This window comes from Phaethon aethereus (genome assembly GCF_964289735.1).
Source record: "Phaethon aethereus genome assembly, chromosome: 1".
NCBI classification, from domain to species: Eukaryota; Metazoa; Chordata; class Aves; order Phaethontiformes; family Phaethontidae; genus Phaethon; species Phaethon aethereus.
Genome location: NC_138575.1, coordinates 770,002 through 912,433, shown reverse-complemented (window position 1 = coordinate 912,433; position 142,432 = coordinate 770,002). Strand labels below are relative to the sequence as shown.

General features: G+C 45.4%; 2 protein-coding genes across 2 annotated transcripts in view; one reads left to right on the top strand and one right to left on the bottom strand.

Annotated features, from left to right (window-relative positions):
- Positions 1 to 51,916: 51,916 nt before the first annotated feature.
- PPP6R2 (protein phosphatase 6 regulatory subunit 2) lies at positions 51,917 to 109,499 on the top strand (the record flags this gene model as incomplete). Its single annotated transcript, XM_082003191.1, has 23 exons — positions 51,917 to 52,143; positions 59,164 to 59,350; positions 60,106 to 60,243; positions 69,918 to 69,983; positions 71,355 to 71,467; positions 76,407 to 76,520; positions 77,777 to 77,903; positions 78,405 to 78,557; positions 79,286 to 79,489; positions 80,144 to 80,208; positions 83,854 to 83,969; positions 85,592 to 85,677; positions 86,013 to 86,093; positions 88,001 to 88,098; positions 90,666 to 90,723; positions 92,197 to 92,324; positions 93,260 to 93,432; positions 94,888 to 95,050; positions 95,358 to 95,446; positions 96,583 to 96,790; positions 99,632 to 99,655; positions 107,421 to 107,576; positions 109,327 to 109,499. The coding sequence occupies 23 exons, from the start codon at positions 51,917 to 51,919 to the stop codon at positions 109,376 to 109,378; spliced, it is 2,826 nt and encodes a 941-aa protein (XP_081859317.1). The 3' UTR covers positions 109,379 to 109,499.
- An 18,173-nt stretch (positions 109,500 to 127,672) lies between these two features.
- Positions 127,673 to 142,432, bottom strand: part of SBF1 (SET binding factor 1) — a gene marked incomplete at both ends in the record, with an annotated part of 79,378 nt that continues 64,618 nt past the window's right edge. The window contains 26 exons of the mRNA XM_082013822.1: positions 127,673 to 127,771; positions 127,943 to 128,074; positions 128,174 to 128,261; positions 128,448 to 128,659; positions 128,858 to 128,968; positions 129,176 to 129,409; positions 130,111 to 130,241; positions 130,328 to 130,454; positions 130,590 to 130,775; positions 130,858 to 130,959; positions 131,592 to 131,768; positions 131,871 to 132,055; positions 132,704 to 132,781; positions 133,090 to 133,182; positions 134,194 to 134,331; positions 134,443 to 134,639; positions 134,786 to 134,993; positions 136,267 to 136,406; positions 137,882 to 137,959; positions 138,544 to 138,719; positions 139,965 to 140,092; positions 140,497 to 140,692; positions 140,804 to 140,877; positions 141,074 to 141,246; positions 141,514 to 141,773; positions 141,980 to 142,138. Of these exons, the coding sequence (XP_081869948.1) occupies positions 127,673 to 127,771; positions 127,943 to 128,074; positions 128,174 to 128,261; positions 128,448 to 128,659; positions 128,858 to 128,968; positions 129,176 to 129,409; positions 130,111 to 130,241; positions 130,328 to 130,454; positions 130,590 to 130,775; positions 130,858 to 130,959; positions 131,592 to 131,768; positions 131,871 to 132,055; positions 132,704 to 132,781; positions 133,090 to 133,182; positions 134,194 to 134,331; positions 134,443 to 134,639; positions 134,786 to 134,993; positions 136,267 to 136,406; positions 137,882 to 137,959; positions 138,544 to 138,719; positions 139,965 to 140,092; positions 140,497 to 140,692; positions 140,804 to 140,877; positions 141,074 to 141,246; positions 141,514 to 141,773; positions 141,980 to 142,138 (3,882 nt within the window). The remainder of the gene's footprint in view (positions 127,772 to 127,942; positions 128,075 to 128,173; positions 128,262 to 128,447; positions 128,660 to 128,857; positions 128,969 to 129,175; positions 129,410 to 130,110; positions 130,242 to 130,327; positions 130,455 to 130,589; positions 130,776 to 130,857; positions 130,960 to 131,591; positions 131,769 to 131,870; positions 132,056 to 132,703; positions 132,782 to 133,089; positions 133,183 to 134,193; positions 134,332 to 134,442; positions 134,640 to 134,785; positions 134,994 to 136,266; positions 136,407 to 137,881; positions 137,960 to 138,543; positions 138,720 to 139,964; positions 140,093 to 140,496; positions 140,693 to 140,803; positions 140,878 to 141,073; positions 141,247 to 141,513; positions 141,774 to 141,979; positions 142,139 to 142,432) is intronic.

The window sequence follows — 142,432 nt, the reverse complement described above, 5'->3', positions numbered from 1 at the left end:
AGACTTCTCCCCTCCTCCCTCCCTTCAGTGTTTCTCAGAATTAATGTCAAAACTGTAGCTTGGCGATCCTGATAGAATGTCTGTTCTAGGCACTAGATCACACTTCGTTTCTAAGCCAAGAATAGAGCCCAGCATTCTTGGTCATCAACATCCCATTTCTGGTCGTGCAGCCTCCTAGCAAAATGCGTGCCTAATCCTGCTCTAGGTGTGAATCTTGGTAAGGCTTAGGCTCATCCCCCTGGTTCCAGAACTGGAGAGCTGTGCTCAGGGTCTGAAGCCTGAAATGCTTATTGCGCTGTGGGTCTGAAGACACAAGTATCCATACCCTGCCCAAGTCTTCACTGCAGTGATCTTTGGATTTCTGGCAAAAACTCTGCTTTTTATGCTTTTTCACTGAACTCCAAATTCAGAGTCAAAACTTCCTTAGAACAGGGTTCAGTGCTTCAAAGAAACAAATGAACCCTCTCTAGCTAGTAGTATAGCAAGTCACACAACAAAACACGATTTAGTATGTCCTGCTTGATGTGTAAATCAAGTTATTTGAGTTAAAGAGTGGCAGCTTTTCAAGTTCAGAGGTGTATGTTAACGACATAGTTTTGGTTGTGAAATATATGCTCAATGTGTAGAAAAAAAGTGAGACAATGTTCGCCAGCCTTGTAGTCCAAAGACTGAAAGTTTGCATATACAGGACGAAGATGTAATTACGCATGCTAATACCTGGGGTGCAAGCCTGACGAAAGCAGAGCTAACCACCCTAGGACTGCCCGTGGTGTTGGTCTGAAGTTGTGGCTTTAGGTACAGGTCTGCAACAGCACAGGTAGTGAAATCACAGTGACAGGCTGTCCTCGTCGGGAGCAGCGGCATGAATTCTTACTGTGCCCTTCGAGTGCCTGCTTGGCCACCTGCGAGTTCGAGTTTGATGCGTTGCGTGATTACACAATTTGGATGGTTTCTGAATTGTCCGTATCCATTATTGTTAGCATCAACAATATGCTACATGACATACAAATTGGCATGATGACAACTTTGCTATCTCAGAGAGCTTGCGGCTGAGCTGCTCTTCCACAAGGCTCTTTGACACAGCACAACGGCAGGCAGACTCAGCTGCTTAATCTCCCTCCACAACAGGGAGAACCAATGTCACTGGCCAGAATAGCAGCTCCATCCCAGCGCTTGAGTTACATTAATTTAAGCAGAGCGTTGTACCTTGCTCCTTCTTTCTATTCATTCTGTGTGACTTTTGAAATGATCAGTGGGGAAACCAGGCTGACAGAAAACACCATGTAAACAGCAAACCAGTTTCTTTTTTCTTATTCACAGGCGTTAGGGTTTAAAAGTAAATTCACGTTTTTGTAAGATCTGGTGAGATCACCGTACTAGTGTAGTACAAAATGGTAAAAATCCTTAAGCATTTTACTGTAAAACTGTGAAAGAGGCGGTCCTTTTCTGAGTACATTTTTTCTGTGTTGGAAACTAAATAATCATAAGATCATTCAAGATGCATGTTTTTAAGTAGACATTGGACAGCATGAATTTTAAGAAACAATTCCCCTGGAGATGCTAAAACTGTTGGGGGAAGGACACTAAATGATCAGCTTCTTCCTGTTTAGGAAAGCTGAAACATTGGTGAGAGGAGCATAACATGGTAATATTTTTTATTATTACATCCCAGTGTGGATTTTAACAGCAGCAAAGGATGTGAAACCTAAAATTACTGATTTTCCATATGTGCATAAGTAGGCAAACACTGATTTTTGTATCTGTTTGAACAGGCAAGAGGTCATACCTGCATTCAGCATCTGCATGTCAGCATGAGTAGCCACAGAAGAGGCCGACAGTTTGTTTACGGTAGAATGTAGCTGCCTTTCCAAAACCACCAGGGTCTCAAACCCACGGGTTATTTTCCCTACTTAAGTAGCTCTCCCTGTTCTTGTACCTGCCTGCGTCCTGGCCGGGGAGAGGTGAGCTGGCAGCCCAAGCCCATGCTCGCTGCCAAGCCTGGATAGTTCAGCTGTATTTTAGTGTGTTTCATGGAGCTGGAGGAGAAAAGGAAGAAGCTGTTCCAAGACTGATACTCTAGAAATCAGGTGGAGAAGGCAGGGTCTACAGCCCCGGCCTTCCGGCTCTGCATGGGGAAGTGAATACAAGCTGGAGATGGCTGGGAGACTTGGGAATTTACTTGGAGAGCCGTCGTCATGTCCCCGGAAGCCACAATATGCCACAAAAAATGCTTTATAACCTCATTACCCTCCAATAGACAAAATAGAGAAATGAAACTTCTGAAGTTGTACTATTTTGCTTGTTAATGGCCAACAAAGTGTTAATTACCGTACTATGTACCATTGGAAGTCTTGGAGCCCTTGTCTTCAAGCCCTTAAGGTGAAAAAACAAGCATAAACTAGATGTTTTGCCCATTCAGTTATGGGTGAAATTTTTGGTGGCATTTCTGTGGCAAACCCCCCAAACCCTATAGTATAAACAGGGCAGTATAAAACTGTTTATTTTTTTCACATGCCTTGCTAGCAAAATCCACATTTTCCCTTGTTATCGTCTCCATCCACTGGGCACGTTTGCCGCCGTGGCCGTTCCAGCAGGTCTGTTTGTAGGTTCTGAAGCAGACACGTGCCTGTTAAATTTTAACCACGTGTATTAATATCTGCAGGGTCGAGGCCTTAAGTAAGACTAGCGAAGAAGACAAGACGTAGTGGTGAATCGAACGGTGGGAATTCACTTTGGAATTAGGAGGATTGGATCCATCCTGTTGGGTTCCTGTGGGATGCTGGCGCTCAGAGCCGCTCACTTACCTTCGGAGACAAACCCAGACAAGGCAGCCGTGACATCACTAAACCCAGCAAGCACGACTAAGAGGTATCTCTCTCCCCAGCAGCGTTTCCTTCTATCGTTTGGGTTACCCCTTTTTCCTTATCCTCTTTTTCCCCTCCCTCGTGATCCCCCCCCCGCGCCGTCTCCTCCACGCTGACCCCCACCTCCCAGGACTCGCCGGACCCGGTCACCCCCACGTCCATCCCCCCTGCCCCATGACTGCGAGCCCCCTCTCCCCCTTTTCCCGGTGACCCCAGGGCCGCCCCCACCGGTGCTGGGTGGGGAACACGGGGCCTTCTCCCTCCCACCGCTTCTGCCTCCCTTTAGGCCCCCCACCCCGGCCCCGGGGTCCAGCCCTCCTCCCAGCCTGGGCCCGCGTCCCCCGAGGCCATGACCCACGCCTCGGGGCCGGCCCGCCTGCCCGCCCGCCCGCCCATCACGAAGGGCCATCCCGGGGTCGCAGCTCGCCCGCCCCGGGCGCCGGGGACCTGTTCCCGCGCCGCAGAGCGCCCGGCCCGGGCCGTGACCGCTCCCCTTGCCCCCAACCTGCTCCCCGGGCCCGAAACCCCGTCCCCTGCCCCGCCCACCCCGCCTCACCGCGCCCCCGGCCCAGGTGCCGCCCCCGGCCCAGGTGCCGCCCCCGGCCCAGGTGCCGCCCCCGGCCCAGGTGCCGCCCCCGGCCCAGGTGCCGCCCCCGGCCCAGGTGCCGCCCCCGGCCCAGGTGCCGCCCCCGGCCCAGGTGCCGCCCCCGGCCCAGGTGCCGCCCCCGGCGCGCGGCCCCGCCCGCCCCGCCCGCCCCGCCCCCTGCCCCGCCTCCAAGCGGCCCCGCCCTCCCGCCCCCCCCCGCGCGGCGCTGGGCAGCAGCGGGTCCGCCGCCATTTTGGAGGCAGCCGGAGCGCCCGCAGCTCGCCGCCTCGCCGCCCGCTGTCAGCGCAGCCCCGGCCGCGGCCGCCCCGCCTCGGACGCGGCCCATGCCCGCCGGGCCGCCGGCCCTCGCAGCCAGGCAGCGCGACAGCGGCCTCGCCGCGGGGCGGAGGGCAGGCCCGGACCCCCAGCAGGTGAGACCCGCGGCCCGGCCCGCCGCCCGCGCCGCCGCCGAGCTGTCACCGCCGCCCGCCCTCCCGCCGCCACCTGCCGCCGCGCCGGGGCCGGGGCTGGCCGGGACGCGGACTGCGCCTCTGCCGCGGGCCGCTTCCGCCTTCCTGCGCCGAGGCCGGGTCGCTGGGCCCGGCGGGCCGTGGAGGCGGTGCGCGGCCTGCCGCCCCGCCAGCCCGCCGCCTCCTTCCCTCGCCACCGCCTCCGCTTCGTCCCCCTCGGCGGCAGCGACACCCCCTTCCCGTCCCCCGGACCGCCGGGAGGGCTGGGTCACCGGTCCCGTCGCGCTGCCTGCTGCAGGGCCGCGTCCAGCTGCCCCGGTTTGTTTCTCACTGGGTTTTTTTGGTTTTTAAAATAGCCCGTAGCCCCGCTGGTGCTGGCTGCGCCGCTCCTCTATCAGCTCTGATCGCAGAGGTTCGTTTTTGACTTCTTGCTCTCGGCCGTGCTGGAGTCCCACCGTGTCGTTTCATGCCGTATCTGGGTTAAATCGGACTTTCTGCGCGTGTCAGAGTTTTTGCTTTTTCATTTTTGGGGGTGGCGGCGTAGGCCTGGTGGGGACGGGTAACGGGAACGTGGGGATCCAGCTTTTTGTGACTCTTGCCTGGCCAGTGGCTAATCGTTGAAGCTGTTGAGAGAGGTAGTGTTGGCAAGGTGGGGGATGGGGGTCAGCCTCCTGGGGAGCCGCTGACTTTGGGTGTGCGGGGCCCGGAGCCTAGGCGAGGGACCCTGCCAGCTTCCCACGTGCAATATGTGACAATAAGTGTCACTGTGCTGGTATTATTAACGTACAGAAGTGGGGGTAGGGGTTGTAGCCGCAAATGCAACCACTACAACATGTAGTCTTACAGAAAGATGACTTCTTGACGAGTCTAACGAGGTCTCCCTTCCTAATTTGAAGGCCTTGTTTTGCACTAGTTAAAAAAAACCCAAAAAACAAACAACGAGGAAGTGAAAAAGAGAAATAGAAGTTGGAGAGATCTGAGGTATTTTTCATATCTTGATTTCCAACTTAAAAATTAGTATTTTAAGAATTGAAGCTTGTTTTCATAATGTACTTTATTTTCTCTCTCAAAAACCAAAGGAGATAGTTGTGATTCCAGTCCTGTCCAGAGCTACACGTTTGAAGCCAAGCATGTAATCACTTCCTAGCAGGTTTTTGTTATGAAGCACCGTTTTAAGAATGATGGGAGAATAAACATTTATGATTTCTCTTATTACTCTGACACTTAACATCAAACAGTCTGCCAAAATACTTCAGCGGTAAAAAATTCTGGTGGATGGTAGTATAGCAATTTCCATAGCAACCAATGGTGATATCATGGTAAGCAAAGTTAAATTTTGGAGTGTATAATACGAACACATAATGATCTGTACTGGTTTGAGTGATACCAATAAACATTTGCTCAGGAGAAGATGACTGAGGGTTGGATAAGAGCAAAATGGTTTGAAAATGAAGGCTTGCTTTGTTTTTTGAGTACTGGATATGCAGATGTTTCTGGTGACTTTTGTACTTTCTTGCATTGCGTTGCAAATCAGGGACCTAGGACAACATCCTGTCTAGAAATCATGGAAAACTTGTGGTGCTGCAGCAGCTTTCTGGGAAGAGCTCGGTCTGTAGCAGAATGGTATCAGACAGGTGGTGCAGAAAACGGCATTGAGGTTTTGGGAGGTTCCTGCAAACCTCAGACTGTGAGAGAGCAACTGATGTTGAGTATTTGTTCTGGGTATGGCAGGGAGCACTGAAGTATCCTCTGTCTGAAACTGGTATTCAGTGAGGTCTTAGTTTGTGTGTAGGAGGGACAGGTTGAATTTTTAAGTTCGTAGTTCAGAAATTGGAGACTGTAAAAAATTAATAACAAAGAGAAAATTGTCTTTAAGAGCTTATGTTTTCGGATTTTTTTCCTAGTAAGCAAGCATCCTCAGTCTGTGGGCTTAAATATGTATTTTTAGAAAACTCCAGGCCACTGTCATGAGTGGCATAGCCTGTTTCGCAGTTCTTCCCTGGAGGGGAAGGCTAAAGCCCCTGCAGCCCCCTTTCTGCAGAGGGGTGCCGGTGGGGTTGTTCGAGGCTGGCCCCCCACCCCTGGCTCACAGTTTGCTGGTTGAACAGGCGGTCAGCTGGAGTGAATTAAATTCTCGCTGTCCCCAGATAGTGCGATCCTGAGCTAGAAGGAGGAATCGTTTAGTTACGCTTCCCCTCCTCTTTGGTAGGGAGATATCCCAGGCGTAGCTGATCGCGTTTTTCCGTGCTCTGTGGAAGGAACACTTCGTTTGTGTTCTCCCCTAAGTTTTATTTGCTATCAGCTAAGGTGTCAAAGGGAAACCAAAAGTGTTTTCTTTCCTGAGGTGCAGTAGGGCATTAGTGGTACAGAAGAATTTCAGCAAAGAAAGGTGTTACGTTTGAGGAGAGCTCGGGGCAGGAGGAACAGAGTGAGCTTTCTCACTCTGTGTTTCTGATAATAAGGTGCGTAGAAGTGTAAGTGTAAAAGCTATAGATTATATGTTAGGGAAAATGACTTCACATACATAATCAAGCAGTGTGTTTTCTTAACACAGTGACTTGGAGTCTGAAGCGAGTGCCTCAAGGGCAATAGCTAGAACAGTGTAATAAACTCAGCCATAAAAATGGGCGAACTGGAATGCCAAGAAATAGAAGAGTATCTTGTTATAGTAAATGTTTCTGAAACAATAGTAGAATGACAACAATAACTGGGAAACTTGGGTGTAAATGGCACAGGAGAAACGGATGAGGTCAGTGGGTTGAGAGCAAAGCAGGACTGAGTGGTTGACAGAACTTTTGTGAACTTTTATAGGGAGGAGTATTTGTGGGAGGTCCTGTTGTTTTGCTAGGTGTAAAATTATTGAAAAGCTAATTGAGGAGAGCAGAGTGAATAGATGTATTAATGAATGATGTCAGCTCTCCATCTGAGCAGTCAAATATGGAGCCACGCTTCAGAGCAGCAGTTGTCTTTTACTCTTAGCCCTATTTATGGGGTAACACAGTTCTGTTCTTGATTATGTTTTATGGGCTGGGGAATCGGTTTGACTGTTTGTTACCTTCTTTTCACGGAAAATCTACAGATGTCACTGGGTTTATATAAGGATCAGGGAAAGAATGTGGCCTCTGTGTGACCAATAGTAGCAACAAAGGAACTCAAGTGTCTTCTTTAATTAAATATTATTAGAAGCAAAAGTATGTTGTCTTTTCTGTCCGCTGCTATGTTTCTAGGGTGCTTGTTCTTTAACTGTGCTTTTCTCTTTCCCTCTCCCTGTCTATATTCCTCCCACCATCCTCCCCTCCCCCTGTGATGGACTTCTCTGCTCCTTGTTTTGATCTGCTAAAACAGTCAGCAGTGCAATAACCAATATTGACATTATTATTACGTGCCTTGGCTATTTTTACCTGCGTGTTAACTCTGGTATGGGGGGAAACCCGGGCAAATAAATATTAGTTATCTTGGGAAATGAAGCTTCCATAGCCAAGGTTAAAAATCTCAGACTAAAAAAGTCGAATATTTGTGGAATTTAAATGCCACACACATTGCATACATTGTGTTCAGATCAGGTCTGCAACTGGGAAGTTTGACATCACTGTCTGAATTAACAGTGACGTTCTCTCTTTTTGCTTATTAATGCCATTTAGTCCTAGATCAAGCTGAGGAAGTGCGAGTAGTTGCGATAATAAATGGCCACATAGCGATGCCTAAGGCCTATCTAAAATTGTCATCTTCGGCAGGGGTCACTTCAAACTAAACACCATGTGGCACTGAGCTTTGGAAAAGGGGTTGTCAGCAAAATTAGGATGAGCTAGCTTAGGAGAAAGTAATGTCAAAAGAAGGAAGTTAAAATCATTAGCCTGGAAGCTCTGCAGCTGTTGAGCTGTGACTGCTGGCTGCTACTAATTTTCCCTCTCTGTTTCTCTTTCTTTGGGTCTACCTGTTTTCTCATTCTGTGCATGAACTGTAAGCTCTCCGGGGCAGCGGCCATGCCTTAGGCATGTTTTACCATGGTGTCAATATCGTGTGCTTAAGGACACAGTCTTATCTGGACAGAAGGGGAAACCGGAAGGTATGAGAAAATAACATTATGGTTAAATGGCAAAGTTCAAGAAGTTGTTTGAGCCAAACAGGCAGAGCTCAGAACTATTTCCTTACCTAGGCAAAATAAGAAACTTTCACCAGCTTTTGTTTTGGTAGGTGGCATGGTAGGCAATCTACATGGTTTGCGATGAAAACTTCTCAAAACACATTGATTACTTGAACTCAAGGTTTGTGTTCAGTTGGCAAATGTCTCTGCTGTTCTTTTCAGTATGTCTATACTAGTTGTCTTTTTTTGTTAAATTTTATTTCAGTTCTGCAGTTTGCTGCTATTCAGAGCATTGTGGCCTGCAGTGACACTGATAACTATTAAGTCACTTTGATTCTGATTTTGTTTGGCAGAATTGGGAGCAGTAGCAGCAAAGCAGAGACTGGCACTGCTTACTGGGAGAAGGACAAAAAAATGCAAAGAGTAGAGTAGTGGAGATGGTCTCTCTTCCTGCAGCCTACAGGAAGGAAGAAGGAAATAGAACACCAGATATTTCAGTTTCAGTTTTGCCTTTGATTTTTCTAGACTTAATTATGTTAGCTGAGAAAATGCATGATGGGTATGCCCTGACATTTTGTGATAAGTGACTTAGAAATTGCTACGCAGAAGAGAATCTTCCTTTCTTTTCATTGCTTGTAGTCTTGCGAATTGTTTCAGCTTCTTACTTTCATGTGCAGCGGGGTGGGATGACAAAGATTGTATTTCTTTAGCTGTTTACTGTTCATTTTCTTCCTTCAGAAGATCCTCTGGTATGCCATTTAATATAATACTTTTCTGCTTAGATGGATTTCTTCTTTTTTTTAGAAGGATAATTGAGACTATAAGTTACCAGGTTGAAAACTGTATCCTGTCTCCCCGAGCCAGAGGAGTTAAGGGTGCAGTTCCACAGCAATATCAATCGGCTCGAGTCCAGGTTGCAACGTGTTGGCATTAATGTTTTTGTGGTACGCCACCTTGGAGAGGTGCGCAGGCTGAACGCTGACCCTGCTTGGAGGGAGTAGTTTTCAGCTGGATCAGCTCCCTCAACCAGCTGGATGTGTAGTTGCATAAACAGCGCTGACATGAGGGAGGATACAGGAACGTGTGACCCAGGAAGAAGAGTAAAAAGAGCAGGTCTCTCACAGTCTGGATTTAAATAGGGTGTGGTTCAATTTAATTAATCTAAGTTTGCAGTGCAACATGTTCCTGGCTTGTCCCTCTGTGTTAGTGCTGGTCCCATGCTTACAGGGAGCTAGTCTGTCAGAAGACTACCCCCTTCACCTGTTAATTTTTCCTGATTTACTTTACTTAACAGACATGGTAGGAAGAGATGAGCACTGCAGCTGGAATGTTTGCTGGACAGTTTAAATGTGAAGGAGTTGGAAATAGTGGGGCTGCACCAGTGTTAAAAGCCATGATTCCATGTTAGATTAGGTCAAACTAAGCCTAGCGAATAGGTCATCCTCAGAGTCCCAGGACCTCAGTTCCTGAGCCAAAGTACCCGATTAATGATCAACAGATGCTCAATCAGCACTCTATTTAACAAATTAGAAAATACTAAATGATGGATTTCAACTTAGTTCTATTGCATGTTACCTTTTCTTTTTTGTTAATATGGAAGGTTGTTTTTCTTAGTGCTCTGTTGTTTTTTACTACTTGTGCATTCTCCCAGTCCTTTACTATATTACTTTTTAACATTACATTGTCCATGGTATATCCTAAATTTTCTTTTATATTTTTTATTTTCTTTCATGACTTTCTAAGCCTTTTTCTTCCTTCCTTAACATACGTGTTTCAGACTCTGCCTTCACTTTCAAGGGGCTGGAGACCTCTCACAGCAATTCACACATCTGTGATGTAAATGCCTACTTTGGAGGTAACCATTTAGGATTCCTTTTTTAGTCAATGGAGGGAAACAGATGCTTATTTTCTTTTGATGGAGAAGTCTGAAATAGAGCTGAGTTTTGCTGTAGAAGTGCTCATTTCTCTCCTAGTGCAAAAAGAGTCTAGGTGACTAATTCAGATTAGTCATCCATAGTATAAATATCTACACATTAGGTGAGACAGATCCTATTGAAGAAGACTCAACTTGCTAGGCAAAGATTCTGATGGAGTCTTCCTCATCTCAGTGAGGTTGCCTTCTTGCCCTTGATGGACTGGGAGGTGAAGGGGACATTGGATATGTTTTGCAATGTGCTATGCACTTAGCTCTGCTTGATGGATGTTCTTCCACTTTCATAGCTGACTGGTAAGTTTGAGGTTGAAAGCAGTGTCTACAAATGATTCAGAATCATATAGTTATCTATTTAAGACCAATACAATAAAACAAACTCAATTTTTTGTCATATACATGACCATCACAGTTGGTTTTCCAGATTCTGTCTTGAGACATACAGGTGCTAGCCAGAGGAATAGCTATCCGTTGTGGTCGTCTGCCTAGTTTGGGTCATAAATAAGCAGTAAGCTGTATGGTGCACAAGACAGGATTTCTCCATGTTTCTTCAGTGCTTAGCCTGAAGAGGACCTTAAGATGAAAAGAAGTTTATCACTGTTTTAGTAAATGAAAATACTGAGTTTTTTCTTTCTGCTTTCTCTAAAGACTAATTATGACCAGTCCTAGAGACTGCAACATGTGTCTGAGCCTTGTGAAGACTCAAGGATGAAGTAGCAGAGTAGTTTACAAAAATATGAAGGGCCCTGAGGATGCCAGATTTTGCAGAAAGACGTGTAATGTTTTAGGGTTGCAGTGCCAGGAATAAATGCATATTTGATTTCATTGATGTTACACTGTACCCACTGTTTCCTCTTACAAAATAGGCATCTAATTTCATTACTTCTGTTTTTCCTATTACTTCTCTCATCTTTGTTCTTAGCTAACTAGTCCCTATAAAATAACTGTTATAAGTAATTAGTGTTCATACCTGTGAGTGTGGCAGCTTTCATCCAGTGTGTCCATGGCCTCCCCGGGCCTGTTTTTCCCCTCCATTTTTAAATAGCAGCACTGCTAAAGAGTGTTGTGTCTTGCAGAAAAAAAGCCTCACTACTTCAACTTCATTTTTTATGAGTGAAATTTTTTACTCAATTGAAGTGAGCTTATAAGTGCTGTTTTTTAAAATACTTGGAAGAAAACGTTAGAATGAAGTGCTGCAGTTCCCAAGAACAAAACTAACTATTTTTAGTCTTAGAAGAGCAAGTAAAAATACTTAGCATATACTTGGGGTTTCACAGAATCACTAAGGTTGGAAAGGACCTTCAAGATCATCAAGTCCAACTATTAATCCAGCGCCACCATGTCCCCTAAACCATGTCCTGAAGTGCCACATCCACACGTTTTTTGAACACTTCCAGTGATGGCCACTCCACCACCTCCCTGGGCAGCCTGTTCCAATGCCTGACCACCCTCTCAGTGAAGAAATTTTTCCTAATATCCAATCTAAACCTTCCCTGGCACAACTTGAGGCCATTTCCTCTCATCCTATCGCTGGTTACTTGGGAGAAGGGACCAGCACCCTCGTCGCCACAACCCCCTTTCAGGTAGTTGTAGAGAGCGATGAGGGCTCCCCTCAGCCTCCTCTCCTCCAGACTGAACACCCCCAGTTCCCTCAGCCGCTCCTCATAAGGCTTGTGCTCCAGACCCCTCACCAGCTTTGTTGCCCTTCTCTGGACATATGCTTGAGTTTTCGCAAGGAATTGTGAAGTGAAACTGAATCACCTAGCAGTCACAGTAAACATTTGCTGTGTGAGGAAAATACTGTTGCATAATCACAGTTTGTTGTTAGAGCTGGTAGACTGTGCCCTGGTCATGGATATATTATTTTGGGATAAGCAGAAACTTTACCAGATCACTAATGACCCAAACAGCATACCTAGTGTTTGGAGAAACAGAAGGATCTCAGAGGCCCTTGATAAAAAGGAGGAGTCTTCTGCTGACCTACATGTTGAACTTTTAAAATGCATGAAAGGCAATTCTTGCTGGAAGGAAATCCCTACAATTTATGTATGTTGGCTGGTTTAAACTCTGGCTGACGAGTGGGGCAGACCAGGCAGTGTTGATGGAAGGACTGTGGAAATTCATCTCAGTGTGTGAAGTAATAAGCCAAAATAACATTGAAAGTTAATAATGGGAATGGATGCTATGCCTGAAAATGGCAACATATTATGTATGTTAGTGCTAGAGACAATTTTGAGGTATGTGATTAGAGAAAATAACAGGGCAGAGAAAAGAGAAACCATACTGGGTAATCTGATATATCTAAAAAAAGCAAGGGGAAGTCTGATGATATGTGTGGAATTCTCAGTGTATTTCTCGTTCACAATTTTTGGCCTGTATGTAACTTGTCAATCCTGATGTCAGGGATATCGATTAGGCCAAGAGTTGACATGGGTGTTTTACCTATTAAATAAGAGGGGAAGACATTTGTTTATGCGTAATGCTGAACACCACCTTAATATACTGTGAAGTATACTGTTGGGATTGGGTGAAGAGCCTTCTTATGCTCCTGTAGTCCCATATTGGTTTTTTGTACCTAATTTTGAGGCAGCGGATGCTGCCTGTTTTCAGGGACTAAATGCCACAAGCTGTTTCTCTATAATGATATTTCTTACTTGAAACCTAGGATGCTTCCCTTTCCTTTACCACTTCTTTGTTCTTTCTTGGACTGTTACATGCAGCAGCGGAGGGAGATTTGGCTTAGGCTCCCAAGGTAACGTCTCTACCGTGTGGCTGAGCAAGATGCAGAGCTGGATGGAGTCCCATTACCTCTCCTCCAGCTCAGTGCAGTGCTGATGTGCCTTCTCTGTTTTCGAAACTTGAGCTGGTGTCTCTGTACAGCATTACACTGCATGTGTAAATGTGCCAGCTTGCTAAATTGTGAGAGACATCTCTTAAGATGGTGCTTTATCATGCTATTCAGATATAGAAGGCAACAAGAACATTATTTAAAATGTCATTATAGTGTTTTCCAGCTGAGGAAGCAACCCACACCTTACTTTCAGAATCTGTAGAAAGCAAAAGGAACTCTCTCATCTTTAGAAGGGTTGATAGCCTGCTGTATTCTTCATAGCTTGAGAAGTCAGGTTTTAAATTAACTGGAAGGTAGTTGACTCGAGCCGAGTTGCTTGTGAGGCCCATTGAGGTGCTGGCTGTTCTTAGGAAATTTAGGGTGGTGAGTGCTCTTGGCTGTGGAGGGAATGCCTGTCTTTGCAACAACAGGGCAAACGTTTCTGTTGCTTATAGCATGCTTTGCTTGAAATGGAATTTCTGACTTGGGAATTGTTACTCAAATAGACTTTGAGTGTTATATGCAAATTAATATCTTAGGATGACTCCTTGTAACTGAGTATTTAGTTGCAACACCAAGCAAGCTTGAACACGAGGTTTTATGCTAGTCAGAGGGGATGGCCAGGATGATACTCTGTTTCTACAGCTAGTGTAATTTGCATTCTCTGAGGTATTTATAGAGATTGAGAGTGCTTACTGATGATCTTTTGTGCAAGCTTGATATTAATTTATTTTCCCAAAGCTTATACAATGCTTAGAGTTCTTTATTAAACTTGGAAAAATAAATTTAATCTTTTTCAGTCATTTGAAATACTCACCTTTTCTGTTATAGAATCTGTGTTTTTTATTAGTGGTTTTGGTTATAATGAGGGGCATTTAGTTACAATGTGAACTTCTACTTAGAATCTGTGCTTAAATCCCTAGTTTGACATGCATTTAAGCTGGCACTACTGCTGAAAAGCTGTTCACTTCTTGCTGCTCATACTGGTCCTTTGTCACTTTTCCTTGCTGGAACAAGCATTTGTGCAGCTCTGTTGTGAACCAGTTTCGTGGAGTGATTAATCTGAAATTTTTTTCTGCTAATAGTGCATGGAAAAGAAAAACTTTTTCTTTTGTCAGCAGTGCAAGTTTAAATACATGGCAAACTATGGCCTAACATCATCGGTGTATAATTCTGGTTTGTGATTTCAAGAGCAACCTGAGCTTTTATGTTTATTTGTGCAGGTAAAGCCTGTCAAACTTCAAAGGGTGAGTCTGAAATTTCCACATGGTTGTTTTCCTTTCAAGAAGTTTTCTGACTCGCGAAGCTTAGCCCATACATACAGTTTAAGTGGTGCCATGCAGGGAAAACGGGCTGGTGGTCCATTGTCATCTGTAAGATTTTTTTCTTCTGAGGTGTCTTAATATTTATTTTAGCTGTAGAACTACATAAACTTTGTGTCGACTGTGTCTATACGGTGTCCTGAAAGATTAAGGAAATGCATACATTGTTTAATAGCCTGTTTTAAGGCACTGATTTGTTACAGTTTTGACAAAGCAGTATTGTGCCTCGTTTCCATGTAGTTGGTTGGTAGAACAGTACAATGTCAGAACGTTCTGGTAAAAACTGCAGCATGCTAAGAATGTAGGTAGAGGCACAAATGCAGTTTTGAAGCTTTGAACTTGTATAAAGGACCATTAAAGGAATGCAAGCGGTTGTTTTTCTTCCTCATTTGAGGACATCGCTGTACTGATAAAATAGATGTATCTGAAACATACGGCTCTTGATCTTCTTGTAAAGTGCAACAGGAAATCTTAGTTTGCAAATGCTATTGTTTCACTATCTAGTAGTCTGAGTGGAATGATGGTTCTTTTGTAATATTGCCTTATTCTGTGTGTGCAGCAAAAAATAAAATATCTGGGGTCCAGAGATCAATGTGGTAGATTACTCTGTCCAGCTGGGTTTTCTGAAAAATGCTGCTTGTGTGCCCCAGTAAATACTAGCATCTCACTTTTGAGGTAATAGTCTAATTAATAGTAATTATTTCTGAAGGGTTTAACTGTGGCTATCAGGAAAAAAATTAATTTGTTGCTTAAACAACATGTAGTAAACAGGCTAAGTGGCATCAAAGTCTTGCTTACTAATGTAAGCCGTGCAAGGGAATGAGGAGTGGAGGAGGCTCTGACGAGCCCTGCAAGACATGTAAATCGACACTTCAAAAACCCGCGTGATTTTGTTTTGCTTGTTTTAACAATGATTGTGTGTTAGCTTTTTAATTTTTAAATCAAGATGCAAAACTTATTCTTAAAGGTTAATCTTTAAAGTGGAACACAGAAATTTCCCCAGGGTTCCTTGTAGATGCTGCTGATGCCTGCTTCCATGGGGGAGATGGACTCTAGAGCTGTGTAAACAGAGAGAGTAATAACTGAAAATGTTTGACTGTTAATCTTCTTAAATTACTAGTGATAGAGAGAAGTACAGGCTAAAAATGTTGACATCACGATGCCCTTATAGCTAACATGAAGCTGGTAGGTGGTGGAGTTTAATTCTTTGGTGTGTGTTTATGCTTTTGACTGACCTAGGAGAAAAAGAGACCTTTTTTGTGCAGTTATGTTCACGGTGCATTTGGTATATTTTTCTGGCTAACTTTTTCCTGCATTTTTTAAGCACTGCAGTTTCTTCAGTGCCTGGGTGTGTTGAATTTAATTAAAAATGTAACATTTAAATAAAGAAGCTGTGCAAATTTTGTCCTTAGCATGGGGTAGGGCGTCAGTTAGAAGACTCTTTAACTAGATACTAGATGGGGATAAAGTCGATCATCAAAACAAAGTACTTCTTGATATGATCTCTTTATTAGGGAACTTCAGAAGCATAGAATAATTACAAGTAGCTCTTAATTTTGTGTGCATATTTGTATAACAGAGAGGCCTTCATCATTTTTTGCCTGCAGCAGTTTTTTATTAAAAGAAAAAACAACACAACCCCTTACTGTGCTGGTATACCAGACTCTCTGCTGCAGTACTTGTGATTTACTGGTTGTGTCCAAGGAATGTAGACATGGAGGTCTCTTTCATTTGTCAGTTAGCTGTTAAGAAAAACTGAAGAAATTCATATTGCTAGCTCAGAAGAAGACGACAAAAGCAGGCTCTTGGCTAACTGATGAAATACTATTTTAAGAATAAATTCTAAGAATGAGTGTATGTAAGTTTTCAAATCAACAGCCTGGGCTAAGCAATCTCTCATTAAGCTGAAACTCATCTTTAGTTATATGGTAATATTTGAAGATTAACAGAATCCTCTGTTCAGTGTTTCCATCTTCTTCCTCACGTGTTCGCTGTAGCCAGGGAGCGACCCGAGTGCCTCTTGTACGACCTCAGAGGGCACCTGTACTACACCGTTTCTGAGCAGATGAGGACTTGGGACAGATTTTCCTCTACTGTTTTCTGATGCTGGGGGCGGAGAGAGTCACAAGGCAAACCCTGAGCAATGTGGCAGAAGAATGCTGTGCCAGAACGCTGCGAAGAAAAGGTTAGAGGGAAGAGGAGCTGCAGAGCTGGTACCACGGCAGAAGGAGGAGCGTGAGTTAAGAGCCAGCTGGTGCTGCTGGGCTGCAGGGTGGATTTCAGCATGGCTGCGTACGGCACCGGTCTCTCCATGTTGGGAAGCCTAACTGTTAATTGAGTATACAGCACTGGATTTGGTAGTTCTGAAATACTAAAATTCAACTACTAAATCTTTCCCGAAAACATCATTAATAAAATGTATTGTGGTCTCTGCTTAAACGCTACCATGGGCTAGTGGTTGGGATACCAGGTTGATGTAGTGTGAAAAAGTTCAGTTGGGAGCTTTGACTCTTCTCGTTATTGAGGAGGTATTTGCCTGTGTCTGGCAGGATGAAAACCTGTCCTTTCCTTTTTGAAGTAGCCGAAGCTTGGAAGGCGGGAGCAGATGCCTGCAGTGGACTTCAGGGGTACACTCACTAGAGGAAGCTGCTTCCACTCCAGGAGACCTTGAGAAACCATTCTGCCATTCAGACAAAGCTTTGCTGGCCTTCTGCTCTGAAAGTTGCCTACAGGCAAAATCCTCTTCTTTCATTTTTTCTTTTTGTTTCCTTTGTTCTGCTCCCCCCCCCCCCCCCCCCGAGATGCATCTTTAACTGGTACAAAACGGAAACTTCTGACTGTTTGGCTGTTCACTCTGAAGGTTATGAGACACTCAGAGGATGGAAAGAAGATGAAGTAATAATTATAAACTAAGTCCATTTTTCTGATGAAGACTGAAACATGGTATAAGATACTAGTTTTCACAGGTTTTAAGTATTTAAGTTATCACAATACTATGATAATAGCTAACTACAAAGCTAACTGAGTACAATAGAGACAATTTATAATTTCGTTTGCTCAGTTGTAGGAGGGAATAAAGGCTATAATTCATTTCTGTGTTTTATGTTCTTGAGACTTTGATGTGTACATGGGCAGTCACAGCTTAGCAGAAATTGCCGAGATCGTAAGAGTTTGATGTCCAGTGGGACGTGTGTGCCAAGTGGTGTGTGTGGACAGCTGCTGGAACCATCATTGCCTCTGAAGACTCTAGTGTATGCTGCTTTGCCTTTTATTCAGAGTTGTAAAAAAGAATTGGACAAATGAGTGAGGGATGGGAACAAAGAGAATAGTGATGAATGAGAATATATTTATGTAAAATTCTGATGCTAAAATAGTTGTTTTATTCATGTCCTGCAACTTCTAAATGTGTCCTGAAACTGCAGTGATGCCTCTTGCAGAGTTTCATAGAGAACCTTTCATATATAATGTGCCTTGGCTTTATTTTCACTAAACGAATAGCTAGCTGTTTCAAGCAAGGATGAGCTCATTGCATGAGCTTAATTTGGGAAGAGAGAAGGCTGGTTTGGTCTCTTTCAGGCTGCTGTATTAAGGACGGCTGCTTATTTCATCTTAGTTCCTTAACTTAACTGCAGCTATTGCTTGTAGAATTGCATTCTTGCACCTAAGGCCTACTTTGGTTTGCCATGTGAACTGTTATTTATTTCATAGGCTATAAACAAAACCTTGGTTTCTGTGTTTCTCGTGGCTTTATGCTTAGTCTTTCATTGTAGTACTAAGCTACAGTTTCATTGTGGCACTAAGGTTGCAACTGATATGCCCAAATGTTTGGTCTTGGGAGATTAAGGCTCTGTGTACCTGTAGAAGACAGATTTGTATCTTGCTATTTTATATATTGGGCTTTATTGCTTGCAACAGACCATACTTAAAATAATGCTTATCCATGTTAGCATTACTTGTGAAAGCATGTGGAGCATGTCAGATAACGCTCCATAACATCTATTTTTGTTGTTACTGGGTTGATGTGACACTCTTATGCTTAGGGAGGGAGTGATGGTAAGCCTGCCAAGATCTGGCTTTCAAAAGGTGTCTGCAAGTAGGTTTCTAAAGTGAAATCATTCTTTCAGGTAAGAGAGGCTCCTCTGTAATAAGGTTGAATTTTCTATTACCATCAAAGATAGCCTGACTACCAAAGGCAGACATGATAACCAATTTGAATTTGGAGCAGTGCGTATTAATGAAGTCTAAGTACTTGCAAATTACAGATTAGGTGGGCTACAAAGAAGTAGAAGGTTGGTGAAGAGGCGTGCTGTATTTCCTGCCTTTAACTTACTCTTTTTTATTTTGCCTTCTTGTGACTCCATGGACAGCTACTTCCCAGGAGAAGTATAGCTGGTAGGAAGGAGATACATGACTGTCTGAAATGCAGTTCTCCTTATAGTGGTGGGCTTCAACAGCTTCAATGCTTATTAGATACAGCAGGAAATCTCCAGTGCTGCTTTAGTTTGTCTGGAGAACCACAGACCTCTCAGGTATAATTTCATAATAATCTACAAAAAAAAAATCTCTCTTCTTGAGCTGTAGTATTTATTTAGGTAGCGAGCTCTTCCTTTTCTCTGTTGGGGTTTGTTCACCGTTCTTCATGCCTTGTGTGAATGTAAGGAGTCAGTACAGACCTTTGATTTAATCTTGGCTATGTTATAAGGTGAATAAGGAAATTTTTTTGTCAGCGTTGTTTTGTCTTGGAAACAAGCACTGAGAGTACATTCCTAAAGAGTCTGAAGTAGGATCCTAAAGAGATTGAGAGTGAGCTCTAGAAATAGAGTAGCTCACGATTCTCTTCCCCTGACAGACTGAAATGTAGATTCTGAGCATTTTGAACCCAAAGAAGAGTAGACTGCTGTTAAGTCACCTATTACCTGAATTGTGGGTGTGCTTCAACAGCAAGACATGGTGCCAGATCCAAGCTCTGACAGAATGGGGCTTGTACTATACTCTGCCATCTCCACCTGTAGTAGGCTTCTGGCTGTAGTAAGTGCTGGGAGAAGTTCAGTTGACACTGATGGGGTCATGGAGCTGGAAGATGAGGGCAGGATGGTGGTGGGACTGGAAGTATTGGTCATGATGAACTGCAGAGGCAGCTAGAGGCCACAAGTAACAGCCAGTAACCTTGTAGTGGGGCCACACGATTGCGGTGGGGTTTGAAGGGATGGCAGCCTGGGGTGTGGATGTGCAAAGACGCAGCAGAGCAGTGATGCTTCAGTACCTAAAGGTTGGAAGTAGTGTAATACAGAGTACTGTAACACAGGTAGTCTGTGTATTGCAAGCAGTTGTCTTTTGGCAGGTCACAGTGGTTAAATCCTCAAGAAACGAAAGTTGTGTGTGCAACAGCAGGAGAAAAGAAACAGTTGAGTGCTGTTAGTGTGCAGGGCCTTAGGAGCAGGAGAGAACTTGAGGCACTAAAATACATTCAGAAGATACTATCATCTAATTCATGCTCTATGCAGTGTCAGTTAAAACATCATCAAGATTTGCCTCAGTCTGACCAGGCTAAAATCCCTTCAAAGACAGCAGCTGGTGGCTGGTAGGAGCTGGAGAAAGAATTACTTCAAAGAGATTGTTTGTGTGTCTGGAGTATATTTTTCAGTTGTTTTGAACAGGTTCACTAACAACTCTTTCCTTGCTTCCGCTCTTCAGCGCATTAATACCATTCTGGTCACCTCCAATGCAGAACTGCGGTTGTGAAGTATGTGCGTCTCCAAAAGCTTGATTCTTCCCCTTTTGAATGATGCACGCTTACCTGTCCCTTGACAAATTACAGCATATCTTCTGAAAAGTTGGAATGAATGCATCCCAGATGTGCTCACATGACACAGAACTGGGAGGAGTGCTTAACAGACCTGTACTGCTGTGCAGAGGAACCTCAGCAGACTGGAGAAATGGTCCAGCAGCAGTCTCATGAGGTTCACTAAGAGAAGTGCCAAGCCTTGCCCCTGGGGAGGGATAACCCCATGCACCAGTACAGGCTCGGGCTGCGCTGCTGGAAAGCAGCTCTGCGGTGAATGACCTTGGGGTCTTGGTGGACATAAGGCTGGCCAGAAGCCAGCAATGTTCCGTCACTGTGAAAGTGACCAGCAGCCTTCTGGGCTGCAGCAAGCACAGTGTTGCCAGCGGGTCAAGGGAGGTGATACTTCTCATCTGCCCAGCACTGGTGGGGTCACATCTGGAGTTCTGAGCCCAGTGCTGGGCTCTGTGGGACAAGAGAGACATCGATGCAGTGGAAAGAGTCCAGCAAAGAGCCACAAAGTTGATCAAGGAAGTGGAGCATTTGCCATGTGATGAGAGCTGGGGCTGTTCAACCTGGAGAAGAGATGGCTCAGGGGGGATCTCATCAGTGTGTATAAGTCCCTCATGGGGGAGTAAAGATGATGGAGCCAGGCTCTCCTCAGCTGTACCCAGTGACAGGACAAGAGGCAGTGCGCACAAATTGAAATATGGTAAACTGAATGAATAAAAACACGTTTTTATTGTGAGAGTGATTGAACACAGGCAGAGACTGCCCAAAGAGGTGATGGAGTCTCCATCCTTGGAGACGTTCAAAACCTGCCTGGACGCGGTCCCGGGGCAGGCAGCTCCAGCTGGCCCTGCTTTGAAAAGCAGCAGACTGGACTGGATGGTCTCCAGAGATACCCTTCTATCGTCTCCATTCTGTGACTGTTGCTATAGGAAACTGCTGGCTCATATCCTCATTAAGGTGAAAGCTGCTAAACTGTAAACGGTGCTGTGCACAACTGTCTTTGATTTGCATGAAGCTGCCATGCCTTGCCTTTGTTTTAAGGAGTCTCTCGAACCGTACCATACAGGGCAACAAGCACTTGAGGGTTGTTGTGTGCCCCAAGACTGCTGCCGGGCTCTAGTCCTCGACAGGAACAGCCCATTGACTGTATTTGCATCGTTATGTTTTGGCATAGGAGCCTGTGATGCTTCTGGACTCATGTCTGTTGTGCCTCCTATCGCAGTGCGAGCCCTGGCACCCGCTGAGGATGGTCTGTGAATTGGTCAGCGTGGCTGTCACGAGCCCAGGGTTACACAAGCACCCGAGTAAAAGCATCCAGTTCTGTGGGACACACCACAGCCCATAAAACAACGCAGTTGCCCTGTGCTTCTATCTGCTTCTTCAAAACGGTCTGAATCATTCTTGTGGTGAGTCCCTGGTGGGTAACAGCCAGTTCCAGAGATCACAGTCAGTACAGCTGCGTGTGGTTGATTGTATTTTTGCTTTCTATTTCCTGGCTTTTGCAGAGTAAGCTTTAGCTGCATTGTCATTTGCCAATTAACGTCGTATCAATTTCAGTTTTGGATGACACTTAATGGACTGTATCTGTGATAGTCCACATGCTTGCTGATTTTTCTTTTAAGCTACCTCAGGTGGGAAATACCCTTTCCAGAAAAGGGGGAATAGAGTTTTCTGTCTGAATGTGCTCTGACCTGACCGTCAGAGGGAAAGGAAAGAAAACGAGAATGTTGAAAGTGGGGAATAAGCAGGACAGACCCTTCACCCGGAAGAATCTTCTAATCTATGTGCCATTTGTCTGGGTTGGTGATGGATGCTTTTGCATCTACAGATAGAAGTAGTGGTGGTTGGCCTCTCTGTCAGCCTGGTTGTGTGAGGTGGTGGAGGGTATTTTGCAGTATTGGGCTTGGTCGAAGCTGGGTACCTTTCTCAGTCTTCCTAAGGCTATGCACAGCATGGTGGTGGGCTAGCTCTGGTTCTCCAAGGGCTGCGGGTGTGGAAGCGTGCTCTGTGGCTGCTGCAGGCTGGCACAGATGCTTTGAAATTATTCTCTGAGATGTTACAAAAATTTCTAAATAGACCTTGCTTCCAGCAGGAGAACGTGGTTTAAAATACTGCTGGAAGCAAGTGGAAAAAAGCCTTAAAGAAGACTGTGAATGCTCAAGGAAAAATGTCAAATTTCTTTACAAACTTGGTGTGTTCAGGAGACTCCGGGGGAACATAATGAAACTTCACCTTCCACTTGCCAGCCACGGTACTGGCTCCGTTTCAGTTGCAAACAAAACTGAAACTCCCTCATTATCCCTGTTCCTCCCGTCCTCTCCCTCTTAACCTGAAATACCCATTTGGGTAATAGGAAGACTTTCTTCAGGAAGGGAGACTTTCTGGTCAGTGGACAATTTTTATTCTTCAGAGCTGTTATGTGGTGTGTGGGAGATGTTTATGCAGTGATCTTCTTAACTTGAGAAAGGCTTTTAAAAATAAATAATAATAAAAGAATGGGATGAAGCAAAAATGAGGATCTTTTCAGTTGGTAAATTTACTTACTGCTGATTCCTTCTGGCAAGTTAGGCTCATGTGGAAGACTGCCCAGGAGATCTGTAGCCTTTTTGTTGGTGCAAAACATGTTACTGTCGGAGCTTGCCAGACAGATTTCTTCTGGCTGGTTAGCTAGTAACTCTCTTAATAGGTACCAAACAACTTAGCAGTCAGTGCTTTTTTTTTTTTCTTTCTCCTCCTCCCAGCTTCCCATGGACCTGAGGCCTAGGAGTATGCTACTTGTCAGCAGCAGGCTGCCAAAGCCGCCTTGGAGGATTTGGAACCAGACACTTTTTCCATTTACTCTGCAAAGTTGTTTCTCTGCTAGTACAAAAAGAAATGTTCTCAGAGCTCTTGTTATGCAAGTTGAATTTCAGAGAAAATGGCAGGCAAATAGCCATCAGTATAATAGGGAAGCTCCTTTTTAAAAAAAATCATTAAATTGATGTTAAGTGGTAGTGCGCATCAGGAGCCTTGCTTGCAGTTTTACTAATTTCAGAAAGAGCATAGCTCTTGCCACATGCACAGCTGACATGCCTTAAAAGTAAGAATTCTGGAAAGAGTGTGTTTCTCTTCCCCCCCCCTCCCCCCCCCCGCCCACCCCTATTTGCAACATGATTTCTGCTGTGCATATTCTTTATGGGATTTTTGTAATTTCGGTACTATGCATGTATCTTACATGGGATCATCAGTTCAGGTGGCGTCTTGAAATGTTTATGTAGAAGTAAACAAGACATTTTTGCATCTTTCTGTTACAGTCTTAGAAACAAAACCAAGCAAGAACAGGGATGATATTACAGGGGTGTAAACAGTTTGGCTTTTTTTTTTTTATTCCCCAGTCTGAGGAGTTTTTGACTTTCTTTTGAAGGAATGCCATTCCCAGCAGTTCATTGGAGTAGTAATTGGAATCACCTTTCAAGGCAGTGCTCATCAGTTCGTACTGTGTCCAGTGAGGCTTACTTCCTTTCAGTTGCAGGTTTGGTGGCTAAATTATTGTGTGCTAGACCCTATAAATGCACTTCTGGGGAAGAGTCTTGAAAATTGACGATACATTCTGAGTTCCTGGGTGTAGCTGTGGTGCAAGCACACTGAACTGATGTAAGATCTGGCTTAAGAAAGTGGAGGCCATGTGTTTCTCTAAGTCCAGCCATGAGTCTTTTAAAGCTGGGGAAGTTAAGTTGAGCAGTCTTCATAGTTGTTTGGTTGTTGTCTATGAATTCAGTGCTGAACTGTGATGTTCTGTGGGCCAGTGTAGAAAGATGGTGTGACTATAATCAAATGCATGGACGCCAAACTAGACTTAGTGTGGTTTCATAGCAGTTTGTGCCTTTCTGGCACAGGCTTTTTTTTGTGAAGACTTGGTGAGGTCGTGGGCACCAAATTGGACAAAACAGCCTGCAGCCTGCACTGTTTACTACCTCGCTGGATTCTTCCTGCCCGCTTGGCACCCTAGGCTGGCACACCGAGGACTTGGGTCCAAGGGAAGAGGTGTGGCAGTGGGAGTTCAGAGATTGAGTCGAGCTGTTCTAGAGCTGTAATTCAAAAGCACTTGCTTTAGGCAGGGCAAATAACTGATGCAGGATTAAATTATTTCTCTTTTTCTGTGCTCTTTTTCTCTGGCTCTGACAAATGTAAGGTGTTGCATGTGCTATTGACCAAATAGACAGATTACCCTGTTGGTTTTTTGCAAATGACAGCAAAGGTGAAAATAGAGAAGAGACCTTGACCATTCCCAGCAGCAAGGCCTGAAGTGTGGAAGATGTGTGAGAGATTATGGTGAAATGTACAGAAGCTTCAGTACTTCCAGGTTTTATCAGAATTACTTTTATACTGTTGAGCATGCCATGTTTTCTTATAACTGCATGTCTTCATTGAAATAGATTCTTTTTGTGCCTTGAATAGGAGCATGATAAATTTTAGGTGGTATTTTTATACATTTATGTGTCTTCTAGAAATAGATGTTGTCAGCCTTGGGCTCCATGTGATTTTTTTTTTTTTTTTTTTTTTTTCTTCCCCCAGCAAGGCATTTTGTAGTTGCTAACAGTTTTCATCCTGTCCCCACATCCCCTCCACATGGCCTGTGCCTGGGTGGTTTTGTCTCACTGTACCTGAAAAGTTTAGCAAGCTTGGTTTTTAGCATTGCAGAATTTGAGCAAGTGTAAGTTTTTAATTCACTGTGTATTTTGTATATTAAAACTAAAATTGAAATTCTTCATAGAATGAGTTTGATCTGCTTGCTTTTCCTTACCAGTTATAATAGTGTGTGTGTGCCCGGTACAATGCTAGTGACTGTACTTGACTGTGGATTGAGGTTTGTTGTAATTTTACCTGAACTTTCTTTGGTCTCTGAGAAGCAGCAATGTGGAGTGCGAGGGGAAGGAGGCAGGCTGTTCTGCAGGAGCAGCACTGAGCAGGTTCCTGTAGTGGAGCTTTGTACTAGTTGAACAAACGTTGGTTTCGATTGTGTTACTGAAATGCAGTTACAGCTCATCCATTTTATTATTTCTTGGTTGAGTTTAAATAAATTTCTGTCCTGAATGGAATAGTATAGAGACTTAGGGTTTTCTAGAACAAGAACTTGGATAAACAAGGGTGATTCTCAAGAGTGTCTTGTGCCTTTTCTGATATGAACTGGGCCCAGAATGATGGCTTTGTCTCCCTTCTCCAGTAGTCACAGGAGGAAGACTTTCAGATGTGTCTGCAGACTTCATCATGGATGACTTGAGACATTTATAGTGTGCTCTGAATTTTGGAGAGTGTTTACTTAACTCTTCTCAAAAGTTGAGCCCTTTTTAGGTGACTTAAGTTGTGCAGTCAAAAAATCTTGATAAGCCAAATTATCAAATTTATTGGGGAGATCTTGATGATAAAAATACTGAAAATGGAAATTCTTGTGAGGTAGCAGCATGGTATTATGTATTAAACTGGCAACTTTCCTCAGCTTGTTTAGTTACTGAGTGGCTTGACAGATTCTTAAAATGGATTATAACTGAGTTAAATATCAGCTTGGGAGTGTGAAAGAGCAGTACACTACACTGGCAGCAGAAAAAAATTGTTTGAAATGACACTCTCCCCTGCCTTGTGAATCACTGGGCTTCAGGGTGACACTTCTGTTATTAATGCTAGGTGAGAAACGGTAGGATGTTTTTTTGGGGCCTTCGATACCTCTGCAAGTGATTTATTGTAGACTCTACCTTCTTTCCAGCTGGCACATTTGACAGTAAAACACTGTCCCTGATTCTCTTCTCTGCCACAGCTCTGGTGTCGTTCGGCAGTTTATTGTCATAAATTGCACTAGATAATCTTCAGCTTGCTTTTAGTTGTCTGGTTATGCCTGACCTTGTGGATGGGGCCTTCTACAGACTTACTGTCTGACTCAAAAAACCATGATGACTTCACATTCATCCTGCATTGGGCTTAGCAGTTTGGAAAAGATTTCCTGCAAGCTCTGTCACCATAACATGCTGTTTTTGTGGATGGGTCAGCTTCTGTGAAAGACATTCGCAGTGCTTGGCCAAAAGTTGAAAATAGAAGTAACCGAGACCAGTTACTATAATTACCAGTATCATTTCATGTATCTCATGATTTGCATATCATTTTGCAAATGTCCAGATGGAGGGGAAAATAAATTTGCAGTCACTCTGAATCTGAGTTTATAAAGGGTGTGTTTTAAACGGATATTTTCTGTTAAGAGTGTGTGTGTGAAGTCTGAGAAATGAAGTGCAGAGGCTGGGAATGGACATCAGCATTTGGGTAGAGAGGGGCAGGCTGTCTGTTCTTACAGTTAGGGTAGAAAATGAATTCTAGGGAGAGTGGAAAAAGGCAAATATTTTACAGTCTCTTGAAATGGGAGGGTCTATACCTACACTAATTATTTAAAGGAATTCTTCTGTTACCAGAAAACTACAATAATATTAAAATGTTAATCTAAGATTAAACTAGTTGCTGACTCTTTAATTGGTATTTCATACCCTTTATATGACTGAAGGACTATGATAAAATAGGTGAGATTGGAGTGCAGACAGTACTGTTGCTGCAAAAATACTATTGATACTGAAAATTATACTAAGGGGTTGATAAAACTTAAAATTACTATTTTTCTTTCTGTGGGAAGTATTAAAACCAAACTAGATCTTTGCATGAGACACCAGATAGTCTTCATTATTGTTTGAGAGAAATGTGAAAATGGCCCCTTGGATGGTAAGCTGTAAGTTTGCAGCCTCTGAAAATGCAACCGGCCGTGTTTAATCTCTTTCCAAAACTGCCATTAATTACTTTGAATTCAGCAAGGAAAGAATTTAGTCTTTAGTGAGATATGAATCTTTATTTCAAAACGTATGTAATTTAAAAAGGATGGTAGATTTTTGTTTTTTGGGGTTTTTTTTCAGCATTTTCTGTAAGATCCCAAGTGCTCTGAAAATGTGCAGGGACCTAAATTCTGAAAATGACATTAAGTGGCAATAGATGTTGGAGAAGGATTCCCTATAACTTTTACAGCATCATTTCTGAAAAAATAGTGCCCTGCATAATGTTCAACGTATACTAATAAATGCCAGGAGTATCCATTAACTGTTCAGTGGTTCATTTCTGTAAGTTGTTGTATTTATTTACTGTTACAACTAGTGACTATGGGAATATTTAACTTCCCATATTATGGTTGAGTCTCAGGAGAGTTGGTGGATGGAGTTTTTTGTTTTGTTTTGCGTGTTTTTGTGGGGGGGTGGTGGTGGTGTTGTGAAATGAGGAAGTGGAAAAGACCAAACATTGTTTAAGTGATCTTGGGGCTGCATGTATGTTAGTAGCAGGATGCAGGATTTCGTGGTCTAAAATTAGTCTAGAATATCTTGGTCGCTTGATGTTTGTCTTTGCAGTTGTAGATGAGGATTAGTGTGGTACCCGTGCTCAGCAGAATACTGCCGGGGACTCTTTTCCTTAGTGCCTATGAACTGATTGCCAAATGTTTGTTTTAATGATACTGTCTTTTGTGGAGGGTGAACTCTTGACAGCTTTCTAGAAGGCATAAAAAGGACCCTGATTTTTCACCCATCTTTTGGAAGTAATGAATAATCTTTTTTGTTATTCTCCTTGACAATTTTACAACTATTACACCCTTTTGTCCCTGAATTCCTGGTGGCGTTATCTTGAGAGAAGTAGGGTTAGGAAAGAGTTGATGATCTCAGAAAAGTCCAACTTCAGGAACTTGATGCAAGTGTTGATAATATAAAAGCCCATGAACGGGCAAGCCTCTGGAGTGACTTAAAATATACTTGTATTTCTCACTTGGCGCACTGAAGAGGAAGAGATGGAAAGGATGACTGCTTTACACTGGGCTTTTTTTCCTTTGGATTATGATAATTTTTTTTGTCAGTGCTGTTAAAAAGTAGGTGGGAAGTGGCTGAATGAACTCCAAAATACATGCAAGTGGAGATAAAATTGACTGGAGAATTGTTTGTGACTGTTATTGCTTTTATGTAAACTACCTGTTCCTTTGTTTACTTCTTTAATTGCAATGGAGATACCCTGTAGAAATGCTTTTTTGCCTTAGTTTGGGTAACTAAAATTCTAACTTTACTAGTGAAGACCTGAGGGACATTAAATTCAACCTTTTGTATAAGCTGTAGTTAATCTTGCTTGGTATTTATGATCAGCCATATGAAAGTAACTAAGGCAGTGGGAAGACTTAAAATTTCTTTCAAAATAGCTGCTTTTTATATAGTATTATCAAAACATGCATGTCCTTTTTTCATACGCTTACATCGTGCTCCTGACTACTGTGAGGTGCTGCCAGTACATATGGGGAAGGCAAGAGTCTTGCTTCTCTCTTCTTATGCCCAAGCCATTAGAATAGCTGGCCTTTGCTTTCACATTGTCTTTTTAAGAGCTAAATATACCTTTTGATTGTTTCTATCTAGGAATTCTAATTCTCCTCAGTATTTTTTTCTTCAAATGCCTTTTCCAGATAAACAGTCCTGTGTTGATAGTAGTTAATTAGGAGAAATTGTGAGTATGGATTTACCGCAGGGAAGCAGTGCTCCAGCTGCCGCGTGCCTTGGTGCAGTTCGATCGCTTCTCCCTGCTTCCCCCATAGTAGCAGGTACCAAAGCAGGAGGAGCCCAAGGAGAGTTCTCTGCTTACTAACGAGTTCCTTATGTGTTCTTTCTTTTTAATGTCTTGCCTTTTCTAAACAGAGGAGCACTACAAGAAGCATCCAAGCTCTCCTGTTGCCCATGCTGCTGTCTTAGTTGGATTCAGGCTGACTTGGCAGGCTTATAGGGCTGGCTCCGAGTCATCCTTCTCCATCAGAGATGTCAGGGAGCCTGCTGCCTCAGGCCTGAGCTATTTCTGTGTGCTTGTGTGGCCCTCGGGAGCCTGGGGAGGTGGGCACAGTGGCAGGATGCTGGGCTAGAACTGCCCCACTCTGCTGGCCCCAGGTCGGCTCCTAGTAGAGGGTCTGAGCTGCAGGTGTGTAGTGCCAGTCCTTCCTGTATAGTACCTATATTGTCTCTGGTTTTCCATTATGATATATGTTCTCTTGGCATATGCTACCCAAAGTAGTAGAAAGGTACACGTAAATAGGTTTTGCAGATCCTTCAGCAAGACCTATTTCAGGTGGAAATTTCCTGAAGAGGGCTCAAGAGGTGCTTGAGCAGCTGGGATATTTTGAACATGTTTTTTTCCTTGACTTGCTAAATGCTCTTTCAGAAGCATTGAAGTTTATATAGTGGATTTTAGACTGTTTGTTAATGAGCTTTTCTTAGTTATCTTAGTGGATTCCATAAAAAGTCTGTGCAGTATCTCTCAAAACCCTGCTGTCTTAAGGACTGCAAGGAGCAGCAGTGGTAGGGAAGATAGGCTTTACTTGCAGGATGTTTGAAGGAAAATGTACAAAAAAGCTGCAACACACAAGTTTCATAGTGACTTAGAACTAAGCTGTATACAAACTGGACTTTTATTCTTGGTTGATATTTTAATTTGCGTCTTTAAGTTAATATGTTTGGAAGCAGTTATTTTTAGTTATTTTGGATATTTGGAAACAAAAGCTGTCTAATGAAAGGAGCTGTAAATCAGCAGTCTCTTGAATTCCTTTAGATTTTGCTCACACTAAAGTTTGGGCAAGTTACTTGGGTGTTTTGCCAGTGTTCTTTCATAAAGTGAAAGTGGTTCAATTTTTTTCTGCCTTGTTGGTTCTAATGACTATTTGAAAGGTTTGGCTGGTGTGTGACTGCTTTGAAGCTGGAAATCACTAAGTAATGCTGAACAGTGGGTTTATCAGCCTCTCATTCTTTGTATAACAACTTCACCAGTTGCTTGCATAACTAAGAGTATTCCATTTTTTTGGGGATGTGTGATTACAAGACAGGTAATGATGACAAAGTAATGACATCACATGGTGGCACGAAATGCAGTGTTCATCAGGGAGGCGGTAATGTGCAAGTAAGTGTTAGTCAGTGGGGCTCAGGCCTTGGAGGCTCTTCGGAGCGGTGCCGTGGTTTCCCTGTGCCAGAATGTGAAAGCAGGCTCAGTGCCGTGCCTGCAGAGGAGCACAGGGGTTACATGGATTCCTCAGGCTAGATGTGTTTGTCATGTTGGGTAGTGACATGTAGCACATGTAAAACACTTTTCTTTGTGGAATGCAAAGCTAACTTAAAAGACAACTTCTCCCCACCATGAACCCCTCTCCGCCCAAGCAGCTACTCAGCGACAACCTCTGAGCAGCTGGCTTGTTCTGTGTATCACGAGGATTGATGTTTTTTCTTTCAGAGTGTTTCCATCTGCATCTTTGAGCTTTCCAAAGCTTCATTATCCATTTAAACCAGAGATCTGTAGAATTTTACGAAACTCTTAGCTTTTATGGCGTGGCAGTGAATTCTCTTGATTGTCATTCAAAATAATCAGTTTCCCATTGATTGTTTTTAGGCATGTTGCGTTACCAGTGAGTACTTTCACAGTGAACTTACCTGAAGTGTGTATGCTGGAGGTCTGAAGAATAGGAGCAGGTCTAGCAGAGTACCACCTACAAACATTTGATTTCCAAAGAATCAAAAATGTGCTGTTGGAATAAGGAAAGTAGTCAGCTCGAATTTAAACCTAATTCGAAGCTGTATCTCCTCAAATTAAGAAGCTATATCATACTGTTGGATTGCAGTGGCACTAACACATATTTAGGTGTTTCTGTGAAGTGATGCGGTTTTCCCAAAGATGAGAGCTCCTGTGACATCAGTAAGACTTGTGGTGGTTCTGCTTTTCCGAAGCCAGACATGCTTAATTATTTCATTGTGGAACCTAGGCATGCTGCTGTCTCCATACAGAAGCCTTTTAGAAAGAATTTGCTATTGGATCTCTGTTCACCTTGCTACTACCGTGTCTGTACTCTAGGGAATCATAGCACACTCTGGAGTGTATTTTAAAATTAATAGCCTAAGTTAGATTACATTTTTCTCTAAAATCTGTGAGTACGGGGAGCATGTTTGATCTACTGGGCTTATTCTCTACTCAATTTCAGGAAATCACTGGAGATACTAGTTGTTACTTTGAGGTGGACGATTTCTCTTGTTAGAAATGAGACAAGTTGTTTTTGACAACATAGAAACTCAATGGGGCTGAAGAAATACTACATACCTTGAGGAGCCAAATATGGTTTATCTTGAACACAAGCACAGCAGACAGAAGTGTCAGAATGTTGCAGATGTTTTGAATTTCCATAATAAAGTAACTTCTAAATAACAATTGCACTCTGCCAAACTTACAGTCAGTTTTCGGAGCTTTTCTTCTCCCCCTTTGCTTTTAAGTAAATACACCAGATACCTGCAACTACAAATTAATTTCCAAAATAGACTTTGACTTTTAAGGGGATATGTAGAATCAAAAAGTGTAGCTTTTTCTCAAGCTCTGTCTCAGAGTATTCTTGCTGTATTCTGAATACATCTGAGGTGTACAGTGATTTCTCTGGAAAACAATTCAATTTGTTTCCAGAGCAACACTTTAATTGTTGGGCCTCAGGTTATGATTTTGAATTATGCTCCCCTGTTTTATGTTCAGTTTATCATTTATAATGTTTAAAAGACTTTTGTAGGACAAATGCTGGGAAAACAGAAGGCATCAAACTTACAGACCTTAAATATGCACAATAAAATAATGTATTCTGTCCATCCAAATTAATTACTTCAGTTTTGGGTGAATATTGTATGTCCAATTGAGTAAGTACTGGTAAGAAGCTGAGAAAATATATTGTTCTGTGTGCTGGTGCTCTCTGCGTTACGCTGTCATGCCTTCTGTGGATTCTGCCATTGAGGTTTTCAAGGCTGTTTAGATATGTAGAGTATTTGCCCTAATGATGTGAGCGTACTCTTTTTATTGGGATAATGTGGGAACGTTATCGTTCAGTGTAGGGGGTGATTGCTGTTATTTTCTGTTTGGTCATAACCCCACAGTACCAGAGGAATACTTGGATTTGGAGAGAGGCTTGGTTAAACCCCAGCTCTGTCAATTGTGGGGGCAGTGCAGTAGGCTCAGCTGAGCTTAGTTCTCTTGCCTGTTTCCCTTCTGTGAATCACCTTCTGAAACCACTGTGAACTCTTTTCTGGACCTGAGTGCCTTGCTGCCTCCTTAAGGTGATGGGGGCCCCAGGCCGCATGTGAAATACATGTATTGTTGCTGCAATTATTCTTGGAACAAGTGAAAATGACCGTTAGGTTTCCTTGACGACCTATAACTTTCTTTTGAAGTGATGTCAAGAAAACTAACATGTTCTTGAATGAGGTTCAAGTCTCACAGCTGAGTCTGAGGGCTATGAAGGGGAAGGGGCTGTGAACCCCTCTGTTATCACAGCTTGGTATGAAGGTTCATGTTTGCCCAGTGCTACAGGAGGGGTGGTAACTGAAAGCAGTATGTCTGACGTGGTGGTGATGGCTTTGCAAAGAGTGTTAGTCACCTACAGTCTTGCTCAATTTTTTCTTTGGGCTGAAAGGTTATGTGGAATTTTGTTTACAGGGCGGGTGGCGGAATCTTTGGCCCTCAGTTACCTTTGGTTAATAGTAACTTTAAAAAAATATTTTCCAGGATAGGAAGCTTGAAAAAGAATTCACACTGGATGAAAATAATTTTCTGAAGCTGGATATATTCCAGGAACTGTAACCCAAATGTTTCTCTGTCTGTGGAGAAGATTTCACGTTTGAAATAACTTCTACTGAAGGTATGCACATCTGCCTTTCCTTTTTAAGCTCAGTAATGACAATGTGCTTTACAATGCTATATTATGTGTTCTGGTGGTTGCTACTGAGATTGTTCTTGGTATTTAATACCTGGAGGCATTTGAGAGGGAACTGTAGGACTCTGGGACAGTCATGCTGATGAGATTCAGAGCTGGTTACGTACAACTGAGAGAAGCTCAGTTCCTCTGCTGTTGTTGTCTGCCGTCTAGTCATCATATGTTGGTCAGGTTACTCCCTAAAACCAGGTTTAACTGGTAAGTGCTTCTCAAAACTTGACCTCTAACTTAATGCACATAGTTGATGGGAAGAAGATGGAGCTGCTTTTTTGCTTTCTGGTGGCTATCTATACTTCTGGAAACTGCTTGTAGCTGTTCCAAGCAGTAACAATATGGAAATATCATGCAGTACGTTTTCTCATTGGAGTAGTGAAAGTGAATAGACTGGTTACTCACTGGATATCCTAAGGTGAGAAATTGGAAGCATCCAACAAAGTATAAAGCAGGCAGCTTAAGCGAACAAGAGGAACTACCCTTACATGCAGCATGTAATTATACTGGGGACTCGCTGCCTTAGGATTATTTGTAGATGAACTGGCTCCCCGCGGGAGAACTGTGATCTGTCCTGGTGCTGGCAGTGGGGCTGGCCGACTCTATCATTTTCCTATTGGTAATTAATTTAGGAAAAGCTTTCTTAATGCTACAAAGGCAAGAGATTTTATGTAAAGCAAGGTTTCCTGGGGGATAGGTTATGAATTAAAGACATTCTTAAAGCTCCTAAAAGAAGGAGACCCTACGTTTTGTTGCAGAAAAGTACAGACTTTAGGTGAGCTGTAAATCGCCATGCTGCTGCTGCGTGAGCTGATTATAGTTACGTTGCATGTCAGACCTGATGGCTTGAAACTGGTGGAAATTGTTCTGGAAGCTATCTAGGAAGTGGAGCACATGGATGGTACCCAGACATTTGTAGTCATCTATGCCAGCGAGAGATACAGAAATAAAAAACAGTAGTTGGAAATGACAGTATAGCCCAGTCTGACAAATTACAGTCATTCTTGAGGTCCAGCTGGCTCAGGAGCTTCTCATACCTGCTCCTGCTAATGATGTACTTGGGGGGAAGGTTTAGAACAGTATAAATGTAGGGTAGGCCCTCCCACTTTCTGACAGTCACCAAGGTTAGTGACTTTTCTGAAACAGCAGTGGCTGTAAAACATTTGAGGGTCCTTTATAAACCTGTTTTTATGAGCTGGTGTAACCAGCTGAGTTTTTGAGGGCAGTTGAGCTTTTGAGTGTAGCTGAGCTTTTGTACTCCATGACCATCTAGGGCAGTAAGTTCTACAGGATTTCTTCTTCCTGTGTAGAACATATTTAGTGTTTCATTCTGCCTGTTTTTGTTGGCCACTTGATAACTGCGAGGTGTCCCATTCTTGGGTTTATAGGAAGCTGTAAATAACTTTTTATTCACCTCCTTAATACCATTCATGCCTTTCTGTTGTTTTTCTGAGCTGTAGTCATGTATGAAGTCAAGTTTAATGCATCTTCCATTAGAAGCTATGTTGTTTCTCATTCTGCTCAATCTCTTTTAAGAGAAGCTAATCAGACCAGCTGTACTTGCTTGAGCTCTACTGTCTCTTCTGAGAGAAGCTAACCAGACCAGCACTCGAGCTGCAAACACATGATAGTCAAATGATGTCATGCCTTCTGTTTACTTGCTTATTCTCTCTTGTAATAACTTTTGACATTACTTTTACCTCTTTGGCTGCTCCTCTATATTGAAATCGTTGAACAGTGGCTCCAAGATAATTTCTAAATGGCTGTAACAAACAGGATCTGTTCTATTTGTATGTTAAAATGTCATGTTCCTTCAAAAGGATTGTCATGTGTCGCAGAGGAGGGCTGCTTGTTTGCTTTTTCCTGGCTGTGGCACTTGGGGATCATCTGAGCATACTTGGGGGAAGAAGTTCCCAGAACGTGGGATGGGGCAGGCAGAAGAGTGTGAGTGTGTGAAAGTTCAGCGGGAAAGAAACTTGTGGCGCAGGAGAGCGTGGGATACATCTCAGATGAGGAAGGGGCAGATGGACAGCCTGGCTTCAGGACTGATGGAGAACGGGAGACTTCCTGAGGATCCAGAGAACACTGCAGACATTGACTGGTCCCAGAAAGCTCCTGGATTAGACTGAACCGAGCCCAGAGGGATGGGTTTGCCTGTCAGGACACAGTGGACAGGGGCAAATTGCTTATCCCCTGCTTGTCCTCTTTTCAGAAAGACAAATTCACCTGAATTTGAACAGTTGCTGCTCAAATGCGTGTTGGTGATGTTTATAGACCTGCAAGTATTGATTTTCCTAGCATGCCTGGGCACTTCTGTCTGAAAGTACTGGATGACCCTAGGTCCCTGATCAGCGTGATGGTAACTAACTTAGCGGTCGTTGTTCAGTGGTGAGTTTTCTCCCATGATCGGGACTTTGCTTTTGTCAGTACTGAGTTAAATCTGCCATTTCATTGTCTGGCTGATTATTAACATGAAATCGTTCTGCAGCTGTTTGTGGCAGCTTTGATAGGTTTAAGCCAAATAATTTTTTGATCACTAGTAAATGTTGCTACCTTGCTATTCATCTTTCTTCTGAGATCACTTATAAATACACTGAGCAGCACTGGTTCTTTTGGGATTCTACTTGCTGCCTTTTTCTATTTTTTTTATTTGCTTTTGATTTATTTCTTATGTTTTAATCAGCTGCTCATTCACAAAAAGTGACCTTTTCTTTAGACTTGTTTGGAGAAGCCCATGCAAAATACTTTTGTGGGAATTCAGGTGAACTACCGATTGTACTGTGCTTGTCCATCTGTATGTTTTTGTTGTAGGTTTTTTTAAGTTGTGTAACAGTTTGCCTAAAAAGCTAGTTTCAGGCTTCAAGCTCACCAGGTTAAATAAAGTGGTACTTTATTCCCTGCAATGAGTTGTTCAGTAGCTGCATTTTAAAGGTGTAGCGCTCTTGGGTGAATGCCATCTGGTCCTGGTGATCTGTTACCATCTGACTTGCAGGTGTGTTCTAAAACTTTTTGTCAGATACTGCAATTTGAGAGAATTACCTAGATTTTTTTTCTTTTGCTCTGTGTAGCAAAGCTTAAAATCATTTATGTTTACAGAGGAAATAAAGGAAATTTTGTATAAAAACTTAGCAAAAAAAAAAAAACACCCCATAAAATAACCTTAAAATTAATATCAGGAATTCATGCCTGTCAAGACTAGAGAGACTGAATTAAATGGGACCTAGGAAGACTCTTCAGCTGTGACGTAGCTGCCAAAGTTTTGTTTGTCCTTTGTATTTTTATAACAGAAAGGATGCTACAGGAAAGTCAGAAGTATTCAAAAATACTTTCTTTCTGGAAACAAGTAGGATAATGTACTTCTCTCAGCATTTCCATGTGTTTCCACTTAGTAACTAAGTGGAAAATGTTAAATGTTTCATTTTATCAAGAATGGGCTTAAGTAGCTTAAAAAAAAAAAAAATCAGTAAATCTTGGTATTTTCCTCCCAGTTTCCAGAAGGAGTTGCCTGTGGTGATTGCTGGCCTTCCATGTTCGTTTTTACTGGTCTTGGAGTACTGAGAACGTTCTGAAAGGTTGGAAAATGCTGTGGGTTTTTTGCATGTGTACCCATATTCAGTAAGGCACGGGGTAGCCTTTGGTAACTACAGAACTGGCTACAGTAATAATCCTGGACAAAATAATGCAAACACAGAATTCAGATAATACAGAGTAAGACAAAAATTCACCCGAAGTTTTAGGGGAAGTAGGAGATGAAGTGTTATGTTTGGGTTTTTTTAATGGCAGCCAAAGAAGTATTGCAAGATGCTGTAAGCCTAGGGATACATAGAATGTCTAGTCTTTCAGTCAGTGAATTCTAATCACATACTACTTTTGCAGACTCCTCCTAACATTTTCTAGAAAAGGTAGAGGTCTTTCTGCCAAACCTAATGGTACTCGGGTGAAGGCTCTAAAAAGACACCCCTGCCTCCCCCCAACAGAATTGTTAAATAAAATCCAGGCCACAGAGTGAAAATCTCTGATAAGTGGAAGGATGATATGAAGTGAGACGAAAGGGGTGAAACAGCCATTACAGGCCTTGCAGAGGAGAAAGGAGACTTTTGACATTCTGCTTGTATAAGGAGTAAGACAAAAAGTAGCAGTTACTTTGAAACATACATAGTAAGAGGAAATTTTTTTTTATGTTGTTAATCATCTATCCCAGAACCGTTGTGCAGCCAGGGATTGCTTTGTGTGTTCTTCTGGTTCTTGACTCTTGAAGCCTCTGCATACCTTCTAAATACAAAAAAATTGAGACAGTGTATTGTTGGCAAATAGCAGATGTTTGAATGACAGTTTAATTCTACATGTATCAAATGGTCTCCATAAAGCAGTTAATCTTCGAAAGTGGCAGCATATAGTTATAGAAAACTTGTTTCCTTAAATCATTATGTTTTTTCCTTTCATTTGATACTCCAGAAATAATATGAGAAAAACTTTAAAGGACTTTGAGATGTCTGCCTGAAAAAGCAAAAGATATTTCTAGTTTACTGTTGGCATAGATGACCTAAGCTAAAGTACTAAGACCTGAGATGTGGCAGACATCAGGAGAAAGGTACTTTTTGTTTGGGCCTCATCCAGATTAAAATCCGAATGTACCTGTGCTTTAGTGCAGTAGTACCAGTTTCTAATACATACAGTTAATTCACTTTAATAATGAAATGGAAAGGTGGTGATATTTAACTTGCTTGGAAAAATGTAAGAAATATTTAATCTCCCTGTTCCTATACAGAATTACAAGACTAACAAACCCTGCCTCCTCTGAGTTGCGTATATTATATTTCTTGTCCACAAAGTATGAGTACGAAGCGATGTATTACTGATTTGAAGGCACTGAAAAGAGTAAACGTTGCTGTGACAAAACTGTCCTTCCCAAGCTCACACAGGTGAGCACTGTTATAGACTAGGTTTAAAGATGAATTTACAAGAAGTTGCAACAATTAATCCAGTTAGTGTTCAAAAATACCAAACAGGGACCACCTTTTGCTACCTCTGTTCATTTTTTTTTCTCTTGTTCTCCATCTGCTTAGTAGCCTGGGTTTTGGGGGTTTTTTGGGTTATGTTTTGTTTTCCATATTACCTAGAGCAAGAATGGTTCTCCTCCATATGTGTCTGGAAAGCACCTGCCTTCATTAAAAGCTGTTCATTACCACTAATGAATCATACCATTCTTCTATACAAAATGTTTTGAACCTGACATGTTTCTTGCTGTGAATTGTAATGTGAAATTTGTCTTTTTTTAACAATGGTACGATTTGTTGGAGCGTCCTGCTGGTAGCAGCCTTCAGTGAAACGGCTTGTTCCTTTGATGTGATAGAGCACATCTAGCTTTCAGAAAGTCTTATTTTTGCAGCTCCACGCAAGAACAGAAGAAAGCTAGCAAATCAGAGGACTAAATTTTGAATTTTATTTTGACACCAAAGATGATTGTCATAGGACAGCAGAGCATATGAAAAGCTGCCAGACTCTTTCTCCCTACTGCTTGTTTTGCAGTCTGTAGCTTGCTCCTGCCAGGACCAGGTTGTCAGACCCTCCTCTTGTGCTCCGTAGCTGCCTTTCAATAACAGTGTTCTAGTACTCTGTGGTATTACAGCATTAAAGATGCAGAGGACAGTGAAAGTGCTATTTATGCATAAAAGAATGAAAATATATATATCTTATTTTGAGTGTAAATCAAAATGTGATCTTAAGGAAGCTGTTCAGTGAACTTGTTGTCCAGATAAACTTACCTATCAGCTGTGCTGATGTGATTGAATTAACTGCTTGAAAATAAATAACTTAGATCTCTTCTTTTGATTCAGGTTTTTTATAGATGTAAAAGCTAAGCGTGAACAACAGTGATACTTTGGTGTAATTTGGAGACAGTTGGGAAGTGTTAAAGGTCAGTACCAGGAATTGCTTCAGAGCTGATTAAAGCACTTGGGAAAATTAAGGCCTCAAGTCCCCTACAAACAGGTTCGAACAGCATGTCTAGCTGACTGGGAGGCAGAATTGCACGATGGCCTTCTGTCAGCTCCTTCCCCATGAGTCTGATCTCTGCTTCCATAAAGATGTCTAATCACCACAGACTGAGCAGTCTATCTAAAAACCCTTCCGGGCTTCCATCCTGCAGAGCAGTCCAGGCTCCTGCTGGAACAGGGAGAGCTCTAGCTTCTGCATTTGCTAGGTGCAAGCAGTGTATGTTGTTTCTTGCTGCCTTTGCTGCTGAAGAAAACTGGCAGACTGGACAAGTGTCATTATAGCAGTTATAATGAGAACACTTCACTTTTTTTCCCCAAATACAAGAACTAGAAAAGATAAATAGCAGGAGTTATCTTGAGCAGCAAGAATGTGAACCTTGACCCTAACATGTTTATCCTCATGTTCTCATATTCTGTTTTAGCTCTTTTTTTTTGTTTAAGGAAGGAAAGTGAAACTTGAGCAGCTGTGTAACAGGGATTGTTTTGAATATCTACATGGCCGTAAGCAGCCTGTTGGCACCTCAAAGGAACTTTGCTGCGGCTACAAATAAAGCCAGGCCGGTGATGGGGGATAACAGCTTGATGAAGAAATACCCAGTTATGGAAAGCTTATTTTAAGCTGGTTTGCAGCTGTTAATCTCTCTAACATCCTTTTGCAGCTCAGGACTTCCCCAGTTTTACAAAACTGGAAACTTAAATACGGGGAGAATAAGTGAACCATGATAGATGGCAGGAATGAGCTTTTTGTGGCATGAAGTTAGGTGAAAGAAAAACAACTAAATAGTTGACAATTAATATTGTTATAAAATGAGAAAATTCAAATTAATTTTTGAATGATAACTAGTTATGGTCCAAATAGAACTTAAGTTTCTATTCTCTTCCTTGAGCTTATCCAAGGAACTTATCCATCATCTTTAAGAAAAAGTTACCACTTTTACCAAATGCTCCTTTCTGTTTGCAGCCTTTTGTTTTTAAATAAGTTTTATAAAGATATGGAGTATTTCAGTGTAGGGATCAGATTAAGACAAAGACTGAGACTTAACTCTAATTCCTTATGCATAGGAAAAACTGTATTATAGCTTTCCAATTTCATGTTTCCTAAAAGTCATCTTACAGAACAGCTTTCTTTTAATTCATCTGCTGTATACAGCTTCAAGTTTTTAGCTTACCCTGCTTCTTAACTTGTACCATCCTCATGGACTTCTTAAACAATTTTAACTTAAAGTAATTATTTCAATGCATACAATGTAGTCACTGTAGACTGATAAAACTATTTGTGTACTGCACTCTAGCCTTGTGATCAACATTTGTCTTTATATGCTTGCTTTGCTCCCTTCTGCTTTTAATAGATAATTAATTTTTCAGAATTGACTGGTGTTGCTTGAACAGTTTGTATTCCATTCCGTGTCTGTGGGAGACGGTAGTGAGAAAGTGAATGTGAGGCAGTTGTATTTTATAACTCAGCATGGGTGGGAGGAGGAATGATAGTGAATTCAAAACAGCTGCTTTAAAAAGTACTTTTCCAAACAGTTTGAAACTTTGGTATGGTTTACGATCAGAGAACACTCTTGGTTGCAAGCCCAAATGGGTTTAAAAAGGTGAGGCATATTCACAGGATGTATTCACTGATAATTATCAAACATGAGATATCCAGTGTGACTTAAGATTATCTGTGAAGAAACGATGACAGAAGGTTGAGACAGTTTACTAGGAGATGATCACTCTTACCTTACTTTCCAGTGTCCAGGCCCTGTACTTCTGGGAGGGGGCCGCTCTCATTGAAGGCTGGCACAGCGTAGTGCTTCCTGGGGTGATAAGGCATCTCTATGCGATTTTAGCCCTTCTTTGAGGCAGTGCTTTGCTTTTTCTGAGAAGATCCAAGAAATAAAATAATTGCCACCAAAGAAGTTACTGTATTTCCAGAAAATCATAAAAGCCTCTTCATTTGCAGAAGGGGAGATTGTCATCAGTCAGAAGCTGATGCTGGAAGAGGAGGCTTGGGTTTGAGGGTAGGAAAAAACGAGAAATGCATCCAGTGTGCCTGGAAACCTCAGCCTCCATTTCTGGAGATAATGGATACAAAGTAGTGGTAGTTTCAAAGTACAGTGAGCAAACACTTTGCAAAAGGATAGTTGGGGAACTCTGACAGTACTTGAAGATGCTTCCATCTCTGAAGATGCATTCTTGAAGTAGTATCAAAGGTTAAATCAAAAGTTCACTCCAAACTTTTATATAATGACAGCCTGGGGTGGGGAGGGGGCATTCTTAATTTGAGAAACTTTTCCCTTTTACTTAACTTCAGAATGGAAAGCTCTTTCAAAATTAAAACTACTGTACTTCTATTAATGCCATAACAGGCTATTTCATGTTCTAGACCTAAGGAAAAGCAGTTTGTTGAAACGTAACAGTTCAAAGGATTTTGTTTCTATTAAAAATACTTGTAAAAAACAATTCCTGACTATGTTCTCATCCTTTTAGCGCTCTAGATTAGGCAGCTTCTTCTGACACTCCTGCATTTGGCCTTGTTACGTATTTTTACATCCTTGAAAGTCCCACAACATTGGAGTCTCATTGTATTATACTCTAGGGCTTTTCTGGACATAGAATAAATAATCTCAAATATTAAGAAGGTTTAATGAGGGGCAGTAGTATCTGTTATGTGACATAAATGAGTTGGTAAATGTTTATATAGCAGAATTTTATAAGCCTGAGAGCAATGTTTCTCTTTACTGCTTTCTGATGTGTCTTAGTGTTTGGTCTGTATTTCCTGAGTTTTCTGGGGTTTGTATCACTCAATCATCGCTCAAGACCTGAAGCCCAGGTTGTCTTCGCTTAGAGATGAAGGTCAAATAGTTCAGCAGTTACAGTTGAAGAGCGAGAGAAGTACGATGACCTGGTGGTGACAGAGATTCAGTATCTGTTGTTGATGAAGCAGTTACTCTGTTCCTGTCTGTGTTGGCAGCTATTACTTGTGCCAGGAAGGTGTATGGGGGGTTGCTGATGATCAGGAGATACTAAGGAAAGAGGGCAGGAGAAACTGCACAACTATATGGAAACGCCATATTGCTTTTCTGATGTCAGCAACAGATCTTGTTAGAATCTGCTACAGCTGCACAGCAAGCCTTCCCTTGAGTGGCGACCTAATCCAAGGGTTAATAAATTTTGAGTAAAGCATGAAGGGAATAAATGCAGAAAGCAGTTCACACTTAAAGGACATAAAGACCAAGCTGAGCTCGGTAAGAAGATTCAGCAATTCTGCAAGAGGAAACAATGCAGACCACAGAATTATCCAGCATCGATAGGATGTTCCTTCTCCTGCTCTGGCCAGCAGGCAGTGCTTCAGCCATTGGGGAAGAGGCACAGGCTCTGCAGGGAGGGCCCCTTCTGCTTTCGTCTTCACGCAGTTACAGCTGCACACCGTTAGCTTTGGTAGTGACCGAGTTGCTTGTGGTGAACCGAGTATACTTCATTTCCTAACCTCTTGCTACTGCCTTCCCTACACGGGTCTGTTTAATGCTACCATTCCTAAAAACAGCTTTTGTGGGAGGGAGTGAAAAAGAGAGAGCTCCCATTCAAGCCGGGTGATGAAGCTGGGTGATTCAGGCCCGAGAGCGCCCTGCTTTGTTACATCGTTCAGAAATTGCATTAAACACCCCCACCAGAGCCTAAAACTAGAGAACAGAACTCTGTGTAATGCTTAATAATTGTAAAAGTTTAAAGTTGGCAGTTAGCATCTACTTGTTTGTGGTCTTTTGTCCTGGAAATCTGCAAATTTTTAAGTTTTTTAATTTCCTGTTTTTTTTCTTTACTGGGGTGTGCAATGCCACAAATTGCTAGAGAAAATAGGTTACTCTTTCATATTCCTGCTTCATCATCTAACTCTTCTGCTGTACAGTTACCTTGTGTTCCTTAACTTTTAGTGATTTCTAGTGTTTCACATTTTAGTATTTAGAAGTTCCTCAGGTGTAAGTAGGTGTCTTAAACACAGCATAAACAGGAAACAATGTTAAATCTTTGTAAGTCACGTATCAGAAGAAGAAATTGCATTTACCATTTACTGGGCTTGTAATACCCAGCAGCTCTCTAGCTGTATTCAGTTTCTCCTAGCGCATTTCCTGTTATTCAGTAGGTGTTTTTTCTTATCAACATTTTGGAAGGAGGTACAGATGTGTATTTTGAGTTCTAGAAGGAAGGTGGATTTATACTCTAAAGCCAAAAGAAAGAGCTTGCTCATTCTGGGCTCCTGGCTCTACAAGGCAATACCATCATTTACTGAAATTATTATTCTGGTTTTTGTTTCCTGCGGTAGGTCCTGTTGGATGAACTGCAGTTTGGTGGTTAATGCTGCAAGTGTCTTTCACAGTAGCTCAGGTTCTTTATGGGGAGATCCCATTTCTCACGGGTGCTTCTCTTGAAGCTCTCCATAGCTCATAGAGAACAAGTGCCTTGTTAGTTATGATGGCTTACCTACAGTGAAGCGGATTAAAGAAAATTAATTAGCTAATCATTGCAGAATGGGGCAGTTACTTTTCTAGATGATGAGGTGGTTTTTTTGAAGTAACGATGAACTTACTATGTTATAGGCATACTAGTTTGTTTCTTGATACAACTCAAAATGGAGCATTCATGGGGGTGTAACTTCCATCATGTAGAACTTTTTTCTTCTGTCCTTCTGTCCTGTGTTTTCAATATATTCATGTGTTTCAGCAATTATGTTGCATATTGTAGAAGACTGCATATGCTTCATGCCAAAATACGCATATTGAAATCAGCATGTGTGTTGTATGCATGATGTATCTATGTGTACGTATCCCGCTGCCTCCACTAATGAGATAGCTGGGTTTCATCGAGAGCTCCCTTCCTCTGTCTTGTTGGTGCTGCCTGGGTATGGGTAATGGTGTGCCATTGCCCCTGCCATCGGCTGCAAGCATCCTGGTGTTGCGTATGTTGATGCTTGAGTGGAAAGTTCCTCTGGACCATCCAAGTCTGCGAAGTCACAAGGGTTGTGAAAAATAATAAGTGCTTCTGCAAGTACGTTGTCCAGAAAAGGAAGATTAAAGAAAACTCCCCTCATCCCTTGATAGATAAGAAAGGAGAGCTAGTGACACCTGAGATGGAGAAGGCCGAAGTAGGCAATTTTTCTGCCTAATTTTTCAATGGTAATCACTCTTCTCGCATCTCTCAAGCCCCTGAACTTCAAAGCAGTCCCTCCCATCATAAGTGAAGATCAAGTTCAAGACGACCTGAGGAAGCTGAACATACATAAGTCCATGGGACCCAACGAGATCCATCCCTGGGTACTGAGGGAATTGGCTGATGTAGTTGTGAAGGCACTCTCAATCATGCTTGAAAAGTTGTGGCAGTCAGGTGAAGTCCTCAGTAGCTGGAAAAAGGGAAACATCACACCTATTTCTACAAAGGGTAAGGAGGAGGACTCTGGGAACTGCTTACCAGTCAGCCTCACCTCTGTGCCTGATAAAGATGGAGCAGATCTTCCTGGAAGACGTTGAAACATGCAGAAGACAGGCAGGTGATTAGAGACAGTCAGCATAGCTTCACCAAAGGCAAATTGTGCCTGACTGATCCCGTGGCCTTCTACAATTAAGTGACTGCATCAGTGGACAAGGGAAGAACTATAGATGTTATCTACTTGGACTTCTGGAAGGCCTTTGATACGGTCCTTCACAATATTCTGGCCACTAAATTGGAGAGAGATGGCTTTGATGATGGCTTTTGGAACAGGCAGCCCAGGGAGCTGGTGGAGTCACCATCACTGGAAGTATTCAAAAAATGTGTGAACATGGCACTTCAAGGACATGGTTTAGTGGGCATGGTGGTGTTGGGTTGGTGGTTGGACTTGATGATCTTAAAGGTCTTTTCCAACCTTAATGATTCTGTGATGGATGGACTGTTAGATGGATAAGAAATGGCCTGGATGGTCACATCCAAAGAGTTACAGTCAGTGGCTCAGTGTCCAGATGGAAACCTGTAATAATTGGTGTCCCTCAAGGGTCCATACTGGGACCAGTACTATTTAATGTCTTCATCAATGACAGTGGGAGTGAGTGCACCCTCAGCAAGTTTGCAGATGACACCAAGCTGAGTGATGCAGTTGGTTTGCTAAAGGGAAGGGGTTTCACTGAGAGAGACCTTCACAGGCTTGAGGAGTGGGCCTGTGCAAACCTCATGAGGTTCAACAAGGCCAAGGGCAGGGTCCTGCCCCTGGGTCAGGGCAACCCCCAGTGCCAGCACAGGCTGGGGGATGAAGGGATGGAGAGCAGCCCCACGGAGAAGGACTTACGGGTCCTGCGAGATGAAAAGCTGGACATGAGCTGGCAAGGTGCGCTCGCAGCCCAGAAGCCAACCGTGTCCTGGGCTGCCCCCAAAGCCGCGTGGCCAGCAGGGCGAGGGAGGGGGTTCTGCCCCTCTGCCCCGCTCTGGGGAGACCCCCCTGCAGTGCTGCATCCAGCTCTGGAGCCCTCGGCACAGGAGAGACACGGACCTGCTGGAGCGGGGCCAGAGGAGGCCCCAGCAATGCTCCGAGGGCTGGAACAGCTCTGCTGGGAGGACAGGCTGGGAGAGCTGGTGGGGCTCAGCCTGGAGCAGAGAAGGCTCCAGGGAGACCTTACTGCAGCTGCCAGGGCTTAAAGGGGCATGGTAAGAAAGAGAGAGGCTTTATACCAAGGCCTGTAGTGACAGGACAAGGGGTAATGGTTTTAAACTGAAAGAGGGCAGGTTTAGACTGGACGTGAGGAAGAAATGTTTTACACTGAGGGTGATGAGACATTGGCCCAGGTTGACCAGAGAAGCTGTGGATGCCCCATCATTGGAAGTGTTCAAGATCGGGCTGGATGGGGCTTTGAGCAACCTGATCTAGTAAAAGATGTCCCTGGAGGTTGAACTAAATCTTTAAAGGTTCGCTTCCAACCCAAACCGTTCTGTGACTCTCTGAATTTGCTACTGCTAGGAGCTGCTTGTTCAGCCTTTGCTGCGCTCCGCCGCTTCTAGAGGCATTATAGTTCAGACCATACAGAGAGTGTTACAGCAGCGTATTGTGTCTCTTGTGCCCGACTTGTGGCCTTCCAGGACAGCTCATCTGGCTCCTGTAGGTTGTGACTCATTCTGCTGGTCTTAAGTGGCGTGTGTCTCTGCGGTTTTTTTGTGTATGGTACCTTTCTACTTCAAGCTTGTGGAGATGTTATGTGGATCACAAAACCTCACTTGATTCCCTGGATGCTTGCTTTGGCCTAACTGGCTGTTGGTTTCAATACACCATGAACAATCATTTCAAAATCTCACTTGCTGCATTTTACTGAGTAGCCTGTCACAGCACTGTAGCTAAAAGAGCTTTTTTTGGCTGGGGTGAAGAAGAGTCTCATGTTGCATGTGCTTTGGGCAGCACTGTGGGAGAGTCACTGCTGCAGGGCAGCCTCCCTTCCCAGTTGGATGCAGCTGTACCCAGTCCCAGGATGCTGGGAATTGCATCAGTGTCTTCCAGAAGCCTGACTCTGCCAGCGAGGACTGGAGAGGCCAAACTCCTCAGCAATTCTTTCAAATTCAACCTTTGTTTTAAGAAGAAGGTTGGAAAGGAAATCTGCCTGCTCTGTGCTGAGAGGAGCAGTTGTCTTTACCTAAGGACAGCTTATAGAATGTCTCCTATAGATTAGTCAGCTTTTCCTGTAGATGTATAAAAAGTTTTGAAAAACTATAGAATTGTTTAAATTTGAAAAGTGAGATTTACGTGTGTATTCCACATATATGTGTGGAATATATATGTATTTGGGTTAACTGTGCACCCAAATATTCTTAATTTAAGGCCCTTTATGCCAGCTTTTCACTTGGTGAATTTATAACTAAGCATAGTTAGTTAAAAATAGCTGAAGAACAGTTTGTAACGAACACACTATACAGCCAAACAGCATTACTGTCACAGCAATGTGACATAGGTTGAAAATTCAGACGTCTGTTCCTAGCTCAGAAATTCAGTTACTTCAGTACATTTTCAGTAGCTGAATAGACGGATGCAGAAGCTCTTGCTCAGTGCTGTAATGCTAAAACTTAACTTTTTTAGATATATATTGTTGATTTAAACAGCTCAAATTAGAAACTGCTGACATATTTCGTGCTATTTTTTGGGAGCACTAGTTCCCAAAAGACTAGGATCAACCTAAACTGACTAATCTGGCAATTTGGAAGATTGTTAGGAAATGCCAGTGGATGGGCCATGAAGGAGTCCTGGGTAAGCTTTTGTTTTGCACAGCTTCCCCCCACGTTCCCCACAGCAACTGGGCTTGGGCTGTCACGATGAAAGCCTATGGCCTTGATTTTCATAGGTGGCTTTACAAGAAACGTGATGCTGTAGGTGTGACTGAAGTGTTTGACCCCTGATGTTTAAAACAGAACTTTGTAAGTATAAAGTGGTCTTCTAGATGTGATGCTTGATCAGGATCTCAGTTCTGTTTCTGCTGGGACTGGGGCCATGTACTTCCCCATAACGTGTATGTGAACTCTGCCTCATAATGCTGAAAGTCCAAAGCCAGCGAGTAAATGTGGCATCCGGGAGGACTGCGGGAAGACAAAGCTTATAAGAAAGTTCTTCTTTGGCTATGAACTATCATTATGGCTTGATAGTTCATAGCTTGTAAAGGAACTTTAATCTAGTAGTGCACCACCGATACATTCAAATGGGGCTTCATCCTATCAGCAAAGCTGTGTCACAAAAGACAAACCTGCAATGATTTTCTTGATGTCTTCTAAATCTCTGGGATAAAGACATTAAAAGAAAGAATTCTGTTGACATGGAAGAAAGCTCTCTGAAATAGAAAAGTTATCGGAGACAAATTTTGAAGCACTGAGCGGAACTCCACAGAGCTCGTTATCAAATATCCTGGGTAACAGAGCTATTCCAAGAAAAAAAATGACCTTAATTTCCTAAGGTAGTCTTTTTTTTCTTTTGGAGATCCTTAAGGCACATACACAGACATGAAGAATCCTTGAACTGAGGTAGGGCAGAAAGTGCATGTCAATAACATAATTGCTAAAAATAAATTAAAAAATTGGTGTTTCTTTCAATGTGTTTCATTTAGTAGTTCCTATAAGCCCTTCAGTGGGAGGTTCAGGGTGAAAGATACACTGCAAGGGATCCAGATATTTAAACAAGTAATTAAAAAATTTGGGTCTTTAACCTTTTAAATTGCTCAGTTGTGGTAACTGGGAAGCAGTGCCCCCCTTCTTCAGTAAACCTTCCTGGAGGAAAAAAGTGTTGTTTTCTTTTTGCTTTTTCAAAAAGAATGATTTCAAAATTCTGTCTTAGATGTAGTTATGCAAGCAGTGGAACTGGCAAAAGATTAGACGTGGTAACATTTTTGGATGCTGTGGAAAGCAAAATGAATGGTTGGAGCAAGTGTTCCCACTGCTGCGGAAATAGTAATGTGGGTTAGGTTAAAAAAAGCGTTATGATCCTGTTGTATAAAATCATACGCTTACACAGAAATAATCTGGGAATGTAGCACATTGACATCTCTCATCCAATTTACTTCATTTTATAAAATGTATTTTAGCTTAATAGTATTATTACACAGAAAGTTTATATTGTTTGAGCTATGCTTATCGCCTTTGTCAATGTGGAATAACACATATTCTCTTATTTTCTTTAATGTTAATGATTGTTTATTTCTTAAAACAGTCTTTGATCCCGTAGCCTACAACATGATGCCGTCTCCTCATGGTCCCTCGTTGCACCTGATCTTCTGCGTAGCATACAGAGCCAGGGGTTGACCGGCTCTTCCTGCGCAGGGCTACTTCCCTCAGAAGCTGTTTTTTTCGTTTCGTTAGGCTTCTGTACATGTAGCAGAGCTGTGGGGGTTGAGTGAGCATGAGAGAGTGTCTGGGGAAGAGTTTAGTCTGAAACACTAGGTGGGAGCCAGAAATGAAATGCTGTGCTCAAATTCTCAGATAGTTAAATGATGTAGCTGCTTTTTGAAGTACAAACATCTACTAATGAGGAATTTGAGTTATCTTGTACTCTCTGAAGATACTGAAAGTGTTATGGGGGAAGAGATAAGACTACTCCTTATTTGCTCCCTGTAGGGAACAGTAGAAGATATGACAATGAAAAATGAAATGAAAAATTAGTAATTCAAATTGTGCCAAACTAATCTGAACTCTTTCTTTGGCAGATGATACTCTAAATCAGCAGATTTAAACTCTAAATCGGTGTTAAATCCGGCTGGCGGCTGGTCACCAGCGGTGTTCCCCAGGGCTCGGTTCTGGGGCCGGTCTTGTTCAATATCTTTATTGATGACCTGGATGAGGGGATTGAGTGCTCCCTCAGTAAGTTTGCAGATGACACCAAGTTGGGTGGGAGTGTTAATCTGCTGGAGGGCAGGAGGGCTCTGCAGAGGGGTCTGGACAGGCTGGATCGATGGGCCGAGATCAACTGTGTGAGGTTTAACAAGGCCAAGTGCCGGGTCCTGCGCTTGGGTCACAACAACCCCATGCAACGCTACAGTCTTGGGGAGGAGCGGCTGGAGAGCTGCCCGGTGGAAAGGGACCTGGGGGTGCTGGTTGACAGCCGGCTGAACATGAGCCGGCAGTGTGCCCAGGTGGCCAAGAAGGCCAACAGCGTCCTGGCCTGTATCAGAAATAGTGTGGCCAGCAGGAGTAGGGAAGTGATCGTGCCCCTGGACTCGGCACTGGTGAGGCCGCAGCTTGAATCCTGTGTTCAGTGTTGGGCCCCTCACTACAAGAAGGACGTTGAGGTGCTGGAGCGTGTCCAGAGAAGGGCAACGAAGCTGGGGAGGGGTCTGGAGCACAAGTCTGGTGGGGAGCGGCTGAGGGAACTGGGGGTGTTCAGTCTGGAGAAGAGGAGGCTGAGGGGAGCCCTCATCGCTCTCTACAACTCCCTGAAAGGGGGTTGTGGCGACGAGGGTGTTGGTCTCTTCTCCCAAGTAACCAGCGACAGGACGAGAGGAAATGGCCTCAAGTTGCGCCAGGGAAGGTTTAGATTGGATATTAGGAAAAATTTCTTCACCGAGAGGGTGGTCAGGCATTGGAACAGGCTGCCCAGGGAGGTGGTGGAGTCACCATCTCTGGAAGTGTTCAAAAAACGTGTGGATGTGGCACTTAAGGACATGGTTTAGGGAACATGGTGGCGCTGGATTAATGGTTGGACTTGATGATCTTGAAGGTCCTTTCCAACCTAGTGATTCTGTGATTCTGTAAATAAATCTTGTTTCTTTGTGGAGATCGTTGGGATATTTGGTACAATAGCCAGAGCAGGATTGTGAAAGATTATGGCTTGTTGAGGAATTGTGGTGAATTGGCCATATCCTGAAGTGAGATGGTAAAGGGCAGAATAAGAGAAAATGATAAGCAAGAGGAAGACCACTGGAAGAGTTTCTTGGGGATAGTCTGAACATTGTCTTATTTTGGTATAATTAATAACTATTCTAAAAGTTGAAGTGTATTGGGGAACCTAACTGGGAAAAATAATTAATAGATCTCACACAGAGAAAAATCAGGGTAACAAAAAGGGAAGAAAGCGTTAGGGGTAGGAGTGGGATGAAAATGAATAATACACAATGCAGTGCTCTATACTTATCAAAAATTGTTTGAAGGGGAATATTCTTACTAATTACATAGCAGTAGTGAAACGTCATACAGCGTGTGATTCCGGTCACACGCTGAAGACTCCCGTGAAGTGCAGCAGATGCAGAGAGGGGACGATCTGAGCCATTGGCGAGTGGGTTTGAGGGAACCCTGCTCGGGCAGGGGGTCCCCAAGCACTGCCAGGGAGCCCTGGAGGGGGCAAAAAAGGCAGCTGGGGCAGGGTTTGATCACTGTTTATGAAAGGTAACTTACAGTGTGTTTGTGGGACTAGACTCCAGCTCAAGTCAGTCTTTAATAGTTTGTTGTTCTTTGTTATATGCAGTGTCCGTTTTACCACTTTGGCAGAGAATTGTATCAGAATTATTTTTTATTTAGTTGGGATGATACAAAATGTCTGCATGAAGCTTCCTGTGAAGGAAGGTGATGGTGAGGGGAGCTTCCTGTCAGCAAGTATTTACGAGGACTTGAGATCCAGAAGATGTAGGAAAAGGCAGCCATTCCTTCAGTTCCTATTTCTAGCCTTATAGAATCCTTTTGGCATTTCTGTTACTGGTAAACACCTGTAAGTCCCAATCCCAGGCCGTAGTAAAATGTGTGGACCCTGGTTAAGGGGTGAGTGTATGGAGATGAAGTACCATCTGTTTTAGAATGGTCAGGAACAGAATTTCGGCATTATTTTACAGACCAAATTTTAGCTGCCCAGCTGTATACCCTTTAGGTAATATAAAACACTAGCCTCTAACCTTACTGCAGGGAAAAAATACAGCTTAGAGTTCAGAATTTTGGAACTTTGTACAAATGGTGCAGTCCAGTGAACTGATGTTCCAGTGTTCCTGATGGCGTGTGCTCAGCCTCTCCTGGAGAGGTTAACGGTCCCGCTGGCGCCCAGCTCCAGAGCTGCAGATCTTACACCTGCAGATTGCACACACACATACCCTTTTATATGTATAAAACCAAAATACACTCTGCTGCCCCACAAAAGACCACTCACAGTTTTACACCTTTATGATGTCTATGAGATTAATAGGATATTCTGATGTTCCATAAGTCTTATGTTTGTTAGTAGTTCAGCTGCAGGTTTGCTGATGTAATTGCTCACAGTGGCCAGTTGTGGTGTTTTTGTTTTTGTTTTTTTTAATACTTTCCAACTGTGGTTTATCTCTATTTATCTCTTGCTGTTATATATACATTGGAGACCTTTCTTCCACTTACAGAAATCGTTAATTGTTGCAGTTTCGACTGATGACCATGACTCTGAAATACAAATAATAATTAAAAAAAATCCCCAATGATGCAGTAGCATCATTTCCCTGTCTGTGACCAGCCTTGACTCTAATCCAGCAAACCATTTCTGTGTATGAACATAATCTTTGATTTTTAGTTCAAGGTACTTGCAGTTAAAGTTAATTCATGTATATATTGTGTCCATTGTTGATACTATACAGCTATAATTGAAGTTGTGTTAGTTTTCTGGTGCCAGAAGTTGTTTATTTTGATTACAGAATTTAACTGATTTTCACAAGTTGGCTGACAGCTGTATTAAGGTATTTGCTCAGAATTATAAAGGATGAGTAAAAAACAAAGATGGAAGATCAGCTCATATTCTTTTGCATTACAGCTAGTTGTGTCCCATCAACATGTTCTGGAAGTTTGATTTGAACACAACGTCACATGTGGACAAGCTGCTGGATAAAGAAGATGTGACACTTCATGAGCTGATGGATGAAGATGACATCTTACAGGAGTGCAAGGCTCAGAACCGCAAGCTGCTGGACTTCCTTTGCCAGCAGCACTGCATGGAGGAGCTGGTCAACCTCATCACCCATGAGCCCCCTGTGGATATGGATGAGAAGGTCCGCTTCAAGTAGGTATTTGTTTTCAGTCCTATACAAAGAAAAACTGAATGAGAGATCTTGATGTTGGGAGTGTTCTGGTGCGAGATGTAACCTTTTCAGTCTTGGGAGAAAGGCTTTCAAGTACTGTGAAATTTTTCACAACATTTTGTTATTTGTTGTGAATTTTCAGAAGTTTGTTTCTTTATTTTTAATGGTCTAACATTGAGTTTGTCTAAAAAAAAAAAATCTTGCTGTTTGTTCAAAGCTTTGCAAGCAAATTAATCAGATCTCAAAAATACTTTTAGTACGTTTCTGCTCTGAGTTACAAATTTCTGAACTTGATTGTTTTTCAGTAGTCAAGCCCATAAAAGAAAGTGAACTGTACAGTAAACAAAAGATGTAGTATTTCCAGTGTGCTGTGTATGCAAAAACTGCCGATTTCAGTGATCATATAGTTAGGGAGAGGGCCTAAGTCTGTAAAGAGCCTCTTTCCAGATGTGTTTGATTCTTATACCAAGTTGTGTTTGTATGTTTTTAATTAAATGTATACTTGAAAATATTTACGTTTTGGATTTGGGAAGTTTGTTTTTAAGTTTATGTAAAAATAAAAGGCTGCTCTGTGTATAAATAAATAAAATGGTTGAGTTTGTCACTGTGGGAATGGATCAGTGTTGGTTATTGCTGTTGTTGCTTGAAATCCACAGCAGAAATGGTAGTATTGTTTAGGTTTATAATTAGATGAGATAGTTGATCAGCTAGGTTTAGGTGACAATTTCCAGGTAAGTGAATGCTGGGAGATAGGTTAAGTAGTAACTTTGAATCTTATATGGCTGCTTTTGCAAGGCTTCTGCTATAAAAGGTGAATTACCAGAAGGAGGCAGGAGTATTAGTTTTATACTGTTGTCCTACAAATGCAAATTCTGTGCAAGTTTAAACCAGGGATGTGGCACAAAACAGTCTCTTGACTTTGTGTTTCCTGTGTCATACCAGAAAAACTGGCTTTTCATGGGGTGACTGGCTTTGTGCTTACTGCAGCTCTTTGTCCATATTGTTTGCACAGCTAACCTGAGACAAACTCAAACCCAAAGTGTCTGATTGAAGAAGATGGGCAACACTTTCCTGATCATGATCAGAGGAAATGTTGAACAGTGCAAGACTTGTGGTCCTTTGCTGGAATCGGGGTGTATTTTGCCGAACGAGAGGATGAAGGATTCCAGTTCCATGCCAGTATTAATTTGTACATTGTCCGTATCGCTGCAGATCGCAATTCAGTTAATCAGGCCATATTTTTAAGTCCTGCTCTTGAGATTTTTGTGGCTGCCCTCAGAAGACGGTTTATGTCTCTGATCTGTGCGCTGAAGAGTGGAAGTGGAAACCTTTTCCTATTGTAACCAAACAGACTAAGAATAAGGAAAGGTGGGGACAAGGAAAATTTCTCAAGAAACAAAATCCTTATTGCAAACCAAAATGAAGAGGGAAGCTCAGTATGAGAGTGTTTACTCCCAGGCATCCCTGAATTTCACGTGCAGGATTATATACCTTTTCATCAACTTTTGAAGGTAGCATGTGGATTAGGCAGCTCAAGGCCAGGTCGGCTGATGAGGAGGCACAAAGGTAGACGGTGATTGGGAAGAGGTCAGCCTCTGGTGTTGCAGTTCCCTGTGCTGGCAAGATAGAATAGTGTTGGGAAGGCCGTAAGTTAAGAGTCTGATTCACCGATCTCTTCGTCCGATGATGGCATTATGTCCTCTTCCTTTTCTAAGAGCGGACCGTAAGTGGTGAGAAGTGGGGTTATGCACCATAGAGAAATAAGTGGGTCTTCGATGGGAACAAGAACTGCGTGGTGGCCTGCTTGCCAGGACAAATAGAGCTGATCTTTATGAAAGTGTTTCTCTGGAAATGATTCCAGTACTGTACGTAGACCAGGCAGAGAAGCGTTTTCAAAGCATGGTGAGGCACTGGAGAGGGGAAAGAGGGGTTTAAGCTTATTAGAAACTGGGGAAGCTTTTGGAATAAATAAAGGCTAAGCAGGAAGAATGGATTCTGTCTAAATCCAAGTGGAATCCAATTTTTGGCTCTTAAGAAAAGGTTATGAAAGTTTTTAAACTGGAACAGGGGAGAAACTTGATAGGTTTGGAAGGACATGCATCTCTGATGCACGGAATCATCAGAATGCTTCAGTCTTGAAATGTCAGTAGGATGGGAGTTCAGAAAGGAAACTGTAAAGAGGAAAGCTCAACAGTAAATTCCCGTCTAAGCATAGCATGCAAAACTAAGCAACCAGATTAAGACCTGTAGCAATCGAATTGTATAAACTATTTGAACTGTAATGTCAACTATTTGAACTGTAATGTCTATTTGTAATGAACTTGTTGACATACTAGGGTGTCTCATAAATCTGTTGAGACCATGCAGTAATCAGAGTACAGACCCTGCTAGTCTAAGAGCAGGCTGTAGGGGATAGAGAGCTGAGTGTCAAGTGAGCTGTTAGCTGCAGCATGGAAACTATATGGGCTGGGATGCTGTGCCTAAGGAGAAGGGGTGAAGTATTAGATCTGACCGTGTGAAACTTGGAGTCTGTAAAGGCTGCAAGAGCAGAACGTGCTGTAACAATGAGAGGTTTCATTTATCTCCCTGTTGACAGGTTATATATCACAGGGAGGCACGGTGCATGAATTTTTAGGAATCATGAATGCCTTTTGCATGGAGCAACGAGCCAGAAAAAGGGGAAATAATTCTTCGCATGCCCTTGGGGGCTCTAAGAAACATAACTGTTGTAAAATCACTTTGTAATGGTAACCATAATGTACTCAGATTTAACATCCTTGTAGGAGCAAAAAAGATATGAGCAGCATTATCATGGGCTTGGAGTTTGTTTTTCTAACTTTCAGGAATGGAACTACATAAATACTAGGAGGCTAGCTAGGAGGTAAATGGTAGTGTGAAAGGGTAAAAAGCTTGCAGCTGGAAACATTCTAGTGGCTCATGGTAAATGCAGAGCTTGTATTACAAAGATTTAAAAAAAAATCCTCATGTAGAAAACTGGCTTGGCTAAAAAGAAATAATCCATTACAGGTGAAAGTACATCCTCACAAAAGGGAAGTTGTGTCCAGATATGGAAAAATTATATTGTAGGTAGTTAATCTGTGAGACTGAACGAAGGGATTTTGAGAAGCAGTTTGCTGAAGGCTAATACTCTAAACCCATCAAAATAAGGAAGCCTCTCTGAGAACGTGTAGGGCAGATGGGTGATCCCAGTGTAAAAGGGAAGATAGGACCTTAACAGAAAGTCTAATCAAACTGTCTGTGTTGGTGCTCACTTCAGAGACTTCTCAGGAGATTCTCAAGTGGAGTCTTTTTCACAGGGGAATAGTCTGAGGAACTGCTCCGATTTGAGACATGTGTGGAACAAAATCAGTAAAATAATTATTAGGACTGACTGGTATTCACCCAAGTGATTTAAAGGAATACAAATATGAAATTGCTCACCTGGACATCCTTAAAACCAGTGGAATGGAAGTGGCACATAGGACACCAGTTCTTCAGAAGGGTCTGTGAGCCAGTAAATCTAGCTTCTGCATTGTGCACATTGAAAAATTTATGGTACAGCATTATGATTCACAGACACCTCTCTAAATGCAGTCTCTCTGCTGTCACACAGTACGGCTTTTGTAGAGGGAGGTCGGGCTTCAGTTCAGGAGCTGAGTTTGATGGAGTCAGTGGAACACAGGGATAACGGTGATATGCCTAATGTGGCCTCAGTACAATCCTGAAAAGATAAGGTCCCTTATCAAAGACTGTTGAAAACAAGCTGTCATGGGATAACAGAGAAGGGTTCTGTCATCAGTTAATAACTATTTAAAGAAAATAAATACAGATGAGGAAGAAATGGCCAGTTCCAGCTTTCTGGTTTTGCACTGCGGAGTCCTGTGCTGCTTGATACGTTCACACGTGAGATAAGAGGGGGAGTGAATTATTATAAATGTAGAAAGCTGATAATGCAAAATTACTTAGATTAGTTAAAAGGTAGAAATCATGTTACATGGCGAAGCAGTAATTAAGCAAATACAGTCAGTGATGATTGTGTAATGAGTGGCCCAAGCTACATGCACACATTGACGGGCTTCAAATTAGCTTTTACATCGTGGGGAAGACTTTGGAGTCCTCGTGGACTCCAAAGGTAACAAGTGTTTTCCTTCTTAAGAACAAAGTGGAACTGTGATGAGTGAAGTAAGGCTTAAATTGAGAAGGTTGAGGTGTGGAATTTCTTCCAAAACAGCAATTCTATTCTATGAATGTAAGAAAACCAAACCAATGACAGTTATTAGGGTAAAGGTGGGCATAGGGTGATGCACTTGGAAGTGTAATAACTGAAAGGAAGCTGTGAATTGAAGAGAGCCAGGGGCCAGCAGAGCATCCTGCTGGTTAAGCCACGTGTACAACACGGGGATGAAAGCCACATGTACGTAACTCCTGGGTACAGCTAAGGCAAAGCCACGGAAAGAACAGGCAAGTGGGCAGTCAGCTGAAGAAGGATCTGCAGGTGCCTTCACAGAAGAGGTGCAAATGCTGAGAACAGCCATGTGGGATCAGATGAGAAGATCTTCCTTCCCTGGTGTCTGGTCCCTGACAGTGGTCCTAGCAATGTCTTCATACGCCGGTATGCTCAAACATGCCGTACGTGAGGTATGGGCATACTGTGAATTCACATAACGACACAATATTTTTCTTTTCATACGCAATTCATGTGTCAGTCTTGTCACTCCAAGAACTAAGCTGAAATTTCCAAAGACCTACAAAAATGCCACTATTCCTTCCCTGATAGGTGGTTATTAGCTTAGGAAACATTGCCAGATGTAGGAAATGTGCTGTCTCTGGGAAGGTGGAAGGTCAAAGCTCAAAGCAGAGGGTCCCATTTCAAGCTAGGAAGGTTCTGTTAAGATTTCTTCTTCACTTTCTGTTGTTGATGTTTAGAGTAGAAATCTAATTTCAGCTAAGAAAGAAAAACATAGCAGATAAATGCTGCAACCCAGATTCTGTTACACGCTCACAGGTGGTAGAGATGTGAGAGTTACCTAGCCATTTCCACAGCTCTTTTCTGCATGCTTTTTTTTTTCCTTTGAGATTGAGGCTAGAAAAAAATAATCTTGCTGTGTATTGAAAGGTTGTTTCAGCTTCACTGTTCTACAAAAGTGAAGGTATTCCCTTTGCATTGTAGAAACAGTCATATTATTGCAGAAGTGTTTTATATTGATCTTGGAGTTTGCTTGTGTCTAGTGACAAAAAAAGTGGTAGACCTTGCATAATTACTGGAATTGGGAAATTTGTTGGTTTTGTGTCTTAAGGAATGGCACAAATGTTTATCTGGAAGGTGAATGCACTACTTAAAGAATGAACATGCATTTGCAGCAAGAGTATTCTGTAGGGTTTTTTATGTTGTTATTAATTTAGTTAAAATACGTAGTAATTTTTCTTTTTGCTTTTTAAAAAAAAAGATAACCAGCTCTGCTTACAGAGACAAAACATGCAAACTGTAAAGGATGGGTTTTATTTTTAATCTGTATCACTTGATAACAAATCAAAACTACTTTAGGAATAGAACTGGCACTCGGTGGGGAGTTTGGTGTTCAGAATTGCTGCTTTGTGCTTAGAACTCGAGCATGCCCTGTCAGGGTCTTTAAACAATTAATGGGGTAAGAATAAATCATGGTTTAAAAATAAAGTCCAGCTGCCTTTTGACTCTAGGATCATATATATCACTGAAACTGTGAAAATAGTGTTAAAGCTCAGTGCTCAGTTGAATTTCACAGCACTAATAAACTGCTGTTTCTGCCTGCAGTATCCTCTGTGTGGTGGTGAATAGGTCTTTTTCTGAGGAGTCCTCTTGAGCCTGTTTTGTAGATGGACAGTAGCTAGAATATGGGATCAGGACCCTAATCTAACAATGAAACACTGAAATGAAGTTTTTGAAAAATAAAAAATAGCTAGATAAATTGCAGTGTTGTAGCCCATCCCCTGCTTAATTCCTTCATCACGTGAGTAGTGGAGAGACTGAATCAGTGAAATGTCTGCAAAACAGTGCCATGTAGCTGTACGTTACAGTTGGCTCTTAATGTAGACTCTCAACCTGAAGAAACTTAGTCTTTTAGCAAAACTAAAGTCCCCAAAAGCGTTTTTTGTATTGACTCTAGATTATTGTTTTATATGTATGCACTTTGTCAAATTATAAACATAATATTAATTATAAACACATTATTTTTTTGATCATAAATGGGACCTACTCCTAAAAGCACTACCTGGAAGGGCAAGGAACAAGATCAGGAAGAACACAGCTTTCATTAGCTGTCAAATATAATTTCATATTCTGATTTAAGAGAGCAAAGTTATCTAAACCAGGCACAGTAATATTTTCTGAAAAACAAGTTAATTCTACAGAAGATTGTAGACATAACTGAAAAATTGAAACTCAGAAGGTTGAATATGAATTGTTTGCTCTTGTACATAGCGTATGCTCATTTGTTAGGAGTTTTGTGTTAAATCTAATGTTCTGTCTCCTAAATTCTAGTCCTCTTGATTTGAGGGGAAAAAAAGTGCTCATTTTTAATTCGGCTCCAGTAGTAAAAAGAATAATTTTTCAGAAACATTATAGAAACCTGCTAAAATATGCGTTCTTCAAATCAACCTTTAATCTTTGGGTTAATTTTAGTTGTACAGATGGATTCATGTTAATAGATTTTAAAGAGATTTTGAGTGTATTGAAACTGATTAAGCATCACTTTTGAAAATCAGAACTAACTGCAATTTGAAGGCAGTTGAGATGCATAATTCAGTGGCTAAAAAAACCCCACCACATGACGTGCTACAAGAAATAGTGTGTCCTTAAAATGTGCCGTTAATGTAAACGACCCTTGTTTCTCATGTGGTCCCCCCCCCCCCCCCCCTCTCCAGGAAGGGTGATCCTCCTAGTCCTTACTTTACAACTTTAATAAGGGAAGAGTTTCTTGAGAGTTTTCATTTCACTTTTAGTTGCTCTGGTTCTGTCCTTCCAGATATCCAAACACAGCCTGTGAACTGCTGACCTCGGATGTGCCGCAGATCAATGACAAGCTAGGAGGGGATGAAACTCTGCTGAACATCCTCTACGACTTCTTGGATCACGAGCCTCCTTTGAACCCTTTGCTTGCCAGTTTCTTCAGTAAGACTATCGGGAATCTCATTGCAAGAAAAACGGAACAGGTAGTGATTAGATTTGTCGTGATACATAAGCACAAATTAATTCGCTAACGTTGTTTGTGTTGTATGGCAGTATCATTGCTGTCCTCATGATCTCATCGTATTCATAAGAGTTAAAAAATAGCTTGCTGTACTCATTAAGACTGGAGTTGAAACGTAGGCTCTGAAAACTTTGTCACACCTCCTCAGTTGAGGGAGATGCCATCTCATTTAGATGCCTTTGCATAGTTTTGGTTTCAGATCTGCAGTAGCTGGGGATATTCCTGTGCCACAGCTAAAGCTTTATTTTTTGTACTACGGCATAATGATGCATCCTTTGATCATTGCCCAGAATCATCTTGTTACATAAACGATGCCTCAGTCCCATGCCTATAAAAGGGGTGCTGGAAGCATGAGCTGAACAGTGTTTTAGGAGTACATGCTTTCCAATTCAAAATTGTTTTTTTTTTTTTTTAAATGAAGGCTTTCAGAAAGCTGTAGTGGGATGGAAAATTCTCCAGCTTCACCAGCTTCTTGATGCTCTTACTTCTGTGGGCTTGGGCTTCTTTGTGGCATAGAGGAAAGAAAAGATAGCTAAAAAGATTTGGTTTAGTATTGCCTTGAAACGAGAATGTTATTCTCTTCTCTTGTACTCTGGTGAATTTCTTAACCTTGTGGCTGTTTTGCATCAAGATTGGTTGGTTGACACAAGAAGGTGAAGTATGTGTGCCATGCCTGTATGTTGTACTAGCAACTGATGATGACACTTTTATTTTTAGGTGATTGCATTTTTAAGGAAAAAAGACAAATTTATTAGCCTGGTGCTAAAGCATATAGATACATCAGCAATGATGGACCTCCTGCTTCGTCTGATCAGCTGCGTGGAGCCTGCAACTCTACGGCAGGAAGTACTGAATGTGAGAATCTACTCCTTTTTTTCTTTATGAGATTGGGAACAAGGGTTTCTGTTTGTGTCTTAAAGAAATAGAATTCTTCTTGCCATTTATTATCAGAGCAGATCCACTCTTTGGAAAACTATTTTTCTTAGGGCTAGAGTCTGCATGTTGGTTACTTTGGGTACTTCAGCCTGTTTGTGGCTTGCACGGCAGAGCAAGCCTGGTTCAGTCACTGGCAGAAAAGGATTTTCAACTCATTGTTCCATATAGCAACCACTGTTTACTCTAGCTGTTTTTGCTGTAGAGCTTTGACAAAGGAAATCTGTAATCTTTCCCGGTGTTCAGAATCTGACTGATCATTTGTGACAGTAATTTGTTTAATTCCTTGCTGTGTATGTGATTTTTGGAGATCATGTCTTGTGCCTCCGCCTTCCCCTTCCTCTTTAATAGGCAGCCTTATAAAATACCTCATTGAGATGCTTAGTTTGCTTTACAGGTAGGACAAGTTTTTCTCCCTTCATAGCCCAGTCTGGGTGAGGCTGCATCAGCCCCCCTTTAAGTGGGCAGATGTGCAGGATTGGAGGGAAAAAACCTACTTTAGCTCCCTCTCAGTAAACCAGAAGAGCAGTGTGCTGTATGGAAAAATGTACTTGAGTCATTGGAGCCCACATCAGGATTTATAAGTCTGGCAAACTTTGCTGCATAAGTCTTCTGTGTCAGAACATTGGCCACACCGTAGCTGAGAGGTAAATGTTCTTTGCAGAGACTCAGGGTAGATGTTTACCATTGTTCGATTCCTCCTCTCATCATGCAAAACATACACACTGTTACAGAGAAGGAAAAAAACCACAGGCGCAAATCTGTCCTTACAGACTTGTATGGGCATTCACCCATGAAAGGAAATCCTCATTTTTTGACAGGAAAGTGAGCAATTCAATTGGTTAAACATAAAATAGTAATACCAAGAAAGGAGATGGGAGGAAAAAGCCTTCAGGAGACGGACTGACAGAGGATAATAATGATGGAGGATTCACTGGAAGAGAAAGCAGCTTTGCAGAAGAGGTCCAACCACATCCCAGGCAGTGATGGCCTGAGGGCAGCCGGAGGGGTGAGGGCAGGGATTGCTCCCCTCTGCTCAGCACCGGTGAGACCCATCAAGACACTGGGGCCAGGCTGGGACTCACCAGTGCAGGACAGACATTGCAGTAGTGCGGCATAATACCATTACCAAGATAAATGCAATTATTTTTTCTTCTGATGTTAAAATAGCATTTTAACTGAGTAGCTTTTCTCCTGGATGAATGGCTTTCATCCAGGCAACTTCCAAATATCCAGGCTTCCAAATATTAACCATAGGTAAACAGGCAGATCTGGATGGGACATATTTAAACCCCATTCTATCAGGTTAATTCTACCAGCTAAAGATTTCACACAGTCAAAAAAAATTAAAACAAAGTGAAGATACCAGGTGGCACTGGAGGTGGTCCTGAAGGTTTTTTTTCCCCCAAATAGTCTTGATGTAAGTATTATCTCCAGGCACTTAAAACTTTTTTGGCTTAAGGACTTCTCAGAAAAACAGAAAGCAGTAGCAATATTGAAATTTGGGATTTAATGTTTAGAGAAGCCGCTTATCAGCAATTTTGGCAAGTATATTCAGAAACTTAAGTCTCCAGAAAAGTTAAATTGCAATCTTGATTTTTGGTAGGTTTTAGAAATAAAAGTTATACTTCATGGACTGCTTTTCATCACAACGGGAGAAAAAAAAATATGTTTGTCAGCTAGTAGCTAGGATGGATGTGAATGGTTTGCTGTCTCAAAGCAGTCTTCATGTTTCTTTGGGATGCTGGACAACTCAAGAGGTATCAGGCTATTTTGAGTTTTAGCAAGAGGAAAAGTAGTATTATTAGTTTTTCAGGAACTCATACAGCTGCAGCTGGCTGATGTTCCCAGGTTCTCATTCCTGCTTAGCCACTTCTCCCACTCCTAACTGCTGAAATTCTGGAGAACATGGTCCATTGAGCAGTGTATTAGATGGTAACCATAAGGCTGTGCCCCCATTATCAAACAGCACAGCAGAATCGTCTATCTTGTGATGTGGAGCTGAGCTGCGCTTTTTCATTTGTGTGCATTTAATTAACTTCTTGTATATTGTGTCATAAATTCCTAGGTGTTGTCATCTTCTGTTAAACAGTTTCCAGTTGACTGATTGCTCTATCCATATGTTGAACCTGCATGCAAATGTCATTCACTAACATCACTGTATGTTTACAGTATGTCTTTAAATGCCATATTCAGGGTTTTTTTCCCTATCTGCACATCTTCCTCCATGCAGTAGCTAGTGTTTTGGATAGGCGTCCTGTGCCATAGATTTTTGGCTAGCTGTTTATCAATTACTTTTGTAACACAGTGACAGCAATTAAACTTAGTATTTTAACATTTCCCTGGTATTGTTGTACCCTGCTCCTGGATGGTACGTAAGGAGGCCTAACATTACATAAGCGTCTACAGGTTATGTTCCAGCTACTTCCCAAGTACAATACGAATGTCATCTGAACAACAAAATGCCTTCTATGTTGTGTTTGTGTGCCTTAGCAAAAGCTGAAAACTTTGCTGTCCAAGCAAAGTTTGAAAAGCAACGTTTTTTTTAACCAGAAAGTGCTGCTGTCAAGGGTACATCACTTTGGGATGTGAAAAGACCACTTTTCCACTTGGCATTGCTCTGCTGGGAAAATCCTTCTGTGGGCTTCAGTTGGTTCATTCTACGTTTCTTGCTGTCTGGAAAGGTCGTGTTTTACAGTGTCACATTTATGAAGCTGATCTCTTAAGTTTTAAGTTAAATAAAATTATATACTGCATAACAAGTCCCACAGCACCTCTCCTTAGGGATTTGATGTCCACATTGTTGCTTTGACTCGGTAGGTCACAGACTTCCTGATAATTGCACAAGAGTCTGCTTCTCTGGCCTTCCATTTTAGAGATCCTTAGGCTGTGATAGCTGGATGGTGCTGGTGGCTCTGTTCTCTGCTCTGTTTTCTACTGAATGGATCTTCTAAAGTGTGTGCTTGAAGTTTCCTTGTCTACCCTTGCTCAGATGATGTTAGCCAGGGTGGAGCTTCTCACTGTCCTAGTGCAAGTGTTTGACTTCCAGTGCTGAGTGAAGCTGGGCCAGCAATCCCATGAGTGCTGTGAGTTGGCATTGCCACAGAAAGAGGCAGTCCTGCGTTCACCTTCTTGCTGCGTGTTCTGCCCACCCAGCTCCTCTTGAATCATTGCCAGCTGAAGTGTTCATGGGGTTGTAAAGTGGCATGGACTAGGGAGTTGATCTAGCTGAAAACACCTCTCTTTTATTTGTATTTTTTGCCAGCGTCGTTTTCAGCCAGCTCAATTCCTTGATTTGGGTTTGTTGGCGTTTTTTGCATGGACTTGGGCAGTGATAAGAGAGGATAAAGGAGCAGAAGATAAGTGGATGAGTATGAGCAGAGAGAAGGTGGCAGTGCCATTTTATATCTTAAACTGTTTGCAGAACTACAGTTTGTGGTGTTTTTCCACTTTCTCTTCCTTGATCTGTAATTGAGGGCGTACAGTTAACATGAACCTATGGTAATCCTTTATGCATTTCCTTCTGTTCATGCATGACAGAGGAATGCTCTGTTCGTGTGGCTCAGATCTTGTTGCTTTGGAGAGCTGTGCCATCAGGAAAAAAACCTTGCTAGCCCATGCTGTTCCTCCATACTTCTATCCTGAGTTAGAAGCACCAGTGTATGAGGGAGCCTCCAGATTCAGCAGCCCATGGGTAGGTGCGATGTAAGTGAAATAGTCTGTTGGTCTACATTGCGTCTTTACAGCCCTGTCTCCTCCCTGTTTCTTTGACTCTCCCAACTGAAAATACTAGAAGAGTCTTCATCAGAAACTTCTAAGGAGGTACTTCCAGAGGCTTGTCTTTCAGGCACCTACATTTTTATATCCTTGAACAAATGTGACATCGTGCAGATGGATGACAGGATATTCTCTTTGATTGGTGTCATTTGATCCTGAAATGTCTCTGTGGATTTGTGAAAGAAATAATATTGATTTTAAATAATTTATGACTTGTGCAGCAAGAAAGCTCAACTATGGGTTGCTTCTTGAAGCATTTTTATTATCAGGACAGGTAAGTGGCATCAAAGGCGTCTGTCCTCTGTCTGCATGTTATTAGTATAAAATCTTACCTAGAAAAATGCGAAGAGGCACGACTGCTGTGAAAAGCCTCCATGTCTGATTGTGCTGGCGCATACTGGGAATTTATGTGAAGCAGATCCAGTTATTGTGGATATCTATTCTGCACTTCATCTTCACGGCTCGGCTAGATGGCCGAGCCCAGAGAGTTGTGGTGAATGGCGTTAAATCCGGAGGTGCCGTGCGGCCTGTCACCAGCGGTGTTCCCCAGGGCTCGGTTCTGGGGCCGATCTTGTTCAATATCTTTATTGATGACCTGGATGAGGGGATTGAGTGCTCCCTCAGTAAGTTTGCAGATGACACCAAGCTGAGTGGGAGTGTTAATCTGCTGGAGGGCAGGAGGGCTCTGCAGAGGGATCTGGACAGGCTGGATCGATGGGCCGAGATCAACTGTGTGAGGTTTAACAAGGCCAAGTGCTGGGTCCTGCACTTGGGTCACAACAACCCCATGCAACGCTACAGGCTTGGGGAGGAGTGGCTGGAGAGCTGCCCGGTGGAAAAGGAACTGGGGTTGCTGGTTGACAGCCAGCTGAACATGAGCTGGCAGTGTGCCCAGGTGGCCAAGAAGGCCAACAGCGTCCTGGCCTGTATCAGAAATAGTGTGGCCAGCAGGAGCAGGGCAGGGATCGTGCCCCTGTACTCGGCACTGGTGAGGCTGCACCTCAAATCCTGTGTTCAGTGTTGGGCCCCTCACTCCAAGAAGGATGTGGAGATGTTTTTCCTAATACTATCTTGTGCCTGTCGTCACGGCACCTCCAAAAGCAGCCTGTCTCCATCGTCTCTTCCCACCCCACTAAGTAGTAGCCTTCTCCTCTCTGGGCTGAGCAAACTTCACTCTTGGCCTCTTGTCTGACCTTGTGTGCTCCAGCCCCAACCATCTCAGGGGCCTCCACGGGACCTGCTGCACTATTGCAATGTCTGTCCTGTGCTAGTGAGCCCCAACCTGACCCAATATCTTGATGGGTCTCACTGGTGCTGAATGGAGGGGAGCAATCCCTGCTCTCACACAAGCTTGCTGCCCTCAGGCCATCAGGGGTACAATGCTGACTCCTGGTGTAATACGTCCATTAAGGGCCCTCTTGGCATCTTCCCTGAGCTGTCCTAGCTAGTTGACTCCCACCCTGTTATCCCACCTCCCGTACAGGACTTTGCATTTTGCCTTTCTTGAACTTCCGAGTTTCCTCCCAGGCTGTTTCTCCGACTTGTCTAGGTTCCTCCTCTCCTGCATATCAACTGCTACTCCCCAGTGTGGTATTGCTGATGAACTTACTAAGGGTGTGTTTTTTCCCATTTTCCAGGTTTTTAATGAAAACACTTAACAGTACTGGTCACCGGTATTGACCTTTTTTTTTTTTTACTGGTAACCTCTGCTGTTAGGCCTACCTGGTCCTTGAGTCTAGTAGCAGGTTATGTGGGAGGGAAGTCATCGCAGAGAAAGGTAAGAGTTAGACAAAATGCTCCATCCCCAGTGCAGAGTCAAGCAGGCATGGGAGAAGGTCTGCATGGGTGAGCAGAGCACTCCTGCCTGAGCTCACGCATGCACAGACAGCACTGAGGTGGTGGAGCGGGGATGGGGCACCCAGGAGCGGCAGTGAGCGGCTGCCTGAGCAGGCAGGGATGTTGTTAGGAAAGCCAAAGCTCAGCCAGAGTTGAACCTGGCAAGGGATGTGACGGGCAGCACAGGGACTGATCCAGGGCTTGACCCTAGCAGGGCGCTGTAGTTCCTCATGATATGCCTGAGAGGTCCCTTGGCAGTGGTACCGGTGCACACATAGCGTCGGGAGGAAGGAGTGGTCATCCGAGGGGTGGATGAGCCTTGGCAGTGTCCCCACACGCTGGGGGAGGCTGAGCTGCTGGCAAGCAGCATGCTTGTCGAAATGGCAGATCTGGCTGGTGAGTTTGTTCTTCGTTGGGTTCTTCGTTCCCTGCGGAAGGGAGTCTCCAGCCGCGCTCGTCTGCCGCTTCCTCTTCCGTTGGTGAGTTTCAGGCTCAGGTGGCTCTGATGACTCCCTTGAGGAAACCTGCTCCTCCCTGCCTGTTACCACCAAGCCATTACGCCTGTTCTGTAAATGCGCATCTCCTGGTGGTAAAAGTGCTTTTCTCATTTTGCCAGCTGCCAGCCACTCCCGACTTCAGAGTCTCCATCCTCTAATGTTTGTGTAGCCTCTGGCTATTCCTTCTTCCATGCAAAATGAGGGTCCGGGATACCCTGACCATTTCCATGGTCTCTGCAGAAAGACCCTGGTGGAATTCTGTTAATCCTGAATATAATATTACATTTTCTTTCCACCTCCACCCGTCACTCCCATCACCTGGCAGCACAGCGCCTTGGTGAGAGTGCATCTGCTGTGGGCGAGGGACATTATCTCCGCCAAGAGGAAGCATGAGGTGTTCCTGGCTGCCTGGGACCTGGTTGAGCATGCCCTCTCAGGAGCTCCATACCGGGGCCTCCCATGTGCCAGGTGTGGCTGCCCCAGCTGGTGGTGGGGACCATGCCCTCTTGCATGTCACCACTGTGGTTGCACTGATCTCGCAGTCCCATGCAGCCTGGAACAGCACCTCCACAGCCCCTTCCATGCCCACTGCCTCATTAACTGCCAACTCCCAGTTTGCCTGGACCAGTTTGCCATGTCCCACTTGTTCTGTGGTGCCTGAGCATACGTGATATAGGTGCTCCCCAGCAGCAGTTGGGCAGAAGCCCAACACTCCCTGATCAGGAGGCAGCAAACAGGAGTCTGGTTTGTTTGCCGACAACAAACAACTGCTACATCAGCTGCCTCCTGCTTGCTGGCCCTGCGTCTCGCAGTCTTCCTTTTCCTGTAGAGTAATTAAAGTTACAGATGTGTGCCCATTTTCTGTCCGTGAATTCCTTACAAGTGTGTCATTTATCAGTGAGAGTAAACACACTGCTGGGTTGCATGTGGTCAGAAGAGTTTGTGTTTCAGATGTGAATCTTTTAAGGGAGATGCTGAGGGTAACACTGTTGTACTTCAGTCTAGGTAGGTGAGTCCTGCAAGTGTCACAGCTTTGGTTTGAGGAGTCAATTAGAGTATTCCTTTTCTTGTGAATGTCAAAGTCCATCTCTTCGACAACAGCCTCAAGACAGAGGATCTCTTCCAGGTTTACTAGGTGCTTCTTAATTCACCAAATTTTGGTATTGCTCTTCTGATCTTAACAGATTATTTCTGTTGGTTATTTTTGCTTTTGAATTTCATTTTCTGTGTCCCTCAGTTTCCAGGAACAATAATTCCTTTGTTCAGATGAATCATGCTTCCCTCTCTTCAGCACCTCTCTCTGTAGCCATCCAACTCCCCCCAGAGCCCATTATTATGGCAGTCCAGGCAAAAAGAGCAAACCTTCTTAGCCTTGCTTATTGTGTAACTCCCAATTTTAATGAATACGGCACATAGGCTCAACCGATGTGTGTCTTGGGGGAGGATGCTGATACAGAATAAAGTTGAAACTACAATGGAGGGCTGGGATCTAACTTGCTGTGCTCTGCAAGGGAAAGAAAATACATGTAATGCAGGGTGTTAATAAGGAGTTTTCTTCTGGGCTGTGGAAGTCATAGGGATAGACGGAACTTTGATAGGTAAAAATTCCACTGCTGACACGGATTGTCAGGTAGGTTCTGCACAAGGCAACACACAGGCTGAAATACCCACTGTACCATATCTATGGAGCTTATTATTTGAAGAATGAAAACTTGCAGGTAAAAATGGATATGAGTGTTTGGGGCTTTTTCATATTGAAGTTGTTCAATGCGTTAATACTGTTAATGTGGGAATATCCAGTCAAAATCTGGGCTCGTACTCATGGTGCTGTGCAAATGTGGAGTGTGTAATTGATGATGAAAATTGAAACATGCCAATGTTACACAGAGGAGAGGAGAGGTGGGTAATTTTATTATTACAGAGACTGCCAGTAGGCACGCTTGATAGATTTGAGCAGCTGGTTTTTAGAGGATATAAATGAAGAGATTTTCATTAATCTTGATGAAGCTGTTTTGGTAATTGCTGATTGACAGCTACGTGAGCTGTCATCAGAAGACTGAGCCTTAGGATTTGAAAGAAGGATTTCAGTAGTCGTATCCAAGCATGGGGTGATGAGAAAAGGTGCTTGTAGGCTAAATGAGCCAAGAGGGAATGGACAGTTGCTTTGTTAATGATGCTCTTGATAATTTTGATGCTGAGAAACTAGAAACCAGTGGAAGAATCTGAAGAGATAGGTTGGTAGAGAGACTGGTAAGGAAGATTGTCTTAGGGACACAGTTTTTTTAACTTTTGGGTAACTGGATATCGGGAAGAAGAAATTGCAGAAACTAGATCTGGAAATACTTGCTTTCCCAGCTGTATGCTGGGAAAATTTTTGGAGAACATTAGTATTTCTGCAATAATAAGGGACACCAGAAAGGAGACAAAGTCAGACATTTCAGACTTTTTCCCATTTCGTTCATGGGAAAAGTAATTCAAAACGGTGATCTGGAATTTTTGTTTTAAGCCAGACAGATGACATACTCACTGTGGAATCGTAGAGGAGAGGATGGAGCTGTAGGAAGGTTATTAGAGCAAAGCTGGTAAAGAATCAACATAAGGATGATAGTTAAAGCCATGTGACTAGATAACGCATAAAAATGAACGTTCAAGGGGAGAAGATATGCATAGAGCCTTCTTAAAGAAGTGGAAGGCAAGAGAGTGTTCATTTTCTCCATGACTCATCTGAAGAGTGATGGAAGATTATATCATTGCAGAAACCTCCAAAGTCTTTTTTCCTTTTAATTAATGTTTGGTCAATCATTTCAAAAGGAACTGAGAATGCATTAGTTTGACTGATTAGTTTGATTGATGTTGGACATGCTGCCATTTGCCTGGGGTGAAGACCATAGAAATTTGAGTGAAAATGGTTGGGTGGCAATGAGACGTTGAGCTTGCAGATGAAGCTGGGAAGGGAGAAACTGGAAGGTATTGTTTCCAGATGGCATACGTGGTTTGCATGTGGTCAGGAAAGGGAGATGAAGTGATAGCTTGCACTGGGAAAAGGAAGTAGTCTGAAGCTGGCATAGAGCAAGGAGACGAGGTGTAAAACAGCATCGTTATATCATCTCAAAGCCTGAGAAATTCTTTAGTGTAAACAGGAGTAAGACGGTAAGAATAGGAAATGGTAGGAGAAGAACATGTTGATAATTACGCTAATGCTGCTTCAGATGAGATAGTGTTTATGACTGATCTCTTCCATGTTTTCCAAAGGTATTTAGGTTTTTAGTTCCATGGGCAGGGTGTACATACTGATGCAAGTTAAAATACAGCTCTGTCTGTGCCTAGGGGAGTTTGCATATTGCCTGTGGCTTTGATTATGAAATAGAAGGAAAGGGCTTTCCCTTCTTGAAAAACCTGTGTTATTCAAAGCTTCTTGAAGATCCTCTTACTTTGAATTCTGTGATACCAAACAAGGATTTTCTTTTCCCCTTCCTTTCCCTCCAGTGGCTTAATGAAGCAAAGATTATTCAGAGGCTTGTGGAACTGATCCATTCAAGCCAGGATGAGGACGTGAGTATGACAAGACTTTTTGTCTTTTGGGCAATGGGTCCTGTAAGGTCCAGAAGATTCTCTCTCTGTTCGGTAATGCCCAGGTGACTTATGGAAGGAGATAATCTGTGTGGATGGACATCCTGTCCTCTGGTTGCCAAGCTCAATACCAAAATATTTTGTTGTATTTTTAATCTGGTTTTTACTTATTTTACTAAAAACGTCTTAGTTCATTCTGCTGCTGCATGAGTTCATCTTGGTATCTACAGTCAGTAACTTACTAGGTTTTAAGTAGGAATCTGCTATTTAAAAACAATATTTTTAAATTAACCAGTTTGCTGTAACTTTCAATTCTTCTTACACCATAAGTAAGTAGGTATTAAGTTACAAAAGCTACAAGATGCAATTCTCGAAGCCCATGAAAAAGACATGCTCAGTATTATAAAAAAAAAAAAAATACATGTTTCTCTCTTCCCACTCCCCACCCCCTTCTTTCTTTTCTTTAAATAATTTTCACAAAACATCTGAGCCAGGAGCTCTAGGTCTGGATTTCAGTTTCCTACGCTGTCGTTTACATGTGGGTGTTGACTGCTGTCCCTGCTGCTGAGCAGGAAAAGCACCTGGAAGCGCGCTGGTCGCCAGCTGGCCTGCTTTGACTTCGATGGGGATGGGGGCATTTGTTAACGGATTCCTGTGAGTGCCAGCAGCAAAGTGAAGTGGATGGCACAGGTTTCTTTTGGTGTGGTGTTAATGCCAACAATATGATTCCCTCATCTCATCACAGCAAAAATTGCCCCTTCTGAGAGAAAAACGAGGAATTACATGCTGATTTGTATGCCTTCAGCAGCGCTATCTTAGGGGTGAATGCTAAATTACAGCGTTAAGATCTTATACGTACAGTAGCTACAGAGAGTCTTTGATTGATATCCAGAATGAGACAGTTGATTTATCAAAATACTACTTTAGAGCCTTTTAATACATAGTAATTAAATTGTAAAGGGTTTTATCAAGCCATTTATTTTTCTTCATGCAGGAAAACTCCCGAGTAGTGAGAAGTAAGAATTAAATACTTGTATTTGAAATTTGCAAGTTAACACACTTGGTCAGGAAGACAAAAAAAGAATCCTCACTTTCTGAAATCTTTTAACTGCCTTTAATTGTTAAGTTCAGGAAGACTTCCTCTTTGATTTTAAAATCTGTTAATGCTTCTAATAATTTGCATCAACATTATATTTAACAGATGAATAATCTAGAGCATGGTAACCCTTGTTCTGAAAAATTCTGATTTATTCAGTTTCTTGCATTCCCAGCTGTGTTAAATTTTCTCTGACGAGCAGAAAGAGCCCAGTTGAGATGTTAGCACTGAAATGTGCTCTATATGGTTGTTTACAGAGGCAATCAAATGCTTCGCAGACCCTGTGTGATATCATAAGATTGAGCAGAGACCAGAGCAATCAACTCCAGGATATACCTGAGCCTGATCCACTTCTCACAGCACTGGAATCGTAAGTACTCGTCAAAGGACTGTTGCTAAACTAATTGCTACTAATATTGTCACTTCCTGCTCTCTAGAGACACAAGCTATGCATGTCAAGCCTTTGCTTAACTCCTGACATTTGTGCCAACCATTTAATACTGCTTTTAAATTAATAGCATCTCCTAACCACCTCTGTTGAGATTTCTGGGTTTTGTAGCTCTGTCTGAAGGCAGGAGATGTGGGTTAATGATCCCCAAAGCTCACAGTCTAACTCGGGACAAGGTAATACTAGTGAGTATGTTAAAGTGCTCATAGTGAATTCGGAAAAAGGTGAACTGCAATGGCAATAATTGAGGGAAATCTCACAAGACAAATCCTAAAATTCCCCTGTTGACAATGTGCCTTGGTGCCAAGTGTGACTTTAGGTGCAAGGCTTCAGTCATACTAGGCCAAACTGTGGCTGTTATTCCCTGCTGATAAACGTGTTGCACCATATAGACAGATTTCAGATCAAATGTTGTGACAACAGAAGGCGTTCTTTCACTGTAGCAGCTTCCACATCACTGTGCACTTTGCTTCGTAAACCTTTGATGAGGTCTGCTCTCACACTCTCAGTGTCCTCCGGCATGCTATTTTTGGCTTCCGAGTCAAATATCAGCTGAAGATTTCTTAAGTTATGTGTTTGTCCTGGTTTTGGCTGGGGTACAGTTAATTTTCTTCCTAGTAGCTGGTATACTTCTGTGTTTTGGATTTAGTATGAGAATAATGTTGATAACACGCTGATGTTTTCAGTTGTTGCTAAGTAGTTGTAGTGCTCGTACTCAGTCAAGGACTTCTCAGCTGCCCATGCTCTGCCAGTGCGGAGGTGCACAAGGAGCTGGGAGGGGGCACAGCGAGGACAGCTGACCCAGACGGGCCAACAATTGATATGACGTTCCATTCCATATAGCATCATGCTCAGTATATAAACGGGAGTTGGCCAGAGGGCAGGAATTGCTGCTCGGGAACGGGCTATCGATCACTGGGTAGTGAGCAGTTGTTGCATTGTGCATCACTTGTTTTTGTATATTCCTTTATTAGAAGTATTATCATTATTGTTCTTATTTCCTCTTCCTTTGCTGTCCTATTAAACTGTTTTTATCTCAACCCACAAGTGTTTTTTTCCGATTGTTTCCCCCATCCCACCTGGGGCAGGGGAGGCGAGCGAGCGGCTGTGTGGTGCTTTGTTGCCGGCTGGGGCTAAACCACGAATGTTGCATGCACTTCCACAGAGAGAAGGTGATGCTGAGATACTGCTGGATACTTCACACCAAAGATTGTCTACCTGCGTATTACTTAGACTGAATTGTTAATCTCCCTGTTTTCATTCTCCAAATTTTGTTGAACCGTAAAAGAAGTAAGGCTGCACACTTTAAATGCCTCCCTTGCCCTCCTTGATCATTCAAAAAGTCATTCAATTTAGTTGTGATGTTAGGGCTAGATGGTGAGTATTCAGATCTCCTCTCTGTATACCGTCCCCGTGGATCCCTTAATACACTAGCGTTCATGCCAGCTACTTCTTTTTCCCCAAAGACCTGCCAGCTGCGTCCATCATGAGCACTCATCACGTCTCAGAAACATTGTGTAGTGCTTTAATGAGAGACGACACGTCACCACACGGATACATAGTTGATTTCATAATTTTCTACCTTCTGATTGATAAACTTTGAAGACAAGACTTGTAAATAGAGATATTATTGTCTTCCATTAGGCCTGGGAGTTTGGCTGGAAAAAGTAGAAAAGCTGTTTTAGTTCGTGTTTTGTCATGTATGCAGATGAACTTGCATAACTTACTCAAAGGTAGTCTGTTACTAAAATAATTGTAGGGAGGGGAGTCTAGTGATTTCTGTTGTTCGGAAACTGTTGGGGTGTGTTGGGTTGTTGTAAAGATGTAATCTAGTGATAAATGGCACTAGTGGATGGTTGGCAATAGAAGCATTTGTAGTATTTCAGTTTTTTAAGATACTCTTGATAGAAGGTGTTATCTTGAAAAAAGGATGAAAGGATGTTGGTGATCCCAGCTAGCGGTGCTCAGCACTTCTTTTCAGAGCCTGTGGTTGTATGTCCAGGCAACTTGAGTGAAACTTGGATGAATGTTTTTAATTTTGAGTTTGGTGGGGTGGGTTGTTTGTTTGTTTGTTTGTTTTTTGTTGTTTGTGGGGTTTTTTTTAAGATTCAGAGCTGTTCTGAGTATTCTGTAGTATTCAGAGAATTCTGTAGTATTACTGAGGGAATGTATTGGTGAGAAACTTGTGCTTTAAGAGAGTATTTTTGTTAGGAGTTATTTCCCAAACAATGTTAAATACGAGTTGTGTACCAGAAAATGTTCGTTTTTCAAGTTGAGTCTATTCCCTTGGCATTGTTTCTTTGGTCTTTATAATGTAGTTTTAAATTACTTGCGTTAGCATGTTTGCCGCTTCCTGTATTTGCTTCAAACCTAAAAACATTTACTGGAGATTCAACATGAGATTAAAACCAAAAAAGGTTCTTTTAGGCATAAAAGAACCATTTTGACAGAAAAGGGATGAAACAAGAGACTTGCAATGAATAATACACCATCTGTAACTAGGGCTTAAAATTCCTCTTTCACATGTTTTTGTTGACCCAGAGCTTTCTCAATTTATGTGGCACTGCTGTTATTTTCTCCTGATTCTGAACTGTCAGTTCATACACAAATATCGGGGGCACCTGTGGGGACAGGAGCCGATGTGTGTGGGTGAGAACAGGACGTGAATTGTGCCGCACACAAGCACTGAAAAGTCGCAGTCTCTGCAGATGTGCTTCCACAGGCTTGACATGTACCTCTGCCCCTGCAAGGAAATGCTCTTTCTTAAATACGACATTTATGCGGACGTTTATAGTCAGGCATACTCCGCCTGCAGAAATAAGGCAGATCTGGCCTTTTGTCCCATGCCCTACCGTAATATTTTCTTAGTGAATAGCAGGATGTTGGATTTTCAGTGCAGACTGCATCCCCGATTGCAGAGTCTGCAGCATCTCAGGTCTGTATCAGTTTTGAGCCCTTTAAGTTTGGAGTTGAGCCTCCAGCTTGGTCATTTCACCTGCAAAGCCCAGAAACTTTAATGAAGATCATGGTTCGGTGTGGTGGGCCGTGGAGAACACGGTGCTTTTAGATGGTCTCAGTAGTTTTAGACTTTCTCAGTAGTTTCGGGGAGGAATGTGGAACCCTGCTGTGTGTGGGGCAGAAGATTACTGCCCCTGGTCTTTCTCATGAAAGCCTCTCTGCCTCTCGTGGTATAATTTGAGCAAGTTTCCTTGTTTATACAGAGAATTATACCAAGCTGCAATTTGAAATTTGGCTCATACTTTACTCAGACTGTCTTCAGCTTTGTCCCCCTCTCCCTCCCAGTCACCCTCACTTCGCTGGTGTTCTCTGTGTATGCGCTTTGGATGTTTTCAAGCACTACCTGTAAATTCCAGGAGATAAAAATGTTTTTGCACTTTCAAAAAGCATTTCTAGGAGTCATTATACCACTTCACTGCTTAGAAGAAAAAATATTTTGAAAGAAAGTGATTTTTTGCACAATTTGCCTTTCTCCTGAAGGTCACATCTCTTACTTTTCTTGGTCAATTTTTCTAGGCATTACTGTTAACCTTTTTTGATCTTCGGATAACTTTTATTAATCTATGAATCATGAATTAATGATCAGCTAGTGCAGCAAGAAGGAGCCGTGATCAGGGTTACAGAATAAATATCAAATCTAGATTTTCAATAACTGTTGCCCATATGCAATAAAAATGCATTCAGTTAATCACGGTAAACTGCTACTTCTTTTTCCTGACTGCCTCTTGTGCTTGATGGAATGCATTTAGATGCTACTTATTAAAATAATTTTGTCTCGTGTATTATTCATGTATTTTACATTTTTATCTCATATTTTATGTATACAGCTGTAAATGAGATTTTTCCAAACGTTAGAAAATAGTAAAAATTAGACTGTGAACTTGAGTAATACTAGTTTTAGCTGGACATGACTTAGCAAGTCAAGAAAGGCACTTGATGAATACTGGATTTTGGAAAACTGTCATTAACATCTGCAGAATTAGCATGGGAAAAGAACCTGGATACAGAGGTGGAAGCAGGCACTGCTGCAGTCAAGTAACTGTAGATGGGTACAGTGCCAGCCTGAACCTCGTATTCCGCATGGCAAAGAGCAGAGAGAAAAGTGTGCTGTTACCTTTGTGCTAATTATTCTTCAATTCTAAGGCTGTGACAGAAAAATTTTTAATGCTAGAAAAGACCAATGTCATTATTCATTGTGCCTCCCACAGTCTTCAACGCTTCACTTGGCCATCCCTCCACCTGGCCTCAAATCTGTCAGTATTTGGAAGGCATGTTATCGTGGCTTAAGGGCTCAAAGAAATGGTGCATTGATTAGAATATTTCAAGGAGATAATAGCTAAGACTACTAAAAGTGTGCATATTATTTACAGCGTGCATTCGTTGGCCTCTGTTTCCTAGTCCTGGATCTTACTGAACCAGGCAAATTATAAGGGTCAACTTCCACTGCTGTCTTTCTTCTGTGATTCTGATGGATAATTTTAGACTATCAACTAATAGCTTCATATTGTCTTTAATAAATTGACTGGGTTAATACTTGGATTGTCTTCCAGTTTATAACTAAGAGGTATATCCTGTTGATAAAGGAGGACAACAATTTCATTTAGAGTGTGGGTGTTTATAACTGGGTCTTGCCTTAGTGATGAGTAATCAAGGTCAGAAACCTGGTGTAGAACCGTACTTGTCATGTGAGACTTGAGAGGAATGTCTTTATTCTTTCTAAAAAAAAGAAAAAAAAAATTGCAGCCTTTTTTCCAGAAGACCCAGAAGTGGATATTTTGTGATTAAAGCAACTGCCATGTACTTCTAATTCTTATACGGCTAATCTGTGTGCGTTGATCAACAGGCAGGAATGTGTGGAGCAACTCTTGAAGAATATGTTTGATGGAGAACAAACTGAAAATTGCATAGTGAATGGAACACAAGTTCTTCTGACATTGCTGGAAACAAGGCGCTCTGGGTAAGTTAGCACTTGCTTCTCTAGCAAGAACAATTTTAGCTCCAATCTAGTTTCACTTAGACAAAAAAGGACATTTTTTGGCCTGGTGTGGAGTGCTGTCTAGAAATGGGTGCAAGAAAAGCTGTTTTGGTTTTTGATTCTGTGATCTGTACCTCGCAGCGGCTGTACCAGTTGGCAACTGGGCCCTGCTGTGGGCTCTCCTAGTTCTCTTGCATGTGTATAGCAAAGTCTTGTCTGTACTATCAGAGATCTTACAACAGAATGTGTGCAGAGTGGGGGAGTAAATGGTAAATACATCATGCATAATTCGTGTGATGATCTGTGCATGCATGTATATATATATATGGCTCTATAGTTTTAATTTTGTTTTTTTAAAATTATACTCCCCTTTTATTTCTTTTTATGGAGATAGAGGAGAGAAAAGGCAAAAAGAAGTTCTGGGGAGGAAGGGAGACACTGAAAATCTCAATTTCTAAAAAAGGAGAAAATACGGAAGAGTGAAGGAGATAATGGAAGATTAGGAAGAGGTACTGGAGAGAGCGACACAAGATGGCACTGGGCAAACAAGTTACTAGTCAAGAAGTCATTTGCAGAGTTAAAACTGAAAAGCTGAGATACCAACTTCACTGTGTCTTGTGCCCAGGATCTCTGAAGATTTATGAGTTGGACGCTTAGGGGTTCCTATCTAGCCCATTCCTGCCTTGCTGGAGTTACATTCCGTTACCAAAATGAAAGGGTTTCTTTTATTCCTATGTGAGACACTGTTGTTGGAAGGAGTTAGTAATAGTTGTTGTAATTTACTGCTTGCCAGTAAAGAGGCACGATTATGAGCACAGCTACATGCCTGCTCGAGGTTTTCATCAGTTAGTATATTTATGTACATCTTTCTGAACACTTGTGGAAGGTTTATGGTTTTTAACAAACGTTTATAGTTAACTCATGCTGTTGTAATTTACTTTTCAAATGTTTGGCAAGTTTTAAAAGCCAGGAAGCACTTCAGTAGTTTGTGTTTCAGCTCTGCAGACAGCTTATTCTCTGTCTTCCCACTCATCTCGTTCACAGTTTTGATTATGTGAATATCATCTTGTAAATGCTATATTAATACAATATAGTTATACAAGTATATTCAGTAGCTGGAAATTATTTTTGATATTCATGGTTATTTTTCAAGAGGAAATTACCAACATGGACAATGTGACTGGAGACCTTTTTAAAATTTTGTCAAATCTTAACTGTTGTGCTTTTCTTCTTTACAGAGTGGAAGGACTGATGGACTCATACACTCAGGGATTTGAAAGGTCTTACACTGTCAATAGCAGCATCTTACATGGTATTGAACCAAGGCTAAAGGATTTCCACCAGTTGCTGCTCAGCCCTCCCAAGGTAAAGCATCTCAGCCTTTCTCAGGAGCAAATGGCTCCTGACCTGCATTTCAGGGTTTCCCTTTCCCAGTACACAGGCTTCCTGGATCTTTTCTGAAAGCTCCATAAGCTGAAACAGGCAACGTCTTTTGAGGAAAAATTCACGCTTAAAGTTTGTAATTCAGGAGCTTAGGGACTAGGCAGTAGGAATTTTGAAGCCATTGTATTTGAGTAAAACCAAGAAGCAGAGGTATGTTGAGACTGGTGGCTTGTGTAAAGATGGTTAAGGGGTAAAGAGCAAAGAACTTTTAGTTAGTGGATATCTTGATTTTAATCTTCAGTTTTGGAAGTAACAGCCTACACTGGTTGCACGACACTGTCCTCTCTGTGGGAAGGTGATTTAGGCTTACCTGCCGAGAATGTTTATGGAATGAACTAGTTATGTTTAGTCAAATCATTGTGCGTATACACGTGAGGGAATGTTGAGCTCCATTGAGGTACGCGTTATCTGTTTCTCTGATAGAAAACAGCAATCCTGACTACAATTGGTGTCTTGGAGGAGCCACTGGGGAATGCTCGTCTTCACGGATCTCGTCTAATAGCTGCTCTGCTTCACACAAACACTCCCAGTATTAATCAGGAACTATGCAGACTCAGTACCATGAATTTATTACTTGTGAGTAATACAGTGTGACACTGAATGGGGAGAGGGGGAATAGCTTTAAACTGGGAACGTTTTTGCTTTCCCTTTCATCTCTTCAGTGCAAGGTAGTTTGTTTCATGTGTGCCAGTGTCTAATTACTTTTCTAGTCTGCTGAAAGTAGGAACATCCGACGTGAGAATAGCTTCTGTAATGCAAATACAGTTGCTTAGTATTTTGAACTGAACCTCATGCTTCAGATCTATTGTTATAATAGTTTAGTAGTGTGTATGCAAAATAGTGGTTATTCAGAAAGCTTGGCTATGCTGTGTATATCAGCTCTCGCAATACTAAAAGTTGATCATTTTATCTAGCTGTGAACAGGAACGTGTTCTGAAAACTGCCAATATTACCTGGGTAGTCTTTCAGAAAATTATTTTTATACTTAGAAATTATTTAATTAGTATTTTTCTTATGATTAATTCAGGCACAGAATACATAACTTTTGTTTCAGTGTGTCCGTGCTGTGAGCCCTGGCTGCGTATGAGAGTATTTCCAATGTGCTCAGTTTATTGGAAAGTATATGTTACAGCAGAGCAAACAGAGCACGTTCAACTATAAGTGGATGCTGGGGCATATAAGTAAAATTGTTTTAGTGGAACTGCTGATTAAAAAACTAGTTGGGCAGTGTTCTAATATCATTAGATTGTTAAAAATGGGAAGATGTATCTAGAGTAAATTCTTTTGTTTCTCATTTTTTCCAGGACTTATTTTTTAAGTACACATGGAATAACTTTTTGCATTTCCAAGTGGAATTGTCCATAGCAGCTATTCTCTCACACTCTGTGCAAGAGGGAAAAACTACTACTAATGACCTAGAAAGCAAAGAAGAGGTGCTGAATGGAAATGTGGCCACAGAGAACTTAGAGACTCCGGAAAACAATACCGAGAATATCATGGTTACTCATGTAAGTCTGGTCATGTCACCTGAGAATTTTAGACTGATTGATTCAGTCTGCATATGCATTAACAAGAAAATGGTGTGATGAACTGTTCAAGAGCATGCAGTTTATTTAAAAGTGTCTAGCTATAACTCAGTTCTGTCAGTTCTGGATGGAAGTGTATTTGCTCTTGTACATTTGTTTTTAGTATCCAATTACAAAATAAACATACCACCCATCTTGTTTAATGGGCTTGTGAATCCATTTCTATTAATTTTTTTGGGGGGTGGGGGGAAGATGCATATAAACTTTGGACAAAAAAAATAGTAACTACAACTAGCTAACTACATTTTAGCTTCTGCATTGTGGCCCTAATGATGAAAAACTTTTTCTTCTGTTTGTAAAATGACAACAATGTTCTTCATTACTGCTCATGTGAAGCCCAAGAGCGGCTGGAGATGTTTATAGGTATTGCTGTTTTCCCTGGATCCTCTGAGAAAAAAATTGAGACAGAAGAAACTTGAGCTCTTGGGAAAGATAAGTGCTGAACTTTAAGTTCCTGTTCAGTAGGAGTGAAGGAATGGACAAAAGTAACTCTAGTTCAGTACAGACTTCCTAAGGCATGAGTCTTACTTTGGCAAACTTTTGAAATGTTCTTCCTATCTCTTTTTTTTCCTCTAGCTGTTCCAGAAATGCTGCCTAGTGCAAAGGATATTGGATGCCTGGGAAGCCAATGACAAAATACAGTAAGGGATTTTGGGTTCAGAAGGCCCTTGTTCCAGGGCTGCAGATTTAGAATTGAGTTACTGAATGGAATTATTGCCTTGAAATATCATTTCAGTTATTTGGATAATTTATGATTTAATGGTGTCTAAAATTATTTGGATTTTGATGGTGATTTGGAATTAGGATTATTTGCATGTTAAAAACCAAATTTACCAAATAATATAATTTATAAATAATATAATGTAAAGCATGTAATTTGAAAGCATGATTTTTTTTTTTTTAAATATGTATAACATCTCAACCCAAAGACATGATCTGCTTCTTTCTTACTTTCTCAGGAAATTACGTAGCGTATTAAATTTTTCCTTTTTTTTTTTAAATGCATAATTATAATTATATCCTCCTTAGAGTGAGCAGCTGTGTGGAAACTGAGGTGGGCAAGCATTTTTGCCCCAGATTTGCCCCACATTTAATATCCTAACTTTATAAAACATTTGGATTTCATACTGATTGCAATGATTATAAGAACTAAATAATTAAAAAAAACCCAACATATTGAAGTGAAAATATTATCTAGGTTTCTGTTTCTTTGTCCATCTAAATGTTTTGGTCATCCCTCACTATTTTGAGCTCTTTATGGCTTCAAAGTGCTTTGTAGTACCACTGTAATTATTTTCGGCTTACTGTCAGGCCATAATTGGTGGGTTTGGCTTTTGGTTTGATTTTGTTGTTTGGTGTTGGTTGTTTTGTTGTTGTTTTTTCCTGCTGGCAACCCCTTGAGCTGTTGATTACAAATTTTACTGATAGTTTCATTGCACAACCATTACTGTGCACAGTTTTGTAGGTAACAGAAGTATCTGTGGTTGCTGCTTAAAAGTTTTTCCTAATTAAATTAGATAGGAACTAGAGCTCATACATATTTCATGCCAAACAATTCCAGTCACCACACTGGAAAGAATTTTAATGGCAAGAAAAAAAATACCGAGTTTAACAAGAGGTATCTTGGATGGGGTGCTTTAAGAAGTTTGAGTTTTTACAAAGATTATTGTTTGCACTCAGTGAGGAGATGGAGTCAAGTACTGGGAGCGCCAGGGTCAGAGATTCCAAACTGAGAGTTTAGGAATTAATTCTTAAAAATTATCAGCAAGAATGGTGGTAATGTATTTTCCTATTGGAACATGGAATTTCTCCTTGGGTTCTCTTAGTTTTGGTTATTCCATGTGTTCTTGATGAAGGACTTTTGTAACTACTAGAATTTAACTTCTCCATAACCCACCTAATTCTTTTACTGCAGTCCATTTGATCTGCCTAGGTAATTAGAATTTAAAATAAAGTCAGTCTGGTCCTCAGTGTGAGTTTATAGGAAACAGCAGTTTACTGTAGCACATCTTTGTCTTCCTATTCATGTAAATGCAGTAACCACCGATTGTGGCATGGTTGATAAAAAGTATTTGAAAGTGTTGAAATCCAAGTTAATTTTGCATGTTTGGCTGCAGTCCAGCAGTGTGTGAAGGACTGCTCAACTCAAACAGATGTTGTATCGGTCCTCCCAGAGTACACAACCGAAGAAGGCAGATACAACATTGCTGTACACTGCTTTTGTCACCGTACACTTTAAAAGTTTGAGAAAGTTGAGCTTTGCAAGTTTGCTGAAAACCATACCTGTTTCTAGAGAGCAGTAGGACAGTGCTGCTGGCTGTGTCAGGGCTGTGTCCCTTCGCCCCACCTACCCATGGGCTTTGTCCTCCAGAGCTCTTGTGCAGCTCTTGGGGGCCCTCGTGAAGTGGAACCTGCCTCTGGCTCTGCCTGCGTGGTCCTGTGGGTACCTGGGAACGCCGTGCTACCGGTGCCCTGCTGCAGGCGGGCTCCGACCCAAGGACGGTGATGCCGGGGAGTGGCTCTGGGCTCGCAGCAGGACCGGTGCAGCCGAGGCACCCAGCAGTAGCAGTGCCGTGGAGCTGGGCTGGGGCTCTTTGCTCTCTCCTGGTGGTTTGGGGTGCGAAAGACATTGCCACGAGCCTGTGTGCAAAGGGCTGTACGTTAGCATTGGAACTCATTTCCAGGTGTTCGTTTTATTTGAATAGTTCTAAACCCTGAATTTGGGGGTAGAGTGCTGTTCTTACTGTAGGACATATGTTCAGGTACAGTTTGTATTGGCTTTATACTCTGTTTTTTGATACGGGAACACATGGAGGGGTAAGGTGGGTTTTTTCCCAAACTGTCTGGTCTCCTCACCTGCATATGTTCAGCTCCAACATAGGGGAAAGCCTGAGATAATTTCAGTATAAACTTATCCCTTCTAGAGATTCAGGAGGTGACGATTACACTTCTCAAGGGGTGTGGAGGTCATTTAAAAAAAAAAGCTTAAAAATGTATCTGTAACTGCATGTGATCAGGAGAGCTGATACTGCCTGAAGTATTTTTATTGCTGTATTCGACCTGTCAGGTTAGACCGGGGCACACAAATCCCCCGAGCAAGGCTAGAGAAGAACTTCCATGAGCGCAGTGTACCGCCTCAAAATTAGTTCTGATGTATTTAGTGTCTTCCTCTCTCCCAAGGAAAAATGAAATTAAAGTCTTTATGATGTGTCGGCTGTATTAGCATCTGGGAAAGAAACCTTTGTTTTACAGCTGGAGACTTAGTAATATGAGGTGGAAGCTTCTTGTCATCCTATTTGTAAGGGTTTTGTTTTCATTTACTTGGATTCTGACCCACCAGTTTTATTTGTAAATGGTGACTTGAGTCAACCTTGCATGCTCCTTGTGCTACATCAAGAAATAATAATTTCTGAATTGGACTTCAGGATTTGGGGTACATTAATGTGCGTCATGTCACAATGAATAATAGGATTGTACGTAAGAGTTTTGTCTGGGTTTCTTTTCAGCACCTGCCAGTTTAACGGCAGAAATGCTGTTTCTGAACATGATGCTGTGAAATTTCTTCCCAGAAATCTGCCACTAGGGTTTAGATGTTTCTTCCCAAATCTAATCAATCCTTTTTTGGATACTGTAGAAAGCAGAATTATTTCAGGCTCTTCATCCCTTGACTTTTAGATTGCTGCTTTGCTATCCAGTGAAGATTCAAATAAAAGTGACTTAGAGACTGCTTGGACTTAGTGTTGGCTTCTTATATGTTTTTTTGTAAGGGGGAAATCTAATGGTTGTAGATTAGTGTCTTTTTGTTCTCTTGAATTCATCTGCTTAATACTTCAATTGCAAGTAAAACTCTAAAGCTTTTTCAGTAGTAGTAATGTAAATTCTTATTGCTGTGAGTTTTCTTTAGTGGAAATTGTAACCAGATTATTTCTGCAGTGGTCTTTCAGTGTACTTGATTAGCTTACTCTTTGTAACTGGCTTAAATTTTATTCAGCGTGTTCTGAACTGAATGAGTGATCTCTGCCCGCTCAATACATGAAAAAATGCAGAAAGGTTCATTTGTTCTGGGTAAACTCATCCTGTGCCCTGCCTGCACGAGCAGGAGCGTTCCTGCTGATTCTCTGACACATCTTCTGTGCTAACCCTGCCCGGAATACTGTGTACGTATGTCGGACCACTGCAACAGCGGGGGGGCTCATAGCATGTCTAGGCTATGAAAGCGGTTACGACTGTGACCCCGGGATTCCTGGTACCTGATGATATTGCTACTGGCTGTTTTCTCTTTTCAGGGCAGAAGGTGGAATGAGGCGAGGCAATATGGGCCACCTCACCCGGATAGCCAATGCTGTAGTACAGAATATGGAGAAGGGCCCCATGCAGACTCAAATCAGTGAGTTCATTAAAGGTACATGCTCCTTTCTCCATTCCTTCCTTCCCCCTCCTTGATTAAATAGCCCTTGTAAGCCTTTTGGAAAGACTTCTATTGTGTGTGTTTCGTGAGGGTCCCTTATTATAATGAAAAGAATTTCCAGTTAAATATCGCAGTCTCCTATAGCTCAAAAAACCTAGGCCAAATTTGGTTGCTCTTTGTTTTCATACAATTACATTGAAATTGTTGGAACCTCGTTTTTGCAACCAGAGGCTGAAGGTATCCTTTTTGTGCTAAAGAATGTGTCTTTTCTTCCGGATTTATGTGTGCATTTATAGTGCTTATTTACAGCGTTCTAGGGTGGTGTTTAAGTGGTGTTTCTATACTTCCTCATTGTTATACCTGAGAGGAAGAGAGACACCAGAGTAAATGACCACAGAGGCCCTACACCTCCGCTGTCAGAGATATTCACGTTGCCAGCTTTGTCCATCGTATCTTCATTGGACTTTATTTTGAGAACTATTTCTGTCTGACATTTTTGTGTGAGAGGAAATAAGATTTTCCATCTGCATCTATTAAGGGAAACAACGAGCACAAATATGTCTTGAGTTTCCATTTTTTGGCTTCTGATGAGCGTATCAAATGGTAATATAGTAACTTGATGTGTTGTCATATCTACATTAAAATTGAGAAGTTATAAATACATTAGTAAAGACTGAAAGTTTCACAAGTCACGGTTATTTCTCTCTGTTGTTTTACTGTACTGGGTCTGGTGGGGATGAAGATAACTTTTCTCATAGCAGCCGTGCGGTGCTGTTTTGGATCCGTGACTGAAATGGTGTTGATAACACACCAGTGTTTAGTGCTTGCACTGTGCAAGCGCTGCTCAGCCAAGGCTTTTTCTTTTACCCACTCTGTCCCACCCCGGGGACAAGAGGCTGGGAAGGGACGCAGCCAGGAGAGCGGACCTGGAGTGACTGAAGGGCTGTTCCCTGCCCTATACTCAGCAGTAGGAACTGGGGGGACGATCTTTCCAAGGTGGCTCTTGCGCAGAGACTGGCTGAGCATCAGTCTGCTGGTGGGAGGCGGTGAGCGAGTGCCTTCGCATCACTTGGTTTGGGGTTTTTTTCCTCTTTTCTCCACTTACCAAACTTTGTCTCAACCCATGAGTTTTTCTTGCTTACGGTTTTCCAGTTCTCTCTCCTGTCTTGTCTGGGGTGTGGAGTGAGCGAGCAGCTGGGTGGGCGCTTAGTTGCTGGCTGGGGTCAACCCAACCACAATCACCATGAAAGAAAAGGACAAAAAAAGTAGAACTTAAGTCACATGCATGCTAGTTTTTAGAAAGCTGTAGTAGAAGTTTTGCATCTTTAGCCCACTGTAATTCCACAAGCGAGTTAAGATTGTTAAGACAGTAATATCTTACTGGTTGACCAAATGGAAGATGTTCCTTTCTCTGCAGAATTTACCATTTTTAGAGAATTAGGAGTAAAATGTAATTCACTTTGCAGAGCACTTCACGTAATGCATGCATTACTTAGCTCATGTGCACGTGCATGTGTCTGCTCAAAAACTTCCAGGTAACCAGCGGGGCTAAATGACTGGCTTTGATCCCTTCTCACTGAGTTGTGGTAATCTTTATGGTGACCTTTTTATTACAGAGCTACCTGAAGATTGCAGAGGGAGGTGGGAGAGTTTTGTAGAAGAGACACTGACAGAAACAAACAGGAGAAATACAGTGGATTTGGTGAGAACAGTGATATTCTGCATATTTCAGATAGGCCTCCTCTCTTCTGGACTTCCTTTAACTAAAAAAAAGTTACATTGCTGGTGTTTTTTTCTTTTGCTTGTTTTTATGACGTAGGCTTATAAGGGCAGAGTGTTCATAGAAAACATACTCCATAATAGTTCTTCAAGCAGCAGCAGCTCTGACATATGTTGACAAACTATTCCACATTTCTGTGTTACGCATTGGGACGGTTTCTGCCTTCTGAAGAGTTTGGTCTTTGATTGTATGTGTGGAATGAATATTTGAGCTTTCTTAGCTTTCACTTGTGCTTATTTTTTTGTATTTTTTTTCAGGTGAGCACTCACCATCTGCACTCTTCCAGTGAGGACGAAGACATTGAGAGTGCTTTTCCCAATGAACTTTCTCTCCAACAGGTGACTTGACAACACGCTCTTCACTCTTCCTTGGAAGCTTGCTTCTCTGATTTGCCGTTAATGTGTCCTAGTATAAGAGCAGCTTTCTAAATTCTACTCTTAGTCCATGTGTTCAGCTCTTTTGTGTTTTTCTAGTATAGTTACTTACATGGTCTGGACTCCAGTTGGGGACGAATTTGGCTCAGCCTGCATGCAAGTCCCAGATACATGATGTGTCTCGCATTCTTTTGAGAGACTGCATATTTCTTTTCTCTTTTCCTGGTTCTCCCCACAGTAGGGGACTAGGTGGTCCTGATGTTGTAGACCAGCTGCAGTGAGTTGCTGTAGTTCCCAGCCAGCAAGGTAGTGTGCATCACCTACCTGCAGTAGAATTGGAACTGATAGAGGGGTTCTGCTTCCTCTTGAGCTATGCAGACTTATGCTAAAAGCTGAAAGAGCCATACTAAAATGTTAGCAGTAAAGAGCAGTAAAAAGCCTTGACTTAGGAAGAAATGGTGGTAGTTAAAGGTTCACTTGAATTTAGCAAAGATCTCAGCATCCTCAAAATCTGAGGTACTCTGCTAAAGCTCCATCAAATAGATGGAAGCTGCTTTTCAGGATGAAATATTTAGACAGGCTCTTCCAACCTTTTTGCTGCTAAGAACATAAAGAGCGTTAACAGAACATTTGTGTTTCAACCTATTTAGTAGGGAGCTACCTGCGGGGAGTAAAAAGACAAATCTCGAAATCTAGTTAAGGGTAAAAATGAGCTGAAAACGGTTTATAGTTATTCTTTTGTCCAAATACTTTAACTGGCTACTCTGACATTACAAATACATTTCCTCAGCTGATACTTAGAAAGCACATTATAAAGAGAAAATGCATTGCCTTTGTAAAAACAAAACAAAACAAAAGTCTTTTACTGCACCAAGTATCAATACACATATTGACAGGCACCTGCAGAATTCCTTGGACAGGAACGCGAGTACTTCATATCACCCACAGTGGAGTCACGACAAAGTGCAGCTGCAGAGATGCATGTTTGAATTACCTAGCTGGAGCTGGAGCGGCTTCTAATTATCTTCTAATAGGAGAAATGATCTGGGGAAGAAAAAATAAAAAAGCAATGCTTAAGAGCAAGTGCAAGATTCTGTTTGGAGGCAGGAGCAATCCTTTTCATAAATAGAGAATGAGGCATGGATGAGGAGGCAAGAAGGTGACCAAAAGCATATCTGGGCAGTTATCCTGGGGTGCGAGCTGAAAAATAGGCGACCCAAGCTGCTGTGGGAAACCAAATGTATGGTAGGTGGGAGTGTTGTCTCAAAGACGTGGAGTAATTCTTCCTTTCTCCTTGGTGAATGTCCAGTTGGAGGCAGTGAACTTCAGAAGTGATTTGTATTAGCAAAAGCTCAGCTAAAGGATAGTAATGAGAATGATCACAGGTGTAGAGTGTGACACAGGAAGAAAAGTTGAAAGAATTTGGTCCACTTGGTCAAGAGAAGACAAGATTATGTGGAGAAATATGCCTCATCCTACAAGGAGGAGGCATTTAGAGGAAGTGAAAAGTACCTTCTTGATGTCCCTCGTGGGTTTAAGTTGCAGCAAGGTAAATGTCATATAGTATCAGGGGAAAACAAACATGAAAAAAACCAATACAACATTCTAACAGAATAATGAAGCCAACAAATGGTTTCCTAGGAAAATTTCATAGCTCTGTTTGGAAGAAATTAAGAGGAGATCAGAGAAGCATCTGTCCAGGACTTGCAGAAGTCTGATCCTGCTTTGAGAAAGGGGGTTGAAATAGATGATTTCTCAAAGTTCATCAGTTTTTTATGATTTAATGCTTTTTAGAATATGTGTTTTCAGCCAGCTTAATTGACTATCTTTGGACACCTTAATGATAGCTCTTTTTGGGTTCCGTTGCTCAGGCCTTCTCTGAGTACCAGATCCAGCAGATGACAGCTAACTTTGTGGATCAGTTTGGCTTTAACGATGAGGAGTTTGCAGACCAGGATGACAATATCAAGTAAGTTTATAAAACTTCAAAAGGCTTATATTTAGCATTTAAGCTTCTTTGTGTCTAATCTTTCTTCTCTGGTTCAGGTTTTAAAATGAACCGGCACTGTGTACCTCCTTTGGTTTGAAATGAACAGAAGACTGATCAATGGCTTGGCATACAGCTGACCTTTTTTTCTTTTCATATGATCTCCAAAGACAGTTGTAGAACCAAGGAAAAGTTCTTCATTTTGAAAAGAAACATTTTTAATAAAACACACGATCATTATTACCTAGCCATATTCTAGAATAAATTTAATTGCACAGCAAGCAAAGCCTTTAGAGAGCTAATTCTAGGCAATTATACAGATATTCTCCAGTGGCATTAAGTCTTTATTGAAATTAGGAGTAGAAAGAATAGTGTTCTGATGAAGTCCATGGAAAAATTTAGCTGTTTTCTCTCTTATGAATAAGGCAACATAAATAAGGCACGAGCAAATAAGTTCAAAGAAGGCAGATACAGGTGGATTTAATGTTATGTGGCTTGCGGAATTCAGTGTTTGGAATTTTGCTGCTTTTATAGTTGAACTACTGTAATCTAATTAAAACTTCAGCTCATCTTTTAACCTGAAAAAACATAGCTAAGGAAATTACTGGGACTGTAATTATCCTGCTCATCATAATGGTTCGGAAATTGTAACCATTTAGTATGCGTTTATTGGCAGAAGAGTGTTCCAGGAGGATACCCAGGGTGTTTCCTGCTTGTCAATTTTGTCCGTTCACTTTCATCTCATGGCAACGTTTGTCTGAATCAAAAGAATTACTTGTCACCCGAGGTGACAGGGAGAGCACGTGGCAGTACCTGCTGTACGTACCGTCCTAGGGCTGGTGCTCACAGGCCAGCAAATTTTGGGTCTGTTCCGCAAAGAACTGCAAGATCCTGGTGTCCTGGAATCCTGACAAACTGGAAGCTTTTAGCCCGGAAAGTTCTGGGCATGCCACATAGCTCCGACTCCTTGGCTGTTTCAGATCTGATCTATCGAGGGTTCTTTTGCTGGTTCTGCTCAGATGATATTTTTAGCAACTGCTGGGCTCCATGAAATACCTTAAATGAAATGACGATGTGGGAATAGTTTGGCTGCTTCGGAGTTACTTTCAAACATGAATCAAAGTAGAGAGTCGTAAGATCCTCAGGGTCTTAGGAACTCATTAAGGTGTTCACCAAATAGTTGAGAACTGTATTCTAACATGCAGAAAGATTTTGGAGTCCAGCTTTCTCATCTTTTTTTCTGAACATGTAGATGTCCAGAACTTTAATAAGGCAAAAAACTTCCGGCCTCGAAGGAGAGTTTTAACTGAACATGGATTACTTCTACATGTTTTTTTAAGAATAAAATACTTTTTAAGCTTCTTACCAAATTGCAGCAAATACAGAACTTCTGAGTATATAGGTGGAGGGGAAGAGGAAATTTGTGTGAGGAGCTGCTGAAGGTAGCTAATGTCCATTTTGAAAGTGAACATGAAAGTGGACAAAATGTGCCTTCCCTGTATTTGTCATTAGAAGAGAAGAATATACTATAAAACTGTTCTGGTCTGGAATATTCTGAGAATGCTGCTCCCTGTCATTTGTCTTCCAGCTGGTGACAGATATGAATTTGAATATTTTAAGAAGTATTAATCATGTTTCAATGTCCTGGTGATTTGCATGACAGTATTTTTTTTACTAACTGAATAGTTGTCTTTAAAAGAAAATAACACTGTCCAAACTTAGAGATACATAGATGTGGTGAAAAAATACTGCATTGACCTGGACTGTGCTAGTAGGTTGGAGCTTTTTGATCTGTAGCACCCTCTGCTGTTCTTACAATAGACACTCTTAGGTCAAAGTCAGAAATTGGGTTATTTAATGATTTTGGCAGCAAACATGTCTTAGTAACATCGGGGTTGTTGAGCCACTAGTACACTAAGATTCCCTGAAGTTACTGTAATTATGTTAAGACAGGCAGGTGCAGTCCTTTCTGGAGGCTTCTGGATTCAAGCCCACTGTGCAGCATTCTGCCGTCTCTGGGTCTTGTCTCACGCTTAGGAACCCAGTGGAATTGTTGGGTGAACATAGGACTGGAATCCCAGAGCAGCTGGGTGCAGCTCCTTCTCTTTTTAATTAATTATAAGTTTGTTTGGTTTTTTTTAATAAGATTTGGTTCAACTGGAGAGACCCAGTGAAAAAAAACAAGATAGCCTTTATGCTCCATAGGTACCATGAGAGTTGCAAAATAACAGCCAGACATTGCTGTGGCTGCCGTGAAGCCTCAAAATACCGTGTCAACAAGATAATGACGAAGGTTGTTCACACGGGTGTTGAATCAGACCTAAGCATGAAAATCCTACATATTTTTTAAAATATTCAAAAATACGAAATAATCTTTCATCTCATGGAGAGGAGACCGTTGGGAATCAAACAGGGAACAAACGCAGAAGGCACTGAGTGGTCTTATAAAATGTCTCTGTGGTTAGCTATCCTCTGGTCTTGTGTGGGGGCTGTGAAAGCGCTTTGTTACTCCGTACCATCACTGAAGTTTCTTTTCCTTCTTTTTGCAGTGCTCCCTTTGACAGGATTGCAGAGATAAACTTCAATATAGATGCTGATGATGACAGTGTAAGTGGGTGTTTTGGGATATTTATTTAATACGACCGACTATGGCAAGTTAGTTCGTGCTTGAATTAGCTGTTGTCATTTGAAAGAAAAAAGACTCGGTATGTCATTTTGGTAAATAAAAACTGGTAGCTGGCCTCATAGCTGAGTCAGTTAAGGAACTCAGGGCATTACAAGTACCCTTGGAGAATCTCCCTGCATTTTATTGCATTGTTGAGGATCTTCAGAGTAGTACTCTTTATGCTGGAGGAATCTTTCTCTCTCTTGCTCTGCAGTGTGAATCTGTTGTCCCTATTTTCATTTTGATAATCTTTCCATACGCAAGGAAAAAATGCAAATAGAGAGGATTTGGTTTCTTATGGGTCTAAATATTGCCATGCTGTGTCTTACCTTTGCTGTTTTATTGACCTAAATCAATACTCATTGAGGAAGCTGAGCGGTGGCTTAAAAGAGGTGATTCCAAGCTCAATTCCTGACTCAAGGTTATTTTAGTCAATACTAAGACTTTAGGTTTCCTTAGTCTTAAAATACTTTCTTTTTCACTTCAACAGTAGTATGAAGAGTATTTTTTTTCTCTCTCTTCTGGCTACTTTAGGCAGTGCTCTGTAGATGCAGAAAATTTGTTTTCTTTTTGAATCTGCCAGCTAAGACTGCAGCCACCAAGAGCTGTTTATATGCTTATCTTAACTTGGTTTTTTTTCCCTGAGTAGACAGTTTGTGTGTGTGATAGAATTCTAATGCAGCCATTGGTTTGGACCATGCACCGTCTGGAAGTCACTGCTTAGTCTTTTAATTGAGAGATCCCAGAATGCTCAAATTGGCAGATCATTGGTATTTTTACAGGGATACCTCACTTTACTGGTGCCTGAAAACTGTAATTTCCAGAATGGAAGGTTTTATGATTTGAAGGGGGGGTGTGCACATGAGTTAAGCGTGGTCATATTTGCTTAGAAGCTCCCTGTAATTCTGTCAAGGGGAATGCAGTCACTGAAGGAAGTTGTACTGTGGATTGTTAGTCCAAGCAGGACAGTTCGCATACGTGGCATTGCTTCACTCTCCGAGTTCCGAGCTGGTCAGTTAGCAAATGTATTCTTAAGGCAATTGTTTCCAGCCCTCTTCAGCAATGAGTTTATATTCTTGCCACTGTGAGGGGTGCAGAGAGAGTCATGTAACAGAACAGCTATGAAGCAGCGTGCAGGAGTTCCTGCTATTTTGGAAGCAGTGTAGGCTGAGATACTGTTGTGTTTCTTCATCTGTCATGGGCTTGCTGCTTCTGAGCATACTGTGCTATTATTACTCTTCCACAGCTGAACACTGCTTGTTGCACAACTTGGGATGTAAAATAAAATGAGTGCAGACACCTTCATGGTATTAGTTGTGTACAAATGCTGTTCTATGAATTTCCTCATCATTGAAGTTCTTGTTTCTGTCTCCAAAGAATGAATGGAATTTGATTTCTTTTTAATACTATTTTAGCCCAATGCTTCCCTCTTTGAAGCCTGCTGCAATGAGCGGATCCAACAATTTGATGATAATGAGGAGGAAGAAGATATCTGGGAAGAGAAGGAGATAACCTATGCAACCCAAGTTAAATCAAGAACACGGTAAGGTGAAAACAAAAGATCAACACTCTCCTCCTCAGTGCTATGAAACGTACATTCTAGTTAGGTGCATGCTTAATTGTTTGTTACTTACTTGCTGCGAGGCCTTTTTCTGGCATAAAACAGAGTCACACTTCTGCAAAAAGAAGTGGTGGTTTGTCTTGAATGTGAAACAAAGATCCAATTTGAGGAATGCAGTAATGATGGAAACACCTAATTACTGAGTCTTTTATCAAAGATATTAAAAAAAACCCCAACCTTTAGTTTGAAATACTTAGAACTTGCTCCTTTCCTCATGTTTGGAGAGGAGGAGCTTGAAAGAATTGTAAAACTGAGGGTAGTAGACAGAATATTCATTTTCAAAATGTCAAAAAGAAGAAAAATAATGTTTTGCATGAGAGTGAGTGACCTCTTGTGGTGCATCTCTGGCATTGCAAATCATTTACAATTTTTCATCCCATTGATAGTCAGTTATTAAATAAAGTTACTTCTGTAATTGTAAGTCTGAAAATGTGATAAAATGAGACAAGAAAAATGGACAAGTCCTTAGTGTTTATTTGCCTAGCATCAATAAACTGATTGTCTTGTTCATATACAGAATTGATACCACACTGGTGTTCCCCTCCTTTGCTGCTGGTTTGTCTTCTCGTATCAATCTCCAGCCCTGAACATGTCACTGGAACGTATTTGCCATTACAGCTCTGCAGATGCACTTTGACAAGTAAAGCACTTAGGGACTTTAGTGGAACACTCTAGAGGAGTGCCTGCTGTTGCCTGTCTGAGCTTTCTATCTTTTTGGGAAATAAGCCCTGTAAAAGGCATTCAGCATCACTTGGTCTGTTCATGATTTGTGTTTTTTCCCTGGAGCAAGGAGGAAGCAGGTGAGGGATGAACTAGCTGCTGTAAGGGTTTTTCTGATTCTGAGTTCTGTGATTTAGTTTTGGAGCATCTCAGACCTCAGAGAGTTCATCAAAAAGTGATCTTGAGAATGGGGATCATGATGGTAGTGTGGACTCCGAAGAAGAGGAGGAAACAGAACAGCAGCCACCTCCTTCCTCAGCAAACAACAACAAGAATATATCTGAGCAGAAAGACTCTGACTCCTCTGAAGGTAAAGAGTTGAAAACAGCACCACCCCATTTGAAATGAGATCTGTAACATCTCTGCAGAATAGCAGTTCGCAAACTGCCAGGTTTCTATGGCTATTCTCTAATTCCACCTGTGCAGATGAGAAGTGTGAATTTCAGCCTTAATTTTTTTGCCTCTGAAACATTGGTGAGATTAAGCCCTGCTCGGCTTCTTCAGAATAGCAGTGTCATGCTTCAGTTATGGTAAGACAACCACACAGGTACAAGTACGGTACTAATACTAGCTGTTTTAGTACAAATACTAATGAAGAAAATGTAAGTGGAGGCTTATGACATTAACTCCTTATATTATCAGAGTTTTATGCAGACCCTTGCCAAGTATCTCCACACTCCATCTATCTGCCTCTTCTGCCTAATTGCCTTTCTCGTTTTAGTTTGCATGTTGTAAACCCATTCTTCTTACAATGCCTAGAGGAGGTCTGTGGACGGACAGGGTTTTCCCAGATCACGATGCAAATAGCACTATGTAATTTCATGAGACACTGAGTGTTGTCAGCCAAACAAATTCAGTCGACTGAAAAAAAGGGGTAATATTTTTTTCCCAAATGTTCATTTCTTGTTTGGTGCAAGCATTTCAGTTTTAAAACGTTACTTTTTTTTCTAGGTGATGGCTTTGTATTGTAACTGTGAGCATAATGCATATTCATTCCCAGTAGTCTGCTCTCTACACCCATTTGGTAGTGTCAGATATTTTCAATTCTTACTAGGAAGAACCAGTATAAACAACACAAATGGCAACCTGTGGATAGTGTACATCAGTTTAGTTACTCTTCTAGAGGCTTTGGTTTAAATTTTGGTTCAGCTTTTGAGTGACTATAGACTCGGTGGATCTCCTCTCAGTTTTGTTGTAAGCAAATCAGGTTGCACAACAGACCTCTGCAATCCTTTCATCTTTCTTGAGAAAAGATAATGAAAAATGCTTTTTGTAGCAATAGAAGTATGTCCTAACGAATAAGGAGTAGGCTGGGACTGTAAAAAACAAATTATATTCTTAGTTTTGTTTAAGATCACTTCTGTGATCTTAAACATTTTAATTCGTATATCAACTCTCTACCTGTAATTGCCAAAATTAGACAGTTAGTGATTGAAATGGTTGAAAGCCATGCCACTTTTGGCAGGAAACTAAGATACTTAGAGTTCAGCTGAAAATCACTGGCTTAAAGAATGAAGACATTCATAATGTCATTTTTCTTAATTGATGCTTCTCTCTTGTGGATAACATTGATACTTACCAGAAGAGGGATTTTCGGGCTGATTGTCTATGACCTGTGTGACAGGCAGCTTCCTGTAGATTTTGAAGGAGTGCCATTGGATGGTCTTTCTTTTTTTTGTCTCTCGGATCACTTTGGAATATTTTTGGGATGGTGAAAGTTTCTGAAAACTCACAGGAATTCCAGTCTGTTGTTCTGTGTCTCCAGGGTCTGGATGGACAGCTGTGTTCGAGCCCGTGAACTCGAAGCCCCCCGCACCCTGTGTTGCCATGGATGTTGGATCGAGTGTGTGGGATTCAGCAGCCCCAGAGAGCACCACGCCAGAGGAGAAAGGATGGGCGAAGTTTACAGACTTCCAGCCTCTCTGTTGGTAAGAGGCACACATTCTTTCAATTTCTGTATAACATTTGAGTGAAACAATATTTGAAATATGGTTTGATGGAGTACATTGACTGTAATCTTCTTTCCTTTCCCTTCCCTGCTACCCCTTTTATTTTTATAATACTGAGTAAGCAATACTTTATGTATCATCGCTGGTGCTACACTAGGTGTATAAAATCAGTAAATGAAGGAATTTTTTAGAAGTTAAAAACCTTATTCTTCTGGTGCGGATATTTGGAAGCACAACCAAGATATCTGTACTTCATTCTCACGACTTTCTTCCTCCCCTACTTTAGCTCAGAATCAGGTCCACGATGCAGTTCTCCTGTGGACACAGAAAGCAATGATTCAGATGGAAATCCAAAGCAGAGTCAAGACAAGAACTGTAAGTGAGAATGTTACAAGACAAAACAGATGTATTATTTAAGCTGTTTGAATTTCTGCATAGCATACCAAGCCTACTAGGGAGAACTTCCCTCCAGTGTCATCTGCCTTATCTTATTTGAAGGCTCTCTTTCGTACAGAGATCTGTCTATTAAAAGAGTAACTCAGAAATCCTGAACGTTTGTTGGGATAATATTATTCATCAAGAAAAGAATTAAATTTAAGTTAGTAAGAGTTGATGTCACAGAGTTGATTCATTTATAAACTGTTCAAAAGTCCTATTTTAACTGCATGCTTGGTTATAAAAGTACTTGCCAAAAAGTAAAAGGAGAGAGTAAGTTGTACAACTGGCTCAGCACAGTTACCAGTAGTATAACTTCAGTCTGATTTGTTTCCCTCCTCTTTTCCAAGCAAGGAAAAATAAAATTTAACAAAGGGCTTTGATGGAACTAAATTAAACTTTTGACTGTAGTAACGGTACCTTTTCCTGCCACATGCATTTTCTGGGATACTCTGCCAGCAGAGCTGGAGACTCAGTTCTGTAGAGCTCAGGCTGCATGTGATGACTGCTTTATGTCTGCACGTTGTTTAAGTCTACCCAGGTAGCAATCTTCAGTCAGGCACTGTGCGGTACATCGAGTTGGGCGAGCAGGTCCCGACTTTGGGAAGAAAAACACTTTCTGAGACTGCAACACTATTTTGCCACTTCTGAGAGAGGCTTTCCTTGCGTGTGGAATCGAAACCAATGAACGCTTCAAAAAGTATAGCTGCTTAAATTATACCACAACAGCTTCTCAGAGCTAGGTCAGAGTCAGCAGGGACCCCAGGGACTGCCTTAATCCTCCATTCAGAGTCACTGTTGTTCAACAAGTGAAGAAAATCATCTCCTCTGCTGTTTGTATTAAACACAGACATGAGGGGCAGGTGGAGAGCACTGATTTGTGGGGTTGGGGTTTTTTTCCTTATTTACAAAAATAATATTGCATGCTGTGGGATCTGCACAGAAACCATCATCTCCAAATTTGCAATAGTTGTGAACAGTCCATTTCACACCACCCTGCTTACTTGGGGTCATAGCTGGGGAGTTTTTTCTGTGGTTTTGTTCACTTTGTAACGTGAATTATTTGCTTTTCTCAGTCAGCACTGCCTCTCCCTGTGTTTGGAACGTCTGTGTCACGAGGAAAGCACCGCTAGTGGCCTCAGACAGCAGCTCCTCTGGAGGCTCCGACAGCGATGAGGAGGAGGATAAGGCCGATATTGTCACGGAAACCATCAGCACAGGCTCGGGCCAGGAAACCATCAAGCTGACTATGGATGCTAAAAATGAGAAGGCTGTTTTCACCAGGTGCGAAAGGACTCTCCTTGGGCTGGGGTGCTGCTCTGCCCTCGTTTTAGCCCCTTGTGTCACTAGGGGTTAATGTATTACTTTTCCCTTGTAGCCACCGTGGTTCCAAATGTCCTGTGCAAGAATGTCTTACAGCTTTATTGTCACAGGGGTTTTGTTCTAAGAAAGTATTTATAACGCGTTTATTTTAAGAAAGGTGTGTGGGTCATTGTAGTCACTGAGCCACGTCACAGAAGCATGGCCCGTCTGGCTGGCTGGCCGCACAAGAGATCCGGGCCTGGGCTCATGGCAGAGATGCAAGATCAGGTCGCACAGAAGAGTCAAGCAAAGCCTCACATGATGGCAAGTGCAAGGTCTGACGTGGAATCAGTGTGCGGTCTTGCAGGGGGAAGATTTAAATGTCTCAAGCTGTCATTTTCCCCTCATTGTCAAAGTAGTACGTCATAGACAATGAATGATAAAAAATGCAAAATGTCAGAAAAAGATAGGGCAGATCCTGAGATTTGTTAGCTTTTGGGCAGCAGTTTGGTTGGACTTGCATATGCTCAAATCTAGCCTACTCTAATCATTTGAGGGAGAAGTTGCATTTCAAAACAGTAAGCATCTAGTTCACTTTGGTACATCCAGCAATATTACCCAATTTTAAGATATTTGTGTTTTTTCCTCATACTCCTTACACATTATATAAGTATGATTTAACTAGTTGGTGTCGCTGTGTTTTATGCATCTGACTCAGGAACAGGTATTTACTTTTTATAACGTCATGGTTATGTGACTTTTTTGGATAGTCAGCGTGAGCTGCTTGGCAGGTATACACACTCCAGCAACGAGGTACTCGGAGTTAAAAAGCAGTGGCTTAGGAAACAAGTGGGATTACAGAACTAGGTAAAATTGTGGGAGGAAGTTAACCAAAGGTACGTTTGGTTAGGCAACTCTGAATTGAGTTTTTAATTGTGTGATGGGTTTTTATTTTTGGTGTCCACCTCAGATGGCCTTTACTCTTCGTACTTGAAATGAGTGAGATGTCTGAGATTTCTTTGTTTGCAGTGCTTGCATCTGAAGAGCTATTTTGATAGAGAGTGTTAGTTTGTATGCATAGGGGTGGCATGGCCAAGCAGACGGGCTTCATGAAAAATGGAAGCTGAGGAAAACAAGAATACTGCCCGCTGTGCTAAAAACAGCATCTCCTTTTTCAGTTCTTTGTGTACTTGAATTACATCTAATTAAATCCATTGGCATGTGTATCTAAAACAAACTGTGCTCCAGATGTTTTTCCTCTCAGAATGCGTGGTGTTTGTGACTAGAGTAGTATTACACATGGAACTATCTGTCTTGGTTCATAGTAGCAGTGTAAATGTTATTTGGCATGTTCTTATGTCTTCCATGTGTTTTGTAGCAGGTAGGAAATTTTTTTTTCTGATTTGGCTGATTGGATGTTGCGGGCTATACTGCTGTTTCAGACAGTGTAATTTTGAATGTGTTTTTTTCTCTATATAAGTGTATGTATCTTGAGCAATAAGGACAAGGCTTCCAGAACCTGCTTGGTTTTGCATGACTGCACTAATTCCATTTTGGCAAAGAAAGTAAATACTTGAATAACCACAGTCTCCACTTCAAAGGTGTCTGTAGGTTTCCACAACTATAACCGTAGCCAAAAATCAAAATAGAAGCTGTGGGAAGACAGGAACCTGTTATATAGGTGGTGATTTCAGCTGCTCCAGATCTGTTTAGTAGCCACATTTCTCCCAGTATATGAATTGCCATATTGACCAGTAACGATAATGGAAACTTCCTGGTGTCCTCAGCTCTCCCAAACCAATCTGCCTTCTGTTGGAACAGATGCAGTTAACCTTAAATGTCCAGTAGTGAATATATTAATTTCTTACCATGTTCCTTAGTGATTGCAAGGAAATGAACTATACTAAAAGTTGAAGAATTTTTCAGACTGGATATGCAGTTCTTGATGACTTTGTATAAGCACTTCCCTAGAAGTGCTAAACTTTTACCAAACCACATTCCTATTTCTGTAGAAACAGCTCTTCCTTCTCCTTTTTACCCCTACCTGCCATACTGAAATCTGCAGTGGAGATCTGTAGTACTCCTTGGAGCTACACACACAAGGGCTCTGTAGATTCTACCATCACTAGGGTCATGAAAGCTCCAGACGTTACAGTACGTGCCTCTGATACCTTCCATGATCATCATCTCAACTGCTGATGCTTGCCTGCCTGCCCCAAAATTTAAACCCTTTAAAAGGAAAGTTAATAATTTGTCCTTGCATGGCTTAGTAGAACGTCCCTCATGGCAGTTCTGTTTAAACTACTGCTAAGAATATTGGCTACCATAAACATCATATAAAAGAAAGTATTTCAGATGTATATAGTTAATTTCTGTACTTCAAATGTATTTAGCTAACTTCCTTTCCCATATCTAATTCTATATGGTACTTTCTTCTGAAAAAACAAGTAGTTTTGCAGAAGTTCGCCGACTAAAGGGCTTCCAGTGTTGCCAAATCTCACTCTTTGGTGACTTCAGAATGTGTGTGTTAGGCTTGAGAAAGATGCTTTTCACAGTGTATCGAATATTCCGATGTTTTTTGTATACTGATGTGAATTTTGTGTGGAAAATGCCATGTTCCGTGGTTGTACTCTTTGAAATAGCTTTTAAAACGTCCCTGTACATTCTCCTGCCAGGAACACCGCTTAAGGATACAGTTGCAAAGTTAACGCTTTTGTCTGTTTTTTCAACAATCTTTACTGTTTTCTTTTTCTTCCTTTCTTTGCTTTCTTTCTATTTGTGCCTCTCTTGCTGCCTTTCTCTCTTGCTGTGGGTATTGCTCAGAGTATTTAGACCTGCAGGCAGAGGGTATGTATCACGGTGACCTTCTCAGGGTTCCAAACATCCACCTGACAAGTAGTTTCTCCTATTAGTTACTTCATACTGGGCTGGAAAAAGAGCATTTGGACTGCTGGATGGTGAAAGCTCATCTCTTCACAATCAGTTAAAACAGATCTAGAAATTATGTTTCGAAAACCTGAATTGGAGGTTGTGTATTGTCCTTTGTGAAAGTATGCGCAAAGTCAACATAGCCATTAAAAAAAAAAGAACCGTTAAAAAGCAAATACGGTGTGCAGTAGTTGCATGCATCGTGTCCTTGCGCTTCTGCCATTCCACCTGTTTGTGAGCTCTTTCTGCAAATAGGATTTTTAAAATTATTTTAAAAGGGAAGTTCACACTCTGGTCAAGATGACTATGGGACAGCCTTGCTGCAGTTCGCTAATGCAGACGCTGCTAGAATTGCTGCCTGTGTTAGGTGGAGTAGTGGTCAAGTCTCCTGAGACTTTCTCACAACAGCATTAATAAATATTTTGCTTGTATGCTGCAATACACCATAAAAGAATGGTTGATGTGTTTCCCAAAGGATGCTGCTTTTTTTTTTTTTAACAAAATAGTTGATTTTTTTTCTCCTGAATTTTGCTTTCTGTTTTAAATCGTGGGATTTTACTAATTATTTTCTAGAATCCATCCATTTAAATGAATTTTCCCAGTCACTGTGCAAGCTAGCAAGACTTTGCTGTAGTTTCTGGATGAGACCAGAGACAAATAGAGAAATACTGTAATAAGCATGTCTCATAACTGTTTCACTTGAGGAGGAGTATGTTAGAGCAAGCAGGTAAACTTCCACACCTAGAAAGGACAGTTACCCGGTGAACAGAAACGCTGTCCTGACTTCTCTGGGCGGGAGGTTCAGGAAATGCAGCCTAGCGTGTGCCTGCAGTCTCCAGAGACCACAGGCTTTCAAAATCATAAGCTGTGTGATATTTTAAAATAGTTGCAATTACAACATGTACTTACTTAACTCGCTATTTTAATAATTAACAATGCCATTTTAACAAACTTTTGAAAGTTTTCTGCCTCTTTCATAAGTAGGCTAGTACGCATTGCATTTCTCTCGCAGTACGTGCTATCGGGCTGTACTTTTTGCCAGAAAAATTTAGTAATGCTCCAGCTACTAATGAGTGATCCAAGAGGTGCGGTCCGTGCCAGTATTTGGCTGGTTGAGCGTTGTAGAAGCAGTCGGGGAACGAGGCAGGTGACATGTGAGGGCTCTGCAGCAGTGGCAGCCCGGGCAGCTCCATGCCGCTCGTGTTTATCGATCTGTGGATAACAGGATAAACAGCAATGAGTCTTGCATTTAATGGGGAAAGCCGAATAATGGATGTAAAAGTGTATGCAATGTGAGCAGTACTTTTTGTGGGAAATGACTTGCATTTCCGTGTCTGTGTGCTTAATTTTTAATTGTACAATATTAACCTGAGCTTTTGCATTTCTTCTTTATGATTTTTCAAAAGCTATCTGAAGTGTTTCGCTGCTGAATTGTTCAAATAAGGTTTCTAAGCAGCATCTTAAAAGATGAGCTGCACTAAAAAAAAAAAATAATCCAACTTTTGCTGTGTATGCGGTTAGTGGGCTTGAGATGTTTGTAACTTTTAATTTCTCTTTCAGTTTATTAACTTTACCTGAAATGCTTTTTTCCTTTTGTTTTTTTGATTTCTTTTTTTAAATGGCTGCATAGGTTTACGGTCCCCTTCTCCCTAGTGCCTCCTCACCTGACTAGCTTGGATAAACAGCTGAAACAAGTTTAGAGAGGAGCCCGGAATCCGTCTGAACAATAGCGCTTGCTGTTAAAAACAAATACATTTCTGTGTCTGTGATACCAGCTCTCATGTAGTACATTCGTCAGCTTTGGAGGCAGACACTGTAAGTGCTGCAGCGGTTTCCTTAAAACTGAGGTGAAAATGAGACGACACTAGCAATTTCTGCATCTTGCAGAAATGTCTGCAATTTCTCCATTACGGTTTCTGTAAAGTCACCGTGAAAGTCTCCTCTTGTTTCTGGTCATACACAGTTCTGGGGTGAAAGCACTTAACTTTCATTCTAGCAGCAGTGACCCCTCTAAATTGCTGAAACAGCTCAGAAATAGCAGCTGGCAGTGGTCCCTCCCGCTGCTCTGGGCATGGGGGCCGGTGGCTCCGCACCGCGCGGGGGTCCCCGGGGGTCCGGGCCAGGCGCTTGCGCAGGGCGGCCGGGCGGCCGTTGGCATCGGCTGTCACTGAGCAAGGAGTTTCGGTGCAGCATCTGCTTACACGCAGCAGAGAAAATAATCCTCCAGTTTCCAGCTGAATGGAGTGACGTTGTCACAGTGGATGTTTTGAGCTCTCCCGTTTTGGGATACATTTTTCTTTTCTGTGCCTGCCAACCGTTCGTCTTTGTATGACGTTCGGATTCACCATTGCACGTGACAAGCATGAAACATCCGCACGAGAAATGGTTGTCTTGCTTGTATCTCCTTTTGCTGCCTAACTGCAAAGGATGCTTTGCAGATTGCTGGAACGCTTTGAACAGATGATGAAGGGGAACAAGCATGCTGTGGGAGACGGGGCATGGAGCATGACGCCACCGGTTGTGTAAAATCTGGCTGCATGTCCGTGTACGTTTATTCAGAAGGCAACACAGAAGTGACTAATCTGAGGTCCCATTTCACCAGGAAACTTTTCCAGTCAAAAATGAACACTTAGTGCAATAATTGGCATAGATGGGATCTTCTAAGCTGACATAAGTACTGGCCTTTCTAATGTAAGCTTGCATGTGAATTTGGAAGCCAGACCTCCCATGTTGTGTGACTTGGTCTAATTAGCAGCCAACAAATAATTTTCCAGTGTGTTGAGAAGTATGTGTGTAGCATGGCTGCCCTTGCATCTCTTTCTTTGTCTTGTGGTTGGTCGTTGCAGAGCCTTGTTTTTAAGAACTTGCTTGTGGGCTCAGCATGAGACTTGTGTTTAGGAACGCTTTTTATACGCGTCTTGCTGCTTTCTTTATAGTACCACTGTTTTTCCTAGTGTGTCTTCACAGTGTTTTGTTGTCTATGATATTAATTGTTTACTAAAGAGACTAGAGGATATCTAAAGGAGCCACAGTAGTGAGCTTCAGAGGTGGGTAGAATTGAACTCTAAGGCTGTTTCTTTCAGTATCAAATCCTTCCTTCCCAAAATACGTAAAGCTCTTTGATCGTTTGAGACTACAGCCGGAATTCTTTATAGACCCTTTGGCAAAGAGATGTAGATCAGTATTGCACTTAGTATCGGGAAGAGCTCCATTAGGTGCTGTAGCATGTGCATTTCCACCTGGCACTACAGTTCAGGGTCAGTTTGGCTTATTTGAACCACCAGCAAAGCTGTTAGAGCTTGATTGGTCTTGCTAGATCCAAGGGGCTGTCAGTGAACAGATCAGTGGAAAGACAGGGTGAGAGCATGGTGTGTTTTGCAGTAGTGCTATGGAAATGGGTGTTAAAAAGAAGTTTGCATCATGAAACTGGGCAAGAGAGGTGTTAAAAAAATTGCAGTGCTAAAGTATCTTCTTTATAAAGCTGGTGGAAATCTATAGGAAGGAATGAATTGTTATCAAAAGTCAAGAGAGCTGACATTTTTAGCTTCGTAAATAATATCACTTTATTTTAACTGGGTATCAGTTTTGATATAGAATGGTTTTATGACAACTTCAGTGATTATGAAGCGTGACCTTTATTGAATCCTGTTTGTCTAAGAAGAAATTGCACTTCAAAGGAAACATTTGTAGCTTGAGGAGGCTTTGCATTTGCAGGATTTGGGCGTTAGAGCAAAAAAGAATGAACAACCATTTCGTAGCACCTAAGGCCTGGAATGAAGGTATACAATATTTCTTGTTTTCATGTGTTACATTGCATGTAGTAAAAGCTGAGAAACTCCATGCTAACTTTATGGCAGATTTTCCTCTTAAGTTTATGGAGTTGAAACTCATTAGTTGAGAGAGCTGCAAGTTTTCAGTAGCATGTGAAAAGCAAATCTCTGCAAAGGATTCATGTGAGTGCAGGAAGAGCAAGTCCTGCACCCTGTGCGGGCTCGTCCCTGTTGGGCCACCAGCAAAAGGTGAAACCTTCCCCAGAGGCAGCTAGAAGCCCAAGTTCATTTTCTCAAGTCCCTTGTCTCAAGCAATGTGTGTGTTTGTTTGGAAAAGTCATTGGAAGCCTTCTTGAAACCAGATGTAATACTGTCACGGCTTTCCGTGACTGCCTTGTCTTCTGATTGCTTGCTGCAGACCGAAAACCTGTTCATGTTTCCCAGTGGCGAGGCAGTATACGTGTATGTATGTGGTATACAGATACCAGCAACTTTGACCAGAAGTGTTTTGGTAACCTTCCTCGTCTAATACTAATGCACATCAGTTAATGTGAAGTAACAGCTTTTGAAGTAGTAGTATTTTAAATAGTTCTTCACTTAAAATTTTTATTGTCGTTTACCATGTAATTATTCTAAGTGAAATCCAAGTGCTTGGCAGTACACATCACCCAGAGGAGATGTGATTGTATCTAACTCAGGGAACTTGCTGCCTTAAAGACAAAGGTGATGTTTAAGATATGAAATACGTCAGGTAACACATCAGGAAGAGTAGACGAGAATGACTGACTTGTTTCCCTTTCACCATCTTTACGATCCCCTGCCATGCTGCAGAGCAGTGTGGGAAATGGGTCACTGCAGGGTATTCCTAAGTTCATCACCCTCAAGTGACTATGGCCAAAACTCACCAAACTTCACGTTCTGAAGCTGGCTCCAGCTGTAGGTGTTTCTTGCCGGTGTCTGTGATGAGATTCCCAGCTGATTAATTGCTTGCTTTCTTCGCTTTGCAGTAGTCCACTGCTGCTGCAAAGTTTCTTCAGATCCCAAGATTATCCTCGTAATGTTCTCCTGCAGAAGTACTGTTGCATGAAGGTCAGGTAGAGACTGTCCTGTTCAGGATGCTTTGAGCTTGGCTGTATTACACATACGGTGAAGCAAACTTGATCAGCTCTGCTGAGCCAAGCATCCAGGTGAGGTGGGACACCACCAGGCTCTGTGCCAGGGCTGTCCCGAAGCAATCAGCCAGTGGTTAGGAGGAGAAATCTCCAACTTACTTTATGTGAACTCTGTTCTAACCTTCTAGAGGTGAAGATGTCTGAGCCTAATAATGCAGGTCATATTTTCTAGTCTTATTTTCTGAGAAGACTGAAGAGTTTGGACATTCAGCTTGTTCATTGGGAGTGGTTATATGTCTCGGAAAGCATTGCAGTGCTTGTAGAGAGAGAGGAGTCTCTGTTACAAGTGACCTCTAGAGCAATATTTACAAACTGGGTGGCTAAGTTGCCGAATTTGTCTACGATGTTGAACTTGGTGAACATAAAGGAGAATTGTCCTGGCTGTTGTGTTGGAAAGCTCAGTGGGCATGGCTGTAGGTGGCATTCGCAAGTTGTTTGTGCTGAGTGCTTGTCCATTGTGAAAAAAGACACAGTTCTGCACAGACTTAGGCTTACTGTTGGAACATTTGTACCAGTTGGTTTTGAATTAGAGCTTAAAAAATACTTTTTCTTTCTGGAGGCAAAAGTATTAGAGATCTCTTTACAGAGCTTAACAAAGAAGAGTCTACAGCAGATACAGATGTTGTTGCTGACAACTCTTCTTCCTTAGCCTGCCTTAACCGGCCTCATGAGAGAGCAGGTACAGCCGTTGCGGGTACTGTGCTCGCTGTCCCTGCCCTCTGCCTGGCCAGGGTTTGGAGCATGTAACCAGGCTGTTTGGTGTCAACGGAGGTGGACCGTTCGATTGACGGCACTGGCAGCAGGGTTGTGCCAGACTGGCGTTTCAGGGGCACGCCTGGCTGCTAAAAATGAGCTGACCAGAGGAATGCTAATGCAAAATATAGGTACTAGAGTTTATTCTAGGCTAGAATTAGATAATTGTTATTAACCCTCCTGCCTGGGTCATAGTATTCTGTGTTCCACACAGACTCCTTGTTTTGTTTTACCCCGTTAGTTTGGCCTGTAAGTGTCCTTCTGCAGAGGTTTGCGTGTCCAGCTTTGCTTTTCCTTGAGCCTATTGAAGAGAGATAAATTTCCATGCCCCCTTAGTGGTCGGATAACCTCAGGACTTCATAGCATCGGAATCCTTGTGTCATGGAAATTTTAGTGATTGAATTTAAGAAGTTTATCTTTGAGCAATTTAAATCCCATGAGCTCCAGTTTCTTGTGTGGGAAGTCATTTTCTAATGACATTTCTGGCAGCTTAGTTCAATTCTCTGCTGTCTCTCTATCCCCTGCAATTTCTCTAAGGTATATTTTTGTACTTGCAGTATTTCTTTTTAAGAGCATGTTAGCCCTTTAGGAAGATAAATGTTTTGATCTCATTATTCCTCATTTTCTATGTATTTTTTTTCCAAGAGCACACAGAAAAGTAGCTACAGAAATAGAACCTTGATCTCAGAATCTGTCACATGTCTTAATTACCAGACTGTGATTATACGTATGCATTATAATCTCCCCTGGCAGCTGGTGACAGGATACCAGCTCAGTCATCTGCTGAGCTTTCCCTCCATTTTTGTAGGTTTTCTCTCTGAAAGAAGGAGAAGAAATCATTCTTGAAACTGGGACTGTGAGGAAGATAGTTCCCATGCAAGCTCGTCCTCTGCCTTAGAAGGCAAAATATAGAGACGTTCACAGAAATCACTTCTCCACTTAGAACTATGGGTCTTTTTAATACAAATGTAGAAGATTTGGAGGTTTTGTGTTAGCAGGTTTTTTCCCCCTTTTCAGGATTTGAGCTTCTGTTTTGTTGTAGGGAGATGTCATTGGAAATGTTACCCCTCAGGCGTGGGAATCTGTCGTCTGATGTGTTACTGAAAGCAAATTAATTTAACTGTGTTTGGCTTCTGAAGATACCACTTGTGAACACCCAGTCAACTTTTTGTTTTCCTCCCCAGGATTTTAGGTTCTGTACTTAAATTTAAGTCTTTTCTAGGTGCACACAGAAGTGTCAGGTGCCACTTGGGAAAAACCTGTAGAGCAACTTAGGTGCCTGTACTAGACCAGAAACATGCTTTGCTAAAACTGGCAGTTTAAGGAGCAGTGGGCTTGGACATCTGGTTGGCAGTGCTGGGCGACGGAGGGCAATTCCAGGAGAGGTGAACTCATCTAGGCTCCCTTTCCCATGATAGGCTGGACCAGAGGATCTTCTGAGGTCCCTTCCAGCTGGGCTGTTCTGTGGTCCTGTGCACTGGTACTGCCAGTCTCCAGTTACTGCCAAGGCAAGTGGTCTGCTTTTGGTTTGTTGCTCCCGGTGGTAAACTTGACTTTCTGGACCCTCTAGACTTTACAGAGTCTTGGCCAAATGTACTTTGCGTTTGCATCCTTCTGCTCTTTGTTTTCTGTGTTCATCCACAGGAGAGCGCACCAGCGGCGGTAGTTGCAGAGGGTGGTAAAATGTCTTGTGTGCAGGCAGTGGGGATACACGGGGAACTCTTAGGCCAGATTTTGCTGCAGGCGATGGGAATGCCTTCCTTGAAGAGCTATCATTCTTGTGCGTGTTTGGTGTCTTGTTGATTTTTAGGAAACACGGCCTCCATGGTGCATACACTGCTTTTTAATTACAGTTTATTTTCAGTTCGCATTTCTTTATGGTATTTTTGTGGCCTGTGCTAGGAGAGGAGGAGGAATATTTTTTTCTCCATTGGAATTCAAACCCCATTGATTGACATTTTAACGTGAACTCAAATTCTCCCCACACAGCGATGCAGACTGCATGGTTATTGATAAAGTGGCCATCACTGACATCGGAACGACAAAAGCATCCAAACCCCTGAACAATGTGGCCCAGCACTCGGAGGAGCACCAGAACACCACCACTGTTGTCACAACTGTCATGGAAACAGCCACAAAAGACAGGTGAGATGCTCAAAACTCTCCCTTACCAGACTGGGACAGAGAATCTATTTTTTTATGGTGTCACTGAATGCGGTTATTCTAGTGTACAAAGTTAGACAAGTAGTACATCTGGAGCGTCCTGGAGTGCATTGCAGTGCAGGGAGTGTAGACCTATTACCATGATATATTGCACGTATCTTTGTTTCCCAGAGGCTCTGTCAAATCATCTATTTTATTAAAATAATGAACTTCTCACTTCTTACTCATGCATAACAAATACTCAGTATGGGTAAGTATACACTTACTCAGAGTGGTCAGGCATTGGAACAGGCTGCCCAGGGAGGTGGTGGAGTCGCCATTTCTGGAAGTGTTCAAAAAACGTGTGGATGTGGCACTTCAGGACATGGTTTAGGGGACATGGTGGCGCTGGATTAATGGTTGGACTTGATCTTGAAGGTCCTTTCCAACCGTGTGATTCTGTGTGATTCTGTGTGGTTTGTATGTTCAGGTGAATATATAGACATTTGCAGTTAAAATATTATGAAGGAATGTGGGAATGTGTTTTGATAACTGAAACTGGAAGTAATCTCAAGGAGAAATTGTATTAATTATTGTGACTGTTTAAGTCTTTTTAAATATGGAAGCCAAGTCTTCTGCGTATCTAGTGCTGTCACCTCTGCAGCTTTGTTCTGGCTCCTGATTTTGGCCAGAGAGATGCGTATCAATAACGAGGTGCTTCTGCTCTTCTTGAGCTAAGACAGCCTCTCTTGGGTGGCTCAGTCCTCCTGGAAGAAGCTTGCTGTTAGACTGACTCTCAGACGATGGTGCTTAGCTGAAGCCAGACATCTGGGCCACCCTACGAGAATTTCTTCCGTTAGGTACTTTTGGTGAGAGGAAGAAGTTCTAACCAGCGCTTTTTGCTTCACACAACCGATCCACTCGGCTCCACTCTGTTAAAACCTGTCCTGGCTGTCGGCACTGCTGCTGCTTAGATCTCCCCAGTACAGCTACCGCCTAGCATTTGAGGCCACAGCTTACAACCAGTCGCACACCAGTTCTAGTGCTGGTGTAACACATACTGGGGAGGAAGCCGAGTATCCCATTGGGTCATTGTTCTCCCCACCACACCCCGGGTACTGTCGGGGCCCTGAGGGTAGCAGTGGGCGGGGGGAGCTGAGCCAGGAGCTGAGGGTGACAGCAGAGCGGGGGCAAAACCCCGGCAGACAAGGTGCCCAGTCCCATGGGACCCATCCAGCGATTGCCATTCACATCCTCGTCCTGGGACAAGGCAGGTCCCAGGACAAGCCAGGCAGTCGAGTCAGAAGGTCTGCATCAGGAAGGTGCGAGGCTGGTGTTCGTACAGCGTAGCTCCAGTAAAGACCTAAATCCAGCTCCCAGGCTGACGGTGCCTGGGACAAGGCCTCAGATGAGGCTGGTTAAGGTCGGAACCTTCTGGTGGACTCCGGACCCTGAGGGTCATGTTCTAAACTTCTGGTTCAGTAAATTAATTAATGTTGTGTAATCAGCAGTCAAAGCTGACTCCTCAGTTTCTATTTTGATTTCTAAATGTAGTATTTTGTAAAGGATGTGGAGGAGGTTCTCATTAGGAAGCGAGTAATGTTTTAGCAGGCAGAAGAAACAAAAATAGAGGAAGGATGGCTCAGATGCTACCAAAGAGGAAAGTTTGCAACCAGGATGAAAGTTGGCTTTAGGAGCGAGTATGTTCCAGTAGTTATATTTCTCTAATATTACTCTTTGGGTTTCTCTTTAGGAAAGAAGAAGTCTTGCCCTGTGCTGAAGCCACATTAAATGGCCCTGCTTGATGAAACAGATGCAATGGGACGTGTGTGATCCAGGCCAGGCTGCTACCTGGTGATGCAATTTGTCAATTTTTTTTTTTTTCCATTTTAATTTTATTTTTTAATAAATGCTGCATTGATGAGAGAGCTGGCATTCAGGACCAGACACGCAGTTTTAACACCAACAATCTGTTCCGAAAGACACTTGCATTGTCTAAATGTAGCATTGATCAGTTAGTCATCACAGGAATGATGGGGTTCTTCCCAAGCAAGCCTTCTGCCTAATTTTAGTTCCTTGTTCCCTTCCCTCTCTCCCTTGTTTTTGTTTTGTATTTGGGGTTCAGTCCTATTTTCTTAGTGTTATTGCACACAGTATTCAGCTTCTCTTCAGAAAGGTAGCAGGTCTAACGCTGGGACTTGGACAGTGCACAAGAGTCCCGCAGTCGTGTGACCAAAGTTCCTGATGGAGCTGTCTTTGGGCAGCATTTGCACCGCTTTTGTATAGCAATAAAGCCTTATCAGAAACATTTCATAGGAGGAAAAGATGCAAACACTTTAAATGGGATGAAGCAGGGAGGGATTTTATTTTACATTTTTGTGGAGTGGGAGGGAAGTCATTGACATTGTCCCAAGCCAGAGGCCAAGTAGCTAACTTGCTGTAATGCTGAACTGTCTTGAGAAATGGGAAGTCTCTGCATCCCAGTGAACTGCGCAGTGCTCTCTCCTCTGGAGACGTGACAGTTCACTGCGGGATCTTGGGTCGGTTAGCAATTGGTCTCTTCTGTCCGAGCCATCAAAACTCAACTTCCCGGATGTCGTCCTCCGTTGGCTGGAGAGTGTGCAAAGAGGGTAGCGTGTTGTTTGCCAGCTAAGAGGATAACGATCCACTGGACTGCTGCCATGCAGGAATGAGAGCAGATATGGCAACAAACAGGTTATCAGGTGTTTGCTGGCTTTTTGGAGACTAATGTATTTTCAAATTATTATGGAAATCCTTTTCTGTTTGTTTTGTTCTGTTTTTAAAGTTTTTAATGGATGCAGGAACAGCAACACTTTTGCACTTTGTACCTAGTGACAACATTGGAGAGTGAAATGGCCCCAGCACAGGACTCCTGCTGTTACTCCCCAGGTAGTTGGTTTCAGAGAAGTTTGGGGAAGGGGGTACATGTACCGCTGCCTTGGGATAGTAGAGTAAAACAGTGTGGAGAAATGGACTGCGCTTCAAACTGCCTGGGAGCAAGGTCAGTTGAAGGTGTGTACTTGACTCTGGAACACAGCATCTTCTGTGTAGGCTGAAGGACCTACTCCTGTAATGACTGTAGCAGTTTCAGACACCAGTCTGCACTGAGTGGTGCTGGCCTCTGCTTTGAGCTTGTTCCCAGACCAGACTTGTGCACATAGATCATACGGGTGTAGATGTTGGGCCACTTGCAGAAGCAGGCAGATTGCCGCGACCCGTGCTCCAATGCTTATTTTCTACCCCTATAGTGTAGATACAGAGCTGGGCCTGTTTTTGTGTGTAAGCTGTATGCTGAAATCCACCTGTCAAATGTTAAATGCCGCTTATTTTATTAGTTCAAGACCTAAGCTGGAAAATCATTCACTTTGGAATAAAAGCATGAAGCTTGACACTTAGGTAGCCAAATAGCTTATTTTCAGATATATTCTCACTTGTGCATAACGAGGGACTTCACCCTGTGAGTATGAAAAAGTACCTCACACAGAGCTGTTGTTATGAGCAAAGGCATCTTAGCCAGACCCAGTCTTTTAAAAAAATACTTTATTTTTAACTGTGATATGTATGTAGTGCATATGAAATTTTCTGAACGGGGTGGGGGGGGAGTGAGATGAACAAAATGTTTTTGCTGTTAGAGCCAGTCTGTTCTGCTGGATCAGTATGCGACGGTGATGTACCCGCAGCACGAGGTTGTCCTTGTGTGCCCAAAGATAACATATTTTCATTTTTGCTCTTAGGGAAAATTGAGGATTGGCTTTGCTGGAATACCAGATATGGAGGTTGCAGTGCAGAAAGCAGGATGAGAGTACTGTGTGCATCTTGGAAGTGGTGTGCTAGGGTTGTGGGCCACTTGTATGCTGCTGACATAACTGTGATTTCTCTCAGCTGCAATTACTCGGTAAGCAGGTGCTTTCACGGCACAGTACTGTTCTGAAAGTCTTCTCACTCACTCCTTGTAATTTAAAATAAATAATTTAAAGTTAGATTGTGCTGGGAAGAAAAAGCCTCACTTTCTGCTTTGGTTACCCTGCTTGCTATTTGGAGATCAATCCCACTGTTAGCCAGGATTATCAGAAATGATTAGTGGTTTTGAGTTCCTAATTGGAGACACATTAAAGTCTTAACTTTCAGAGGATTGGTGCTAGAGATTTTCTGAAAATCAGGTTCTCTTCGGGCATTCTTTAAACACCCAAAAATGATACTATGAAAACTGAAAAGTCGTTCATCTAATACAACATCAGTGCAGCTTTTTCCAGCAGCTGTTGGAAGACCTTCAGACCCATTAGGTACCAGGTGATGGCAATAGTTCTCTTCCACTCTGTTCTTATTCACGGTTCTTGACCGCGGTGCTTGCAGCTTCCACCATGCTACAGTTATGACCAAGTCCGTGTAGGATCGAGAGATCAAGGGGAGATGTCCATAGCAGGCACAATTTGATCATCCTTCGGGCTCGCTACATTTTCGGCTACCTTGCTAAACAGATAAATGATCTTTGCATTAGGTTACATCGTAAACAGCCGTCACCTTACATCACCTCGAGCCGTGCTGGCCGATGTTGCAAGAATACTGATTAGCTGTACCCACCTGATCTGTTCATGAAGCCTCCGTTTGCGGAGCAGTAACCTCCACCTGAAATGTGGCACAGAACAGCTGGCAGCAATAACATCCTAAAACGTTTTGGAGGGATATGGAAGGACATGTCTGTGCCTTTCGTTGCAGATTCTGAACTTGTCATTCGGTAGCATTTGGCTTTGAGTCTGTAAATTTAAATGTGAAAGCTTTAATAATATGTTTAAACATATCCAGTAAGTAGATCTAAAAACACAGTTTAGTTTTTAGAGGGGGTCGTTTATCTAAGTTTATTAATTTGATTACTTGTGTCCAGTTACTTTTGTGTTAAGGCATTTTACCGGTAGTTAAATAGATTTGTAGAAATGCACAAGCTGTCTTGCTTTTGTGACAGTGAATGATTCCTCCACGTTTGGGATTTAAGCTCTGAAATTATACCTCATTGCTCCCACACCAGCCAGCGAGATGACCTAGAAAACGTTCCTCATCCTTGGTATGTTGGAGTTTGCAGTTCAGAACAGATCCAGAGCCAGATGATGGTTTCCTTGCCTGGCTCAAATGATAGGTAAACCAGGCATAAATGTCTTTCTCATGAGTTTGGGCTTCCCATCTATCTGGAGTCACAGTGGATATGCAGAGGTTGGCAGGTCCCACTGCCTCTAGTCTGTGGCCTCTCTCAGTCCCCGTTGCTGTCTGAGCTTTCTTCCTCGCCGTCCCAGACTGCTGCCCAAAGCCCTGCAGGGTGGCTGGGCTTTCTGCTTTCTGTGTTCGGGTGACCGTAAGGCATAGCACGTGGTGACGTGACTGAGCCGTTTCCACAGGTCGGGCCGTGCTGCCTGCGGTGCCAGCGCTGTGTCTCTGCGGAGGTCTCGGTGGCATCACGGGGCGCGCTCTGACTGCTGGAGAGCTGTGCTACCTGCTCACCCAGTACCCGTGTGCTCTGGGGAAGGGCTGTTACCCAAGGTTGAAGCAGGATGTATTGTCTACTGAAAACGGCTTCACTTAACCCAGCTGTACCCTTACCCTTCGGCTTGCTTAGATACTTGATCAGAAAGCAATGAAGACTAAACAGAAGTTATATTCAGCACTGTCCTTTCTCATTTATGTGGAGTATTTTGAATCTGTCCATATCGATAGGGTATATATAATTTTAGGTTTGAATATGTATACTGATGAGTGTGTATATAGATATATATTTGCAATATATATTATTCCATGTATATTTATACACACACAGTTGGATGTTGTGAGAAACCTGGTGAAGCAGACACTCAGAGCACAATGAGCCTAACTTTTTTGTCTGTGTACAGCTCCATGATCAATAGTAAGTCATCGACAGACATCTATTGTACAAGACCAAAACCAGCAAGGCATACCTTAACTGGGTGGAAATGGTTCTGCTAGAACATTCTGGTTCAACGATTTTACCCAGCTGGGCATTGACATGGTGGATTACAAGAGAGCAACGGCTTCTCCAGTGATCCCGCTGCTGTTGCTGGCGTCCCGGCTGCTGCAGAGCCTTGCCTGCGTGCTTTCTGCACAATTAGCAGTTAAAAAGTGATCGGTTCAGTCAACGCGAAGTAATTCTTGAATCGTGGCACATTTGTCTCTGGCTGGTTGGATTGTGGGAAAAACACGCTCCTTTGGGTGACACGGCCGTTCAGGAGTCCTGCCATCACCGTAGCAGATCCAAACTGCTGTGTTCAGTACCTGGGTATGAAACTGGAGTGGGGGCACAGGTGTAGGGCTTGCAGTCAGAAAAACCCTGTGCTGCAGAAAGATCAAGCGTAACTAGTTTGGAGCCACAGAGACATGATGCGATAGCAGCTTAAAACTGAAGTGGTTTGGATTCATTATTTCTGTTGCTCACTACAGGCTTTCAGTGCTGGGTGCAGCGACGACAGCGCTGTGAGCAGGCGGGTGGTTTCGTACCCTCTTCAAACCGGGGGAGATCTGGAGTTGGGTTCATGGGTTTGACTTCCCTTGCTGTCCCAAAGAGGTGAGGTCTTCTCTAGAACTATATCCATGTTGCAGCATGTGAACCAGCTTCAAAGTAAAGTTTAGGTGAGATAGTCTTTTGAAGGAAAGTGATCAAGGAACATGATTGTAGTTTATTCAACAATTTCACCAGTCTTCTAACAAAATGTTCCATCCCCCCCCCCAAAACTTACAGCTTCTTGAGTCGTAACAGTTATGGCAGACGAAATCCCAGTTACTCATCTGGATAACATGTCCCCAACAAAGCCCAATACAAATTTTGAGAATGTCCCAAGGCTTGGCTGCCCTCCTTGCTTCTTAGAGAGCTGCAGCTGGCGAGGAGAATGGAAAACCAATGGGTGCACAAATTTAAAAAAAAAAAAAAAACAAAAAACCCTAAACAAACCAACCAAACAAAAACCCAACAAAAAACCCACAGTGTTCTCCTCAGCATCTAGTCAAAAACTCAGGCATCCCGATTTGCCAGCAGAAAGGTTTTGGGTATGGTACAGTGTGCAAGGTGGTTGGAAGCTAAGGGGCATTCCTAAATAACATATCTAAAGGAAAAAAATGAACATGGCTTTATTGTTGTCTACTGGCATTTCAGAATCATTTTTCCAAAAATCAGCTAGTGAGCTATAATTGAAGTCCTTACTTACCAGTGGCATAACTTTGAGCATATCTTTCTGCCAGTCACTAAAGGTTTACACCATGGTGTACGCACCTTAGTGTTTCAGTCTTGGCTTAATCCTTCCAGCCACAAAGCACCTTGATGTCCCTCCTGCCCAGTTGGAGCTGTGCCTGAGAATACAGCCTGGGGCTCCTGAGCCCCCCACTAGGGCTTTTTGGTTTTTACATCTCTTTTATTGCACTTCCTTCCTGACATCCTTAACCATCTTTTGTAGTATTTTTGTCAGCATTTGCTGCTAAGTTGTGCTTTTTTTAACTTCACCTTCCGTTGTGCTGAACACTGTCTTATTGCAATGATAATCACTTTAAAGCTGGAAGAGCCTCATTTTCCTCAGCTGTTCAGTTTTTCTGGTAGGGGAAACAGCTGCTGTATGGCAGAGTTCCCTAACTTCTGCAAATGTTAAAGACCAAGGTGGCTGCCAGTTGTGGAAGAGGTGCAACAAATTCTTGCGAGTGCTCTGATACTGACCATGTAATTTGATGTCCCCCGAGACTTGAGAGAAGAAAGTCCTGCATCCTGGCTGCCAGATTAATTATACTTGTTAAATAAGATCATTCAATATTTTTGCAATGTAATACTTGACTTTTTTGATGCCATATAGCAGCTCATCTTGCAATTTTCAGTCAGTTAAGGAACAGGTTTTCGTCTCCTCTTGCTCCTCCCAAAGCAGCGATCTCACCCTGAATCATCTTCAGAGATTGATTTTGTTGTTAGAAGAGTGTTTGTTGTCATTAGAAAAGAGAGACAAAAGGAAACCTGCTGTTTACAGTGGCATGCTAATTTTCTTGGGTGTTTGGTTTTGTGGTTTTTTTCACCTGGCATCAGTTCTCTCTCAAATCCTGCTCTGCCCTGTACTCTCGTTCCGACAGTATTTGCATCTCCGGTTGCAAGCTCTCGCAAGCCAAGTGCAATGCACTTACAAGTTCTTTTGCCAACCCCAGCTTTAAAAATAAAACATTTTTAGATGCTTCTCCCTGAAGTGAAATTCAACTTCTTAACCTCACCCCGTGATGTCAGGGGGGAGCACTCAGCAGAGGAGAACGCTGAAAGGGCTGTGCAGCACGATGCGGGCTCGTGATGTAGGAGTGCGGCCGTTGGCCTGCAGTGCAGCCGAGTTTTTCTCTGGTTTGGACATCACAGGCCGTTAAAACCAACCAACCAAACTGGCGAAAGATCTCCCTCCTTCGGAGAAGACCTTACAGCCTTCTGTTCGGGTTGCGTGGGATGGGGGCTTCACTTGGGGCGGGGAGAAGGTTGCACAGGGAAGAACTGAAGAAAATGGAGAGTTGTACTCGGATGTGTCTTCACGACATTGTGTCGTTGGGGACTTACTATTAATTGGCTTAAACTAGGACACGTTGCATTCAGTGCTGTACACAGAAAATTCACAGTAGCCTCATAACTGTAGATTGGTTGCGCTGCACGCTTCAGAATGGTTTCAGAAAAGCTGTTGCTTCCATTGCAGAGCACATTTCACATCGCTGTTCGCTTCTGGCTCCTTAACGCATGTTGTGCTCCTGCTTCTTGCTTTTCTACTCTTGCCCTAACTTGCATGGTTTCCCTAACCGGGGTGTAAAAGGGTTTGTTTAAGCCTCGTTGCTCAAACCACCGTGTAATGCAGAGTATGGTTGTGTGTAATACGGTTAACGCTAGGCTTGGAAGGATTTAGTTTTGTTTTCAAGAGCAACATGAGCAGGGAAGAGCTGAAGGCCTCTGAAAGCTAATTAAACTAAAACCTTGGCTCTGGAGTCTATCAAAAGTGTGTTGACATTGAGTGCGGCAATATGTATCTTTGCAAAAGATACTTGCAAAAAAAAAATCTAGGGCTCAGGTGTTTATTTGTAACTGTCCTCTATTTGATTCAATAGCTAACTAACCGGGTTGCTACGGGATTTTTTCCTTCGCTCTGCTGAGATTAAATCTGAGTCTGTGGTGCTTTGCAGTTGCGATAGGTACCGTCCAGATCAGCCCCCTCACAGTCTGTGCGTTCAGAAGCGAGCTCGAGCAGAGCACGCTCACCTCTGCCGGCGCGGCGTACCTCGCTGCTGGCACGTGGCGCCCGAGGGAGGGCTCTGTGTTTGGCAGACGGGGGGTACGGCCGTTGCGAGGTGGGCTAAGACTGACTTTATGCGAGTGGTTTTTTCCCCTTTTCCTAAATATGCGTTGTCTTGGCAGCATTTGTTTTGTGGCTAGAAGATACGTACACTGTTAGTTTCTCCATCAAAGCAAGAAGTGTTTTTTGAGCAAAAGAACAGCCCAAACCCACTTATAGCTCATTGACTCTTAGAAAGAGACGTTTAGTATTAAATATTTCTCGGAAAGGTTGCACCGGTGTGTTCGCCGAGTCAGAAGAGAGTGCCGTATCTCAGACCTGGGCATTGTAAGCTCATAAGCACATGATTTCCGTTACTAAATTTTAAAATAACTTGGGATAAAGTTTGAAGTAATAATTTTACTTTTGCGTGACAACTTGCAAAAAAGAAATCCTTATGGTCATGTTTTTAGTTTCATCATGGATAGTGCCTTAGCTTGTTTCCTGATTTATACTTCGTTAATTATTTTCATAGGTCTTAGGTAGCAGAAATGGACACCTTAAAGGTACTTAATGTATTAGACCATTTTTTAAATTCAGTGAAAGTTTAAGATTCTTTGGAAGATGGGTTTGATACAATTCCTATTGATATCATACTGGCGAAAGTTTCCGATTTCATGGGGAATGTTGTTTCGTTTGGGGTGAGAAAGTGATTTTTGATAATGTTTTCCCTCAGTGGTAGCTGCTGACAAAATGCCAGCTGACGGGAAGCTTCTAGTGAACCTACGCAGGCATTTTCTGTGTACACTTACGTACAAACTTTCTGACAGATTGGAAGGCAGAAAATAAACAATTTGGCTCCTGTATGTTAGCTGTCTCATCTAAAACTCACTTACCTCATTACTCGAAGGGCATTGTGGTGACCAGTCCGACCTCCCTACGAATTTTTGTACAAAAATTAACTGTATTTCCTAGTAACTGTTATCTGTCACCTTTCCACAACGTAAGTATAAAAATGTTAGTGAAATATGCCTATATGTAAAATGTATTTTTATATTTGATGCTGATCAGGAGAGAAGAATCTTTTTTCTCTCCCTGAAGTTGGGGGGATTTTGTAAAGGACAGATACTTCCCCATCTATTTTTTATTTTTCTCAAATTGTTTGGACAGATGTAAACTATTAAAAATCTTTTATCATGTAATTTTGATGCTCATAGCTAGTTTTTCAGAACCTTCTAGGACTTCTAGAAATGCAGTAGAGAATCTCCCACTGTTGGTGGATTTTGAGTAAGCTTGTCTTCTGCAGTAAAGCATGCCATTGCAGCCACTGCCGACCCGTCTCCTGGGCTAGGTCATTAATGGAACTAAACTTGAAACGCAATTAAGTAGAGGCACAGCAAATGTTAATTGAAAACTTGCTGTTGTGTACGGCGCAGAACTGTTTCTCGCTCACTGGTGAACCCACTGAAATCCTTTGCCAAAAAGCTGAGTTGCATCTGAGCCAGCCGGAGCCGAGTCGCCGGCGCCGAGGTGCTGCTCTTGCTCTGTCCTCGTTTAAGCGCGTCCTAGAGAGTGCGTAGCCAGGTCTCGGATGCTGCATCCACGTGGGCTCTGGCTCACAAAACAGGTTTTGGAGAGTCACCTGCGGTGCCCTCTCGCCCTGGAGGCTGTGTGTCTCTGCTGCTGGGAGCCCTGAGCTGGTGCCATGTTCAGTGGTCCTTGCGTTCAGTGGTCCTCGCCGCGTGGCAGTGACCTTGCACTGAAACTTCTAACTCTTTTCCTGCTCATCTCATCTTCAGTCTAAGGCTTAAACATGAAACCGTGACCGACTGGCCAGGACAATCTGGAAAAATGGCTTTATGCAGAAAATCCTCTCTTCTCTTCTCACCCGAGGTCAGGTGCCATCCGTCCTCGTGCAGCAGCGCGTTCTCTGTCCGGGCTCTCCCGACGGATCGCCACCCCTCCAGGTGCGTCTGCTCAAACCATTCAAAGGGCGAACAGACGAAACGGCTTTTGTTCTCGGTGGCACCTTGTGGAGCAGGGTCAGACCCTTTTCAGGGACTTGTCGGTTATCTGAAACATGCCAGTGTCAGTTAGGGTAACACAGGGCACTAGACTTGCCTTAAAGTGCATTGATCACAGGTGTAATTTAAAGTTCTGCCTTCTTACTCTTTCAGAATTAAATAACATAAAGAAAACCATTGTTTACCTCATGCTATAGATTTATGTAAATTTTGACTGTAACGTACGGATCACATGAAAATACACATGCTACACGAACACTTTAGAAGTTAAAAGAATGGAAGTAGCATATTTAGTAAATAACACAGTAACTTGTAATAGTTAATTCAGTGCTCAGCTCCTATACATGATTTGAAAAAGAAACATTATCTTTGTAAAGAGTATCTTTGCAGTCATTTTCAAAGCACAGTTTTCTTTTTGCCGGAGATGTTGAACAGACTTTTTCTTTCTTTCTTTCTTTCTTAAAATAAACTGGCCAAAGCACAGGATGGGGGAGTTCAAAGTACTGGCGACTCCTTTGTTTCCTTTCAGAAACTTCTCTTCATGTGACATATATCCTATTAATTTGTAATTAATTTCCATTAATTAATGTGTCACTTTACTTCTAGTTCCCTTGTAAACCTCTGAACAACTCCTAGCCCTCTGTCAGTGTATCTGCTGAAACTTTACCAAGAAAAGGCATTTGTGCTCACGTAAATACATCCCAGCTCCTAGCTGGGATGGAGGGTTTTTTTTGTTTTTGGGGTTTTTTTTTTGTAAATTCAGTTTCTCATTTCTCACACTTTCGTACTTTACCTTTTATGGTACAAACCCACCAGACCATCCTTCCCTGGCCTGCCTTCCCCCGAAACTGTCTGTCATGGGGATCAGGGGCAGAATCGCATCGTCTTGTGAATACGTCTGTTCTTGCACCGAGATCGTTCGCAGCATCTGCAGTCGCTGCTCTGAGGGAAACCTCCCGTGGGGCTCGGGGGTCGGGATCGCCCGCTGCGCCGTGCCTGTGTCGGTTTGTCTCCTACCGTCACAGCACTGTCCCTTTCCCACCTGGACCCTTTCCTCGCTCCGGCGGAGAGCTCTCCTGTTTGCATTCCAGCTGATGACCGAGTGCCCTTGAAGGAGTGAACTGTCTCTAGGGCAAAACAATAATCAGCAATAAAAATTCCAGATATAAAAACACCAGTGCCTTTGTTTTAATTCGGGAGGAGTAATTTCTTCTCATTCCAGCTTTGGAACCAACTCATGTTTCATCTGCAGATAGCCAGGAGACAGGGAAGGAGAACGTGTTTAGCGGAAGGATCCCATGCTGTAATAATAATAATTTTCAAATACCCCACTGTTGTTCTGAGTGCCTTATATCCATCCAGATCCCGACAAAAGGTATTTCTGTTCCGTGTGCTCTTCTTCCTCTCACGCCCCTCTAACCTCGTAGCTGCTTGTGCCGCTTAGTATGTCCCCAGGTGCGCACCGCCAGCTTCCCGGCTGTGGCCGTGTTTCCTGCGCAGCGAGCTCCCGGGTGAGTCCGGCGAGGTCGTCTTCGCCGGGAGCGGCAGCAAGGGCCCCTTCCCTTCCTTCCGCGGGCTTCTGTGCGGCGGCAGGTGCGAGGGGGCTTTGGGGACCGTCGCTGAAAGAGCGTGTGCACTGGTAGTGTGGGGAACCGGGAGACCTGGCGGCGCTGCCGTGCCGCCTCGGCGCTGGCGTGTCGGTATTTCGCGAAAGAGAAGGAAGGATGTCATTTGGGAATCGCCACCTCCGTGCGAAAGGTGTGTGGGTTGCCTTCAAGGACAGGGCTGTGCGAGGGGAACGGGCTCCTTTTCCTAAAGGGTAATAGAAATTCCGCGGTGGCAGCTAGTGCAGCAGAGCGCTTAACGTGGAGTGATAAAGGTAAATTTGATGTACGTCCTACTGCCTATTCAGAATGTTTTATTGACATCCACCTAAAAAATGTACATTGAACGTGTCCTCCAAGCGTTAGACAAACTGTGCTTAAAAGCGCCTAAGAAATCGATTATATGTAATTTTGTGTTTAAAGATAACTAATATTTAATATTAAATATTTTATTATTTAACGTGTAATTTAAATTAAAACCTCATTTGTCAATATGGGCATGTAAATATTTTCCCCTTACGAAATATAGATACTCCTCATCTGAATTTTGTTTTTTGAACGAAAGGCATTTTTTCTGCAAAACAGCCACTGAGAAGTACTTGAGAAGCTGCTGACGAGCTTTTTTCCCCGTTTAGAACTATTCATACCTTTGGCAGCAGCTCGGTATCGGTATAACCGAAAATAATGGAAGCATTAAAACATTCTGTGTTAAATCGACGCACGCTGAAATCGGGCCCTGCTCTGGCCGTGGCGTTCGGCACGAAGCCGGTTGCGCGTCGTCATCCTTCGGCGGGATCCCCCACGCCCGCAGCCTCTCGGGTGAGCGGAGGCGTTTCTGAAGGTGGGCTAACGGGGTGGCTAACGGGTGCGAGGAGGGGTGAGCGCGTCCGCGCAGCTGCGCGCTTCCGTCGCGTCGCCGTTAGCCGGGCGGCATTGGCAGCAGCCGTGCCGACGCTGGCGTCGCCGGCGTGACGCGGCCCGGCCCCGCAGAGCCCGGCGCTGCTGGCCGCCGTCCTCCGTCCGTTGCCGCCGGCTTTGCGAAGGCCTGGCACCAGCCGTGAAACAACGGCGGTGGTTGGCGTCGGGCGTTCCCGCGCTGGGCCGAGCTCGCTGCCCGCTTTGGGCCCACGGGGGTGCGCGGGGAGGGCGGCGCCGCGCCGCGCCGGGGCGGGCGCCGCGGGGCCGGGCGGGCTGAGCGCCCGCGAGCGACACCGGCCGCCCCCGCCCCGCTCTGCGGGCGTTTCGCGTGGGGGTTAGGGTCTCCTCTTGGCGCGCTTGGCTGGGGGTAAGCGACCCGAGCCGGGCTGGGAGCACGAGGCGGGGCAGGAGACCCTCGCCACCTAAAGAATCACGGGCACGTGGGGAGGAGAAGTATTTCTTCTCCCAGCCTTGTTGGCAGTTTAAAGAGCGGATTTGGAAGCGAGAAAGATGCTTCCCTTTGCTTGCTGTGCCTGAAAGGTATTTCACGTGTTTCTGTAGGTTCTCCTCGAAGCGGCGGCGCGCTCCGCTTGCGGAGGTCGCGCCCGCTTTTACTCGCGAGGCGGACGTGGCTGGGACGGGGGCCGCGCCGGCGCGCGGCTGCGGGCCGGGCCGGAGCGGGTCCTGGGCTGGGCGAGGCTTTGGTGGAAGGAGCTGCTGGCCGGAGGGTGCTGGGTTTGTATGTCCTTGACCTGTTATTCCCTTCCTCCGCTCCTCTTCATCTTCAGTTGTTAATGTATATAGGGACTATTTATATATCTCTCTCTCTATTTCTAAATTCACCTTAAACCTATTTTTCTCAGAGCTTTTGGGTTTGCATATACCTTCTTGATTAGTAATTGTGCACCTTGTGAAACGGCTTAATCATTGGTACAAATAAAAAACAAAAATCAAAGGTACTGGGCACACGGAGGAAGGTTTCTGGAAGGGCAGGGTTTGCTGGGGCCTCGCTTCCACTGCGCCGAGGTGTGAGAACGCAATGAGTTGTTCTGGGTTTTTTTCGGTTTTATCTTATACTTGTCGCCATTTTCTCTAGATAGGTCAAGCTGTGTTTTCAGACTGAAGCAAAAAACAGTGCTCAAGGGTGTTTTTCATTTTGGCATTTTTCTCAGTGAGGCTCATGGAAGAGGGTCGTTGATTTTTGACTTTTGTTCCTTGTCTGTTTCTGTCTCTGCCTTTTGTATCCAAACCGGGTTTTGACGGTGTTTAAAATTTAGAGGAGCATCTTCAGTTGAAATGTAAAGTTTTATAGAAACCTTTTTCTCGATCCGGTATTTTGTAAACCTTTTCTTTAACACAACCCAAGTACTGGCACCAGATCAGTTTGGCAGTGCTTAAGACAGTCGTCTCATACATACGTGTGTGTGCGTGTACATGTGTACCTGCATACATATATGCATATACACGGAGCGGGTAACATGTATTATTGCACATTAAAATATCCATGGTTCTAATGATTTTTTTTTACTATAGGGTGTATCTGCTCAGACAAACAGAAACTTCCTTGTTAGGCTCTGATTTTCCTAACTCAACGGGACACCATCATTTAACCAGTTAATTTGCACTTAGCATATCTAAAGCAATCAGAATATTAAATACTCTTTGCCACCGTATCTTGGTCCACGGTCTGTTGAATTGGAGCTTCTGGATTTGCTTCTCCGGGGCTTTTCCGTAACCTCCATCCATTTCGTTTCTGTTTGGCATTAGGCTGCAGTTCAGACTCGAGGCGATCGGAGACGCTTGGCGCTTTGACTGTTAGCACAAACCACTGATTTAAGGCCTGTCCCCCCCAGAAAACCCACCAGTGGCCGCCTTCGGCTAAAGGAACCGAAATGCCGGTTTAAACAAAAAATAAACCAAAACAGCTTGGGGTTTGGGTTTTGTTTTGTTTTTTTTAAGTAATTAGTTCCCTCCAGGAGAAGCGGGCGGCTGTATGAGTGCAGCGGCGCTGGCCAGAGCCGGGGGCTGGCAGGTTCCTCCAGGCATCTCCCCGCGGGAGCAGAGCTCCGGCCCGGGCCCTGCCCCGCTCCTGGGGTTTGCTCGATGCTGCAGCCGCTCGTTTCAGGAGAAGACCGTGGAGACGGCCACCTCTGCAGTCCTGTGTCCCAGCCAAGGTAGAGCTGCGGTCTGGGCCTGGGGGACGTGAGGTGAAACCTTCCCGGGGCCCGGAGAACGGGAAATCCTTTGAATCCACCGGTCCAAGCTGGGGGAAGGCGCTGCAGCCGTGGGCGCAGTGGGGACGGGGCATTAGTGTATCTGAGAGCTGGATTTTGCAGCGCTCGGTACCCGAACGAGAGCCCAGATCTTCGGCATAGCTCTGCACCTGCTTTTCTCCGCTCTTCCGAAAATCCAGGCGTTCTGTTTCGGTGTCCCGAGAGCCGAGTTCCCCTGAAAATGTGCCGCTGACCCGCTGAGGGTCGGGAGGTCCAGCTGCTGCGCTTCCCCTGGGAGCGGCCGGGCGGCCTGGCTGGAGGGGCGAGCGTTAGGGGCCGAGTCTATGCCTTTAAAGACCCCCCCGCGAAGCGGTGGCCGCTAGGCGAGGTGCGCTCTGTATAGCAATAAGAAACACTTGCCTGCGTAGACGGTGTCCTGCGGCTGTCGCAGCGGCCGTCCCGGCAACGGCTGATGGATGAGACCATGGCTGGTGTGGGGAGGGTCGGCGCTGAGCCCGGGACCCCCCCGGGAATGTGGAAATCCCATCCTCGCTTCACGTGGCCTTTCTGCCAAACCGGGAAGGGGTGGCGAAGGGGGGTGCCCAACTGGGTTAATTAATTTAGTGCAATGACATAGGGGAGCCTTTTTTCTCATGATGCCTACTGCCCTTAAATGTTGAAACCGGGTCTTTGTAAGCAATGTCTGTGTATCTATGTGTATATATGAGGGACAAATTTTAAATTACTGCCTTTTTTCCCTGTTTATTTTTCTGAGTAATTCCAGATGTACTTTAGTCTCTCTACTGTCAAAACTTTTATATTGTAAATCTGATGCTGGTGGCTTTTGGTTATTTTGGTTTTGGTTTTTGTAAAAAAGAAAAAAAAAGGAAAAAAAAGAAAAAAGAAAAAGAAAAAAAAGTCTGCATCTCTCTATGTTGTCAGTTTTAGGCTGTAAATTCCAACTATCAATAAAAGCTCAAAATTCACATGCCAGTGGTGGATTCCTCCATCCTGCAGGACACGCTGACCCCCGCCGTGCTGCGTCCCACCGCCACCGGCGTGAGCGGGGCAGCTTCGCTCTCCAGCGAAGGGCAGGGGCCGAGCGCAGGCAGGCGGCGAGTGCAGGCAGCGTTCGGGCTGGTGCCTGCAGCAACCTGCAGCCGCCTTCTGCCTGGGTGCCCAGGAGGGCGGAGGAGGAGCTGGGGTGGCTTCCTGCAGCCCCCGGCTGGCTCGTTACCAGCTTTGCCACGTGTTTGCCTCTGGCGTGGCTGGTGCCTTTTGTTGGACTGTGCAGGCTGCATTGTAGGAAGATCCCATGGCTTCTTGTGCCAAAATCCTCAAGTCTCCACCCGGAAGAAAGCCGCTGGCGGGGCAGTGAAGGCTGGGACCCCAGTCAGTGCGAAGGTAGAGCAGGGCTGGCTCCTCCAGCTGTGGGCAGGCCTGGAGGCACCACCCTGGTGCCATCCGCTCCGCTTGGATGACCTGTCGGGACTGCGTGATGACACTGAAGCATGAGGCCTCCTCTCAAGCCCTGCAGTTTTTCAGGGGGTCCTGCTCTCGCTGGCTGCAGCCAGGAGCAGGTTTGAGCTGCATGGAGCCGCTGTTCCTGCATCTGATGAAGCATTTAGGTTGGCTGTGCAGGTTTGGTACCAGGTGCCTCCTGTCCTGGTCCCTCAGCCTGCCCAGTGCTCCCCAGCACTGGCCAGTCATGGGGGAGAGTTGCTTGCGAACTGGTGCCGTTGGGTTTGGGTTCGTCTGCAGCTGCCCTGCAGCTCCCATCCCCGTCACGGTGCTGCTGCTGGTCTCTGGGAAGGGTGGTTTGCTCCGCAGGGACAGGCAGCTCCGGGGTGCAGCCGGAGGCGTACCCCCTTTTCCCAGGGAAGAGGTTCTGCTGCAAGCCCAGAGCCCAGGCAGGGACTAACCCACCCGGGGAAGCCCGCACCGCTAAGCCTCACCCCCACGGGCTCTGGGCAAAACTTGACAGAACAAGCAGGAGCCGGTAGCACAGTGCAGACCTGTGGCTCAGGACAAAGCTCCTCGTTTGCCACGGGGAATGCAGGACCTGGCCCAGACTCTGTGCTGCCACCAGCTCTCCGTGAGTCTCTGTCCTGGCCCTTGGGACAGGAGCTGCTGGCCCAGTGCACCGGGGGGGGCAGCCAATACTGGCGGCAGTGAGGCAAAAGGGCACGTCATATTAATTTTTTTATTAAATTCAGTTAGTTTTCTCTTTATATAATAACCTTTTTCCTCTAGGCACAATACAATACAAGGACTCTGTATGTTTGACACAATGTACAGAAACTTCAATAATCTACAACTGCTCAGGTAAGTTACAAAAACCTCCATGTTACACCAGCTACCTGCCACAGCCATTATTGTACAATAAAACAAAGAGGGGGGCCTGGGGGTTAAGACTGTACAAAGATCTCTGCACGGAAATAAAACATTGTACTCCTTTAAAAACAAGACAGGTAGAAGAGCTGGCTGAGCTTGCGGGGAGGCCGGAGGGTCGGGCCCCAGCCAGCACGCGGCGGCTCCACTGGATCCCACCCTAAGCGACCTTGCAACGCCCCTTCGGGCTTCCCCGCAAGCGACCCTCGGGTGGAGTGAGGCCAAGCCCGGCACGTGTTCACACCAGTGCAGGGGAGGGATGAGGTGCTGCAGGATCCGTTTCTGTACCGAGATTCCCCCTTCACACCGACAGCGTGACACAAGCAGTGGGGGGTGGCAGCGGGCAGTGGGATGCGCAGCCCCCAGCAGCGCTGCCGAGGGTTCCTGCCGAGACCCTCTGCCAGCAGGCTGGGCCTGACGGCACGGGCAGGGCACAAGCACGGGGGAGCAGGGGCTTGCGGAGGCCAAGCGCCCCGAAGTGGTGGGAGAAGAGGCCAGTGCCATGCGGTGCCCTCCAGGGCGCTGCCCCTGCTTTCTGCAGGAGGGCTGGGGGGTGACCTGTGCAAAGAGAGCGGGTGGCACCTGCCAGCGCCGCTGTGCCCAGCCGCGTCCCAGCCCTGGCATTGCCGCCGGCAGGGAGCCCTCATCCCAGGGCGACTGCGTGTGCTGAGGGGACTCTGCACCAAGGTGCTGAGGAGCTGCAGCATTTGGCATCTCCTGCAGGGAACGTGCCCCCCCATGACAGCAAGCCTGCCAGTGGAGGTAGAGACTGTGCCCCAGCCAGGACATGGAGCCCCTTTGCCACACCTGCCTGCTGGGAGCAGAGTGGCCCCATCCACGTCCCCTCCCGAGACACAGAGCCCAGTGCCTGCAGCTACAACCGCCACCATCCCCGGGCAGCCGTGCCCATTTGTTTCTGTGCAAATCCGGGACAGCCGAGGCTCAAGGGCTGGGACGCTCTGCCCACTGCTGCCAGCGGGACGCCGGCCAGGCAGGGTGGTCCCAGGGCTCAGGCGAGGCACCTTGGCAAACACCGTCACCCTGAGCTGCAGATCCTGGGTCCAGCAAGACGGGAGCAAAGCCCAGGACATGCTTAGGCCAGCTACTGCACCACGGGGCAGTGGCACCGGGTCAGGAGGGAGCAGGGCCGGTTCTCCGCCCTGGCTGCTCTGGCAGACATGCAAGCTGGGGGGGAGGATGAGGCAGGCAGGCAGCTCCCACTTTCTCCAGCAGCATGGGGTGGGGGGCAGGCGGGGTGCACGCTCTCCAGCCGGCTGGCGACACCCCTGCTGCCGCAGAGAGCTGGAGCGGGGCCGCCGGCGCGGAGGGGCACAGACAGTAATTACAGGGCTCAGACAGGCCGGGGAGGACAGAGCAGGACAGGCTCCCGCCTGCACCCCCAGCCTGCTTCAACGCGAAGAATTCCTCCACTACGCAGTCCTACCATAGTGTAACATACTGATGCCGCCCCACCGCCGCCCGGGGGGTGCGTGGCCGCGGGCTCCCCCGCACCGCACACCCGTGGCAGAAGGAAGGAAGGCCATCTCCTCCTCTCCAGTCAGTCACAGCCCCGGCTCGACACGAGCCTGGGCACTGCTTCTGCTCCACGTGCTGGGGCCCGGGAGACTCTGTGCCTGGAATAGAGGCTCCTCTGAGCCAGTCTCACGCGTCCGACAAGCAGCTCTGGATGCGGTCGATCCACTGCTGCGCTAGCTGCACATCCTGGGCGCAGAAATTGTAAACTCGTTTTGTCGTCTTCAGCTGCAGGGGAGGAGAGAGGAGGTGAGCAGGGTCGGGCGGCTGCACCCGGTGAGCCAGCAGCAGCGCAGCCTCTGGAGCCCGGCGCTGCCCGAGCCAAAGGGCTGGGCTGCGTGGCGGGGCCACAGGCTGCCAAGCTCCGTTCCCCACGGTGCAGCCCTGTGCCCCACTCACATCGAAGAAGGCTTTCTCGTCCACCGTCTTGGGGGCCCCCATGGTGGGGGTTCCTGGGGTGATGGACTCCACCTCAGCCAGGTCAATGACGCCTTTGCACTCCGTGTCCATCCGGCTGTCGTAGTACCGCAGCTGCAGGGAGAGGTCCCGCAGGCGTCAGAGCTCGCAAGAGGGAGGGAAGGACAGACCGCGGGGCTCACCCACCCCCCGCTGTGCCCAGCCCCTCAGTACCTGATGTTTGGTCTTATCCAGCACGAACCAGCGAGGCTTCCATGGTTTCATGAAGGCTCCCTTCTTGTACAGCGATCCCTCGTAGGACCTGCCGGAGCCAGGCAGCGTGTTAGGGTGGGAGGGGGAGAGGGGCTGAAGGGCAGTTTGGCAGTGGCACCCCAACGGCAGCAAGGATGAGAAGTGATCGGGGTCCACGCTCTGCAGAACCCACATGCCTTCACCCCTCCCCGGGGAGGGATTCCCCTCCCAGGGCCACCGGCAGCCCCCCGCCTGCCTGTTCTCGCTCTCCGACATCTGGAACTGGCTGTAGAGCGTGCTGGTGCTCTTGCGGCCGCCCTGCTTCCCGCTGGAGGGGGTGGAGGTGCTGCTGGTGTCGCTGTCGAGGCTGAGGTTGAGTGTAGAGCCCACGCCACTCTCCTGCAGGTACACACCCAGCGAGCGCCGGTGGTGGGAGAGCCCGGAGGACATCAGCAGGGAGCTGGGAGTCTGTGGGGAGCAGAGAGCACACGGTGAGGGGGAGGACGACCCTTGGGCACACCCAGCCTGGGGGCTGAGCACCAGCACCCCTTCTCGGCCCCAGGCTGCAGGAGCAAACATGTGCTTCGCTTGGGCACCCTTGGGTAAAGCCACCCCCTCCTTCAGCCCCCCAAGATGCCAGCACCCATCACGCAGCCCTCAACCTACCCGGCTGCCCTCCTGCCGCACCTCGGTGCGCTGGGAAGCTTTGACCTTGTCCCACGTGTCCTTCCAGCGCTCCGGGATCTGCCCCAGCTCCATCTCCAGGTTGTGCAGCTCCTGTGGGGAGATTCGGGCATCAGTCCAGGAGGGGACAAGACCCCTGGGACCCCTGTCCCAGAGGCTCAACCAACTCCAACCCTGCCACAACCCTGTCCCACAGTGTGCATGGGGCAGTCTCCCACCCCTGGGGGCACCGTGGGGAGCCCAGGCCAGGCCCAAACCCAGAAGCCACGCGTAGCCGATGCCGCCGCCAGCCACGCTCACCTCCAGCAGTTTGGAGATGGCGTCGGGCTCCACGTGGCTGCGGTTGTCGTAGCACGGCCAGATGATCTTGCGCTTCGTCTGGGGGGCACTGGTGTCCTGCCGATCCGCCTCCTCCACGTGCTCCAGCTGCCCCTGCACCAGCTCCCAGTCGTAGGAGGGGCCCTCAGAAAGCGTCTCCTCCGTATAGTAGTCCCATACCTTCAGGTTGGAAATGTTGCTGTAGGGCCTTAGCACCTGCGGAAGAAGCAGGGTTACGCTCAGGAGGGGCAGCAGCATCCAGGCAGGACACGTCCCCGGCCGAGGCGCAGGGACAGTCTGTCCAGGTGGGAAACGAGTCCCTTCACAACGAGCTTTCCCCAAGCGCGATGCCTCCCGATTGGTACCAGGAGGCAGCTGAGGCTGGAAGGCTGCGGGCTGGCCAGGAAAAGGCAACGCCGAGATGGAGAAAGGCGGAGCTGCTCCCAGCTTTGGCCAAGACGGAGCCCAGACCAAACGAGAGCTCTGAGCAGGCTGGCCGCATCGGCAGAGAGCAGCCCCCGCGCCGCCGACCTGCTGAGGCCACGTGCCAGAAGCTGCCGCTTTCTCTCCCAGCTTGTGGTGGCGAAGAGCCAAAAACGAGACCCTGGTGGCTCCGGCTCAGGATCTCCTCTCACCCATGTGCCCCCGCCTCCTCTGCAGGGACGCAGCCCTCGCGGGCCTGACTCTGCTCACACACCCCGAGGCGGCAGGCACCCTCCCCAGGGCCCCGGTGCGGCAGCCGTGCGAGACCGCGCAGGTGGGCAAACGCCGCGGTCCAGCCGACAAAGGGCTGCTCGTTTTGCTCCATGTGGGCGAGGAGACCCCGGGGTGCCGCTGGAAAGCCCCATCCAAGCCCTCTGCACCGCGCGGGGGCTTGGCCGGGCTGGGCTGACCCAGGGCAGGAGCGGAGCGCTCACCTCCCCGTCCTCAGGGGCATACATGTAGTTGAAGAAGATGGGAGCTTTCTTGTTCAGCCGGTCGATGTAATCCCAGATGGATTTGTAGACCTGCTGGCTCTTCCGCTCACCCTTCTCCTCGTAAAGGAGGCCTGCGGAGAAGCGAGCGGGGAAGGGGCATTATTTGGGGCAAGGCACTGGGCTGCCACCCGCTGTGGGCCCCACACACTGCCCTCACCCAGCTCGATGCGCTCGTAGTCGGAGTCCAGCAGGAACGTCCGGAAACGGTTGGAAATGTAGTGGTAGCTGAGGAACTTCAGGTAGTACTGGCTGAACTCAAACTCCATGGGGAACTGCAGGTGGATCTGCAAGGAGCCGCACGGGTGAGACCTCCCGGGACACACAAACTGCAAGCTGTCTCTGGACCTGTTCCCGGCTGCACAGGAAGCCAACGGCCCCAGTGCTCGGGGAGCCAGTAGCCGGCTGCGCTCGGAGCTCACCTGATGTACGCAGTCCAGGAACTGCAGGAAGATGGGGGCAAAACCGCTGCTCTGGCCAGCCAGCGTCTGGGCGCCGCGGTGGCTGAAGCGGTGCCCGAAGGACAGCCACTCCTTCTCCACGAGCAAGCGGAAGCCCTCCAGCGTCCGGTAGTAGGGGTCTGACAGCAGCTGCACCAAGGAGACCACCTGCAGGGACAGGGGGGCTCGAGATGCTCGTGGGGAGACGGCCATGGGCAGCCGTTGCGTTCGGCAGCTGTCGGGCTCCTACCTGCGTGGTGATGTCCCAGCCGTCCTCCAGGCTGACCAGCACAGAGGAGCCCGTGTCCAGGAGCTCCACCACCAACACCGAAATCTGCAGGATCTTATGTATCTGCCACCGGAAGGGACAAGAGTTACTAGGGAGAGGAAACTCATTTGCTGGATGTTGTGCAAGGAGACCCCTTCTCCTGGAAGCGGGCGAGCCCAACGAAGCAGAGCACGGGGTTCTGCAGGGCCACGATACGCGACCTCCGTGTTCAGCACCCTTCTGCAACAGCAAGGCCAGCAGGGCAGACCCACCACCAAGCCGTGGGTCCCTTGCTCCCTCCAGCAGCCAGAGGGCCCAGCCCCACAGCGGCTCCGCACTGGGACCAGTCCGGCAGAGCAGCAGCCACCTGGGCCCCCGGTGACTGCCGGCACCGCCCTGTACCACCCCTCCGTGGCGTTCTGTCACCCTGCAGGTCCTCCCCGCTTCCCCGGGGGCAGCTGCCCCAGGTGCTCGCAGCTCTCATGTCCAGCACCGCAGAGCGGTACTCGGCCTGTTGTACCCTCCTTCCTCACACCAACCTTGCCCCCGTCGTGTGCCCTGCTCCGTGCCACAGCGATGCTCTGGAGGGGGCACCTCGACCCCCATTCTCACTTTGCCAGGAGGTAAGAGCACGTGCCCTCGAGCGACAGCCAACAGCAAAGACTCCTACTGTGGGGACGGACCAGGGCCCCTCCGGGCTTTGGGTGACGACTGACCTGGGACAGCCACTCGGACTCCTCCAGGGACCGCAGGTAGGTGACGCTGGGGTCAGTGGAGGGGCAGCCGGGCACGCAGGCCTTCATCAGCTTCTTGAAGCTGGCCTTCACCTGCCGCACGTCGAACACCTCGATGGGCACCACCTCCCAGTGCTGCAGCGGGTCCGGTTTCACCCCCTGAGGGAGGAGAGAACCCGCGCTGTCCAGAGAGGTGCCTGGAGCGGACCCACCGCCACCCGTGTGCCCCCCGAGGAGGCTGCTGCCCGGCACCGGGGTTACCTTCAGCTGCGACTTGTCCCCGATGATGTAGAGCGAGGCCCGGTGCTGGCGCAGGAAGCTGGCCTCCGAAGGGGTGCCGTTGTGCTGGGCGCCCAGCAGGTCCTTCCCCGCCAGGCGCGACCCAATCTCCACGTTCAGGGCGTAGTTGCTCACGCGCCCGCTGGCTCGGATGCTGCCCCACTTGCCTGCAAGACAGAGGCGGTCAGGCTGGGGGGCCGCGGTCAGGCTGGGGGGCCCCGGCCGGCTCGCGGGCTGCGCTGGCATCCGCGTCCCCCCAGCCGGGCTGGCATGGGGGCGAGCAGCTCGCCACGGAAGCGGCGGCCAAGCTGCTGTCAGCCCGCAGCCCGGCGCCCTGCGAGCGCATGCCGGGAAGGTGCTGGGAACCAGGTTTGCTTTTGCTCCTTCTCCTTGCTGGGTGCTGTAGGATTTCCTGCCTGGGGGATACGGAGACCAACCCCAGCGGCTCCATGTCCCATCACCTGCGCAGCCGCACCGCGCTCCCGCCCCAGGCCTGCGCCCACACCGCCAGGACCTGCCCCTTCCCTGCCAGCAGACTCTGGCCCTGGCCACCACCACCCAAGCACCAGCAGATGCGCAAGGAGCCTAAAGCAAACCTGAGAGGACGTCGCGGGATCAGCTGGGGACAGGCCCGGTACTTACCGCTGGCACCGCGAGCTGGACCAAGCCAGCGACATGCTCGGTGGAGGCGTTAGCGGGCTGAGGTGGGGTGTTACTGGGGCATTAGTCGTGTGAGGGGTGGGAGTGTGTGTGTGGGGCGGTCAGTCGGTCAGGTTAGCACCCGGGTGGTGGTTAGGTGGCCGGCAGTACCGTACCTCGGGGCGTCTCGCGGCCCTTCGCTGACACGCACTTGGGGGTGGAGAGAGTGATGACCCTAGCTCTGTGACCGAGCCCTGAGAGCACAGGACGAAAGCGACCTCAGCGAGGGCACCGGGGCGAGGCGGACCCACGCTCCCGCTGGGTGGACGCGGGCCAGGCAGGAAGAGGTGCCCGGGGACCCGGTCGGAGCGACTGGAGCAATGAGTGGGATGAACGAGATGGCTCCGGGTGCTGCAGCAGGTCCCTCCCTCCCTCCCTGCGGCTGCCCCACGGCAGAGAGCTCGGGGGGAGCGAAGGGGAAGCATCTACTCTACAACAGCTGCCCCGAGCCGGGGGCCTTCGCGAGGCCCCCACGAGGCAGCGTTCACTCGCACGTCCTCACCTCCGCGGCTAATAGTACCGGGCCCATCGTCCTTCCCTCCCATCACCTGCTTCATGAGCGATCCCAGCTTAGGCTGCCTCTTGTCGGAGAAATCTGTAGCACCAACAAAACGTCAGCTCTCGGCCTCGCTGTGCTGCTCCAGAGGAGCCCTCCCGCCTTGCCTCCCCACAACTGCTCGGGAGGGAGGGGAAGGGGCCAGAGAGAGAGCAGCAGCAAGCAGGAGCGCCCGGGGCCGGGACCAGGAGGCCAGCGTGCGGGAAACACCTTCCAGCTGGAGCCGCAGCAAAAAGGCACCGGGTGCAGCAGTGCGAGCGGGAGCTCGAAACCCGCAGCTCTGCCCCGGCGCTGCCCCAGGCGCTTCGCGCCTTCGGGGGGTCACCCAGGCACTGGTGCAGCCCGGCAGCACCCAGCTCTGCGGCTCCCACCGCTGGTCTGACCCTCCCTCCTTCGGCCGCAGCGCCGGGCACATCCCCCCACGCCAGGGGAGAGGCCTCGCAGGGGCTTTCGGCAAGTCCTCTCCTCCCCGGGCTGCAGGGAGCCCCTGGCTGAGCTCCCCCACGGTCCCTCTGGCCCCCGGTCACCTCTGCAGCAAGGATGGGGTGGAATGGCTGGGACAGAGGGTGGATGACAGCAGAGCACGGCGGGGCAGCGACGGGCAGCTCTGCCCCGGCAGGACAGGGCAGGCTGCTCGGAGAGCAGGAGGCAGAGACTTACCGAGGCTTCCCACGACAGAGCCCGAGCGCTGCTGCCCGCTGCGCTGGCGCGCGGGCGGCACCGAGATCTCAGCTAGCAGGGTCTGTCCCCGCCCGGGGACAGCGAGCGCCTGGATCCCAGCACAGTCCGGAGCACCCAGTGCTTGCGGGTCCAGGGCCACTGGGTTTCCCAAAACCCATCCCCACCAGCAGCCACGGAGGCCCAGCTGGCGCTGGGAGCTTGGGGGAGCGTGCTGGGAAGGGTCTGCTGCCTCCTCCGATGGAGACCAGGGACGGCAGCTCACCTGGCTGCCCCAGCTCTGGGACGGACGGCACGACCCACGGCTGGGCTCCGCGCGCGCGAGCCCTCCTGCATCCCCGCTGCGCTGCAGCCCGTGACCGAGCTCCTCACCTGAGCTGCTCATGTGGGCCGAGGTGAAGCCACTGAGCGTGTTGCGCCCGCTGGCGTCAGCGTAGTGCGGCATGGAGTTGATCACGGCCTGCAGGTACTTCTCCTGCTCCAAACTGGTGGAGTCCGTTTGCGAGGGGCCTAGGAGGAGAGCCACAAGCATCACCGCTCCGCCACCGGCACAAGACCCAAAGAGGGGTCTGCAGCCCGCCCCCGGCACGGGCACTGCCCAGGGGCAGAGGGGACGGGCACCTGCAGCGGGGGCATTCTGGGACTTGAAGAGGCCCACAACGCCCTTGCCATGCAGCCCCCCCGAGCGCAGCAGCACGGCCTTGGTGCGGGAGTTCCGCCAGCACACCACGGGGAAGCGGTTCTGGCGGTAGCAGCGGGAGATCCGCTGGATCGTGTTGTCCTGGATGCTCTGTGGCACGATGAGCAGCCCGGGGTAGCTGCAGGAAAGAGCGGAGGCTCTGCAGAGCCCAGCGGGGCACAGCACGAGCCCCCCCGCCAGCTCCCACAAACCAGAAAAGACCCCCGCTGTCCTCTCCTGACCCTGCGGACCCCCCTCCTCAGCCGCAGCCCCGCCGAGGCTCACCTCCGGCAAATGGCGTACATGCGGTTCACGGTGGAGATGCGGAAGGGCTCGTTCTTGGAGCGGGTGAGGCTGCTGCTGAGGGTGCCCAGCCCCATCCGCTGGTAGTCACGACAGCAGGCTCGCTCCACAAGGTGGTTGATGGTCATCTTGTCCGAAGGTTTGATGGTGGTGCTGGGGGTCAAAGTGCTTCTGTCCATCTCTTCAGACACTGCGGAGACAAAAGGGAATCTGCGTCCACCCTCGGCAGACTCGGTGTCACACTCACGGCTGGAGGAGACGGCCGGGCTGGAGGCATCTCCCAGGCCAGCAGAGACCGGACAGCACAGGAGCTCCCTCCCGCCACCTTCACCTGAAACAGGGCAGCTCAGCTGCCCCGTCCCGAGGGCTGGGCACGGGGCCTGGAGGTGAGAGCCTTTGGTTGTGTGGTTAAAAGCACAACGAGAAGTCAGCCGCCTGGCTGCTGCCATTGGAGCAGATTTCTTTGGTGCTTCCACGTTGCTTGATACCACTGAGAGGTGAGGAACAGCCCAACACAGACCTGTCCGGAGCTGCTCCATCACACTGGTGTCACCCCCTGAGAGAGGGGGGCAAGACCCCAAGGGGTGGTCTTGCGAGATCTCGGCTCCAGCAAGGCTTTCGGCCTGGGACGCTTGATCCAGGCAAAATTACCGTCAGGCAAACACAACCCTTGGTGGCTGCCCTCCGCCGGCGGCTCTCCTAACGCGCCTAATGCATTTCCTAATGCCAGAACTGGAGGACAACGGATCTCAAAGGCATCTCTTCGGGGCCTGAGTGCAGCTGGCGCTTTTGCTAATAACTGAAATGCTGGACACGGTGGAGGCTCGTAACGTTCGTGGCAGACCTCGTGCTGAGAAGCGCTGCAAATGAACTGGGGAGTGAACACAAGGAGCGCAATCCAAGTATCTCGGTGAACAGAAGATCCAAAATCAGCCACGTCTGGTCTGCCAGACCAGCCCCAGACACGGCAGGAGTGACGAGTCCCCGCAGACACCGCTCCCCACTGAAACCCTAAGTCTCATCTACCACATCTTCTCCAACAGGCATTCCCACGCGGGAAGGTTGTAATCTTCAGCAGAGAGGACTCCTGTCCCTTCCAGCCCTTTGCTACTCTCAAACCAGACAAGCTCTTCTCACGTCTAACCTGACCTGCCTTGCTGCGCCTGAAATCCGTGACTTTTCATCTGTGCCACAGACCAAAGAACTCCCTCCTCCCCGCAGGGCTCGCCAGGTACTGGAAGTACGCTGAGTCGCTGACTGGCCACCACCAGCAGACGAGAGCTGGCAGACGGTCGAGAACCGGGAGAGGCGACCGGTGGTGGCAAACCTCTGCACCAGGGAAGCTCCCCTGCCTGCTCCCCCGCGGAGTGACGGCCGAGACCTCTCCCAGCTGGAAGATGTGCCTGCTCCAGCAAACGCCCCGCTCCCCACAGCCTCCCTTCCCTGCTCAGGGTGCTCCCAACCTGAGATCTCATCCTCGTTGTCCTCTGGGAAGTGCTGGCTGCTCCGCTGCTCCCACGTGGGCGGCGTGTATTTCTTCCGTGTCACGTACTGGCGGCCGATTGTCTTCTTGGCATTTTTCACCAGGTTTTTGGAGAGTGTCCTGGAAGCAGAGAAGAGGTTGAGGCCAGCCGACACCACCCCCTGCGTGTGCATGACCACAGCCCAGCGCGGCCGGAAGAGCAGCCCCCGGAGGGTTAGAGACACCAACACTCAGTCACACCGAGAGCAAAGCAGAGACAGGAGCAGCCCTCACCACCGGCTCCAGGCGCGGGGTCCAAGTCACTGTCACCACAGAGGGGAGATGTCACCTGCTAGCTCCCTGGCAGGGAGGAGCTGGCTCCTCGGCGGTAGGAGGGCATCAAGCCAGCGGCAGAGCCTACAGCCCCTGCCCTCCCCTGCGGGGACCCGGGGAGGCTGGATGGGGCAGCCAGGCCGGGCTCTAACACCGTCACCTCCGCATCGGAGCTGCCACAGGCAGCGATCTGGCTCGTCCCCGGAGGAGGTGGGCTCCAGCTCAGGGCAGGGGCCAGGGGATCCGCCGCAGGGACACTGCCAGCCCAGCCTGCACACGGGGCTGCTCCTCCCTGGGCAGAGGGGAGGCAGCTTGCGGAAGGTGACCGGCTCGATGCCACGTAAGGGACGGGGAGAGCACGGCTGGGCTTGGCAGCCCCAGCGAACGCGGGGAAGGGAGACCTTGCAAAACCCGCAGGCGATTGGGCTGCATGGCCAGAACAGGCTCCAGGCTCCGCACGACGGAGCTCCGGAAGGCAGGAATTCCTGACGGCAGGAATGGCCTGCCCACATGCAGGACCTCGCCCTCATCACTGTCTCGGTGAGCCGCTGGGCTCAAAGGGGAACAGAGAAAGGAGATGTGGGACACACATCAGCCAGGAAGGGGCCACGTCCAGTGCAGGGTGGCAGCTACACTGATGCAACGACTTATAGAAATTCACCTTATCAAGACGGGAGCCAAAGTGAGACTGGGAGGTGCCGTGTTTTGCTTTGCAAAGCAGACAGTGAGGGAATCCAACTCCTCCTTACTTCTACCAAGAGAGGGAAAGCCTTGGGACCGAGGAATAATGCCGTCCTGAGAACAACGCTCAGGTACGGAGGCTGGGAACAGGAGGGCTTCCTAACCAGAGGAACAAGACTTGCAGATAGTGTGGGGCACTGGAAGCAGATGTGGAGGGGGGTGACAAAAGCATGTCTCGCCAGTTCAGACAGACTTCTGAGACTGGGCCCAGGCCCGGAGCTGGGCCCGGCAGCCCTAGAGGTCTCTGGGGGTTAGTGGTACAAGCACAGTTCCCTCAGCATGTCCTGGGATCCACCAGAGTGCCATGGAGCACGAGGATGACCAACCGACCGCCTCCGGAGGCCGCGGTGCTGCGATGGCGAGAACCCGCACCCCAAACCTGAACGTCAGACCGGCAGCCTGGAAAAGGGCATTCCCCGAGTGACAAGCCCACAGCCCAGGTCGCATGCAGAGCAGGTGAGAAGAAACCCTGGGAGCAGTGAAGGCTGCAGCCTGAGCCAATGCCACCTCGCAAGCTCCCGTCCAGGGTGAAGGCATCTTACGTGGTTGAATGGCCAAGGTGCCCAAGGGACATGACCCCCACTGTCAGGCCCTGGAACATATCGGTCACCTGCTGGGAGCTGAGTCACAAACACACGGGAGAGAGGCTTAGACTCCAGGGCACACCAAGCGCGAACGCAGCAGCAGCCAGACCCCAGCGCTACAGCACTGCTTAACCTAGCCACCGAGCGCAGCAGCGGGGTCTGCCGCAGGTCAGCACCACGCACACAGCTTTGCCGCTGCCCCGCAGCGCTCCCCGTCCTCCGGCACAGCGCAGACCGCTCTCTCGTGCCCACCGGCACCTCTCCCGTGAGACGTCTCCTCAGGGCTTGTGCTGTTTTGGCCTGGGCAGGGAATGCCACTGAAGCAAACACCCTGCTTCCCAAGTTTGACCGGTGCTCTCCGTGGGGCTAGGAGACCACTGCCAGACGTGCGGCACGTCCCCCCACAAAGACAAGTGGAGATCCTGTGCAAGGAGAGGTCGGAGCGAGGTAGGCTCAGGGACCCTGACCTCCAGCTCAGGAATCTCTGCCCCGGCTTTTCTCGAGTGACCCTTGCTCAGCATCTCGCTGCTGGGTGGACTGGAGGAGGGAGAGGAGAGGCCCTGCAGTGCCCGAAAGGGTCAAGCGCGTCCCACGTGCTGCTCTCCCCACGGCACGGGTACCTGAGCGAGGGGTTCTTCTCCTTGGCCTTGGGCTGCATGGCTTGCTTGGGCGACTGGCCCACAGTGAAGGCAAAGGTGCCACGGACGTGCTGGGGGTAGCGCAGCTTATGCAGGTGCTTCCTGAAGATCTCGGCGCTGTCTGAAGCCACCTCCTCATCGAAGGCAATCTTCAGCAACTGCAGAGACAGCAGACAGCAGGCTGCAGGGTCGGTCACGGCGCGCTCAGCACGGCTGGGCCAGGGGACTGGGAAGGGCTCGTCCCAACAGCTCTTCCCACGGCACAGGGCAGAGCGCAGACCCCGGTCGGGAACAGGGACTGCAACGGGCACAGCCCAGGTGGGGAGGCTGCCCTGTCTGTCCCTCTGTGCCAGCTACTCTGTCCCATACCCCTTCCTCCTGGAGACTGCTCTGTACCCGGCACTGCCGCTCCTGCGACATCCCCAGTGCCTGGTCACTGCAGCCCCGAGCACGCAAGATGGGCAGGGAAGAGCAGACAGTGTGTTTTAGGTGCTCTCCTCCCAGCATTGCTCTACCTCCACAAGCCTCACAAAGATGTAAAATGCTGAGTAACTAGTCATGTTGTGACATCTCTCTTTGCTGTGTTTCTCTCCCCAAAGACCTGCTACAAGGTTTTGCAGAACCACCTCCCAGGGTGCCGCGTGGGGACGTCTCACACCCTCTCAGGGCTCCAGCAGCCACTGGAGCAGCTGGAAAGGAGCCCTGAGCTAACGGGCAAGAAGTTGCTTCTGTGTACAACAGGACTGTGACTGGCACATTCCCACTGAGGCCAGGCTGGGAGAGCTGGGGGGGCTCAGCCTGGAGCAGAGAAGGCTCTGGGGAGACCTTCCTGCAGCTGCCAGGGCTGAGAGGGGGCTTAGAAGAAAGATGGGGACAGACTTTTTAGCAGGGCCTGCAGTGACAGGACAAGGGATAATGGTTTTAAACTAAAAGAGGACAGATTTAGATTAGATATTAGAAAGAAATTCTTCACTGTGAGGGTGGTGAGGCATTGGAACAGGCTGCCCAGAGAACTGTGGATGTCCCATCCCTGGAAGTGTTCCAGGCCAGGTTGGACGGGGCTCTGAGCAACCTGGTCTAGCGGAAGGTGTCCCTGCCCATGGCAGGGCGTTGGACTAGATGATCTTTAAGGTCCCTTCCAACCCAAACCATTCTATGATTCTACGGACCACAGTCTACTCCTTCCTCTGCAGGAGGCCTGCGGCTCCATCCCCTCAGGTGCAGTCACCTGCGGCAGGTTGTCTTTGGTCCCTCAGGAACACCACCCCCAGACCACGTCAGCCCAGGCAGCGAGTGCCTTGTGCCAGCCATGGCCACGTACCTGCTGGGTCCCAACAGCAACGTGCTCCTCAGTTGAGACACTGCAATGCGAAGGAGCAGCCCACAGCCCCGCGCAGTCTCACCTGGAATGTGCACGAGCGCAGCTGCAAGCCCTCCTGGATGAACTGATCCACCGGGGCCTGGATATTGATCTTCTTCTCTTTGGTCAGCGAGGCGATGGGGAAGGACCGGATCACCACCTGCTCCCCGACTGGGCACAAGCGTGGGAACAGGTTAGCCACATCCCGCCGCCTCAGCCCGGCACAAGGCTGGGCCACCCTCGGTGGCCACCACCACGGAGAGCCCCGCAGGGTAAAGCTGCCAGAAACAGGCTGAGTTATTAAACAGAGTCATTTATCTTCTACCAAAGGTGGACAGCAAGAGCAACCACCTCCTTTGTAATACCGGCAGCAACCATCAGGCTTGTGGTGGTTGCAGCAGCCCCCAGCAAGGCCCAGTGCTGGCTGGTGGCTCACCCAAGGCAGCCACCCGAAGCCTTATCAGCAACTCTCACGGCACGGTGAGCTGCAGCCCCTGCTCCGGGAGAGCTACCAGCCGCCTCCTCCCCAGGCATTGCCAAGCCCTGAAGGCACACGGTGCACACCAGACCCTTACCCAGAGGGTCCGTGGGAGTGCCTTTGAAGATGATGCGGTAAGTGGTGAGGAAGATGGCTCCTTCCGCGGGAAGGAGAGGCGGACCACCAATATTCCCCCCAGCAGCTTCTTCCCGTCCATCAGGCATGAGGTACACGCGAAGCCCTTCCATCACACACTCCTCACCCACCAGCAGGTTGGGGCGCAGCAGCTTTGGCTACGGGGACGTACAGTAGGAAGTTCAGGCCCATGCAGACTGCGGAAGGGGACTTGATAGCCCCACAGAGCACCGGCGCCTTCCCCGCACTGCAGCAGGCCGGGTCCATACCTTCTGGATGGGAGGAAGCCTCTTGCTCTCCCTGTGCACAGCATCCAGTGTCTCTATGTGCATCTGCACAATATCTGTAGACAAACACGCAGTTAGAGACTGCAAAGTCCTGCCCTCCACACCGCCCAGCGGGCTGCCGACCCGCCCCGTAGCACCGTGCGTGCCTTCTCTCGGCCTTCCCACCGCTTGCTGCAGGGCCGTCTCTTGAGCAGCCCCCCCAGTGAGACCACACAGCTGCCCATTCCCCAGCGCTGCTGTAACGCTCGTTACCAGGGATCATGACGTGCAGCCCCTTGAGGTGCTCGTTGGTGACTCCACTCTCCGTGCAGACTTTGTCCACAAAGCGGTTGATGAATCGCACCACGTAGTTGGCCACATCGGAACTCTCTGCATCCTCAAATCCACTTTCTGTGTCATAGCTCTCAGCCATGCTGCCAGCGATGCTGCCGTACAGGAGTAGGGAAGAGTGTCTCCCCTCTGCTCTAACCCACACCAGGCAGAGCCCAAGGGCGTTCCCACTCTTGGTAGGAGCCCAGGAGAGCTTCCTCTCTTGCTACGAAACGCCCCTGAGCGCTGCAACCCGCATCAGTCCCGGCGGCAGCTGAAGGGCCCAGACGCCCCAGGTACTGCCCCAAGGAGCTCGCGTCCCAGCTCAGGTCGCTCTGGTCGCCCTGCGGCATGGCCCTGCCAAGCTCTCCAGCCCTGCTCACCTGTTGGTGACGAAGCTGTTGCTGACGCTCTCCACATCCCCCAGCCCAGAGCTGCGCAGCAGGCGGTTCTTGCTGGTGTCGAGAGGCAGCAGCAGGTAGCTCATGCGGTTGGCGTAGTGGATGGCCTGGCTGAAAACAGTGCTCTCCTCCTTCTGGATCAGCTCCTGCTGTTTCTCTCTGCTCATGGTGGGCCAGAGCCTCAGCTGCTCCGATGCTATCTCCAGGGCAGACTTGGCTTCCTGTGGCCCCTCCGTGCTCTCCTGAAGGATTTGGAAGGAGATGTCAGACGTCTGCATGGACAGGAGACCTGCGAGTCTTCACCCCATTGTTCCCACAGGAATCTCCCAGAACCAGGACGCAGTCCCTCAGGCTGGTTCAGCATCCTTATCAGCCCGTGGGCCTTTGGGGAGCGCTGCTTCTGCACAGCGGCTCTCCAGGGGCACCAGCACCCCTGTCACCTCCTCACCTCACCCGTGTGGTTCTCCTCGTTGTTGTCCAGGTACAAGGCTCGGATGTGATTCTGCACATCACAGTAGAACATGGCCTCCCAGAACTGGATGTTGGTCCACACCACATGCTCCTGCACGCAGCTGTAGGCAAACTGCGTGATGCCCGGGCTCAGTTTCTGAGGAAGCAGAAGGTAGAGGAGAGTTTCATACCAAGATGGCCTTTGTGTCAAGCTCTCCTCTCCAGGTAATCCTTGCTCTAGCCTGTTGCTGGGTACCCTTGGGCTGGCAGGAGGGACATTTGCGCCAGAGCTCCTCCAAGCATTCCTTGCAAACTCTTCTCAGATTTGCCCAGCACCCACCCAGAGGCAGCCCCGGTTTCTCAGCACCCCTCCCACCGGTGTTCCAGCCATCTTGAGAGCCTTGGGCCCAGAGGCCGGCGCAGCCGAGGGGACAATCTGCCCTCAGCCTGG